Source organism: Phodopus roborovskii, unplaced genomic scaffold (assembly GCF_943737965.1).
Source record: "Phodopus roborovskii unplaced genomic scaffold, PHOROB, whole genome shotgun sequence".
Taxonomy (NCBI): Eukaryota; Metazoa; Chordata; class Mammalia; order Rodentia; family Cricetidae; genus Phodopus; species Phodopus roborovskii.
The window spans coordinates 38,892,223-39,036,401 of NW_026125281.1; the positions used below are offsets into that span (position 1 = coordinate 38,892,223).

A 144,179-nucleotide genomic window follows, 5' to 3' on the forward strand; every position below is an offset into this window, starting at 1 on the left:
CTGATGGAATCAGAATCAGACACACACAGCTAAGTGCTTTGGCCAAATTGGTCGTCAAGGATGACCCCACGATCCAGTTTTCACTTACTCTCAATTCTGGTATTACAGGCAAGTAAAACAATGCTTAATTTTGCATGAATGTTGGGGATTTGAACCTAGGTCCTCTTGCTTTTATGACAACTGCTTATATAGACTGTGTCACCTCACTTTTACAATATAGAACTACTTTTCCCTACATTGGTCCAAATGGGGGTAACAATGGCAAAACCCTATCATGCATCTTAATTTCATAAGCCACTACTCTGACTGGTGAACCACAGTGATATCTTAGTTCTTCTATGGACAATTTTAATACACACCCAGTGTACAGTATTAGCATCGAATGTCTGAATTTATTTCCTTTCTCGACAATGAAAAGCTTTAAGGCCCTCTGGGGAAAGATCAGAGCAAAATGAGCAATGAAAATTTCCATTACTCTATCAAGAACTCTTCTCAATACAAACAAACAAAGAAAGTAGCCTTCATTTTCTTCCAGTTAAAAAGTTCCAGTTATGGAACTGGCCAGTTGGCTCTGACTTAAGAGTCCTGGCTGATTTTCATATGACTCAGCTTCACAATGATCTGCAACTCCAGTTCAAGAGGATCTAATGCCCATACTTTATCTCTGCAGCCAAGCAGAGAAACAAACACAAGTCATGCATGCATGCACCCAGGAAAAGCACACAATGTAAAATAAAATAAAATATAAAGTTGTACAAGATTCGTTTTCTTCAATTCATCTCACGAGTGGGGATTTGGGGATTTTATATGAGGCTCTGACTCGTGTCTCCGTATATCAGTGTAGGCATGCATTCATTTCACTCACATCTATCCTACTCATGTGTCCATCTTCAGTAGAAAAGTCAATGCCAACTATTTAAACCCAACTTCTCAATTTCTCTCCTTATTGCTTGTGGTTCTCATTAGGATTGTCCAGTGATTTGCTACTTTCCTGCAACTTTTGTTGTTGTTTATTTATTGGACTTTTGTTAATTGCCTTTGTTTTTTGAGACAATTACTCAGTATTATAGACCCATGAGGCTTGGAATTCACTATTCAGTCAAGACTGACCTCTACCTTGGAGCAACCCTATTGTCTCTCTTTTCTGACTGTAGGGCTGACTTTGTTATTTGGGGGATTATAGATGATATAAAATTTATATACACTATATAATATCCACTTAAATATTCTGATTTTTATGCATTTTAGTAGCTTCTGTAGGGAGAACAACAATAACAAAAGTGTCTCTATAATTTTTAGTTTGCAAGGAAAGTAGTAAGAAGCTCATTCCTACACTTCTTCCAGTACGAGTGATATTCTTCTTATGGTTTTATACCTACAAATTTCACATTAAATAAGATGATGATGCTTTTCTTTGAACAGTGTGCTAATCTCTGAGGGAATTCAAAGCACACAGTTGCCTTTTCAGTAAGCCTCACAAGTGGATGCCTGGCACCTCCATTGCCTTGTGTGTCCCTGCTTCTCCTGTGCTGTCACTAATCCTTCTTAAGCCTGCAGGAATTTGATTGACAGCCTTTGTCTCCTAGATCAGACAGCAGCCAATCTCTTCAGCTTTTATGTGAAAATGTTTTCGTTTCACCTCCATTGTTTGGAGATCTGTCTGTTGAATGTAGAATTCTTGATTTGCTAAGTGTTTTCAGGGTCTCAGAGATTCCCTATTGTTCTTTGGGCTACAGCTCAGAAGAGATACCTTTTGTTTCCTACAGTGTGTTTTATTCTCACCATTTGGAAATGTTTCTCTTTGTGTTGGATTTTCAGTAGGTTGAATATAAATTACTTTGGGTTTTTTTTTTTTCTCTCATTCACTTATCTGCCAAATGTTTACAGACCTATTTGGATCTGTGGATAAATGGATGCTATTATTGCATTTTGGAAATTCTGATTTATTATATTGTTAGTAATTTTTCAATTAAGTTCTTCTTTTGCATAATAATTTTACAGACAATAGCCATTGTCTTGTTTACAATATTTACCAAAGTATTTCTTCTCTGTCTACAATATGATCCTCAGCTCAAAGGACCAAAGGTCTCAAGGAAAGACCAGATACACCAAATCTGATAGAAATAAAGTGAGGAGTCTCAAAATCATAGGCATAGGCAAAGACTTTGTCAGCAGAAGACCAAGAGAAAGAGGCCTTAAGAAAAATAAATAGAACCACATGAAAGTGAAAAGCTTCTATATGGCAGTTCCCACAATGAATGAAACAAACCAAGAGGTTACAGAATGGAATAAAACTTTTACTCTCTGTATATCTGATGGAGGGTTAATATCTAAAATACATAAAGAACTCAAAAAGCTGGTCATCAAGGAAAAGAATAACTAAGATGAAAAAAGAGGTACAGATCTAAACGGTTTTATGAAAAGAAATTCAAATGGCTGCAAAACACTTGAAATGTTCAACATCCTTAGTTATCGGGTTAATCCAAATGAAAAGTATTTTGATAATTCATCTTATACCAATAAGAATGGCCAAGATAAATAGGAAGAGGGATGAGGAATCTCTGTAGAAAGGAGAAATAGAATAAACAGATAGTAATGGATAGACTGGGAGGTGGTAGCCTGGGATGAGAGGATCAACATGGGAGGAGGGAAGAGGGTGATAAGATGGGAAAAGTGGGGGTGGGGAGGGCAACTAAAACAAAGGGAAACTTACCACATTGGAGGCTTCCCAAAATACATACATAAGTGAAGGTATCCTAAATGGTTTTGTCAGTTAATGCCGGAGTAGTAGTATCAATTACATATTTCTTTTCACCAAATGAAGCCTCCAGTTCCAACAATGGATTCCATCTAATCAGTTGTGGGCCAGAAGGGTCCTATAGGAAGCTGCAAACAACACAGACCATTAGCTTTTGTTGCTCTTCTCAAACTGATGGTAAGGTCCTATTGCTGATGTCAACGTCTACAAAACTCACTGAACATGGACAAGTTGAACTGGTTCCTACCTAGAGCATTTACCCCTACTGACTAGTGTTCATGGTACTAGATAATAATGTGCACATTGCCAGAAGAGAAAGATAAAAACAAAACCAGTTGCAAATGCTTTGATATAAAATGGTGGCCTGCCTGAGAAATACACTAGTGTAACAGTGATACAAAGCTGTTGGGAGTAACCAACCAATGTTGGTCAGATTTAAGGCCCACACTATGAGATGGATTCCTTACCCTATACTGCTTGTGTGGCCAAGAACCTGGAATGAACTAAGTCATGGACTTAGGGGAAAACGAAATGCTACTGTTTTGCAAATCAAATTTAGAAATAAAATCACTCCTAATACTTTCTGCTGTACCAATAGATAAGAATGTTGCTCAGTCACCATGAGAGAAGTTTCCTCCTGCAGTTGATGGGAACAAATACAGAGACCCACAGGCTGGCAACACATACAGAGTAAGAGACCTTGGGGTACACAGACCTAAATGGGAAATCTCCATCAAATTCCTTCCCTCAGTGCTCAGAGAACTTTCCAGGAAAGGAGACAAAAAAGTTGTAAGAGCCAGAGGAAAGGGAGACCACCAAGGAAACAAGGCCATCTAAACACACACTGCCAATGAAGATAGGAACTCACAGAGACTGTGTCAACATGCACAGTGGCGCTTTGGGCTGGCCAGGAGGGGTCTCAGTACTGAGAGGAGATATAGACACAAGCCTCTACCCCTAACCCAGAGGCTATTTCAAATTGAACCACTTGCAAAAGTAAAACCAGTTTTCTCCAATAGTCTCACTGAGGATATAAAAGACTCTCAGGGAAAGGCCCATGCCTAGCATTAGATGACCAACACAAAGTGAACTCAGTAGCATTTTTGGAAGTTATTTGTCTCATAATGCTTTGTCAGTACATTTTTTTTAACCTTACAGGTCTTAATTTATGTATCTATGAGATCTATCTCTGTCTATCTGTCTTTCTCTGTGTGTGAACATGTGCAATATGTGTCTATATGTTTTGTTTTGGTTTTTTGCTTTTTCATTGGCTATTTGTTACTGTGATTTTTTGATTTATTTCATCTTTTCTTATATTATTATTGTTTTAAATGTTTTTTTCTAATAAGAGAAATAAAGGGTGTGAATTTGGAGTAGGGAAGTGGGAAGGATCTGAAAATGTTGGGGGATTGGAAACTATGCTTAGAATATATTGTGTAAAAATATATTTTCAGTAGGAGAAAAACTAAGATAATAAGTAAAAATAAACATTTTATATCTTGTATTTTATTTTATAATCCTAGAGTACACATTTATTTATTCATATAATTAACAGTAAATTCTTATTTACTGTTTATTCTGGACATTATATAATATTTATCAATATGCACAAAATGATGAAAAGTACTACCTTGATCATGTCTGTAGTCTATATTTTAAAATGCCGCTCTGAATTTTCTTACTTTATATTTAAATTATAAGATTTCTTCATGATAATATTTTTGAGTGTGGAAGGTAGAGTTAGGATTTCTCTTTGTAGTTGTGGCTGTCCTGGAAGTGACCCAGTAGTCCATCTGACTCTGCCACCCAAGATCTGGGATTAAAGGCATGTGCCACCACTGCCCAGCCACTTTGTTTCTTAACATGATTAATAGTTACAATAATGTTCTGATAACAGAGAGAATACATCATTGAATGTTTTTAATATTTATGTATTATGTAATTTCAAAGCATATAGGCCCGCCTTGCCTATGTGTGATGATATACTTGCCCCAATGTCTCATGAGTTAGGGTTATGGGGGCAAGTCACCACACCCATATAAATTTCTAGGTTATTTTCTCTTTCTCTGAATGTTATTGATCTTATTCTAAGACTTACTAAAGCTATATCCTGTCGACCGGTGACCACAAAGATTTGGCTTGATTTGTGTAATGAGCACTGAACCTTGGACTCTGAACTATTCTCTCTGCTCCCAAGAAATGCTGCATTCTTTGGTTAGTTTTGAAGACAGGGTTTCTCTGCATATCCGTGGATGTCCTGGAACTGGGACTAACTCTGTAGACTTGACTGGCCTTGAAATCAGAGGTCCACCTACCTTTGCTTCCTGAGTTGTAAGATGAAAGGTGTTTGCCACCAAGGTCAAGTGATTTTTATTTTCACCACACTTTGAAGTTCTCATCTCTCTTTGGTTCAGCAATAATTAAATTTACTTTTAATCTTTGTATGCCACCTCTGAAAGCAAAGCTATGGGCAGTGAAGTTGCCTGGTAAAGTTCTTGTTATGCTGTCTCTGAATACAATAGCCAAATAAATATGATTGGCCTTCTTGTTTATATAAGTGACAGTGACTGAGCATTCAAGAGATACATTCAAAAGAAAACAGAGTCCAAACTAACAGTAGGAATTGGCAACAGAACATTAAAATACGTTTTGTTTCGTGTAATCTCTTCCAGTGGTTTTAGAGCCATTTACCATATACTTCCATCTCTGAAGAACTGTGTCAGCCATTATTACATTTGGGGTCACCCCGTAGACTTTCCTTACAAGACAGAAATAGGTTTGAGGGTATTCTTAGGTCCCTGTTAGTTCTACAACAGGAAGGAAGGGGAGAAGATATTGGTAATGATATTTATGATGTGCCATCCGAACTGATGCAACAAGAACAAAAGGACACCTCATTGCTGTTGGGAACCAGCAGTCTGCAGACCCTGCCCCCTGATGATGGGCAGGAGCTCATGGGTCATTGCTAAGTCAGGCTTTACCTGGCTGCTCATGCTTTACCTGGCTGTGCAGGGGACTCAGTTACACATGTGCAAGTTTCCCTTTTAAAGCAAGCCTGCCAAGTGCCCATCTCTCTCTTGTTCTCTCTTGCTCCTTCTTTCTCTCTCTTACTTGCTTTCTCTCTCTCTTTCTCTTTCTCTCTATGCCTCTATCAGCATTTGTGTAAGTTTTCAAATTGGCTCATATATCTAAGACACAGAATGTTGTTTTGTATTTTTTCTATTGTTTTTGATAATTCTATTTTTCATCTCTTCTCTCCGTTCTTATTTGACCTACTTACATGTCCTTTTATTTTTCTTCAAAGAACTAGCCTTTAGATGTAATAGTTCATTAAATTTTGGCTTCAAATTTCATTTATTTTATGTTACTTTTTGTTATGAGTAGGTTTTCTCTGCTGGTCTGTTCCCAGAGCCATGCCAGCCCCAATCAACACACAGAGATGCAGTATTAGATAAAACGCTATTGGCCTGTTACTAGCATTACTTATTGGCTAGCTGTGTCTTAAATATTAACCTGTTCCTGTTAATCTAAAAATTTCCATGTGGTCTCATCTTACCAGAGAGAGTGGCTGCCATTCTACTCTCTCTGTCCTCCATCTTGAATCTCCTCCTTACTACTTCCAGAATCTTCCTAGTCTCCTCGTCTCTCCTGTCTTGCTTTCCTATTGGTCAACAGTGCTTTATCCATTAACCAATATGAGAAACATATTTACAGAATGACATCTCCCATCAACTTGTTTTTTTATTCCTTTCTATTATCTGCTTTTGATATAGTTTATTTGAATTATTTCAGTTATTTTATTTGCTTGATTTTTTTTGTCTCTTTCTTCATTTTAAGGTGGGCTATTGAATTGAGATTGTTATTTCCTGATACATGCAGAATATGATAAGAATATTCTTCTGTCCACTGATTTCTCTACTTTGAGAAAGTCTAATAAATCACAATACTTTCATTTATTTGAACATATTTTTAAGTATTTAATTTTATTGTTTATAACTATGTGTTTGTGTGAGTGAAAATACTTGCAGATATCTAAAAATGGCATTAGATACTCTGGAGATGGAACTGTAAAGGATTTTCAGGCTCTGACATGTGTACTGGATGCTATACTCCAGTCTTTACAAGAACAATACATAATCTAAACCACTGAGTTATTCCTTGGTCGAGTTTAATTATTTTCTTGAGATTCAAGACTTGTATGTTACCTAGAAGTCTGTTTAGTACTAATCTTTATACTCAAATAATAGAGGTTTCGTTAAATATTTGAATTTTCAAAAACAATGTAGACGGATCCCAAAGAAATAACATTCAAAACTGACTTAATTATAGAGAGTACCTGCTACAAGTTAGGAGCACTGAAATCAAATGGATATCAAGGCAAGCTTTTCAAAAAGATCATCGTAAAGAAATATATTCCAAAAAACTCCTGCATTGTAGTCATTTTACTATCACACATTTGCTTTATGAAGTCTCAGATTCACAAAGACATTGACTGCATGGAAAAAAAATACTTTGTTAAGTTAAAAATAGCCACATGCTTTAAAAGGGAAGAAAATACACCAAAATGTTAAATTTTGGGAGTATTTTTTTAAAGGTAATTACTTTTTCTAAGTCTCTGCAAAAATCAGTGATGGAATTTAAAAACTATAATTGCATGTTTAGAGCAAAAAATAATTTGATTTAAAATAAAAATGTCTTTAAATGCTTGAATATATTTTATTTTGGGATAATTTATATGAGAGACAGAAATTACTCAGGAAATGCCCAAGAAAGACTCAAGTGTCCATCAATTTACAAAATAGGAGCATGGATTCTTCAAAATGAAGGGGAAATAAGGATATGCTACTTTTTTTTTTTTGTCTTATAATCTACTACAGGCGTGGCCTAAGAAAGGAATACAGATTTGTGTGACTTTGAGGATATGGAAAAGCTGGAATAGTCTGATAACGAGCAAATGCATCCTGAGAGTATGCAATAGAATATTTGGCCTTACAGTAATTATAGTTGAAGTAAATAGATGTTCCTGTAAGTATTGCTGCAATCAGCACTACAGTTTTACTAAAGACTAGAGAAGTAGTGTCATTATGTAGAGAATAAAATAAGATTAGAAGGAGATATGAAAATGAAGCTGGGAGAAGAGGAAGAAAGGAATAGCAGGATTCTGATACCTTTGGAGTCTTCAGCCTGGTTAAGTCACCCCTTGTAGCTTTTGACTAATGTTAATATTTATGAAGAGTTTATTGAGATTGAATAGAAAAACAAAAACAAAAACCAAAAAAAATACATTCTTGGTGCAGATTCCTCTATGTGACAATTCCTGCTGATTCTAAAAGAAAATTAAATTGAAAGTGAATATAAATTAAGCATTTCAGGCCATTTTTTATGCAGAAAAAATATTCTTTTTGTTTTTAAGATCAAATAAATAGTGAGAATTACTTTCAATGCATTGTATCCACAAAGATATAAGTAGAATGAATAAATGCAAAACAAGAGAAAAGGGATTAAACAGAAATGAAATCATGAATCATCTGCATGCAGTATAAAAAATACTCACATAGTCTTTCAGAGTCTTCTAATTAATTGAAGATGAAGACCTTCGATAACTTGTTTAGGAGAAGGTTATTAGTACATGTGATTCATAGGCTTGCTTAGCTGGAAGCAAGTTGATAGTAATAGTTCTTGCTAGCAATAAGCCACTTATACCTGGGATGAATAATCAGAGTCCACTATCATGGAGGAATGTTGTGAAATGAAGGATGTCTTGGTTATTTAGCATTTTCCCGTACACCCAGAATAGCACCATGTCCTTTTTCTTTGCTCAACATCATCCTAACCATAACCCACCAACTGCTTCAGTCAGTAAACTCTTCATGCCCATGCGTACTGTTATCATATCACCTTTCTGAATCAGACATCACTAGAGGAGGAAGAGAAATCAATACAAGGTTAAGGAAGTAGACTCAAAGCGGGACAGCCTGCCCTTTGTTCTTTCTGGTTCACTTAAACTCAACAACAGTCACATGGATTATTTTTCATTTTCTGTAGTATGGATCCCACTCCAACTCATAGTAGTCTAGGCTTGTCTTCCAGTTTAGGCAGAGAAAAATGTCCTGAAATTTCATGTGTTGCTAGAGAAACACGCCTACTCAAGTTACACAATGGCAAAAAGTAACAATGTGGCATTGTACAGAAGAGAGCGCTAAATGAAGCATTTCCTGTCACACTGACTGACATATATAGGCTGTGAACTGAGGAGGCTTTCCAGCCTGAATATGAGTGAGAAATGTGGATTATGTCACTGAAAGTGTGTTTGGGAAGAGTCCTTGTGATTCAGATTAGTTTTCTTAAATGGATGAAAGAGATACATCGTATAATGTAAGATCTGCCTATAAGAAAGTAGGACTTAGGGATCATCTGAGTAAATTAGCAATAGATTACAAAATGTTGTGATTTTTGATGTTAAGTTGCTCAATGCGTATAATAATGTTGAGGTTCACAGTCAAGCATATTTTTTAAAAAAGTAAAGTTTAAATTAAAAACTAACTGCTTAAAATAACTCAGGTGTCAGCATTTGGTCACATACTCCAGCTCTAGCTGGAGCAGAACGATTTCCAAATTCTATAATAATATCGCCCTCACAACTGTCAAGTTGGAACATCAGGCTTCACGTACAATATTTGGGTGAGAGGCTATTCTGTCCAAATTTTCTTTGCAAGCAAAAGGCAGGAAGAAAATGTGTTCTCTCTGTTTAAGTAAAAGGGACCTGTACAAAAGCTATGGAAAAACTCTGAATAAACTGAGAGAAAGACAGTCTTCATGGAGGTCTTACTCTTCTAGAAGTAGAATCTTGATTAGGTCATGGGTCATATAATTCTGAAATAAGATATTACAGGAGACACCAAGGGGGTGGGGGATGGGAGAAAGAGAACATGGAGGAAGCCTTCCAAAAGCAGGATTTCAGTGACAGGTCCACCATGAGTCTAGACCTGAAGCGAATGGTAGATAAAAATTACATCCTATGGTAATGGAATTTATAACTTCCAAACACTAGATGGGAGATGTTCTTCTATATTGGTTGGTTAATAAATGCTATTAGCCAGTTGGGAAGTAAAGGAGGGGCTACCAGACTAGGAGAATGCTGGGAAGAGGGACACAAAGAGGAGCCACCAGGGAGTTGTCATGTAGCCATGACAACTACCTGGGAAGGTAGGATGTCTGTGAATTCTTAGATTAATAGAAACTGGTTAATAGTTAAGAGAGAGATAGCCAATAAGATATAATTAATAAGAGCCTCTGTGTGTTACTTGGTACTAAACATTTGCTGGACCTGGCAGAACAGAAACTTCTGTCTACAGCAGACAGCATTAAGATATCGACTATGACTATATTTCCTTTTAACTTTCTAGGTTGCATAAGCATTCCTAGAAGACAATGACATATTGTGTAGAGGAGGTGGCATGTTGCCATAAGCATTTAGCTAGGAAACATGAATGACAGAAAAGTAAGTGATGGGATCAGATGAGGAGGATTTGGGGAGCCGGGACAGAAATCACTCTGTCTGATAAGGAGCCAGAGTGAGCCAGAGAAAAGATAATTAATGTATTGGGTACACATGTATGTTTTCTGATTATAATGTGTGCTGGATTCTTGGGTTTGTGACTATGTAACACCGTATGGTACAACAGGAAAATGCACTGTTATATACATATCTGGGCTCCCTAATGACAACCCTGCTAACAGGGCCCTAAGAAGACTACTTTGACATAACCCCAGGAGGACTCTGACCTGGAAAGAAAGGATTGTTACTAGGTAATCAGAAACAAAAACTCAGCTTTGCTCAAGAATTTCCAAGACAGTTTTCTGTTTACCAAGAAAGCCACTACTTCTTTTTATACAACCCAAGAGTCAGTTACCTTAGGCAAGGGTGTCTAGGCCCTGGTTACCCAGGGACCATCAGCTCAAATACCCATTTTCCTGCCACATAGAATCCACCTGCCTTCAGTTTGTTCCCCTGTCAACTTTTTTTCTTCTCACAGAGCGGTCTAATTTGGTGGTTCATTGTGCCTCACTTACATATACCAGATGTAAACACAATTTAGCTATATTGTAAAACCAAGATCATCTTTCCCGGCACTTGACTCAATGACTTTAATTGTGTACACCTTAGCTTCACATTCCACAACAATGCTTAAGGAAAATAAGCCATTTTCTTTAATAGTATTTAAAGCATGGTCAGATGAAGGTAGTTCACAGAAGAGAATATCAATGCTGGGCATTTAGTATCGAAACTATATCAATAAGCACAGTTTACAGAAATGACACATTGAAAGAACTTGTCCATGTAGTCCCCCTGTTTGAGATCTAGATTTAGGAAAAAGCCATAGCTTTAAAAGCTAATGAAAATGTTAATTTCAGAAAAGATAATATGGCAAATGTAAACAAAGAAAAAATGAAACTATGAATCTTTACAATTCTCCAGGATGAAGAAGATAATTTAAAGTAATATTTCATAGAAACACATACATGTATAGATGTGCCCTGCAGATATAAACATTTTCTAGGTTTTTGATCAATTAGTCTGAAATGTCCTACTTTCTGGAACATGCTTGTTAAATAATTATGTATGCTCACTTGCATGCTTAATTATCAAGACAGATCTTCTTAGAGGCCTGTCTTTTGCTCATCTTCCCCACAGAAAGCAAAGGCTTAAATTGCTTTTGTTCCAAGAAAATAGTTTCATTACAATTATTTCCACCTCAATGACAACTAACCAATGTCTTCCAGAGGAACTTAATAGGTATCTTATAATAGAAAGTTTTGGCACATTTTTCCTGAGATAGAGTAAATCCCTCTTGTAAAGTTTTATGCTTATAAAATTTAGAGAAGTCCTCTTTGAAACTAAAACTGTTGATTCAGTACTGTAGTAAGCAAAAATCATCACTTAAGCCAGAAAATGATTGGCAGCACAGACTGTTACACATAAATCTAATCAATTTCAAAATAGGAATAAAGTCAGAAATGCATTTTGCAAAATGAATAGCATTTTCATTATAATGTTCTTTTCAATGGCACTTCAGAGGAAGAGAAGCATCTGACACTCAAATAAGGGATGTTCCACTTCATAAACAACACACAAGTCCACAACCCACTGTATATCAATATTGCACGCAAAGGAATTAATGACATGCTCTATCCCAATATTAACTAAAGAAAACAGTATTACTTTTTGTGTGTAGCCGTCTCAGCCCATGGGTTTTCGATTTTCAGAAATATGGGGTGTAAGTATCAGTATGACTAAGTTGAATGTGATATAATGCATACTTTCACTTTAACTCTGCTCACAAGATGCAATAGTCATTATTTCTCACTGCAGACAACATCAGAAAAATAAACATGTCATATTTAGCTCAACAGAAGTTCCAGGAAAGTGACACCTTGACTGTGTATACTTCTGTGAAAAATCCCATGATCAGCTAATATTCTCTATTAAAGTGAACTCTTCACTTAGGACCTTTGTTCGCATTTACAGAGTACTGCATAGTGGTAAGATAGTTGTTTTAACTATTGTGTCTACATGGATGACACACCAGCACTTATGACAGTGGTTTGGAATGAGTGGCTTAGCAATTGTTGTTGCTCTAATTTCCCTCCGGTGTTCCAATGGACTTCGTGTTCCCTGTGCTATTTGGGCTCTTTTTGACTGGGAAAATTTCCTAGATTTTCTTTATTCTGATGATGTTGCTATCTATTTATTTCTTAGGATGAACTTCCTTTGGGGTTTGTCTGGTATATTTTTCATTACTGAAAAGCTAAGTATAAAGGAAGCCAAAGAAGTTAGCTACATCAATCATAGAATGAAATTACATCGTATCACTTCAATGAATATTCAAGGTGGTCTTACAGAGTTGATATTGTCTTGGACACAAGTTTGGGATTGCTAGGCTTCTGTGAGATGATGTCTATAGAAATACAAGTTTAATTTCTTAAAGGACAGATGCATGACTTAAATCATTTCTGCATTATGATTGCATTATCAACCATTGATTTATTTACTTGTTTATTTCTATCAAAATGTGAATATTGTTTTATGCTTTTTCATTCAACCCAAGGTTTCTCAGCCTGAGTATTATTATAATTCAACCCAAAATTCTTTGTTTCATCACTCAATTTGTTCCTGTTTTGGTTACTGTGATCCCTTTTATCTGACTCTTTTGACATATTAACCATCATTTCCTTACTTTCTGGTCTTATAATGAAGTAGAAGACATTATCATGCCTTGTGTCCTATGGGTTCTGACAGGGTTTTTATTTTGTTATCTTGTTTTTGTACAATTTTGATGTGCTGAGCATATATTCCTGTTATAACATTTTGGGGTAAATCAAAAGCTAAGGGAAGCAGTAATTGGATACATCTGAGCACTGTGGATTTAAATAGAGATTTTTATGAGCATTATATAATCAGACCATGAAATTAGCTATTACTCCAAGACAAGAAAATATATATAGTGGAAATCTTGCAATTAAGCACTCGTGGTTGAATTAGTTATTCTCTCTATAAAAGTAACTCACTAAATATTCTGGACGTCATTTCAGACACAGCTAGGACATCCATCTCTATATGTTCAGTAATTCTTTGTATTTTTTCCTTTGCCACTGAAAACTTTGCAAGCATATTTTTGCTGTGCCCTAAGAACCTGCTCTGGGAAATTAGAAACAGCCTAATCTTTAACTCACCTCTGCTACTAAATATCCTCAAAACTGTTTTTCAAGATTTTCAAAATACACAGAGCTCTTCTTGAGTTCTCCAGAAGGAGTAATAACATTGCCTCAACTTCTCTTAGGACCTTCCATTTGATAACTCTTTGTGGATCATATACTACGTATAATATATTTTGATAATATGGGAAAATATATTTCTGAAACTCATCTTAGATGATATTCTAGGAACAAGAATAAGAAGTGTTATTGCAATTCTAATCTCATAGTAAATGCACCATGTTGCCTTTCCCAGATAATATTTCAGAGGTTCTTCATATTCCTGAGAGGGATAGGACCCTGAGAGGGACCAACAAGGAAAGAATTTAATCATGACACATTGAAACATTAGCATTTATTTTGTAGGGATTCCTTTTACGGTTTCATAGATAAGGGCATAGAATGCCATATTATTTCTAAGAATCTATGATTCATATGCCTTCTATATGTGAATAAAAGAATTCAAATTTTCTGAGACAGAAAGTTCAATAGCAATAGAGTACGTAGTACACAGTGTCAAGTCACAGAGTAAATTGAATACTAGTAATCTAGCACTCCAATAATCAAACATATGACTTGAATTTACTCAGCCTCAGCCTTGGTTGCTCACCTGAAAAACAAAAATTATCTCAGTGTCAAGAATGAGTAGATAAGATGACACAGAGATAACTGTATCCAAACTCTAAGGTTCTTCTTACTTTAGCCAGGGCTCCTATATAGTACTTCTTTACTTTCTAAAACATTTTCACAATGATCATCAGGTTCCTTAATTAACAGTTCTTCAGGTGTAAAAATAATGTGCCAATTCTTCAGTGTAGAAAATTCAGTTTCCCTCAAGTACCCGCTACTTATTAGTATCTCAATAGTAGTAGCTTCTCTATAAGTCATTTGTGAAGGAATCTTCACTTCTCGCCTAGCCTGTGTGAGTTGATGGTTTCTAGAAACAGCCATTTGGTTTTCTGCTTACTCTCTGGACTTATAAACATGGAGTGAGTACTTCCCTGGTGATGACAAAAACAGCACACCTTGTTTCCTTTATTATTGAATCGTTTCCATTGGGGTATAGAATTTATTTCCTAAACTGTGCTCAACTTCATTGCTTCTGCCATTTCTCTTGTGTGTCCTCCAATGGTTTTATTCACTACCTTCATGTTATTGTTTAAATATATTTATCACACTTAAATGCATTTTCTCGTAGCTTGCATTTATCAATTACCTTACTCTTCATCTCCATAGAATACACACCTTTCTTCGAAGTGATTAATATATATATATATATATATATATATATATATATATATGCCTAACAGAGTGAGTAGTGGCCATTTCTCATGTTTTTGCCTGATTTACAGTACCTTTCCTTCCTATTGGGTTGCCTCACCCAGCCTTAATATGAGGAAAGGTACTTAGTCTTACAGCAAGTTGACATGCAGTATTTGGTTGGTATCCCTTGAAGGCCTGCCCTTTTTTGAAAAGAAATGGAGGGGTATGTATGGGAAAGGGGTAAGGAAGAAGGGACTAGGAGGAGAGAAGTGAGGGAAAACTGTGGTCAGGATGTAGTATGTGAGGGAATAAATTAATGAAATAAAGAAACATTGAGTCAAAAATTAGCTAAAATTAAATAAAATGAAAGGTATACAGGTTTAATTGCTTTATTTATAAAAATATTTTTCAGTATGATGTGTAACTTTTTCCAAGGTTAGTTAATATTTAATATGTAATTTTCAAACAAATTTCTCCAAAAGATACTCATGAGAGCAAGTAGAGCATCGCAGTGAAAATATTAGACTTTGTTTTAAAGTTTCTTCATATCCACTATGAAGGTAATGAACAGTGCATATTTTCAAATGTTTTAAAATTATGATGGCTATTTAGTGGTTTTGGTTTTAATGATTTTAAAAATTCCATCAGCTTTCCATATCTTTTTGAGCTTCACTATCACTGGTAGTTTTACCTGAGGCAAATCATTATGAACACTGGTTTCTCAAAAAAGAGAGAGAAGCATTTAAATCTCTAGGGGAGCATCATGAGATATGAATATTAACAGTTTCAGTATCTTGTAATGTTGATCATAAATGATGTTATTCATAGAAACATACCTGAGATTCTACTTCAGATTATAGTTTGGAGACTGATCTGATGTAGGTATGCTACTTGTTTTAATCACTGTTAGACACTGTGAAGAGACATGATGATCAAGGCAGCTTATAAAAGAAAGCATTTAGTTGGGACTTGTTTATAGTCTCAGAGGGTGAGTCCAGGATTGTCAAGTGTGAATCCTGGCACTAGGCAAGAAGGCAGTTATGATGGTTCTGGAGAAATAGCTTCTGTACTATCTGCCAGATAGAAGCAGAGAGCAGGAGTGAGCTGGGATTGGGCTTTTGAGAACTCAAAGCCCACCCCTGGTTAAGACTCCTCCAACAAAACCATACCTCCTAATCTTCCTCAGCCGTCCACAGACCTGGGAATCATACATTTAAATATATGAGCTTGTTTGAATGAGAAATTCAAAACACTACGTTCCACTCCCTGACCCCCCCCCCCCATAAACTTGAAGCTACACCATAATGCAAAATGAGTTTAGTACAACTTCTAAGATTCCATCATCTTTTACAACCTCAAGACTGATTAAAAGTTCAAAGTTTCTTCTGAAACTCATGGTGTTCTCTTTACTGTAATTCCCTGTACAATTAATCCAAAAAGCACATCACACACTTCCTAACATACAACAGCACTGAATACACACTCCAAAAGGGAGGACAGGGAGTATAGAGAGGAAATACTGAACCAAGGCAAGGCTGAAAATAAACAAGGAAAACTAAATTCTGCATCTCAATAGCTAATGCCAAAGTCCTTTTCACACCCCCCACTCCTTCCAGCTTCATTAGCTCACACTTAGGCTGCTTTCACATCCTGTCTGAAGCTCCTCAGCAGATAGCCCGTAAAGCTGCATTTCCAAGAAGTGTCTCCAGTACAATCCAGACTTCAGCTTCACAGCTTCAGCTATGTCCTCTCTAGGTCCCCGTGTAGGTACTCCTCTTCCACATACCTGGCCTCAGGAGACTTTCCTTAGCCTTGAAAGATTACATGCCGCCTTTTCTGCATGCTTCTTGGTAAAGCCAGAGCCACAGGGCCAAAGCTGCTAAATTCGGCTGCCTGCTTGGGTATAACCTGCCCCTCCCCCAAAGACTTAAACTGTATAAGCTTTGGCTTGATGACTATATAGGTTGAGGAAATCCCTCAAACTTGTCATTCCACAGATTGCAGGATTATTTGTTCCACTCAACAACAGGCCCTTTCTTTGACAGTGTCATCTCCTTGAAGTCCTGGCTCCAACATTGCATTTTCTAGTATTCTTTTTCTCCTGAAACTGCACAATTTCTTTTCTTTCTCTTTTCTTTTTCTTTCTTTCTTTCTTTCTTTCTTTCTTTCTTTCTTTCTTTCTTTCTACTGCCAGATGTCCCCAACCCACCCCCCCCACACACACACACATCAGATCAATCCATGTAACTGTCACCAATATTCAGAGGGCCTAGTTTTGTTCCATGCAGGTTCCTTAGCAGTCAGTCCAGAGTCAGTAAGCTCCCGCCAGTTCTGGTCAACCATCTCTACGGTTTTCCCAATCATGCTCATGACCTCCCTTATTCATGATTCCTCCTCCCTCTCTTCAACTGAACTCAAGTTCACCCCACTGCTTGGCCGTGGGTCACTGTGTGTGCTGTCATCAGTTACTGGATGTAGGTTCTATGACTGAGTTGGAAGAGGGACACAGGGTGAGAGCATTGGAAGAGCTGTCTTGATAGAGGGAGCTATTATGGGGTGAGGGAGAAACCTGGTGCTAAGGAAATCCCCAGGAATCCACAAGGATGACCCCAGGTAAGATTCCTCAGGGGGTGCCTGAATGGGCTTTCCCCTTTTATCAGAGTAGTGACTACCCTAATTGCTTACACTTCCAGAGGGCTAGCACATTATCATCATGGTAGAAAACATAGCAGCAGGTAGGCATACACAGTGCTGTAACAGTATCTGAGAGCTTACATCTTCTTTGTAAAATGGAAGAAGAGAGATTACTGGGCCTGGATTGAGCTACTAAATTTCAGAGCCCACCACTGTTCATATACTTCCTCCAACAAGTTATATCTCCTGATCCTTCTTAAATAGTCCACTAAATGAGAATCAAACATTCAAAAATATGAGCATATGTTGTCCATTCTTATGAAAGATATCACAATATTCATGGTATTTATAACATAAATCAGACTGTATCTATAGACTAAAATCAGGATAAGCCTTAAAAGTTTTCAATGTATTAATTTTTTTTGTTACTCTCTACAACTTAAGTAAAGCCTTAGTGGTAAAGACACACAAATTATGTCATTGAATATATAGGAACTGAGCTGGGACCCAACAAGAAGCTTTACCACTGTTGAGTGGCATTTGTGGGGGCTTGAAGGCACTTTGTATGCTGCTGGAAGAGAAAAACTCCCATCCATATTACCTAGCTATAATCTGTGAACTCTATAACAATGACCTGTTGACACACTGGTACAATAGTGGCACAAATATTATGGGAGAAACTAACTACTTCTTGATTGGATTTAAGGCAGACTCCCTGAGATCGAACATGACACTACTGAACTCACCAAGAACCTGCATCTAAAAATATCATGGGCCCTAAGGGAAAAATCACTGCTATTATTGAGCTAAATAAATATATCAATAAAATGACTCCTAAGGACATATTCCTGAGATATATGTAGATCTTATGGTTGCTTCAAAATTTTGATAAAACCTTTGGAATACAAATGTAATCACAAATTTCTTCAGTATGTTTGTTAGCTGCCAACTAGTTGCTTATGCATTGGAGTGAATTTTAAATTAATTATAAAAAGGAAGGCTAGCAGGCATTCTGCACGCACTCAGCACATCTCTATGTTAGGTTCTGAGCAAGGATGACAGAATAGGCAGAAATTTTTCCTTCTAAATAAAACATGTCAGCTATTTGATATGTTTGGCCACTGTCACAGTCACTTGTCATTCAAGAGTACAATGCTGGTGTCTCCAAAATAAACTACAAAGTGTTTAACAAAACTTCCATTGTTTTTAAACTTTTATGTATACAATAATACTGCTGTTACTGGAAAAAAGTCCGTGAAAAAATTATAAACTTCTCTATAAACTGAGAACTTACAGATGGTGCCATGTACTTGAAAGTTCATCAGATTGACAAAAGGACCAAATTCTGATTCCAGTTCCATGATTTAATAACTGAGGAATTCTTACGAAACATTTTATCTTCTCAAGCTTCTTCACTTTCTTCTTCTGCTAAACTGAGATAATTAAGCTTGGCCCATCTGTTACAACATGTGTTTATGAGGGAAATGGTGGGAATATAATAAAAGAAACATTTAAATGGCAATGTGAGAGTGCTTTGCTGGTAATTGTAGTCATCACACAGGTATCATTAATAGATGTGGATAGGAGGTAAGCACAGAACTGACAACAATCCACAAAAGATGTGGAATTAGGCAATGCCTTCACAAATAGTCTTTACCATTAAAACACATTAATAAAGAATACACTACAAAACAAATCATGTGAGAATTAACAATCATTTTACTTGAAGTTTTCACTGTATAAGAGGCCATATACAGAACAAATATGAGATTCTATAAAAACAATGTAGATTAGCAATGTGTTAATTGTTAAATTTAATTACATAATTACGATTTTACATTAGAGGGCTTATAATATTCAATTTTGCATTTTAAAGAAATTTTATTGTATTATTCACAAGAAAGGAATGGTAATATCTCAGAGAGTGGATCAAAATTGCTGTGCAATAAAAAATAATCTTTGCCACAATATGATATTTTCAGCTTAAAAACTTTCTAATAACAACTGGTTATTTTCATGATCACTTTTTCATAGAATACCTGAAATTCTAGAAAACCAAAAGAATTTGAAAACAAAGTGAAATGAGAAAAAAAAAGGGTGTGGTCGACTCTTACATACACATATCCCAAGTCATGTTGAAGGAGTGTCCTCATGAAACACTCTCAGACTGAGTCTAGAAAGTGTCATGATCATACAGGAAGGGGTAAAGATACAAAGTGAATCCTGTGGCTTAGTCTTTCACTCTGCCTTTTTGGAGATAGGCCCTAGTTTAAATATAGCTCTGGGTGTTGACAACGGGAAAGTCATTAGGCCTCTCAAACAAAAGCATACAATGTATGAAAGGCATCTGGATAATCATGGTGATTAAGATTATTAGTGCAAAGACTTCAATGGCATCTGTATATTTTAGTAGCAAGTAAATATAATTGTTTTTTCATTCTTCTCCACTACCATCTCTTTTAATTTACTTCTTCTCCCTTTTATTGGTTATCTTCCAGTTATGATGTTATCTAACTAGGTTTCCATATGCAACACAGTATGAGAAAGAAAAAAGAAGTTATTGTAAAAACCAATTTTAATTTTTATAAAGATCTCTTTGCTATTACTGTGCAAAACTGCATTGCATCAGGCAGGCAGTAATAGTGATAGAAATATGTGTTTATATGCTCTCCAAATTCTACACGGCACACTGTGATGTTTTATCATAGCAAAAGCCTCCAAAGAAGTAATGTAATGAAGGCTGAAGAGGCACTTAGCAAACACAGTGTGGTGTCAGCCAATGTGGGAAGATTCCTCCAAAAAGGAGAAGGAATTTTATATGCTAAGGATTTAAGAATTCATAGTCTGTGCTCCTAAGAAGGATATTTCAAATACTATGAATGAAAATATTTTATTTATAAAAAGCAAGCACTACGTCCAATTAACAGTTTCTGTCTCAGACGTCCAGAAATATAAGCATATGTTTGTGTGTATATATGACTGAAATATACTAAAAATATAGAAATTATAATTAAAATAGATTCACTTAACTCCATTGTAGGGAAAATAAAAATACTGGATAATAAATTACTCAGTAGTTGCATCATTTTAAAAGTTGTTTTGAAGAAAAGGACAAAGATTAGCTGAATTTGTTAGAGCAGATTAAATGATATAAAAGGATGTTTTTTGCAGTCAGGTCATCCCAAATAACAGCAAATACAAGCTCCTATGAAAGTACATTATTGGAGGCACTTACTCACCAGGAAGACAATACTAAAGGATAGGTTTCAGTAAAAAAATAGGAAGGGGATCTTTAAATTTTAGTCTAAGATTTTCCTTAGCTCAACAATTAATTCTACAATTAGTAATTTTCAATTATTATTTTTAATTTTAAATAAGGTTGTTTTACATGTCAATCCCAGTTTCCTCAGCCTCCCATCCTCCTCTACCACTCCTACTAAACCTCAGCCCACCCTCTTTCTGCTCCCCAGGGAGAGTGAGATCTTCCATGGAGAGTCTTCAAAGTCTGTCATATATTTGGAACAGGGCTTAGGCTCTCCCCCATGTGTCCAGGCTGAGGGTGTATCCTTCTATGTGGAATGGGCTCCCAAAGTCCATTTATATACTAGGGATAAATACTGATCCATTACTAGAGGCACCATAGACTGTCCAGTCCTCCTAACTAACTCCCACATTTAGAGCATCTGGGTTGGTCCTATGCTGGGGAGCATGAACTCCACTTTATTCAGCTCAGAAGATTCTGTGGGTTTCTGCAGCCTGGTCTTGACCCCTTTGTTCATCATTCCTCCCTCTCTATCAATGGGTTTCAGGAATGCAGCTAGTGTTTTGCTCTTGGTTTCTGCTTCTGCTTCCATCAGCTACTAGATGAAGGCTCTATCTTACTCTGTCAGAATGACTAAAATCAATACCACCAAGGACAGTTTATGCTGGACAGGCTGTGGAGAAATTTGCAGACTCCTCCACTGCTGGTGGGAGTGCAAACTCATACAGCCACCTTGGAAATCAGCATGGTGGTTCCTTTGGAAAATAGGAATTAATCTAACACAAGATCCAGTAATTCCACTCTTAGGCATATACTCAAAAGGTACACTATCATACCACAAGGACTTCTGTTCAACTATGTTAATAGCAGCATTATTTGTAATAGCCAGAACCTGGAAGCAACCTAGATACCCCTCGACTGAAGAGAATGGATGGAGAAATGTGGTAGGTACATTTACACAATGGAATATTGATCAGCAGAAAAACACAATGGAATCCTGAAATTCCCAGGGAAATGGATAGAACTAGAGGAAACCATCCTGAGTGAGGGGAACTGGTCACAAAAAGACAAACACAGTATGTGCTCACTCATATATGGAATTTTGACCTAGAACAAAGTATTACCAGTCTTCAATTCACAGCACCAGAAAAGCTAGGAAACAAAGAGGACCCTGAGAGAGACATACATGGTCCCCCTGAGAAGGGGAAAGGGACAAGATCTCCTGAGCTAATTAGGAACATGGAGAGAGGGGAGAGGGAATTAGAAGAAAGAGAAGGGGAGAAGAGGAGGGGAGGGGTGGGCATGAGGGAACAGGAAGGTTAAGTTAGGGAAGGAATAGAGGCAAACAAGAAAAGAGATGCCATAATAGAGGGAACCATTATAAATGTAAAAAGAAATCTGGCACTAGGGAAATGCCCAGAGATCTACCAGGATGAACCCAACTAACAATCTAAGCAATAGTGGATAGGCTACGTTAAATGCCCTTTGAAGATAATGAGATTGAGGACTAAAATTAATAATGTTGATAACAACTAAAAAGAAGTGCGTTACTACATTTGTTAATTAAAACAAAATGTGTAAAGATGAAATGAGAGAGGCAAGATAATGAGATTGAGGACTACAATTAATAATGTTGATAACAACTAAAAAGAAAGAAGTGCGTTACTACATTTGTTAATTGAAACAAAATGTGTAAAGATGAAATGAGAGAGGCAATGTTTTGTTTCAATAAGTGAGAGCTATATGCAAGAAGCTAGTCTATCCTGTTTAAAATATCAAAGAAGGGAGTAAGCTTGCAATGAAAATAGAACATTCAGCTCATAAAAAATCTCACGACTGTGTTTGTAAACTGAAGCCACAGGCTCAACCTGGTTTAGACGGAAACACTGACAAGCTGAAAAAGTATAGACAGATCAGTCCCTTACAGCTGGTAATGACCATTGTACCTTACAGCTGGTAATGACCTTTGTACCTTACAGCTAGTAATATGACTGTGGGGGCACAATTTCCATTGCAGTGTTTCTTGAAAAGCGGAGCTGGGGAAACAAGTCTAGAGGCCATATTTCTTGTTGGGCATACTTGTGGGCATATTCAACAGAGCAACAATTTTATAAGAAAGGATCGCAAACACATTTTTAGCCACACTTACCTCACAGCCATAAAACACATAATGTTCAAATGTTCCCAAAACACTTGTGGGGATGCTCAGCATGCATCATACATTTGGAGTTGAAAAAAAGAGGACAAACACTTTGAAGACACATTGAAATATGTGTTAGGTCTCACACTGCCTTCCTGTATAAGAATCTAGTGCATTCATATGTAAAGATTTACATGGTTTTAAGTGGTGTTTTAAGCTCACTCATGTGTATCACAATTTTATCACTGACACAGTTAGTTGTTGAATGAGGTTTCTATCCTTAGCCGTTTAGTACCAATTAAATACAGAGAGGCATATACTAATTATAAAATGTTTGTCAATGGCTTAGGCTTCTTATTGGCTAGCTTTCGCCTAACTATTAACCCATTTCTATTAGTCTGTGTATCTCCATATAGTCTTGGCTTACCAGTGATTCCCAAGCCTCTTGCTTTTTCACCAGCTACAAGGCATTTCGCTGGCAACTCACTCTCTGCATCCCTCTTCCCAGCATTCTACTAGTCTGGTAGTCCCACATACATTTCCTGCCTGGCTACATCCCATCTGCTCATTGGCCTAAACTTCTTTATTCATCAACCAATAAGAAAGTGTTCACAACACGGGAGGACATCCCCCATCAGAAGTATATGGCTGATCACAGAGAGCATTTAATATTACATTAGTCTACTTTTCTTCCCAAAGACAACGACAGATTCATATTCCTCTCTCCTCAGAAAGCTAAGAAAGAGTGCAAATAGAGCAAAGAATGGTTTCTTGATGACAGTTTCCACCAGCCAGAATTTTAGCATAGGGTAAACCTTTTCTCAGATAAACCTGGTCTTTGGTGGTGCTACATAATAAAATGGACATTAGATAACAATGAACCATGAAATTATTTCATGTCTGAAGTGAGATTTGGTTATCCCAACTTATTATTCCAGAAGATATTGATCATGAAGATTGTTTTTAAAGTTTTTTTCCATTCTTTTAATTTTATTAACTTTGACTCTTTGTGGTTTTCAAATCATGCATCCAGATCCAGCCCATCTCCCATCCACCCTCCCCCTGCCCTTGCAACTCCATCCCACAAAACAAAATTTAAAACTGCAACCAAATCCAAACTAGCAAACATAGCAAAACAAATCAGAACCAGAAAAAGAGGACAGAAAGAAGAGGAGGAAAAGTAAAGGCAGAAGAAGGAGCAGAGAAGGAAGTAGTGAAGGGGGAGATGAAAAAGGAAGAGGAAGAAGAAGAAGGAAGAAAGAGGAGGAGGAGGAAGAAAGAGGAGGAGGAGGGGTAGGAGAAGGAGGAGAAGAAGGACGAGAGAAGCATCAGCAGCAGCAGCTCTGTTTAAGCTGACCTCATGAGGTCATGACCAGGTAAGTCACACACAATCACCCTTTTATCTTCACTTGCAAGCATCATTGCTAGAGGGCATTCCTCTGGTTTGAAGGCTCTGTCACTTGTAATATCATAGAGAATGGACCCTCATTGGGTCTTTCCTAGACATCCTGCTCTTGTCCTGTGTCCTGAAGACCATGCTACCTTGGATCTGCAGGTTCTTCCTTCTTTCATTCTCCAACAGTTCATACATGAGATCAAGTTGGGGTAGACTAACTCACAGCCCTGGTCCTGGGCTTGGATATCATCAAGTGGACTCATCAATTCATGAATATTCACCCATTGTCACCCCTCCACATCCCACCCTCCCAGATAACTTTGGCCCCTGCAGTGAATGGTCTTCATACACCAACTTGGTCTAATCTAAGGTGACTGACCAGACCCCAGGCATCTTCACAGCCCTTTGTGGCACCAAGAGCCACAAATATCAGTTCAGACCCTGACAGCAGTAGGGTAATGGACCCAGACATGGCCCTCAGTAACAGGCCAGGCACAAATGGCACCATAGCCCCAAGTGATAGCACAAGGCCATTCATATCAGCTTGATCTTGGTGGAGGCATAGTCTTTGGACAGTCATATGGACACAGGTTGTGTCTTAGATCTCTGTCATTCTTGTGGCCTTTGGTGGCAACATTGACCATAGACATCGATATAGACCCAGACTGTGGTAGAACCACAGATCCAGACAGGATCAGACTTGGATGCAATCATGGCCCCAGTTACAGTCCAACAGGTTTGGCATGGCCCCACTCAGACCACCCACCATCAGCCTGGCCCTCAGTGATATTAGGAACAACAGATGCCAATGCAATAGGTCGATGCACCTGGACATGGCTGTCAGAAGCAGGCAATGTCCAAACGTCCCCATGCCACAGGTGGAAGAGCAAACCATTCTGATTGTTATGGCCTTCAGAGCAGCGTGGCCCTCAGACACCAACATGGCCCCATATAGTAGTTCAGACTAGAGGCCCCGGCATAAACCTCTGTGAAAATAGGAGTTATAGACTTCTTCTTAGGACATCTCGGCTGCTTTAGGAACCTGGACCAAGATTTGTCTCTTTGCTATAGTTCAGGCCAAGACATCACCTTGAGCTTGAGTGGCATGGCTTTTCATGTTGGCCTGTTTCTCAGCACCTTCCCCTTTTCTGGCCCACTTCTTCTTGGACAATGAACCTCCCCCGCTTTCATCTCCTCACCCTATACTTACCTACCAAAATAATGCCTAAATGAATGGTACCTGGAGTCCTCTCACCAGCCTCAGGCTAGAAACCCTGACTGCATTTTAATGAGTCCTACTGGCCCCAGCTGCATGGTATGGGGCAGAGCTATTGCTCTCCGTCATGAGGATTTTTTTTTCAAGTTGTTCGCTAACATAATGAGTGTCAGCTATAACTACAGTTAGGCAGAGGAAGAAGGTCTCTTCTCAGGTTTCATCTCTAAAAAAATTAAAAGCCACAGAACAAAGTCTGTGCTGACAAACCCCAAAACAGAGTGCATTGTGAGCAACTACAAAGTCGTAGATGGTATTAGGATAAAGACATATGATTATCGTTCTTCTTCCCTAAATAGTCCCTCCTGTTTTCCATTGTCGGAGAGAGGAAGTGAGAGGGAGACAAAAGAGGACACATTAATATGAGAGAAGCTCACATCATGCATGTGTGCTCGTGTCTAAATGAAAGCTGTTGGTTTATACTCTAATTTAAACAAGAGAGGCAGACCCAATGTAAATTGTTCAATAATGCTTCTAATTAGGTTTAACCAGACTTACCATGATATTATTTCAAATATTCAACTTAGCAGGCTGAAATTTGTATTTTTTTGGAAAAGAAATTATTTTGGAGCACGCAAAAAAATTGCACCCGACACCAGATATTTGTATCAACTGCTGTACAAGTAAGTATCCTTTAACAGTAAATCAAGGCTTTTAATAGGATTTATTAATCCATAAATGTTACACACTGATTTAAAAAGTTAAATTAAAAAGTTAGATCTGTCAACATCTGTTAGGAAGTTATAAAAGTTTCAACCTAATACAGAAATAATTAGGTTAAACATGACAAAGTAGCTTTTAGGGCAGGAATGTGTTCATTAGCGGTTTTCTTTAAGCAGACAAAACTATAGAAGTGAGTGGGACGCAATGGCTAGACATCCCATAACTACACCAACTAGCAAGAAGATGTGGTGTTTATAATGTGACCAAAAAGTTCTGCATCCACAAAGTTGTACATAGGCAAGAGGGAGTGTAGTGCTAGGACTTATTATAGTAGTGTCCCTTTCCATGTTATATTAATAATTCCATTTCCCATAATATTAATATGTAATGCTACCCTCCCTAAAGGCAGGGTAGTCCCAATTCCCTTTCAGGAACATGATCTGGAAACCTGCACAGTAGGAGAGTTTTTCACTAAGGAAGCTGATGTACAGTAGGAAATACAAAACATGCTTATATTATGCATGGCCAGTAACTCAGATAGGAGTTAGAAAAATCAACTAGAATGGTTTGCTGGCTTAGCCCTTAAAGAACTGTGCTTTGAGGTAGAAGTATGAGTATTTCAGGACAGCCTACACTATGTAACAAGGTCTTGCCCTAAAGATAAAACAAACAAAACAATAAACATTTAAAAAACATCTTTTTAAGAAGGAAGCTAACTAAGCATTATGTATGTCATTGTAAGGATATGAAGTTGTCTCTACTTTTTTTATTCTTATGTGTTTGCTGAAATGATAGAAGGAACTATGGAAGTATTGATTACACATGGTTATCGATGTCACACATGATTATCTATGTGATGTGTTTGTCTCAGAAATGAGTGGATAAAGACTGTTGATGCAGAACACCAGGTTCCTCAGGTGTCACAATTGAGCAGGAAAGTAGATATGAGCAGTTGGAATAATAAAATTTGTGTTGTATTCTGCTGAGGGTCATCACACAAGGTTCACACCCTAAATTCTTAACTACAGTTCTAAGCTTATGTCTCCAAGACTGCTCATATGTGCTACATATCTTAGCTGAAGGTGCACCATGTAACAAATATTTCTCATTTGAGAGTCAGGGTACTGGGAGAGACTCTGCAACCACAGGGCAGATTAAGGTGAAATCTCTCCAGATGTGCAGAGCAGAACGTTGCTCTTAGTCTCTGCTTGTATACTGTACAGTTGGCATCACTTAGTTTAGCTTCAGAATTAGTGTCTAATGTTGTTTATCAGGGGTTTTGTTTTGTGTGCATGTGTGTGTGTGTGTGTGTGTGTGTGTGTGTGTGTTAATATTATGGAAAAGCAAATAATGAAAATGAAGCAACAGGAAGTCTGGGGAGTCTATAGAGCCATCCATGTCTGCTGTATGATCAATGCACATAGATATTCCTTTTGGCATAAATGGCAGTTATTTAGTGAAACAAACCAAGAGTCTGGAATACAATACTTCTGGAATAAGGTGTCACTGTGGAGTTAAAACATATCCTGGAAAGATTTTTCAATCACTGTTTGCACAGATGTGTTTGCAGGGACTGTGCCTAGCTGGTTTGTGGTTTGTCTCTCTCTCTCTCCCCCCCCTCTCTGCCTCTCTCTCTCTCTCTCTCTCTCTCTCTCTCTCTCTCTCTCTGTGTGTGTGTGTGTGTGTATAGTAGTCTCTTCTTGTGTGAAGAATTTTGTCATAGCTCTTCCTAAAATGACGTTTAAGAAACAAGCCCAAAGTAATCATTTGCATGAAAAAAGGTCAAAACAAAAAACCAAATGCTCTACTTTATCCATTTTAATAAGTTCTATTTGGGAAAGCAACTATAGTCAAATATAAATATCCTACAAATCACATCAAATAAAGTACATTTTTAAAGTTGGTAACTGCTTTGGGTCCAGCTGATAAATGCTGAACTGTTTATCTGTCCTTCTAGGATCTCAGTATCCCTAGGAATCTCATAATCCATTGACTGTAATTGTGGATTGTTAAAAGAGAGAACAGTGGAAATGTCAAAATGGCTTTCCTAGCCTTTGTTAGAAGTCAAAAACATGTCTCTATTAGAGATTAAGGGTTGAGACCTTGCATATATTTATATATCCTTGTATTACAAGAAATTAGTTGAAACTTTAGTACCATTTTACATAGGTATCCAACCATAATTTTCAGAATAAAAGTGGAGACCAACAAATCCAGGATGATGTTATAGTTAACAACTTTAAAAACTATGAAGTTGTAGGCCTACCTGGAATGTGCAGAAAAGATTCCATTGCCAAGGTCTCTCAGTTGATTTGCAAAAACTGAAATATTCAGTTCTGATATTTGGAGTTCATTGGACAGAGGGTGGGTGGCAAGAAAGAAATTGGCCTGAAGTGAGATGGCATTTTTCTCTGGGATGTAGACATTCTCTGTATTAGTCCAAGTACATAGGAAAGATTGAGTGGGTAAAATAAATTCATCAATATATTTCCTAGTCAATAGGTGTATGTAATAATCTGATATTTCATTGTCATTATAAAATAAGAGAAAATATATTTTGCAGAATCCATACTCACACCAAGAAATTTGACTTGGGTCCAGTAGAGTCTTGTAGAACTTATTTTCTTTTCAAAATCCTGTAAAAAATGATCTGACACATATGTCTCCATTTATTGAAAAGCAAGTCTTCCTTGAATACATTCCTTTTTTCTGGTTTGTCATACTCTTTATTTTTTTTAATGAATTCAAGTTTTTAAAGGGTATACATAAATTATGATGGATGCTTATACAATATTATGCTGAAAATTTTATATTAATCAATTCATATGGTACTCTATGAATATTTTTTATTTTTTATTTCAATTAGAAACAAGCTTTTTTACATGTCAATCTGAGTTCCCCCCCTCCTCCCCTACCCCCAGACCCATATTCTATTCCCTTTCTGCTCCCTAAGGAAGGTAAAGCCTTCCATGGGGTATCTTCAAAGTCTGCCATATCATTTGGAGCAGGGCCTAGGTCCTCCCCCATGTGTCTATGCTAGAGAGTATCCATCTATGTGGAATGGATTCTCAAAGACCATTTGTATACTAGGAATAAATACTGATTCACTACTAGAGGCCCCATAGATTGCCCAGGTCTCCTGACACCCAAGTTCAGGGAGTCTGGGTTGGTCCTATGCTGGTTTCCCAGCTATTAGTCTGGGGTCCATGAGTTCCTTCTTGTTCAGGTCAGCTGCTTCTGTGGGTTTCTCCAGCCTGGTCTTGACTCCTTTGGTGATCACTCCTCCCTGTCTGTAACTGGGTTCCAGGAGTTGGCTCAATGTTTTAACTGTGAGTATTTTCTTCTGCTTCCATTAGTTACCGGATGCAGGCTCTAGAATGGCATATAAGTTAGTCTTCAATCTCATTATTTGGGAAAGCCATTTAATGTAACCTCTCCACTATTGCTCAAGATTGTAAGTTGGGTTGATCCTTGTAGATCTCTGGGCATTCCCGTAGTGGCAGATTTGTCTTTAAACCTATAATGGCTCCCTCTATTTTGGTATCTCTTTTCTTGCTCTCCTCTATTCTTCCCCTAACTCAATCTTCCTGCTCCCCCATGCCCTCCTCTCCCTCCTGTTCTCCCCTACTCTTTCTCCTGACTCCCTGTCCCCTTCCCCATTGCTGCAAATTTGCTCAGTAGATTTTGTCCCTTTCCCCTTCTGTGGGGGACCAAGCATGTCTCTCTTAGGGTCCTCCTTGTTTCCTAGCTTCTCTGGAGGTATGGATTGCAGGCTTGAGATCATTTGCTCTATGTCTAAAATCCATATATGACTGAGTACATACCATGTGTGTCTTTTTGTGACTGGGTTACCTCACTCAAATTAATTTGTTCTAGTTCCACCCAGTTGTCTGTAAATTTCAAGATTCAATTTTTGATGTTGTTTTCTGATGAGTAGTACTACATTGTGTAAATGTACCACATTTTCTCCATCCATTCTTCAGTTGAGGGGCATCTATGTGGCTTCTAGGTTCTGGTTCTTACAAACAATGCTGCTATGAACACAGCTGAAAAGATGACCTTGTTGCATGAATGTGCATCTTTTGGGTACATGCCTAAGAAGGCGATTGCCTGGTCCTGTGGAGTGATTCCCGTTTTCCTGAGGAAACTCCATACTCATTTTCAAAGTGTCTTTGTGAATTTGCACTGTCACCAGAAGTGCAGGAGTTCCCCTGTCTCCACATCCTCTCCAGCATAAACTGTCTTTGGTGTTTTTGATTTTAGTCATTCTGATAGAAGTAAGATGTTATCTCAGAGTTGTTTTGATTTTCATTTCCCTGATGAATAAGGATGTTAAGCACTTTCTTAAGTATCTTTCAGCCATTTTAGATGCCTCTATTGATAATTCCCTAGTTTTGTACCCCACTTTTCAATTGGAATATTTGGTGTTTTGGTGACTAGCTTCCTGATACATTCTTCTTTATGTCTGTTCCTTGGAATAAGTTGTGGCCAATAATTTTGACAGATCTCTATGTTGATAGGCAGTGTTAGCTGCATATTTTCATATCTGCCAATGATTGTTTTAATACATTAGTTCATGTGAAGACCTGTAATCAGTTTGTAAGCAGTGACTGGTACATCAGACAAAGCACTAATAGACAATGCAGTTTTAGTAAGATTTCTAATATCTGTTATATCTGTATTGCTATCTAAAAGAACAGAATGACAGTTCTGAGTAAGGAAGCAACCAACATAGCTCCAGCACCATTGATTGTAAAGGTATTTTACGTATCAAACTTATTTGCTTAAAAGTAAGAGAAGACTGGTATTCTTAATTCTGGCTCAGAGCAGAGTTATTCAGCAGGCAACCATAATTTTAGGCTGAACGTAAGTGAGATGTTCTGAATCGTAGGAGTAACTATATGTTTTCAGACATCACCAAGAACTCTGTGGTAGTCATTGGTGGAGAACTATAGTGTGAAAGTTGACAAATGCTGCTTTATAGTATTTGTTCTCATCCCATTCTCCTCTATCAGTGATGCATGTGGTTGGGCTGCCATCCTTGATTCCACAGGATTTCTACATTATTGGGAATATTGTCTGGAGGTCAAAGAGGTCACACCTTTAATCCCAGCCCTAGAGAGGTATAAAAGTTAGAAGCAGGGGATTGAAGAGTCAGTCTCAGAATTCTCCAGCTCCTCCAAGGAGAGGAAGGTGTCTGAAACTTGGTGAGAGTTTGTGGAGACAGGATCAGTGCTTTCTTGCTGACATAAAGGTAAGAGGTAGTGGCTTGGCTTTATCTGGGTCTGCTATGTATCTTGCTGCACTCAACGTTATTGGCAGCACATGGGAGTTAGAGGAATTCAGATCTTTGTGAGTTGTAGGGTAGCATAGCACGGTCTCAGAGCTAGTAACAGGAATGTAGGCTGTTACCACAGAGAAACACTGTCTCAAAAAAACACAATTGATTTTGTAATTTTCAACAGGATCTAACTCAGTTCAATCTCTGTCCTGAAAGTAGATGTAATCAACATGAACATGTAATGTTTCATTATTCTTCCACTAAGATTGGAAGGTTACTGAAGCCCTGGTTAGATTCCACTGGTCATGGCAATGATTACATAAAATGGAAAGCTGATTAAAGACTATAAAACTAATTATTTAACAATACAGAGACAGATGCTTAGAGTTTGAGATGACTTGGAGAATGGGTTTTTACTGTTAGCATAGACTCAGTTCAATCTGTTTCCTATGGGAGATCCAATCAAACTGGTCACATACAAGCTATACCACTATGCTCAGGTAGGAGGATTAGTGAGATTTCCATGTCAGCTCAGAATGAATAAAGAGTTTAGATAGGGCTGAGCTTCATGGATCCAATGAATATGGAAATCTTACATGTCATCATGAGAGTAAATCCCAGAATTGAAAATTGGGAAAGAAGTCTTCCTAATCCCACATGGTTTCCCCTCCTCCCCTTCTATTTCTATTTCTCCTAGTCCCCACCCCACTAACGGCTCCCCAATCCCCTTGTGCTCTGGAGAATTTTTTGGTTCCACCTTCATTGAGGGACCTTATATGAATCTCTTAGATCTTCCTTGTGTATCAGTTTCTCTGGTGTTGTCAATTATATGCTGGTGATCCTTTGCTCTATGTCTAAAATCCATATGTGAGCAAGTACATAGCATGTCCTTCTTTTTGTGACTGTGTTACTTCTTTCAGGATGGTTTCTTCAAGTTCCTTCCACTTGCCTGAGAATTTCAAGATTCAATTGTTTTTTCCCCCAAACACAGAGTAGTATTCCATTGTGTAGATGTGCCATCATATCTTCTTTATCCATTCTTCAGTTGAGGGGCATCTAGGTTGCATCTACGTTCTCGCTGTTACAAATAATGCAGCCATGAACACAGTGGAGCACATGTCTTTGTTACATGGATGTGGATATATATATATATATATATATATATATATATATATATATACATATATATATATATATATATATATATATATATATATTCAAATAGGGGTCCTATATTCAGAGTTCCTACATGTGACATATTGAGGACAGAAAGTCTCCATTGTCTCATTCCATGAGGTGTGGTAGTGAAAGAACCGTGTAGAAATAACAGGGAAATAGTGGGTATTAATGTTTCCAGGGGCTCCAGTTTGGAAAGGCCTGCAGTTTTCCACCAGTATAAGTTTCTGTGGTCTTTGTTTTTAATGTTATGCCTTATCAGTAAGTTGTCATAGGTCCTAGGGCATCCTCTGGTTGAAATTTATATCATACCTATTCTTGGGTTAATGCAATTAATTTGGAAGCTGGTGTAAGTCAAGGCTGGAACTTCAACAGACTGGGAACCAATGTTCTATATTATACAAACAAAAAGTGTGTGTAGTGTTTCTGGCATGTATAACCAGTGAGACTGTGAAGTCTATCACTTCACTGCATGGCATCATAGCACAAAAAAAGCTTCCTAATTTGTTAAGCAGATTTTGTTTATTATAATGATGGGGGTCTAGTGTATTATTGCTAATTAGTGAATTACATAGTTCTTTTTATATCATAATTGTCCTAAAATGTGACAGCAAATGCATCTGGAGTTGTGTATGAAAAAGACTGGTAGATCAGTTAGGTTACTCTGGTTTTTTTTTTTCAACATTTAGAATTATGGATTTGTCAGTGGTGTATTAATCCTTGTATAGTGGTGGCCCAGTGTAAGTTGGAGCCTTTGATGAACTATAACACAGTTTGAATGGACTTGCCTTCCCACATCAAGTGTGAATTGCGTGATTGTGTTGAAGTGTTGTCCAACATGCAAGAGCTAACATTAGTCAGTACATTAGTCCAGTTTGCATCCCAGAGATTCTATTATAGGGGTTGATGTCTGCTGCATCAAAACTCTGATGTGATATAGGATGTATGTGTATAAAATATGACTGACTTGCTATGACGTAATCTGAGTTCTTTAGAACACCACTCTCACATAGAGTGTTTAACTGTCTACAAGGGTTCTTCTCAGTTGGTGGAGTTTCAGGTTCATAAGATGTGAAAAGTAGTTTCAGCAGGTGAGTCAATATCAATGGAAATGTGTAATATGTTATCTTCAATGCTGTCTTTTTAAGCCAGTCAATAATAAGTGCAAATGAATCATTTTGTGCATTCTATATCAAGTGATTATTCTATATGTCCACCTTATTTTATTAGGGTAGTTGAAATTTTATTAGGGTAGTGAAATTTAACCACACACAATATAGTCACCTTGGGACTATTTAATTCTAAGTATAGTCAAAAAAGTGAACTTGGGCATTCGATCTATATGGTCGTGGTACTGTATTCCAAGAGAGAAAATGATGGTGCTCAATTAGTGTCTGGGTCAAATTTACAGTTCTGTAAAACCAAGCATTGTCCTGGTTTGTTGTGGTGGGTGTTGATGTTTTCTAAGTGAAGTAACCTGTCTCCTCACTCCAGTTCCAATCTGGATAATCATACACTTTCATTTGTAATCCTGGTAGCCAAATATAGGCTTTATCTGCCATATGTGGAGGAAAAAGACTTCTGAGAGGAGTTTTCTGTTTGCTGCTATGTTGCAATGAATATGGAGTCTTCCATGCCTTTTATCTCAAATTTTATTCTCCTTGTTGTTCATTTTAGGTGGAAAGGTGATTTCAGAACATATTGTTCTCCAGTGGAAATTGTAGATAGCGGATGCTGCTGTGATATTGACCAAAACACTGTTAAATGGCATTTCAATTGGTTTCTGTCCTTAAAATTGGTGGTGACTTTTAGCTTTCTTTTGGTGATTATTGATGATGTCTCTCAAAATTGGTGCAAAATAGGCATTAGCCTTCCTCTGTTCATCCCAATAGCTATAACGCTCACACCTCACCCAAAGAGGTGCCTATTGGACTGTAGCAACCAAAAGCATGGTCACAGCTTTTGATAACACATAGCTTACTGAATGTTCATCAACCACTGATGGAACCAAGACTAAATATAAAGTGGCAGCATACAGAACATGGGATGAAATGGCTGTTACTGAGGAAGGGACCAACACGTCAGCATAACATGCTGTAGTAATAGCAGCACTAAAAGACAAAGAGCTAATGGAGGCAAAAGAAAAATCTGTATCTTCTCTAATTCACAGTACCTGTGAAATGGTATAGCTATACACTCATCAAAATGGAAAACCACTAACTGGAAGATACATGGCAAAGATATTTGGTCAAATTCATGGATGGAAATAAAGTAAAATTATCAAAATTGATGTAGCTCTTGTAAACACCCACACAAGCAAGACGGACATGACAACTAAATATAATGAAATAGCAGAAACACCACCATGTTCAATTAAAATAAGAATATTAAAATTTGCTAAGAGGAAAATTCAGAATAAATCAGCAAGAATGAGAGGTCACAAAGTTTGCAAACTCAAAAGATTAACCCAACACACACACACACACACACACACACACACACACACACACAGACACACACACAAATGAGTAGAAATGGAGAACTAAATCCAGGAATAATCTATGAGAATAACTATGAAAAAAAAAAAAAAAAAAAAAAGACCCATACAGGAAAATTAAGAACCCGAGAGTGTTAGCACAATTAGTAAGGAGGAAACCCCAGGGTGACACAAAACATTGGTGCATATGGGCACACATGCTTTGTTCCTGTGGTTTGCTAATAGGAACCTTAAATTTTCCTGGCAGGTCTATAAACAGGCCATTAGGGACTGCCACATTTATCCTGCACTTAAAATTAGATTCAGACCTCAGGTACCAGCTATAGCATAGTATCCTAAACAATTTAATTTTAACCTACAAATAGATTTTATTGGACATTGCACAGGGGCCTATATTCCTGCACACTTGTAGGTGTAAGCCAGCGCTTGTATTAGCCACATAAATTCATAGACCAAAACAATTGGCAAAACAAAAATACACACATTCTGATGTTGGATAGCCAGATGTGGCAGCCCAATAATAACTGAGTCAGATCAAGGAAGAAACTTCACAATATTTAAGCCCATATGTGGTTCCTGCCTATAGACAATAATGGGACCAGCATATAACCCAACTGCAGTTGGCAATATAGAAATATGGGGTATACCGCTTAAAACCAATTTATTGCAACTCAGAGACACCCTCTTGAAAAAAGGTTATGGAAATTACATGCTGTCTGTAAAATATTAGACTAAGATAAAATAGAATTTCTCCCTCAGAAGAAGCTATTAAATCATCCTTGTAGCTAAAACAACCACCAGATATTTCTAGACCATGAAAAATAATTCCCCATAAATGTGTTTAAAGGGACAGGCAGCATAGACATGGGACTTAAAGGAGACAGAAGTCATGACACCCAGATCAGGGATTATAATCTGGACCATAGCTGAGAAGGGAAAACAAATATGAACCTTAGAACATTAGAAAATCTACAAGCATAATGTGCTTAGGACCTAATTCAATACATTCGATTTTCACTTTCATAATGATAGTAATGGTCTTTGGATGGATTATGATACTGGTGACTTACCCTATCATACTTTGGATGGAGTTCTACCAGAATACTCTGGCCGCAAACACTCCTTACTTGTTAGTGCTGTCGTTTTAGCATCTGACCCTGTCTTCCCTATGGTCTTATTTCCTTGACTTTTTGAAGAATGTGGGGTTGTGTCTGGGTTGTATTGTTGTGCAGCCTCTGCATAAATGGCCACATTTTAGGTGAGTTTTTCTATGGTGCTGCTTTGTTTAGATTCTGTATATTAGACTGGAGGAATATTATCTTATCTGTCTCCCGTCGGCTTGAAGAAGTTAACAGCTTCTGCAACCGTTTGCCAATTGCCCAGAGTTAACGCCAATGTCACTTTTAATTGTGGAGGGGCACCTTTAATTAGCGTTTTTCTCATGTCAAGGAGCAGGGGTGGTGCCTGTGGTATTGGGCTGTTTTGGAAAATTAAGTAAAGTATATCTGACTTTTTAGCCAGTTCAGTTGCTGCTTTCATATTTTTCTGTATTGTCCTATTACCACAAATTGAGCTACATGAAGTATGGGGAAAGCCTACCTCCATGTAGCCATTACCCGATCCAATAAAGGGTGGGTTTTCCTCTGACTGTATTTAAAATTCTTTCCAGACCTTCAAATATGTGGGACTTTTCAGATCCCCTTCATTTGACTGAGATGAGCATTAATGTATCAGCTGTCGTTTCCCATAAGCAGGCTTCAGAGGATGCATCTTTATCACACCTTTTATTTGCTGCAGCTCTGCCCTTGTGAATGGTCTGGAAGATACTACAGTGGTCATATGAGTGTGGCTGGTGAAATGGTTAGGAGTAGCCTTAAGCCTCCTGGCAGTTACTGATAGAGAGATCCTTGTGTTTGAGGTATCTGACTGGGTCATTATCAGTTGCCTCCAAGTCCTCTCCAAACGGATTTTCCCCATCATTCTGCCGAGCTGCTATGTAGCTGTTTACCTTCATGTTATCTGAGTGAATGTCTTTATTTTGCATTAGACTACAGGTACCTCTGAGGGGTCAGCATTATCTGACAGGGGCACAGCAACCACTGGAGTTAAAAATGGAACAATGGAATATAAATCTTTAGTTACTCCTTGAGTCTAGATAACTTTTGTTATACCAAGTGAAACATTTTGTCTCATCTACCCTTGAGATGGTTCTTGTCATTTACGTTCATTTTCTTAACACCTCTTAGTCTTTCCATTTTGACATTGTAAAATAATAGAGGAATTTGATTTCTCATTATTTTAAGTACCAATTTATTTTGGTGGTAGATAGGCCTGATTAACTAGCTTTTCAAATTTAAGATCTGCCCTTCTTACAATTCTCTTGGCTGCTCAGTCCCTAGTGCAACTCTGGGACAACTTTTACAGAGGTTTCTCCTCAGGAAGTATTGCACCATCATGAACTTAATAAATGATTATCCATGTGATGTGTTGGGAAACCATTTGCGTTTACTTCCTGCTCACTCAGAAAATAATATTTTTCCTTCTGGTCTTTGGTGGGATTGAAGCCTATATAGTCACAACTACTTTCCTCTCATAGCTTAGCTAACACACTTTAGGTACAAGACTTAGATTCCTCCGGATACTACAACTACTGAAATAATATTTATTTGCTAATTTCCTTATGGTATATAGTTTTGTACTAAGTTCAGAACCCTCTTAATTAGACAAAAAGGGTAATCATTGTGGGAATTCATTCAGCAAATAGCTTTTGTGTACCAGTCATTTTGGGCATCATCTGAGGTGCTACATGTGGACAATAAGTGGAGACAAGAAGCATAGTCACTCTCTTGTGTGGTAGTTGAAGATATGATCACAGCATCCAGCAACCCTAGGCATAAGACTGTGGAGGCTCTCTACCTTATTGTCATTTTTAAATGTTGTCCAAATAAAAATTTAATATTCCTCCATTTTAGGCTCTTATACAAAAGGTATGAGTAGTTGGTGTAAAAAGTAACATTTTATTATGCTGAGGATCATCATACAATGTTCATACCCTAAATTCCTAACTATGTCCTAAGTTCATCTCCTAGAGGTTGCTCACTTGTGCAACACATCTGAGCTGAAAGTCATGTCCAGGCTCTAACAGAAGTCCCTTATTTGAAGTCACGTTCTCTGTCCACAGGCCAGATCAAAGTGGCATCTTCCAGATGTGCAGAGCAAAGCATTTTTCTTGCTGTCTGCTTATACACTGTCTAGAGAGAATCATAGCATTGTAGACCTGTTACTGATTATCTTAACTGAATGATGTCACTGAGGTATTGTTATCATTTGCAGCCATTAGTGTAGTGTAGAACCTGTAAAAGCTGTTTTAATATGTCTGTAAGGCATGTTATTATGCTCATTACTATGCTCATTACATAGGTAGACATAGATGAAGTAGACTGCTCATATCATTCACCAGCTCGACACCACCACTATCAGTCACTAAACTAACAAAGCCTACAGTTAAGCAGATTGACACATCACCAAAGTGTACATATCAAAGCCACTAACCAGCACTGAACCTTTCAAAAGTATGTATCCCCTGGCACAGAAATAGCTCAGACATTTCTCCCCAAACTGCTTTGGACAGAAAATTATAGTGTAGTAATGAGTATTGATTTCCAACTTGACAGGATTTATAAGCACACAATATGCAATCCTCTCCCACACTTGTATGGGGTTATTTAGATTAATTTAGACTATAGTCCTGTAAGGCAATTTCTCGCTACCATGGGCACACATACACACATCTTCATATACACATAGAAACACACACATATACATAAAAATAAAATACATCATTTAAAAAGGAACATAGTTTTCTAGTAATACAACTTCACTCTTTCAATTAAGTTACGGTTGTTCATATATTTTATTTTCTAGCCACTTTGGTAAAATTGAGATCAGTAAGAAATTAGAGTTGTCTACTACTCCTACCTAATACGCTAGAAATCCCAAAGCTTTTATTGTTTTATGTATATATTTAGGAGTATCTGGGTTGTTTATTTGCTTCCTAGAGTCCATTAATTAATCCCTGGATATCCACTATTTAAAATAATGCAAAGGAGTCCTTACTGATGTGTGCATCTGTGTGTACATGGAGAAAGAGCAATGGATATCTAAATGGGTCTTGGGGAGACAATGTCATATGTTTTGTTTGCTGACAGTGGCATCAAGCCATGCTGGTAGACATTTCCAAGTACATTAGAATTAAAGTAATCCTAGTTATTTGAACATTGAGGTACCATATCCTAAATCTTGTATACTGACTTCCAGAGTCAATGGTTTAAAATGGAATTGTTGTCTCTGACAAGGGCAAACCTTATGATTAAAAAGTCATAGGTAGAGAAAATATTAAGTAAGTAATAAAACACATAGGTTCAGCATTAGAAATTACACTAATTGAAATATTTCAACTCAAGACATTCAGGAATGTGTATGGAAGATGAAAAGATTTTTTTCTGTGGAGGAAGGGAACACAAAAACAAGTTTCCTGCTAAGCATTTCCTTTAAAGTCATGGAATGCACTGTAAATGTCTGTAAAGCTATCTTTACAATATTCAAAATAAAAGTGAGCATTTGAAGAACTACACTAGGCTTAAGAAAAGAGAAGTAATATCATATCTTAAGAATATGACAGCATCTACAGCCTAGAATGTTATTTCAAGACAGAAAATGGAGATTCTTTGTCTGGAACCTTCCTTTAGAGCAGAAGAGATTTAATTTATTTAGATTTCATGGTAAATTGTGGAAAACTATTGAAACATTCTAAAGTCCATAGGGAAAAAATAAAAACCATTGAATACTAATCTGGAAATATTTCACTCCTTAAAATATTTTTTCTCTCCATTTTCCCTTCTGGGATTTGTTACTTTATTAAGAGGACATGGTTAAAGTCTAATGTGTTCAAGTTAATATTTTAGACTCCAGAGAAGCAGCTAGGAGGTGCATTTTTCCAAACAGCACCATTTAGTCAAAGGGGAAGAATGTAATGAATTACTTTTATGAATATAAAATACATTAATTCTCAGAGCAAAGAAAATAATTGACATTTGTGAATTACAAGGAAAATGTGTGAGAAAGGACCATAAAGACTGGTTAAAGTACTCAAATGAAGAAGAGGAATTTTATAACCAGTAAGACAAATTGACTTGGCCATTAAGGACAGTATCTTCTAATAGCAGAAGTAAGAAACCACGTAATGAAACATAATGCTTAATCATTAATTTTTAAAAAACTTTATTAAGTGATTTCTGCTAGACATTGATGATGAATGGCCAAAATCTGCAGAATAACTCTGATGGTGATGAAATTTAATGCAAATGAAAATGGTGAAGACAAAGCAGCATCCTCTTGCTTCTACAGGAGTACTTCCTACATCTTCAGCCACAAGGCGACACTAACCACGCATGAGCAATATACTGATTCCTGCACACTGATTTTCCCATATATATATATATATATATATATATATATATATAATTGATATATACATCAATTATGTGATAACATATGAATTATGAGTTAGACATAGTAAGAAATAATAAGATGGAGCAATGGTCACAGCAAGATATCACTGCCATCACTCTTGTTCTGTGGGGCAAGTGTTGACCACAGCAAGGAATTCTGTAGGACAGTTTGTGTTCCTTGAATAGTATACCTAATACTCAGAATGATCCCCAAGTGTCCAGTATACTGGACAAAGATCAATTAATAATTTTGTCAGAATAGAGTGAGGAGGCATCTGATTTCAGTAAGCTGAACAGAATTGGAAGAGTTCACAGCATAAAACTTACAGTGTATTTCTTGAATCGTCCATATTTTCAGGCTGCTATTGCCTATGCAAGTAAAATTATAGAAAACAGTGGAGATCTTTAACTAATATATATATATATATTAACTAATATATATATATATATATATATATATATATATATATATATATATATATTACTTTTCTCCTTTCTGGACATACTGGCAGACAGGAAGCAGATTCAGAAAGAAAGGGTTTCTATGGCTTTCACTGGGAAGATGGTTTCCATCATGGCAGAGAAGGCACTGTGGTAGGTGTGTGTGGAAGGCCTGTTGGTTGTATTCTGTGTACAAGCAAGAAGCTGAAACAGCCCAGGAAATCTGTGTGGGCTCATCACCTTGAGATCAACCCGCAGTGACCCACTTCCTCAGCAGACACTAACCTGAGTAAATGTTCCACGACCCCCCAGATATCTTCAGCAGCCTTTGAGGTTCATGTCGCACTCACATCACAGTTCTATATTAATTCTGATCCCTAGAAACAATATCAGAGATGATCACACAATCACATATCACACATTGAATGGACATGTACTTTACACAACTTCTTTTAAAAAGGCATAAAGAAAATATGCTGCTGCAAATACAATTTCACATAGATGTTTGACTGTTTTTTCTAAAGGGAGGGGAAAAATGCAAAAATAGTCTATCACATTTCTGGGGTTTTTTTTTTTTGCATTTTAGGAATTGTTTTATTTTGAATTTTTATTTAGAATTGTTTTATTTTTATTAGCGTATCTGTAATGGTTTATAAATAGCATACGAATTTCAGTAATATAAAGTTTTACAAAAATTGTTTTATTTTTATATCAATACTTTCCTGCATGTATGTCTGGTCACAGTATATGTGCATGGTTCCTGTGAAAATCAAAAGAAAGCATCAGATCCCCTAGAACTGAGGTGACTGGCAGGTGTGAGCTGCCATCCTCTTGCTGGGAATCAAATCAAACTCTGGAAACACAGGCAGTCCTCTTAACTGCTAGGACATCTCTCTAGCCCCCTCATCTGTTTCTTAAACATTTTGTTATTTAATCACAATTCTTTGTCCTTTATTTTGTGAGTTTACACAGAGACACACACACACACATATAAACATAGACAGACAGACACACAGAGACAGACACACAGGGAAACCCACATGTGTGTATGAATTTCATTAATTCGCTCTGTGTGTTCCACACATTGTCAAACCCATTCTATGAAGTTTTAATTTAATGTCACATAAGCTATGTTTCAATTGAAAAGTAAATTTCATTCTTCCCCCGAAATCACAAATTGCATGAGTGAATTTAATAAATCACAAGGATTTATTAAAACACTCAATATTTTTCATTACTTTTACAACCTCTTTCATTTGCATATATTTAACATGTAGAATTCAAGGCATCAGTTTCCAAGGTCTTCACTAAGAATGGATGTATCACTTAACACTTTATTCTTTTGTGTTTATTCATCTGATCCAACATCTTAGAATGACGTTATTTTTGCTTGGACATTGAAAGAAACAATATTGAATGTGAACATATATTTTCTTTTATAGAGAATAATAAGGTGATATATTGTTTATGATCTAGTAAAGCCACAGAAAATCAGAATGCAAAGCCAGATACACTAGTCAGCCATAGAGACCCAGCAGTGGAGCACACAATTTTAATCAGAGGACAGACACAGATGGATCTCTGTGTGTTCAGGGCACCCCGACTATATGATATTGAATGCATCACAAAGAGAAACAGACCTCATGCCTTTAAGCCAAGAACTAGAGAGATATATAAGGTAGAACCATTATTTCATAATCTCACAATTTGCCTCCCGCCACAATTAGGACAGGATTGCCCCAACCTTGAGAGAGGTAAGAGCTATCTGGTGGTTTGCCTGCTTTGTTTTACTGATTGTTAGCTTGAACCCCAATATCTGGCTCGGGATTTTCATTATTTGTGTTAATTAATAAATTCAGTCCTGGTATTTTGGTGGAGATGATTGCTATATGATCACACTCCTTTGTTTTAAAGGCTTACATTTTCCTTGGGAGATTTTACTTTTTTATACACACACACACACACACACACACACACACACACACACACACACACAGGACAAATTAGTTAAGATAGCAAAAGTTTATCACAGGAGATGTATACCCCAAGAAGGGAAATTGTGCGACAGGGCCTTGTAGATTTCAACTCAATTTAAGCCAATAATCATGATGGGGGCGGGGATATACATTGCTTATTTAAACTTCAGTATATGCAGGGTGGGAAGCTTTCAGGTAAGAATGGTGATACTTAGAACATGTTCTAAAAGGAAGCTGTAAGAACATCAGAAGGAAATTATCAGGGAAGGAGGGGGTTCGGATGAGACATATGTCATTTTGATGGGGATTAAACATTTGCTCTAAAGGAAGAGATACTACAGGGAAGAACAAAGGATGCACCAAATTGCTCAGATTCAAACTTAGTTTAGAGGTCAGCATGACCCAAGTGCGGTCTCATTATCTCCTCAGCCTAGAATCTTCAGATAATGCCACCTGCCTCTCTAAGCTTAATTTTATTTCTACACACTTCTTGGGTGTAGCTGTAATTCCAAGCCTGTGTGCTGTCAACTAAAAGCCCACAATGTTTGCATCACCTCCTCCATCTCATATATTCTCAGAAAAAAAACCTCCATTTCTTTGTCTTTTTATTTCCTCTTGAAAATTTTATGTATGAATACAATGTATTTTTATCATAGAGAAACCCAGCCTCTACTCTCAATGTTCCACTCAATCCTCCCAACATTTATTCCTTAGTTTCATACATACATATTCATGTATATATACATACATATAAGTATATTTGTACACATACATATTCATGTATAAATATGTATGTATATGTATGTGTACATATATATACATATATGCATATATACATTTATACATATATACGTGTCTATTTAAATAACCAGTATCTAATTAATACTGCCCATGTCCACGTGCATGTGATGATACAATTATTGTGATTTCTAATTTTTTACAACTGCTGAAATCTGCTCAAACCTTTATCCTCCCAACTTTTGTCTTCTGCAAGTCTTAAAATTTGCTTTTATGAACCAGTAGCACAGACACTGAGATCAACAATTAATAAATGGGACTTCCTCAAACTGAGAAGCTTCTGTAAGGCAGAGGACACAGTTGACAAGAACAAACAGCAGCCCACAGACTGGGAAAAGATCTTCAGCAACCCTATATCTGACAGAGGGTTGACCTACAAAATATACAAAGAACACAAGAAACTAGTTACAAAAACACCAAATAACCCTATTTAAAAATGGGGTACAGAACTGAAGAGAGAATTCTCAATAGAGGAAATAAAAAAGGCTGAAAGACACTTAAGAAAGTGCTCAACATCCTCAGCTATCAGGGGAATGCAAATCAAAACAACTCTGAGATACCATCTTACTCCTGTCAGTAGGGTTAAAATTAGAAACACCAATGACAATTTATGCTGGACAGGATGTGGGGAAAGGGGAAACTCCTCCACTGCTGGTGGGAGTGCAAACATGTACAGCCATTTTTGAGATCAGTATGTCGGTTCTTCACAAAAATGGAAATCAGTCTAATACAGGACCAGGCAAATCTGCTCTTAGACATATACCCAAATGATCCACATGCATGCAACAAGGACATCTGTTCAACTATGTTCATAGCAGCATTATTTCTAATAGCAAGAACCTGGAAGCCACCTAGATGCCCCTTAAAGAATGGATAAAGAAGATGTGGCATATTTATTTACACAATGGAATACTACTAAGTAGAAAAAAAAAAACAATGGAATGTTGAAATTCAAAGGCAAATGGATGGAATGTGAAGAAACCATCTTAAATGAAGTAACCCAGTCACAGAAAGAGGGACATGGTATGTACTAACTCATATATGGATTTTAGACATAGAGCAAAGGACCATCAGCCTATAATTCACACCACCAGAGAAACTAGGATACAAGGACGAAGCTAAGAGTTTTGTACAAGGTCCCTCACAGAAGGGGAAAGGAACATGATCTCCTAAGAATATTGGGAGGGGAGCAGTGAGCGGAGAGGGAGCTAGGAGAAAGAGAAAGGTAGGAGAGGAAAGCATGTCGGACTAGGAAGATTGACGCAGGACAGGAATAGAGGAGAGAGAGAAAAAAGAGAGAGATGTCATAAAATAAGGAGCCATTATAGGAGTTTAAAGAGAAAACTGACTCTAGAGAAATATACAAAGGCCTACAAGGATGACCCCAAGTAACAGCTTGAGCAATAGTGTGAAGGCTACCATAAATGCCCTTCCTTGATAATGAGACTGATGACTAACTTATCCAACATCATAGAGCCTTCTTCTAGTAGCTGATGGAAAAAGAAGCAGACACCCACAGCTAAACACTGAGCTGAACTGGAATCCTGATGCAGAGATGAAAAAGTAATAAGAAATTGGGCACAAGACCAGGCTGCAGAAATCCACAGAGACAGCTGGCCTGAACAAACAAGGAAGAGCTAATGGACCCCAAGATTGATAGCTGGGAAACCAGCATTGGACTGACTTAGACCCCTGAGCATGGGTCTCAGTTAGAAGGCCTGAGCATTCTAAGGGACCTCAGACAGTGGAACCAGGATGTATCCCTGGTGCACAAAAGGACTTTGGGAGCACATTCCCCATGGAGGGATACTCCCTTAACCTAGAGGCAGGAGGGAGGGCCTAGTCCCTACTCCAAATGACTTGAAGGAGTTTGTTGATCCCTCTTGGAAGTCATCACCCCTCCTGTGGAGTGTGTGGGGGGAGGGGAATGGGATGGGAGTGTGGTTGGGGGGGGGCATGGGAGGGAGGGAGAGAGGAATGGAAGGGAAGGAGGGAGAGGGAACTGTGATTGATAAGTAAAATAAGAAAAATAAATAATATAATACTGGCTTTTATTATGAAAACTTTTGGAGTATAGAATGTGTTTTTTAAAAGATTTCTAGACTTATCTATAATCATTCATCTACTTGTTTAAGATAAAGCAAAGGATTCAATGGTGTTACATTACAATTTTCCCCAGGCAGGTATAGCTATTGTATTTACCGCATGGAATCTACTTTGCCAATGATGATTTGGTAATACCACAATGAAAGAAACTAAATTGAACATGATTACTCCATCTCATAGTCCCTCTGTTAAGTATTACATTTCCAGGTTTAAGAGTCACTAGTTGCTTTTCAACTCCTATATGAAGCCATACTAGTTAAGTTAGTTATTTAGTTGTTTTTCTGTAAGAGAATTCAGTCGGTTAATACATTTGTGGGGACATATAAACATTTATTTATTTATTTATATTTACTTTCATGAATCTTTCTGGTTCCATTGTTGTCAGAGCACTAAAACTCTGAGACCAAAAGTATGGTCTTCTAACTCCTTTTCCATTCCTATATCCTCTCCTGGGCTTAGTGTAAATCATCAGTCTCTCTTGGTGGGTGGATATGATTTGTTTCCACACTGTTTCCCAGTTGCACTCTGATTTTATCCTCTATTTAAGTTATACTAGTGATAGGACTTTGTGTAAGAATACTGTAAGTTTGCCATTTTTAATACTGAAATTTGTATTATCTCCATAAAAGATAACTTTCCCACCAATCATTTTTATACAGTTGAGGAATGTAATGATTATGCATTTTTCCGCTTTCTTAATACACTAGAATGAAGCTTTGTTAGGCTGTCAGAATTCACTTTCTTTAAAGAAAAAAAAATTTAGTCATAAAAATAACATTTGTAAGTAAACATAAATGAAACATTTTTAGGAATACTATTTAGCTCTTTTTTATATTAACAAGGAATATGGACAAAGAACTTCAACAGTAGCAAGAATAGGTTGAATATTTCAAAAACATCAGAACTGAATCCAAAATTTGTGAAAATGTATTTAATATATTGTAAGTTTATGTATATATGTGTGGCTCTGTGAGTCTATACTTTACTTCAGGATGTGTCTGTAGTGACAAGAAGAGGGCATCTTGATTCCAGTGGTGGTGACAAACCCAATAAGGTTGCTAAGAGTGTAACGGATTCCTTCAGAATAATAACAAGTGCTCTTAGCTATCTCTTCTGGCAGCAAACAAGTGTGGATATGGGACACTGTAATGACTCTGTTCTTGGAGTGGATGATTTCAGCCCCATCAGCAAACCCGTACAAGAGAGGATGAACATCAGTGCCGACTCACACTGGCTGACTGATGGGATGAATTATGTCAAGCTCTTGCAATCTAATGTTCTCTGTGCACAGGGCTCTCCTTGTAAAAACTGAATTTTCTTCTACATCATTTCTCATAAACTTTCTTCATGAAAGAGAGAATGAATGAATAGATGGTTGGGACAGGGCATGGAGAAAGAGGACAGTCATGTGTTGTCATCCGAATTCAATATGTACACTTGACATGCATGTACCTCCCAAGTATACACCCATCCACACAAAATAAATAAAAGGTAAAAATATAAAGAGTCAATTTCAATATTTTGTCTTATATTCATGAAGCAAAAGCCATATAGTGTGTTTTTCTTTATGTCCCTAGAAATTTGTCTGAAAGCTCAGCAATGGAGTCATAAGTGTTATACATAGCTCAATTCACTGTGTTCTGGATGGTAATTTTCAATCGTGCCAAAATGCTGACTTTGTAGCCTATCTTTTTATGCTCTTACATTTCCCATTTTTTTATAATAATTTATGTTTTTTATTTTTATTTTACATATCGATCCCAGTTCCCTCTCTCTCCCTCTTTCCATCTCTCCCACCCTCACATGCAGCCCGACCACCCTCCCCTCCAATCCCCCCCACTACACATGTAGGGTGATGCCCTCCAGGAGGGGTCATCTAAATCTGTCAAGTCATTTGGAGTAGGGACTAGGACTTCTCTCCTGTCTGTAGGTTAAGGCAGTTATCCCTCCATGGGGAATGTGCCCCCTAAGTCCTTTTGTGCACCAGGGATACATCCTGGTTCCACTCTCAGAGGATCCTTAGACTGCCCAGGCCTTCTAACTGAGACCCATGTTCAGGGGGTCTGAGTCAGTCCCATGCTGGATTCCCAGCTATCAGTCTGGGGGCCTGTTAGCTCCTCCTTCAGCTGTCTCTGTGTTTCTGAAGCCTGGTCTTGTCCTCCTTCTCTGCATCTGGATTCTAGTTCGGATCGGTGTTTAGTTGTGGGTGTTTGCTTTTGTTTCCATCAGCTACTAGATGAGGCCTCCGTGATGGTGGTTAAGTTAGTCGATGTTCTTATTATCAAGGAAGTACATTTATAGTAGCCTTTCCAAGGTTGCTCAAATTGTTAGTTGGGGTCAGTCTTGTAGGTCTCTGGTCATTTCTTTAGGTTCAGTTTTCTCTTCCAACCTATAATGGCTGCCTCTTTTATAGAAAAGAGAAAGAGAAAGAGAGGGAGAGAAAGGGGGGAGAACATTTTCCATTTTTTATTTCTATTTATAAAACAGCTTCTCACCATATATAGTTCACGCTGACTTCAGACATATGGCAATCCTTCCAATTCAGAAGAATGACAAGCTTCATTTTTGAGTTCTTATTTTGATTTTTAACATTTTTTTCAAGTTTAAGTAGGCATTTTTTCATAAGTCTATCAAGTCATTTTATAACCTACCATTTAAATTTTATACTTTTAATTAACTGCTGATAACATAACTTTTATTGCTCTCTAGGAAAATTATTTTGAACATTCTCTACAGTCATTAGTCAAAATAATGCTCATTTTATATTAACGTTTTCAGTGTTCTTAGATATTTCCCACTGTTAATCACCACACATTCCATTGTAGCATTTCATTTGCATGTTTTATTATTTTTAGAAATCAAATGTATTAGTATACCTACTTAAGCACTGGAAATCATACACAGATATAATGATAAAATTGTGAGAAAGTATAGACTTTACTGTAAATTAATCATTGAAACATCCATGGCTATTCAAAATATACAAGACCTAATCTTCCATTTTTATTATGTACAGAGCAGTTTTACAATGAAACAGTTTTTATCTGAGCTATCCTGGAACTTAGAACAAAAAAAAAAAAAATGAATCAGTAATAAAAGGGAAGCAACCCTTAGATAAATGAAAATCTCTTTGAAGGCATTTTTCTGTTTCTTTAAAATTCAGTGTAATAGAACAAATCAGATAGAAAAAAAACAGATTGCTAATAAATCATTATGTGGCATTTTAAGGTAATTATCAGAAACACCCATGTTAATAGACATCAAAGATGAGATGAATCCGACAATGGGGAGAAAGGTTAAATGCCCTTTGAAGCACAAAATACATTTATCAGTACTATTGCAAATGTTTGCCCATTTATCTTCTGTCAAAACAATAATCTGTCAAATTCCAATGAGATCCTGAAAGCTGGGCGTGCAGTTCATCATTGTGCCATGTGCTGAGAATTCTCACAGCCTTTTAATCCTGAGCACCAAGACATTGAGAAAGTGCAGCAAATCAAACAAACAAAAACATCATTGCAAGCTGGTAATTAAGGATCAATTCCTTCTTAGTTACAGGAACTTAATTGTGTAAACTCAAGCTTAAAGGGACAAGTACGTTTTTTATTAGTGGGGGAAAATCTTCATCATCATAATTAGTCCACACAGACACACTCCACATTTTCTGCCACATGCTAATTGATGTAGAAAATACTCCACCTGTAGCACCTCACTCTATACACACTACAACAATGTATGACGTACACAAATTCAGTGCGAAAAGATAGAGACGTAAGCAGAAGGACTCAGCATAGTTGTTATGGGCCTGCAGACTATAAAGTAGTTTCATTACCACCTTAGACTCCACATTAATTACTCTTGTTGATGGAAGCAAATATCCCACAATAGCAATGTAAGGGAAGCAGAAATCATGGTTGAAGAGCACATTGTGCTTTGTGATTGAGCAGCACGGCACACATATGGTAGTGGGATCATGCTGCTGATCCCCCATGAAGAAGGAGCAGGCTATGAGCTGACCTCCAGCTAGCTCCCTCTTTGTCTCCTTTTGTGTGTGTGTGTGTGTGTTTGTGTGTGTGTGTGTGTGTGTGTGTGTGTGTGTGTGTGTGTGTTCAGGATTACAGCCCAGTGGGATGGTGCTGTTCCTCATTAAGGGTGCATGTCCTTTCCTCATTCAAATTTCTCTGTAGTCTCCCTCAAAGATGAGCAGAGATGTGTCTCCTGGATCCCAAATCCAGCGAGGTTGAAAGTGAAATGAGCCAGTACAGGGACCTTAGGTAACCTCCACTATGTGTTTCTGCATCACATTGTTCAGCCAGAATTGCTTAACATTCTCAAGCAGATCTGAGGTAAAAATGATCTTAACCAGACCTTATCAAGTTAAAGAGTATCTACTCATTACATTGATGGGCGATGTCATTCTGTAAATATGTTTCTTGTATTGGTTAATGAATAAAGCACTGTTGGCCAATAGAAAAGCAAGATAGGTGGGACTAGGAGACAAGGAGGAAAGAGGAAGCATTTGGGGGGAGATTCAAGATGGAGAGATTGGAGAGAGCAGAACTGCCGGGCCCCTCTCTCAGGTAAGATAAGACCTCATGGAAGTACTTAAATTAATAAAAATGGGTTAATAATTAAGACAGAACTAGCCAATAAAAAGCAAGTAACTGGCCACCAAAATTATATGAAATACAGATTCCTTGTGTGTTAATAGGGGCTGGCGCCATGGTGGGCCCAGGCCAGCAGGGAAAACCTATTTGTAACATTACATCAAAAGCCTTTAAATAAGTAATACTCACATTTAACCTCAATTTACATGAATATACTGATGGATTGTTTTGTGACAACATAAAATCCCACACTATGTTCTCCCAATTATTTTTTTTCTGGATGTTTGGTTGCATTAAGTAGTTTGGAAAAGGGATGCCTTGAGTCCTTTTTTAAGAAAGAATTAATTAATCCCCAAGGATAACTGTTGAATACCTTCAATATTTCAAAATAATTTAAAATATTTTCTTTTATTTATCTTATAGCTTTTGATTTAAATAAATACATGGATACCACTCTCAAAATTTCTGTGGAATTTAGTTTAAACTGTAGCATCAGTAGGAAAAGCAATGAGATTAATATTTTGATCACACTGGAGTTGATATGGTGTTAGCAATGGTAGATGATACTGGTGTCCAACATGCCTCATAGCCTTAATATTCATTCATACTTCTGGCACACACATCTTCACTGGGGCGAGCATGACTGTTCTAAGGTCTTTCTTCAGCCACAGAAACCCAATTCCCCCTCCTGTACTCCAGCTCAGAAATAGAGGAGCAAACGGGGCCACCTGAAAGTACTTTTCAATGAACTGAAGAGAGTTGGTAATCTGACTCAGTTTTCTCAATACAGAGATAAAGCATGCATGAAATGAATGCCTAGCGTAGCAACAGTAGAACCTGTCTCTTCTTTCTATTAACAGGTCAATATAGAACACCATTGCTCATTTCCCTCCAAATTGTGTGCCTTCATGCCTCTGCCATCCCACAAATTTATTCTCACAGATTATTCAGAAGTATGTAGGGATGTGTTTCCGAAAGATGCTAATTTTTTGACCTTTTGTTGGTATATAAAATCTCACCAACATTCTTCTAGATATAGAGATACATAGTACAGTCAATCGTATGCATAAAAAGCTGTGTGATTCAGTTAACTGACACAGAGATCCCCATATTAAACAACCCAACTAAAAGCCTAAATTCAAATTGCAGGATGATAACTTTCATGACAAATTGTCAGAAGGAAGTGTCTCATTTCTTTCTGTTAACTATGTAAATACTCAATATTCTTGAATAGAAGCCTGAAGTAATTTTTGCATTCTTGGTCTGTGTGAATGTGTGTGTGTGTAGGTATGTGTGTGTGCAATCACCTGTGTATGTTGTTGAGCAACTGGGTATGCACACACACCCACATGTGTGCAACACACTGGTATGTTGATGATGTGGTGAATCACTTAATAGTATGATACTTCATTCTTCACTCACTACTTTTGGACATAAGTACTTTTAAATTTGCTTTCTCAAATGACAAAAACAATCATTACACACATCTTTATGATGAGGTATGAATTAAAACCTTCCTCTTGGCTTCTTTGCAGTAACAGTAGACTACACAAGGGCTGACCCAAGAGGCCACATAGAACACATGCTTGGCATTGTATTATAATTTGTGCAAGTACCCTGTCTATTCCAATCACTTATGTTAAGTTTTGGCTACAAGTGCATAAATATTACACATCAATTGATCAGTTTCAAGAAATGTTATTATAACTCAATTAATGTATCAAGATTCACAGGTTTTAGGTAATCAAAGCATGTCTGGACTACAGTTAGCACATGGTGTCTCTTCTGTCTCATTATAGTGCTCCTGTGGCAAAACAAAACACTTACCCGGATTCCAATGAAATCTGCCTTTTAGGCAGAGAAACATAGACACAGTTTTCTTCTCTTTGTTTCAATGTACATTTTTGTCATATTTTAGTTCTAGAACAACTTTAGGTTTACCATAAATTACTCCAGACTTCAGAGTAAGACTGTTCTCCATCTTGCCGAACTATTTACAGTTTTCCTCATAGAATCTCTATGGGTTTGTGTTTGTCATCACTGAAAACCAGTATAGGCTAAGTATTGTAAAGTAAAATCTATAGATTACATTGCAGGTTGCTGTACAATTACAGGTGTATGGGTTTTGGTAAGAAGATATGATCCATTTATCCATTCCTTTTTTGTTTCTAATTTCTAATTTCATCTTTGTAAATTAAATCTTGAGAGGAATGTGTTTTATTCATGTACACCCCACACTACTCTCCCCACATTTCCAGGAATGAAAACTTGTGAGGAGAATTCTGAGTGCTTCTGAGAAAACTCCAAGAAAATAAGACAGGAGCCTTGTGAGCCTTAGTTTTTAAAAACATGATGTTGTTCTTGAAATGTGTTTTTGTGCTGCTCCCAGGTGTAACACATAAAAGTGAGTTTACTTCAGATTATTCATTACAACTGGCTGTTTTTATTTGTTGCTATGCCTCAGAGTATATATAGTATATAGATGCTCTGATAAAAACTGGCTATTGCATGAGACTTTAGTCTGCCTCATTTTTTTGGCGCTACCTTCCCTGTTCCCACTACCACTATTCCTAGGAAACAAGAGGTGTCATGAATACGGGAACTCATGTTGGCTCTAAGATAAGAAAGTGGGACGTCTCACAGAAGTGAAGTGAGAATAATGGGCCAGAAACCACAGAAGGCTTTGCCTTATGTAAAGTTTGTGCGTAATATTTTAAAGGAGGACAATAAGTACCAAAATCCCAGTTATTAGATTGGCTACAAGTTGTTCATTGTTATAATCCCTACTTTAAATAAGAAGGCATTTTAGTTGAAGAAGATTGGGATAGTCCAAAAGAATATGGAAATAGCATACAAACCTGTTTAATTTGGGGTAACCTGGGCATTAATTTGCATAGTTATCAAAATATTTAAGAAATATTTAATGAGTAGGAAATTAATCAAGTAGAAAGGATGACTAATTTCTTGTATGAATGCAAACTGGGTAATCAAATCTTACAATTGATAAAAGATGTAAAAACAAGATTTTTATTTTCCCAGCACAGGCAAAATTGAAGGTGAAAAAAGCATCACCACCAGCTATGCCATTTTAAATATGAACCCTTTATTGCCTGAAGATGACCCTGAAGGCATTGGGAATTTGATAAGCAATCTAACCTTGAATTCTCTCCACTTTTTAATGAGGACCTAGGAAAGTCTATGAAAATGTGAACTTTATAAAGTAGGCAAGCCAGAGCATGGCATGGAAAAAGAAATTCATTTACAAATCCAGACTAAATTAAGCATTTGATTATCATGGGCATCCTTTACATCCTTTAAACTGACTTATTTTCCCTATTGAATTGTCTGCTGCAGGGATTATAGCACAGAAGGATAAAACATTGAATGGATTTATTTATACAATAAGGGCCATAAAATAGTAACTGCTTGCCTTACCCTTCTTGTTCAATTAGCAATTCAGGGGAGGACCTGATGTCAACATTTATATGGAACACACCCTTGCTGTATTATAACACCCTTAACTAACAGTCTTTAAGAACAACACTGAACTCTATGTATTTTCAAATTTTATTCACAGATTACTATGGAAGGTTAGGGAATTATTATCCAGCCAGTAAGATATAGGGTTTTCTTTTATGGATTACAATTACAAAAATTGTCCATTCTCCCATTCCACAGGCAGATATTTATTTTACTGATGGTTCACCTGAGGGTATAGGACAGACTCATGATCCAGATATTCATCACTCTATTAATAATTTTTCTTTTCACAACCAGTCTGAATATCCTGATTTTAAAAACAAATGGGCATAATGTTGGGGCATGGTGCAAGGCTGGATCCATGTGAGCAGAACCCTGAGTGCTGTGAGAACACTCATAGAAAACAAGACAGTCTTGAGGCCCGTTTCTCCTAAACATGGAACTGTTCTTAGATTGTGGTTTTATGCTCCACCCAGGTGTAACACAAGAAAATAAGCAGATTATTCATTACAACTGGCTATTGCTATTTGCTTATATGCCCCCATGGAAAACATGTTTTTGCCACCTGTGGCTTTTCCTTGTGATTATACATTTTACACAACTGATTCTCCTTAACCCTCAGTATAAATGTCTGATGCCCTGAATAAAGTTGGCTGTTTGCATGAGACTTTGGTCTATCTCAATTTCAGCTCTGCTCTCCTCGGATCCACTGTGTCTCTAGCAGTAAACACCACCATCATGGCTCCTTCCAACTGTAGTCATAGTTTTGTTTTCTAATGCTTATTTGTTTTTTAATCTATATCTGAGTTCCAAATGAATGAACTACCCATGGAGGCCAGGAGAGGACCTCAGATTCACAGCACAGGATTTACAGAAATTATGCCCCCACACATGGATTCTGGGAACTAAACCCAGGTGCACTGAAAGAGTAGAAATCACATTTAAGCAACTGCTGAGCTCTCTCCAGAAGTGGAGATTTCAAGATTTTAGTGTTCAAGAATTATTGTTAGAGCAATCTAAAAGTAATAAGGGAAATCTATATCATCATTAAATTAGCAATAAATGCTTCTGAACGAATAATGACATGATGGAATTTTGTTGGAACAGTGCTGATAAACATTGGGGAAGGTGTTTCTCCTTTTTAAAACAGGCATGAAATTATAATTACAAAAATTCTGAAATAATTTAAATATCAGTCCAAAATAAGAAGTAAAAGTCCTTAGGGAAGTTACAGCTGAGTGAACATTAAAGAAATAAAAGAGGTCTAAATAGGCTTCAGTGGGAATATACGCAAAACCATGCTAGTCTCTTGCCAACTAGAAAATATATTTCTTCCAAGAATTTTCACATCTTAATGAGACAATATCACTATGAAAGTTTAATAAATGATTATAACTTTAAACATGTCCTAGACACATTTTCTCTTTCAAATTGCCAGATTGGAGGCAGGGCGTAAGCACTGTTTCACAATGATGTTGAAAATCCTATAGTAGGAGCATGACCATATGATGAGAAATTCCATCACCTTTTCTTACTGCTCTGAATATTACCATACAAGGATGCCATGGTCCATACAACCATGTGTGACAGATTAAATGGATTATGCAATAAATTTATTACCTCCTAAAGCACTACAAGATAAGAACTGTCATTTTTGCTTAACAGGGCAGAATAGTGAAGTCAGAAACAATTGCTTAATATGCCCCAGATCACATGCCATTCGTAAATGTGAATTGTTTTCTTTGTAGTGAAATCAACACAGCATACAATTTTTCTATTGTAAGCTTTTTAAATGCTTAATTCTGTGGCATTATCTATAAAAACAATGCTGAGTAATAATACATACCAGGTTTTTTTGTTTTGTTTTGTTTTTTATCATTTCAAACAAAATACTTGTACTCATTGAACACTAACGGAAAGTGTCCTCCAAATCATTTGTAGCCTCTATTCTACTGTGCTATGCACAGCAAGCATGTTCTGTCCTTTTGTTTCATTTGAACTGCAGCTTTTATGTTTAGACAGGTGGTAGTGTGTTTCAGAACGTGACTCTTTTGAGGTAGGAGAGAAATCTCAGTGATTAAGAACACTTGCTGTTCTTGCAGAGGAAAAAAGTTCAGTTCCCAGCACTAGCACTAGGTGCCCTGAGCACTTGTAATTTTCAAACTCTAGCATGATAAGGTAATTCCAAAAATGAAAAGGCACTTTTCTGACTTTTGCAGGAACATGCACTTATGTGATCATAATACATGCAGGCACACAGATGCATAAAATAAAACATATATAAAATAATTTAATTCCAACCTATGCCATAATATTCCATTATTATATGCATGTGTATAAATGCTACAGAATATTAATTTTAGTAAACGTATTTTTCTCTTCACCAAATTATGAAAATTTATGTGGTTCAAAGACCCATGGTTGTTTGTCCAATTTGTTATTGTCCCACTGAAGAGGGTGTATTGTATTTGATAGATGTGGAGACACCATGTCAACATCTGATAGGAAAAAGGAGAGAGGAAAAAGAATATTGCATGCAGAATATAAATACACAATCTGACATAAACTCATTTCATATCAGCACTATATGAAAAATACAGTAAAGTTTCCACTTACTATTAAGACTGCAGTATGGCCACAATTATTTTCTTGATAGAATGTATCAACATTTAATTTACTAATAATTCAGTGAAGATTAGCTAAAACATTGCCAAAAGGTGTTTAAAAATGGATTCCATCTTGTAGTGTGGTATGCCATTGATGAATAAAGCTGGCACAAAGTTGGAACCCAATAAAAGTATCTTGAGAGGTTGAGTATATGGATGAATGACTGTTGGATTCAAAGTCCTCTTTGCTCTAATTGCAGTGTGGAGGACGGCTCTAAAAATAGAGCAGGTATATTGAAATATTCCATAAGTAGCTTAGTCATTGGTAAGCTGCTTCTTGGTTCTGCTACTCGACTTACACTCTGCCCATTTCTATATTTCTACTGTGTTAAATTTGTTTTCTGAACCATTTGCGAATCTAATATAGATATATTCTTTTATTACAAGTACAGTAACATATGTGCCACAACGTATTTTTAAAGTCTAAATGTATACACAATGTTTATAAAGGATGTTATACAATTATCTAATCTATGTTACATGGTGAAGTTCCATCAATTTACAATATATTTGCAAATTGTAAATTTACTATTTGCAAAATAATGTCCACAAAAGCTACATGCTAACAGTCTGCACTCTGTTTTAGAATCCCGTATTGCAGCAAGACACTATCTCAATTCAGCATTCCTTAATCTGGCACATGTTCTTCAAAGTCTAACTTTGTATCCCATGACCTTTACATTCTAAAGAATCCAGGCTTGTTATTTTATCAAGTCTCTTACTAATCAGATTGTTCTCATTATTTTCTCTTGGACTCAGGATCGTGAGACAAACATTTGACCTCTAACAAGCACACTCTAGTCACCAGTTATTGATATACTCCAGTTCTTTGATCCCATTCTCATCTTCTCCATTCTCCCAGGATAGTGTAGACTCTAATTAAAAGCAACATGGCAAGATGTAACTACAGATAACTTTTATGAAGTGTATTCATGGATGAGATCCTTAAGATACATTGAAACTATTAAGTGGGAAACTTAGTACTATCAATTAAATTAGAGAAAGCCTTTATCTGCAACGGGCAGGAGAGATGTCGGAAGAGGAAAAAGGACTTCCCTTTCGAACCTGACCATGTTAGCTCAGTCTCTGAAACTCAAGGGAGAAGCAAAGAAACATCTCCTGAAAAATCACTTTCCACATTCTTCCAAAAATGAAATCAAAGTATTAAATAGAAAACCTTTTATGTCTGTTCAGTAAAACTACTGTTCATCAACCTATATTTTACTATACTCTGTATCAAATCTAAGTGCAAATAAAAATCTTGGAATCAAAATTTCTATCAAAATGAGTTCTAATGGATCCAAAATATGCACACTACCTTTGGAGGACATAGTCCAAGAACACTAACGGTGTAAAACTGTACTGTGCCTTAGGTACCTTTTACATCCCAATGAATTTGTGTACTAAAATCAATTGCTGTCAGCATCATGAGAAGAATATTTTGAAGGTGGCACATAGTAGGAGATTTTAGGAACCAGACTTGTGTATCTTGACAATCAGACTCCTATTACCCTACTTCAACAGTTATTATAATCCTCAGGCTCTAACCTTCATTGTGTAGAAGCTGCAGAACACAGTATTGAGTAGTATGCAACCTCTTCTTGTATTACAGATCTCAGACAGGTCTTAGATGTTGGGACTCTATGCCACATGCAATAAATGTAATAGACCTTGAGGCCGTAAAATCTGAGGTCATGGCTTTTAAACCTTTTCTGTTTTCCTATGTGCAGATCCTCAGAGTCCTATTCTCACATCCGCACCTTGGCATTCTTGCTCCAGCTGCCTCTGGAGTCTTCAGGTGCCCTGGCAGTGGTGACCTCACTGCGCTTGTGTTTTGTTGGTGCTGCCTACATCTACGGCCTCCTCCTTGCTACTATTGTACTGTACAGCTAATGCTGCACTGAACTTAGTGACATTCATGATGACATTCTTAATAATTACTGTTAAAATTTAATCAAAGGCAAGACTATGTATCTTAACCTTTTCCGTGTGATGCAAAGGTAGATGAGTCAAGGACCCATCTGATCTCTTAGAAAATGTACTCTCTAACTCCCTTTTATTTTGTAATTTGGTCAGAGAGTAGATGCTGTATTTCTGAATGTCTGCATAAAATCCCAATATCAATAAAGAGAATTAATATAAAATGACTAAGGCCAACATGAATCTCATGTCTTTGACTTCAAAATGTGCAAAACATAAGGTGGCTTATGATAAAATTAATACATGAGAAAAAAGACTCGGAACACTCAGCACAAAGAAAGATGTGCCAAAGTTTATTAGCTAATCAAAATTCTGCTTAAATACAGATGCAAAATTTTCTAAACTCATTGGACATGAAGAAGCAAAATTGTTTGTCTAACCAAACATACTATTGCATTTTCTCCAAAAAAAGGAAAATGTAGACACCGCACCGTCCTTTGAAAGCACTCGGTTGAGTTGGGAAAGACAATTCTGGACTGACCACTTTTCACAATCATGGCTTTTTTTTTTTTTTTTTTTTTTTTCTCATTTCTTCATCCCAGTCAAAATGTGATGCTTAGTCATCTAGTTCTGATAGAATGAAGAGGGAATGTGTGGACAGGTTCTCTCTCTCGGTAGATGGCTGCAGGGGGAATGTCTGCCTTTGCTGGCCAAGCACTGGAACTGTGGCTGCTGGAGGCATGCGTCTTCTCTCCCCATGGTACTTCCTTTGAGGAGGGAGGGATTCTGATGTGGATTCTGGCAGGGAAGCGAAGGAGAAGGTTGCCAGTCTGGTAATGTGCCTGCATGAACCTTGCTGCTTTTATTATCGCAGGAAACCACCTCCCTTCTGTAGGTCTCACAAGCTGGATGAGAATGCCCAGCCTGGTTTCCAAGCTCCAGTTCAGGATGAATAGCCCTTCTTCCAGGCCCCTGGCCCTCCTCCTCTCCTGGTTGACTCCTGTCTGCTGCCCTGAGAGCATCCTTGTTTTCCCCTGCAGCTGGTCTGAGCATCCATCTCCTGAGGTCGTCCTCAACTTTCCTGGGCCCTCCACAGGCACAGCCGCTTTTTTTTTTTTTTTTTTTTTTTCCTGTTCTTGGTTGTGGGATTGTACAGCTATTGGCTGTGGTTTTAGTAGAGCTGGGAGGCACAGGGCTGTGGCTTCCAGAGCAGTGGCTCTGTTTTGTCTTCTGTTTGAATGTGAATCTGGCCAATTTCACCAGCGGAGCATCTGGAGATTCAATACTTTCAAGTTCAGGCTCTGGCACCTGAGTTGATTTCTGTCTCTTTCTTTTGTGTGTTCCTGTTGTTTCCTCTGGTCCAGGCAAAGGAATGGATGGGGGAAAGGGGACTGTGGGTGGCAGTGATCGCACCTGGGTTGTACTCCTGTGCAAGCTCTGGGACCCTTCTTGGGGGGACTATGGAGCTCATGAGTCAGTCCAGAGTCTGGTTTATCATCCTGCTCAGCTCCTTCAGGTACGGCTGCGTACGCATTTCTAACCTTTGTACCCCGACACTGTGCCACCTAAACAGGGGTATCCCTGGCTCCCAGTGATGGACGATGTCCAGGCTCTAATAATCTGCTCCTGTGCCTGAGGTTTATTGTTAGGGATTTTCAAAGCCACATTTTTTTTTTTCTCAGTTGTTTTCAGCTCAGGAGACACAGTACTACTTTCTGGCTTAATCTCAGGAGTTGCCACAAGGTCAGTCATCTCTGCCTTGTTTGTGGTCAGTTGAGGGATTACTACATGTTGGTTCATTGAGCCCCGGGCCAGGTGTGGAGTTTGTCAGGACATTCTATGGGACTCCCAGCAGGGGAGGAGTTGTACCAGCTAAAACTCTGTTCCTGCTGTGTTGAAGTCCAGAGTCTTGGCTTGTCCCCTGAATAATTTTTCAAGGAACCTGGAGCTGCCTCTGTATCTGCTGACTGTGATTGGGGCCGGTGCACACTCTCTGTAACCCCTCTCGAATCTTCAGACAGAATGCATGATCCTGTCCCTATGAATACTCAGACTGAATGGCATAGTTTTTATGTCTTAAAAGATACATGTAGCTAGGAAAAGATAGCTATGTCATTCATGTTCATATGCTCGTGATGTTTTTTAGAATGTCTTATTATTGCTTATATCTATCATGTTTGCAATGTTAATGAAAAATCTGTAGAAGAGATTTCCTTCATATAATAATAAAACCAAACGGATTGTATCTATTTGCTTAAAAATAAACCTGCCTACCCTTATTCATTTAATTAATTACTATCAAAGGTAGCATAATATAATAAAACATTTCCTAGTGCAATAAAATGATGAGATTTATAATTTCACTTAACAAATACCCTGAAAAGTTGAATTAATATAATTAAAATTCATTTAGAGTAAATGTTCTATGGTGCATGACTCACTGGTGGCTTCAGCCTAATTTAATACAAAAGATTTGGAAACAACACTGAAGGTCTTCTGTTCTTGTGACTCAGAAGCACTGTTGGGAAACATAAATTACTATTTCCCCATCAGAAGTCATCACCTGTCTAACTTCCAGAAAAACAAGCCCATAACACTGTCTTCTGTATGTCTGTCTTCCTAGCTTCTTACCTTCTTTTCCACCATTTCCCAACTTCCTTTCTACCATATCCACAGTACTTCAAGTTGTCATCTAGGAAGGATCAAGTATAATTTTGACTAATTTTTTTTCCTGCCTTATTTAGGGGATTAAATCAAAAGGTCACACCATAGACAAAGATCTTGGCTAACTTGCATGCTCATTTATTACATATTTCAGTTTGGGGGAATTGAAAGACTCAGTATGAGACTAATGGTAGATTTGCTTCTATTTTCCTGGAACAGGATCCTTCTCTGTAGCATATAGCTACCAAGGAAGGAGAAGCTCACTTTAATCATGCTCAAATCATCCCTTTTCTCATTCCCCTTTGGAACAAAGTGAAGAGCCCCCATTGTTTATTTTTTACAGAGTACAAAGTCACCCCTCTCCCTAAAGAAAGATAATCTCAACACTCAATTTTTACAGGAGGTATTTAAGAACCTGAAAGTTGAAATAATCTTTTAATGGGCAAAGCTCAACCCAACGCCATTAGGTTAATATTTATTAGGGCTGAAGATTAATGTGACAAAAGTTTTTTTCAGCTATCTCACATAACAATAAAATCCAAACTGGCTGGTATCCACATCATACTGTTATTACCCTTTTCATTTACCATCATATTTTGTCATAGTATGCTCAACCACAAGTTAAAGTTATTTAGGTATTAAACAGTACACATTCATTCCAAGCCTGAAAAACTTAGGAAATATGAAAGCCATGCTGCTTTTCAAACAAGGGTCACAACAACACTCCATGTGTTTTTTTCGTAATTGTGGAAGATTTTCTTCTTCTATATGCTGACATAGAAAAGATATGAGTAGAAAATGTGAATAAATAAAGACTATTTAATTTATATGAGCTTTCATGTGTGCTTGTAAGGTAACAAGACAGGAAATGTAACATGCATGAATATATTTGCATATTGAGATTGCAAATGGAAAGCTGAGACAAGGTGTCAAAACACTTAGAAACAACAGCTTTGCTAGTTCAATTATATTTTTCTTTTAAAATTAAACATGTAGTTTCAAAATATAAACATTGAAATTTTGTAGCATCATATCTTATCTTTGACCACTGAACATGCAAATAGAAAGGAATATAACATGACACTCTGAGTGGGTTTCAATTTCCTTTATAAATCTCCGAAGCACTGGCATTACTTATCAGTTTGTCATTACCATTTCTTTTTTTTTTTTTTTTCCCTAATTGTGCCCCTGTCTCTACTTGCTGTCTAGCTCTCCATAAGATGAAAAGTCCATGGAAGTTCATGCCCTATATGTTTAATACACTAAACATTACTATTATGATCATGATTAATCTGATACAGACAGCTTGTGCTAGTCTATAACTATATTTCACAGTCTTGTCTTGAACTTAGCAACCCCTGCTTCAACATCCAGGCATTTGGGATAATGAGCCACTGTCTTTACTCAACTGATCATTATCATTTTTCATACGAACTTAGTGGGTTGGAAATATAATCCTGTACCTACTCAGACTTCCATGGAATGGAATTTAGAAAGGAACTCAAAACCTAAGTTAGCATTCATACTCTAGCTGAGTCGCATGGACAGAGTAATGAATGCAGCTCGGGAAATGGATCAGTTTGTACATGCATGTCAAGCATGCAGGCATACCTGGGTCCTCCCCAGTATCATGCAAATCATGTGTAGTAATGTATGCCTATAATCCCAATACACAGTACTGGGGAGGTAAAAGAAGAAGAATTGGTAGTTGAAGGTCACCCTCAGCTTTATAAAAAGTTGGAGGACAGCCTGGACTATCTGAAACTAAACCAAATCAATCAGGTATTATCTTTGGTACCTTTCTATTGCTGCAGAGAAACCATGACCAAAGAAACATAAAATAAAGTATTTACATGGGGGCTTGCTTATACTTCCAGTGGGTATGTACATGATCATCATAGATGGTAGGATGGAAATATGCAAGCCCCGCACTGGAGCGTTACTTAGCAGCTTATGTCTATGCACAAGATGGAGGCAGAGTGAGAGAGACTGCACCTGGCACGTGCTTTTGAAACTCTTCCTTCAACAAGCTTATGTGTTCCCATTCTTCCCACAAAAGTTCTACCAACTAGAAATCAAGCACTGAAACATATGAGCATTGATGGCCATTCTATTCAAATGAGAAGAAGGATTGAAGAACATTTACTTATATTTACGTTATTTAATCCATTCTCCTGTCAGGGGGCACTACTTCACAGGATGGAGTAAGCAATCTTTCCATGGATTTATAATGCATATGTGTATTGATTTATTCAGCTTTGAGAGTTCCTGACTTCGTGGGCATATTCACAACTTTCAAAAAGCAGTGTGTGTGTGTGTGTGTGTGTGTGTGTGTGTGTGTGTGTGTGTGTGTACATCTTTAATATCTGCATTTGGAAAATAATTCAATTCTGTACTAGATACAATTTAGTATTTGATTCCAAAGTTTACTTCCTTGATTATTATAAGTAGAAAATAAAATCAGTTTTATCATGTGCAAGCAAGCCTGAGAACCTATGCTTACACCGTCATCCAATAAAGGTGATTTGAGTTTAAGAGATAAAATTTTGGATTTCTTTTCAGAATTTACTCTGCATATGGAAAACCTCAGCCATATGGCCTATTTGTTATTGGTGAACATTCAAAGTTAGTGCAATACCTTAAGCTCTGTGAAAATATAACATCAAAAATGGATTTATGAAAGCCAACAGGATCCACCAACTAATGCTCTAGCAAATTTCTTTTCAAAACAAACAGTGACTCAGGAGTTTAAAGAACAACTTAACTGCTTATCTCCATCCTTGTGAGCTCAAGTGTAAGACATTCACAGGTGCTCTGTGGGTGTCTTGGAAAGAACATGAATTAGATGATATACACATTCAGATTCTTGCCTGCATCTCTAAAACTTAACACATGTACTTTACATGTAATGACCTTATAACAAAGAAATGTCCTGGGGTTAAAAGGCAGGTCTCATTAATATCCTTGGCTTCTCATTTTGGCCTCCTTTGAAGTTCTTCTTAGTTTAATTGAACCACCTGTCTTCAGCCTTCTGCCTTCTTCTTATGGGCTATAGCTTCAACTTTCATAAAATACTGCATTCTGCTACTGCTTTCATGCTGGATAAAACATGCTTAAAAATAACTTCTGACAGTGTTTCTTCCTTCAGGGTCCTTTTAAAGTAATTGTTAATATCCCTGTCCTTATTTCTGTATGAGGAAGGAGACTATCATACACAACATAGAGCAGTACTGACAAAATGTGTGTAATGTAAATAGTAAGGAAGATGATGGTCTGGAATCTCCTTAAATTTATTTTTTATTATTTGAGAACTGTATACGAGTTCATCATATTCACATTATTACATATTATGTAAACATAAATGCAACCTTACAGTGCATTTGATATTTATAACACACACACACACACACAGGAACAGACACAAACAAACAAACAATTAAGGCCAGTAACTGGGGTTTAGATAACCTATGAAGGGGCTCCTCCATGGATAATGCTATCTTCTCTCTCTCACAAAAATATACCTTATATTCAGACAAATTTACATAGCCATTTAACAGAAATAAAAGGGTATAATAGGAAAACCATAACTAAAAGATGAACAAAAGTGATGCATTTATTTCAAGGAAAAAATTGTCTCATTCTTATACATAGAAGTTATTCCTCACAAATATTTTAGTCATGGCTATGTGGAAGAAAAATCTGTGAACTACAAATGTGATACCAATGCTTTGACGGGATTACATACTATTAATTTTCTTCCTCATAAATTTTGTTTAATTGAATTTAAAACTGTAAGATTAGGTAAGAGAAAACATAGATTTGTAACAGAAATTAAAAGTAAAGCAGCAACCATGACATAATTTTCACACAAGAGGATTAGGCACAAATTCATATGAGTTCTCAAATTGAAAAGATACAGAAATTTCCAAGAAAAGTAACTGATAGTTGGTATATTCCCAATGTACCTCAAACATATTATGTATTTCATATTAAATAGTGTGATTGCCACAAGAAATTGAATCTCTTAACACTTACTCAACTTTTATAAAAAATAATGTTTAAGAATGATATGAATTTGTGTGTGTCAGTGTGGAGCTATGTACACCTAGTTCAGAGAAGGGCATCAGATCACCTGGAACTAGAATCTCAGGCAATTATGAGCTGCCTGACCTGGTGCTGGAAACCACACTGGCACCCTCTGCAGTAAATGCTCACTTCCCAGCACTGAACCATCTCTCTAGTCACAATCTTGATTATTGATGAATGAATGTTCATACTTGCTCAAGCAACAATCACCAAAATCTACATAGAAGCATATCTATATTATAAGAACTTTGAGTCTTTAAAGAAAGAAATGGTAGAAGAGACTAGAAAATGGAAAGATCTTCCATGTTCTTGGATAGGTAGGATCAACATAGTAAAAATGGCAATCTTGCCAATAAAAATCTACAGATTTAATGCAATCCCCATAAAAACCCCAGCACAACTCTTCACAGACTTTTAAAGATCAATTATCAACTTTACATGGAAAAACAAAAGACCCAGGATAGCAAAATCAACCCTGTACAATAAATGAACTTCAGGAGGCATAAAATTGAGAATCAAGATATTAACCCACACACATACAAACACCCAATTTTTGACAAAGAAACTGAAATTATACAATGGAAAAATGAAAGTGTCTTCAACATATGCTGCTGGCATAACTGGATGCTGACATGTACAAGACTGCAGATAGATCCTTATATATCAACATGCACAAAACTTAAATCCAAATGGATCAAGGACCTCAACATCAATCTTGCCACACTGAACCTCTTAGTAGAAACAGTGGGAACTACCCTTGAATGAATTGGTACAGGAGACCGCTTCCTGAACATGACACCAATAGAACAGACAATGAGATCAACAGTTAATAAATGGGACTTTCTGAAATTGAAAAGATTCTGTAAGGCAAAGGACACAGTCAACAAGACAAAACAACAGCCCACAGAATGGGAAAAGATATTCACCAACCCCACATATGACAGACTGCTGATTTTAAAACTCAAGAAGCTAGTTACCAAAACATCAAATAATCCAATTAATAAGTAGGGTATAGAACTAAATAGAGATTTCTCAATAGAGGAAACTAAAATGACTCAAAGATATTTAAGAAAGTGCATAACACCCTTAGCCATCAGGGAAATGCACATTGAAACAACTCTGAGATACCATCTTACTCCTATCAGAAAGGCTAAAATCAAAAATACCAAAGACAGCTTATGCTGCAAAGGATGTGGAGAAAGGGGTACACTCCTCCACTGTGGGTGGGAATGCAAAGGGGTACAGCAACTTAAGAAATCATTATGATGGTTCCTCAGGAAAATAGGAATTGGTATACCTCAAGATTCAGTAATTCCACTCTTAGGCATATACCCATGCAACGAGGACATATGTTCAACTGTGTTCACAGCAGCATTATTTGTAATAGGCAGAACCTGAAAGCAACCTGAATACCCCTCCCATGATGAATGGATGGAGAAATGTGTTACACAATGGAGTACTACTTAGAAAAAAAAAAAACTAAAATCTTGAAATTCATAGGAAAAAGGATGGAACTAGAGGAAACATTCCTGAGAGAGGTAACACAGTCACAAAAAATATAAATGTAGTATATACTCACTAATATATGGTTTTTAGACACAGAACAAAGGATTATCTGCCTACAATGCACACTGCCAGAAAAGCTAGGGGAAAAAAGGAACATTAAGAGAAAAACATACATTGCCCTCTGGAGAAGGGGAAAGGGACAAGATTTCCTGAGCAAATTGGGAGAGAGGGAGGAGTCAGGAGAAAGAGAAGGGTAGAAGAGAAAGGGAGAGGAGGACATGCAGAAGCAGGAAGATTGAGTCAGGACACAAATAGAGGAGAGCAAGAAAAGAGATACCATAATAGAGGGAGCCATTATAGATTTAAAGAGAAATCTGGCATTAGGGAAATGTCTAGACCTGACAAGGATGACTTCAACTAACAATCTAAGCAATAGTGGAAAGGCTTCCTTAAATGCCCTTCCCTGATAATGAGATTGATGAGTTTCTTATATGCCATCCTAGAGCTTTCAACTAGTAGCTGTGGAAGCATAAGCAAACATGCACAGTGAAACACTGAGCCAAACTCTTGGAATCCAGTTTCAGACAGGGAGGAGTGACGAACAAAGGGGCAGAGACCAGGCTGGAGAAACCTGTAGGAACTGCTGACCTGATCAAGGGGGAGCCCATGGACTCCAGTCTGACAGCTGGGAATCTTGCACAGGACTGACCCAGATTCCCTTAATGTGGTTAGTTGGGAGGACTGGGCAGTGTATGTGGCCTCTGGTAGTGGATCAGTATTTATCTGTGATACAGGAATGGACATTGGGAGCCCATTCCACATAGAGGAATTCCCTCAGCCTAGACACATGCGGGGAGGATCTGGGCCCTGCTCCAAATGATATGGCAGATTTTGAAGAATCCCCATGGAAGCCCTACCCTTCCTGTGGAGCAGAAAGGGCATGGGATGTTGGTTGGTGTGGGGGACAGGGAAGGACAGGAGTGTGTGAAACTGGGATTGATATGTAAAATAAGCTTGTTTCAAATTTAAATTAAAAATTATATAAAAAGGAATAAAATCAATATACAGCAAGCTGAAAGCCAACATCAAATTAAATTGAGACAACATCAAAGCATTTCCACTAAAATCAGGAATAAGATAAGGCTGCCAACTCACTCTATATTTAATCAATATAGTAGTTGAAGTTCTAGCTGGAGCAATAAGACATCAAAAGGAGAACAAAGGAATACAAATTGGAAAAGAAGAAGTCAAATACTAACTATTTGTTGATGATATGACAGTGTACATAAGTGACACCAAAAACTCTACCCAGGAAATCTTACATTTCATAAATACCTTTAGTAATATGGCAGGATATGAGATTAACTAAAAAAAAAAAAAAATCAGTAGCCCTCCTATATAGCAATGATAAAAGTACTGAGAAAGAAATCAGAGGAACATCACCCTTTAGAGTAGCCACAAATATACAATATCTTGTGATAACTCTAACCAAACAAATAAAAGACCTGTTCAACAAGAATTTTAAGTCCTTAAATTAAAAGGAAAGTTGAAGAGAATATCAGAAAATGGAAAGATCTCCCATAATCCTATATAGGTAAGATCAGTATAATGAAAATGTCAATCTTACAAAATACAATCTACAGATTCAATGCAATCCCCATCAAAATCCCAACACAATGCTTTCCAAATTTTGAAAGAATAATATTCAGCATCATATGGAAAAACGAACAAATAAACAAACAAAAACACAGAACAGCTAACATAAGCCTGCACAATTAAGGAACTTCTGAAGGCATCACCATCGTTGACTTCAAACTTTGCCATAGATCTACAGTAATTAATACAGCTTGGTTTTAGCATAAAAAGAGATAGGTGCAATTAAATCAAAGACCCTGACATTAATTCACACACCTATGAACAAATGATTTTTACAAATAAGCAAAAGTGTTACAATGGATTAAGGAAAACATCGTTAACAAATGGTGCTGGCTTAACTGTATGTCAACATGTAGAAGATTGCAAATAGATCCATATCTATCACCATGCATAAAACTCAAATCCAAGTGGGTCAGGCACTTCAACTCAAATGCTGCTACACTGAACTTGATTGAAGAGAAAGTGGAAAGTACACTTGAATGCATTGGCGCCATAGACTACTTCTTATATATAATATCAGTTGCACAGACACTAAAGGCAACAATCAATAAATGTCAATAAGACAAAATGATAGCCCACAGAATGGGAAAATATCTTCACCAACCACACACCTGATAGAGAACTGTATGGGACTAGCTAAGGGGACCTAGCAGTAGGACCTTAATATAAACCTGGAACATGAGCTAGCTTGTTGGAGCCCACCCCCCTATGGAGTGATGCATGGGAAAAAGGCATTACCCTACCCTAACCCATTGTGCCAGACTATGTTGATGCTCTTGAGAGCCCTTACTAATGAGAAGGAGTGTACTGGGATTGGGCTGGCCGCAAGACAAGAGGGGTGGATAGGCAGAGGTGTGGGAGGGAGTACTGTAATTAAAATGCAAAATAAAACTTTAAAAGGAAAATATTAATAATAAGAAATATAAGGGTACTAATTTTCTGTATTGGTGAGGTCATGTGACCTAACAATCTGGCAGAAAGATGTCTTTCCTTTCAAATAAACAGATGACAGAAATCAATATGAAGATGAAGGTTGCTTAGAACCAGAGCAGAGTTTCAATAGAATATGTTAGAAGAAGTGAACTGAGGTTTCCTCATTATGTATTCATATATAACCATTCACATATAGGTTAAGCTTCAGTTAACTTATACACAGCACAGAAATTTGCACCTCACTAGACCCAGCTGAAATAAAACAAGAATATTCTAACACAATTTTGACATCAGAAAATTATGACATGATGACTAAACAAAAATATCATAGTTACAAGTGCTGAACATTCTCATTGTTTTGAAAGATGAGCAAGCAAATGAGAATATAGAAACATTTTTTCTGGTGTTTTCTATATTAAAAAGAAATAAAGTTGTTGATCAGAGGTAGTTTCTCCACTGAAAACTACAAGCTCAAGTCAACATAATCTTAAACCAAGAGAAACTCAAAACAATCCTATTAAAATAAGGACTACAAGTTTCACCACTTTACCAGACCTATTCAATATAATACTTGAAGGAAACCAAGGTTATATAAACAGGAAGAAATAACGAGAAGTATCTATCTTTATTAGCAGATAATGACAGTATACATAGGTCAGCCTAAAGATTTCACCAGGAAACTCCTATAGCAGATAAACAAGTTTGGCAAAGTATCTGAATACAAAATTAACTCACAAAAAAATTGTAGCTTTCTATACACAAATGACAAAATGACTGATGAAGTATTCAGAAGAAAGGTATTTTCATAAGAACCTCAAATAATATAAAACATTTGGGGGTAGCTCTAACCAAGTAAGTGAAATTCTTGTATGATAAAATCTTTCAGTCACTTAAAAAGGAAACTGGGGTCATTTATCATTCTCACTATTAACAGATATGCCAGTCACAGCTTTCTGGACAACTTATGATGAAGATAGAGAATAAAAACAATGTAAGTCATGAAATAACAAAATGAAAACTCTCATGACTTAAATCTAAGAATCCATCTCTGTTTAAGAAACATTGAGCAAGATTTTAGTTCATTAATACCACAATGAAATACTGTAAATTTCAGTTTGGTCAGAATGAAAAAAAATTATTTACCACAGTTCTACAGCCTGGAAAGCCTAAGGATAAGGCACTGACAGGCTTGCTTGTCTAGTAAGGGACCCTTTTGTTCTCAAGACAGCTGTTATAATGCTTTGCCACACAGGGAGGAAAGGGGCCCTCAACTCATATGGCAGAGTAAAGCCAACTCATGGAACCATTTTATAAGGACACCTCATCAAGTATCCCCATGACTCAGTGTTCTCCTGAACATACCCCTTCTCCCCTCCTAAGCCTAAAACTGGGGTGGGTCTGGAATAAGCTGTTCAACTCTCTTCCAATTTTTCTCTGTCTCTCTCTGTCTCTCTCTGTCACTGTCTCTGTCTCTCTCTATTCTCTCTCTCTCTCTCTCTCTCTCTCTCTATATATATATATATATATATATATATATATATATATATATTTGTTTGTGTTTGGGCATGTGAGTTACAACATATATATATGTAGAAGTCACATGATAGTTTGCGGGAATTGATTCATTGATTCTCTTCTTCCACCATTTGTGTCCCAAGTATCAAATTGAGGTGATCTGGTTTGGCAACAGTTTTCTTCATCCACTGAGCTACCTTGCCATCCCTTAATACAGAAAACATTAAAACTGTAGGGCACAAGAGCCAGTCAAAGATGGTGCTGAGGGGTAGTCAAGAGGGTGCATCCTGAGTTGTTTACAAAACAAGATGATTGGTTGCTTAGAAAACATTACTAATACTTTATCAAAAGACTAAATTCGGCAGTCATCAAATGGGAATCTTTGAATGGAGATGGAATTCCAGCATAAAACTGGTCTGCAGCTCTTTTTAAAGGAGCATGCATCAAGTCCCACAAGATCACAGGATATAAAGTTTGCACATTGAGTTCAGGGGGCTTGAAAATGCCTTGGGATCATAAGACATTCATGTAAAACTTAGCCAAGATGAGTCCATCTCTAAGAGAGGGAAGCCAAGGTTATTAACAATCCTAAAAACAGCTCCAAAACTCTGAGGAAAGAATTCAAAGACACTTGTCTACTCTCCCTGCAAAATCATCTGGCCTGGAAATGATGAATTTCCTGAATGGCTCTCCTGGATCTTACTGCATGTTCTCTCCCCTGGTTTCTGACCTTTTTGTTTTCTAAAAAAAAAGTAATAACTTGTTGATATCTTAGTAATTTCCAGACGGCTTGGAGATGGTATCTGTTTGCAAGATATCAGTTCTTTCAGCTTAACTCTTGTGCACTTTTGATTACCATCCAAATCACTTCCACAACATTTACTAGAAAATACAGCCAAATATTTGTTCCTTAAAAGTCTCCTCTGAGGAGATTAGACAGGTACTTAAGTTCTGTGGAAGTGCTATTCTTTGATTGAGAGGACCTGAGAGGTACACATTTAATTTCTTTGGAAAGGTTTTTGTCTTCCTGGAATGTTCTCAAAGAAAAGCACTTTGACCTTTCTGAGGAGTTAATAAAAGGTTTTATAGCCACACTCTAGTCTTTACCATAGAGTGTATCACTCCTGCAATGCCCTGCATTTGATCTTTACTCACAAATCTTTTTCTTCTGTAATTTAAACATCTTCCATCTGAAGAGACTGGACATATTCCAAATATTACTGACCTTCTAGTATTTAACAATTCCCCAATCTTCTCTATTTATAGATTACCCATTTTCCCTTTCCATTTTGCTCTAAATCTAGAAGAGGATAGCAGGTGACAGGTCTGTATTAAAATTCTCCTTACCTGGGTTTCCCTGATAATTGAATATACTTTAAACTTTCTACACAGCCATTAATAGATTCTGAGAACTATTTTCTGCCATATAGCAATTATCTCCTGCTCTGCAATTTCCAGAAACATTTTATTCAAACTATACTTAATTTTTTTGAATTTCCAATGTTTTGTTGATGTTTTGTGGGGTTTTTTTGTTTTGTTATTTTTTGACCTGTTCTCAAAGATTGCCAATTGTAATTTCTTGCACTTTTGCTTCCATTATGGCATATCCTATTTCCAGTTCCAGAATATCAGTGTTATTCATAGTATATTGGTGAAATGTAATCAATACTAAAGTTAAAGTTAAAAAAAAAAACTATAAATTCATTCTTTTAAAGTCAAAATTCTCTGAACATCTTCATGTATTTTATGTGGCTTTACATATTAATGTAGATAACTAGATTCACAAATGTGTACAGGGGGTCTTCACTGAAGCTCATTAATGTGGATCTAAGTTTAATTAATGAAGTAAGTTACTTTATTTCCTTAGCTTGTGCCCTTGTAAATACTAGCCATGATATTGATTCTGTCACTGAGAATGATTAAAGACTTAATGAAATTCCCAAAAAATGGGGCATCCCAGACTTTTATAACTGAACAATGGAAATGGTAGTCAAATCACTCTATTCCATTCAGTAAATACAAACGTTTTAGGAGCCAGGGCAATGGCTAGGCAGTGCTGGCTGCCAAGCTTGATGAGTTGAGTTAGCCCTGAAGGACCTGCATAGTGGAAGGAGAGAACCAAATCGCATAAATTGTACTTTGACTTCCATATAAGCATAATAATACACATGGGCATGCAATAACATGTAGACAAAAAAATAACAAACAGTAAATATTTCATAATTTTCTGGTGTCTTCTAGGTTAGGATCACAAATAAAATTCCAAGAACTTGGAAAGTTTAAAATTATATATATATATATATACATACATACATACATACATACATACATATATATATCTGTAGCTGTAGCATATGTCATTTCCTCTGGGCTTCTGTATCATCTGATTACATGGCAGCAACTAACCTGCACTCCAGTGGCCTCCACCAATCTCCCTTTCTCTTCTCTGAGTCCTATTAAGGGTTTGTGTGCTTCTCTCTGTGTGGATAATAGTATATTCTATATTCTCCAATTCACTTATGTCATCCTATTAAGAACAATGAGACATTAGTACAAGTCCCTTTCTCTGCTATTAGTCCTGCTGGATACCTAACATTTCTTTTTAGATTTTGGCTCTGCTGAAATATCACAGCTAGGATTTTAAACACTGATGTAGTTTGGAATTCTATTTTTAATTTGTACCACTGTTGTATGAAGCGGGATACTTCAGTTATTTTCTTTATACATATCACTAGTAATTTTTTCTATTTTATTACACAAATGCACATGATGGCACCAGAGACTCTTTCTCTAACTAATGAAAAGTAAATCAAGACATTTTTTAAAAATATGTAAATGTTACAGTACTTGCCTTGGTGTATTTTCCCATTACACTGATAAAATTTCCAATCAAAACAGCTCAGGGAAGATAAAGTTTATTTTGGTTCATAGTTCAAGGGAAGTCCATCTCAGTGGGGACATAAAAGCCGAAGGAACTTGAGTCATTAGATAATGTTGCATTCATAACCATATTGTATAGAAATATTAATTATTGTTCTCAGCTCACTCTCATTTTATATATAATTCAGAATCCCAACCCAGGGAATGGGGCTAACAGCAGGAGAGTCTTCCCACATCAGTTTAACTCATCAATTTGATCAAACATGGACATGCTCAGAGGCTGACCTCCAAGGAGAGTCCATATAAATGACAAATGGTTAACCATTCTATGATTTGTATTAATGAACTGAAACCTATAATCCTCCAGATCAAAAGAAGGCACCATAATATTCCTCCACCAATACCACTAAAAGGGATTGACGTCCTGCCTTTTGCATCCTCTGTTTCAAGATCAAAATTGGTGAAAGATAATTTGAAAAGGCAAAATAGATGTGATATATTTGATTGTGTTCCCTTTGAAAATAGAATTCTTCATGTGTATATGACACACACAGAGAGAGAGAGAGACAGAGAGACAGAGAGACAGAGAGAGAGAGAGAGACAGAGAGACAGAGAGAGAGAGAGAGAGAATTGTTCAAGAAGTAGCTAGGAAGAGAGATCAATTATGCAGAAGCTGTGAGTATCAAGTTCGCCTTCATATTACTATTTTCTGGTGCAGTACCTGGTTCCTGACACCTGGCACCAGGATGGCAGAAGTATTTTGTTATTTGAATTAAAAAATAATTTCATGACTTGTCCAAAGAGAACTGCTAATTTGTAGTCTAAGTGCGATGCAAACTGATGACTGCATTCAACAGTTCATTCTCTTGCTTCCTCATTACCACCATTCCTCAGTTCATCCTCCTTTTCCCCTCCTAACTTTTTTCTCATCATTCTGCCCCCTCTATCATATCCACCTCCCTCCCCCACCACCTCCCCTTCTTATACATCTTTACATCTGTTTCTCAATATGTTTTGTCATGTAGGCATACAAACTGACCCATGCATCTAAGAAGAGGAAAGCATCTTGTTTAGAATTCCAAAATAGAGCAGATGGAGTTGAAGCTGTGCTTAGTAGTAGAGAACATGGGTACATGTGAAGGAACAAAACACAGGCATGAAGCCACATGAATCTCCCTAGATCCCATATGTCATCAAACAAAATTTGGCAATGCAGCACAAATGAATAATTTCCAGGAATATTCAGATTAGTGTCTTTAAAAGAAACAAATGATGAAATACAATAATTTATTTCAGTAAAGTGATATACAATAAGAGTTAAGTACAAATAACTAATTTAATAGAAATATTTCATTTATGATTTGGTTCCACTTTACTTTTATGATGAATTGTTTCCCTTGCCTTCTATGTTGATTTGTAGATGCTGAGAAATCAATTTTTAGAAAATCTCATATTTTCTCAGTGCTACTGACGCTGTCTTGAAATGTTAAAACAGTTGTGTTTAGTAGCTGGAGAAATAACGGTAAATAACCCCACATGTGATGTATGGAAGCTTCTGCTTTACACAATGTCTCCCTACAAGGCTGTTTCCTACACTGAAAACAAACATTTGATTAGGCTGGCCTAGTGTGAGGGGAAGTTAAAAGTAAGAAGTAGTAGAAATTAGTGCTTTCATTCACAGCTAGAGCAGATTCTTTCAACTGGCTGGATTAAGGTAGTCTTCGTTGCTCATAGAGACAGAGTCTTTTAAGACACTGAATGTTATCAATCCACCTATGAGTAAATGCATGAAATGAATAGCTCAACTTTATGCCACAGTGTGTCTAGATTTTCTTGTTTGTAATTAGCATATAATCAATGTATTACTAACATATGAATACGAAGTCAGGTGATAAACTATCCACAAAATAATCTGCAATAACTAAGTATGTGTAGTGTGCACCCCCACTTAATAGATAGTGGTCTCCAAGTCCCTAAAATACCATACTGTATAGGAATCTCCCCATTGTTTATTGGGCACATCAAGTATCACCCAATCTAAATCTAGTTATCTGATATAAAGTAGAGAATTTGAGACAGAGCTAGTGAGCTTCAGCCTCCTAAGAAGTGAAGTCATTAGCTTGACCTTTCAGGAGCAGCTGGTCAACTTGTAGATAGTACAATAATTCACAGGCATTTCATCAGGAAAAGGCCTTGGGGGAGTAACAGTATCCATGAACCCTGGAATAAATGATCACCTGCAATTGCACAATTTGGTATTCCATACTCCTCCACGTTTTACCTTCTTTTGCCTGACTTTAACATATTTTCTTTACAAATTGAAGTCACACATTTTTCAAATTTTGTGCATGATTTAAGAAAATTCTAGAACTTGAAGGGTCCATATGTTCTGTAACATTTACTTGTCAAGTTGGCAGCTAAAGTCTTGAAGTAAGGCTAACTCATTACAAATTAAACTTAATTTCTTTTTCTGGACTTGGTATATTGCTGTCATACCAATTTAAACTGATGATTCAAAATTTAAAATAATTTTCTAGAATATACCATTTTCTTTTATAGCTATGTATACTCATTACATTGTATAACATATTATATTTGTCTAATAATTTATACCATAAATACGTTTTTAGATGAACTATATATCAACATATGAGAAGTACAGTGCATATTATGGAACAAATCTTTTTGCTTCATTTCCTTTCCTTTATTCATTTCTATTTATTTTGAGACATAATATCGGGTATCCCAGGTTTGCCTGGAACTCAGTATGCAGCTAAAGATTATCTCGAACTCTCGATCATCATGCCTCTACCTTCCAAATTAAAGAAATACAACTTGCACCGTCATGCTTAGGTCATGAAATAGTAGGGACTGAGCCCTGGGTCTCGGGTATTCTAAGTAAGCATTCTATCAACAGATGCACATCTATAACCCTTTAGATTATCTTAAATTGATTCCATGCACAGCACAGGCACAGAGAAATCCTAATCATAAAATTAAGTTTTAGAAAAAAAAAGCAGAAGAAGTTTTAAATTTAAATCATTCCTTTCATTAAATAGCCATTATTAAGGGCAAGGCATGAAGACAAAAAATTCACAGAGAAAGAATCTTGTAAAACTACATAATACAGAAAGTAGGTTTTCAAGGTGGGGAAAAATGGGAAGTTTCAAAAAAAATTATTCAAGGGAGACAACAAAATGTTTCATGAAACTCTAAGAATGGATCTTAAAAGTAAATATTGATTTACACGGGCAGGTTAAAAGTATTCATTGGGTTTGTTTCTGTGAGAAGTGACAGGGAATCTCACTCATACTATCCTAATAATATGGCTCCCTAAATAAGACTTGAACGAGAACAGCATCGATTTACATACCAATGTGCAAGAAAAAAAAATACCACAGGTTTCCACTCCTAGACAAAAAATAGCATGAAACCAAGCAATGCTGAGAGCAGGAAAATTAGTCTTCCCCAGGAGTGAACCAGTTTCTAATGACTAGATAGGAGATGCAAAAGGAGAAGAGGCTTGTACCACAAACATTTACACCCCCTCCAAAAAAAATCAAAGTAGTGTTACAGAGTTTAAAATAAAATGCCTGAGAAGTTTGCCCAACAGATGCTTCAAAATCAAATAAGACAGCTTACATATGCCAAAACGCGGCACTTCACCTAACAAGTACAGGTGGATGCACAGAACTGAGCCTCCAGGATCCATGCTGGGAAGAACTGCTTTCCATTCCTAAACACCTGCACATTCAGAGTTGATCCATTCGCTCAGAATCTCAGGTGTCAGTGGTGCAGTCCCAATGATCAGACAGGATTGCAGCTGCGTTGCCTTCAGCTGGCTTTGCACAGCTTGTCTAAACCTACTCCACATGCTAAGGATTGTGTAACCACATGAAAGGTGGGATGCTCCAAGCTGAGTCAGGAAGTGAGGTAACCTGTGAGTCTGCTTAGAACAAGATCAGGAAGAAGGGATTCTCCTTGTTGGGTAACTCTAACTGCTCCATCTCTTGTTAAGCTCTAGACTCATAGGAAGTGTTTTAAAGAATCTAATGGCTTCTGCTGAACTTTTAGAAGACCTTGCTCAAGAGCTGAAATGAATGAAACAGACAACTCATTCTGTGTAGGGTGATGCAAAAGGGAATATTAACTGGCTATTTAGAAGGCAAAACAATCAACTGATGAGAGTTTTCTAATCTAGTCAATTCAAATGTAGTGACTGCTTGCAATCTGATGAAGAAGAAATCTATCTATTCCTCAAAATATATTTAAACAAACATCAGTGAGTGTTTAAAATTTGTCCAAAGTGTTTTATTCAAAACATATATATTCATATATAATTTAATTTTACTTTGGTCCATATACGAGTAGGTACAAATTTAAATTATTTCGTTATTTATTTTTGTGAGCCAACTAGAGCCTAGGAAGTAGAGAGTGGGGATGAACTTAATGAAAATTTCAAATCAAGTAGCTCTTTCTAAAGCTGCTTCCCCCATTCCACTACTTACAAAGTTCCTTCTCCAAGGTGTTCTCTAAAATCCTGTTGGGTTATACTCAGGTGCCCTCCATCTTAAGAAGTGCTGTCTGCTTGCTTCACACATATTGTTTTCTCCATCATCGCCTCTCCTGTCAATGTCTCATGAAATATCCTAAACCCACCTACCATGGTGACTGCTACAGCTGACATTCATTCTGAAGTAAAGCCACCATACTGGGACAAGCCAGCCATGCCTTACTCCCCTCTGAGGCTTTAGTGCCCATGGCTTGTCAATACATGTGGTGTTCTCTCAGATGTCCAATGTTTGACTCTGTTACATGCTTCAGAAATTTATCAGTAGTCTTTAAAAACAGTGGTGAATAAGTAGAAACCTTTAAACTGTATAAAGTAAGACATTATAAAAATTTCTCTATCACACATAACAAACTAAATGGATACTTATTGAGGTTTAATAAGGGCCGGGATAAACAGATAGGCTGAATAGATGTTTATTCGGGGAGAAATAACTTACAATATAGACAGATGAACACCAGCAAGTTCCACCGGATGCACTCCTCTCTGCATCCCACCAGCAAAAGAGCATTCCCCAACTCCTCCTCCGACCAAGTTCCAATGGTCACTTCTGTCCCTGGCTCCACCCCCCAATGGGCGTGGTCAGTACCACAGAAGGAGACAAAGTGAATATCCCACTGCAGTTCCCCTTTTAGTCTAAAGAAAAGATTTAGGCTTGATACAAAACTATATACAAAACTATGAATAACAAGTGTGCTCTAAGAAAAGGAAAATCGAGAACAAAAAGACCTACATATCTAGTCCTAGGGTGAAGGCATAATGGAGTTTACAATAGAGTTGTCCTAAGCTGGAAAACTTAAGTCTAGTACCTAATATATCTAACTAGGAAGAGAGAATAATAATTGTGATAGTTTAATCTTCAACCTCATCAAGACCTGAGAAGGAAAATAATGATACTAGGGTAGACAGGAAGTGTGGATGGGCAACTTCCAAAAGGTGCAGCGAGGACAGAAACAGTAAGCTACCTGGACAGTCACCCAAGGTCTCACAGCAATGTTTGTACAGCCAGTTTTGGCTAAGGCCAAGGGTACTTGACAGACCACAACAACAGTAGGGAGGTAGAAAAGCTGTCTTACTGTGACTTGGCAAGGTTCAGCTGAGTCATTCTGTTAATATGTTTCTCTTATTAGTTAATGAATAAAGCACTGTTGGCCAATAGGAAAGGAAGATAGGAGAGACTAGGAGACAAGGAGGAGAGAGGAAGGAGGAAGGAGTCAGCATGTAGAGACTGGAGAGAACAGAATGCTGGTCCTAGAGATAGGAGCATGTGGAAATACTTAGATTAATAAAAATGGGTTAATATTTAAGACAGAGCTAGCCAATAAGAAATTAGTACCTGGCCAACAGCTTTATATCAAATACAGAGTCTCTGTGTGTTAATTGGGGCTGGCACCACAGAGGGTCCAGGCCTGCAGGAAAACTTACTGGTAACATGGCGCCACAACATGGCTGATAAGAACTTCCACTTAAAATTTAACAAGAGCTTAAAAAAAAGTTTTAGAAACAAAAGAACAGAGACAAGGCTTCTTGTTAACAGCATTTTTTTTTAGGTTGGACTCTGTTTTGCAAGAGACAAGCAGAGACTTGCAGGGCTCCTTTAAGGGACATTTCCTGACTCAGCAAAGGGGGCAAAAAAACCCAGAAGGTTTTTTTAAGGATCTCTGCTAACAACTGAATGGTGTGTATGAGAACTGCCAATGGCAATGACCACATCTCCAAGTTTGCAGCATGCTGCTGGATGGCAGCACAGACCAAGGCATTGAGCACAGCTCTCAGTTCTGGTGGGAAAAGTACCTGCCACCATCTTGGATAGACCACAGCTGAAAAAACTATGGCTTTCATTTTAGCAATGTTGTTGAGCAGATAAAACACTCGTGGCCAAAGAAAAAACAAAAAGATAAAGATTTACAGTAAAGACAGATTGAAATTAAGAAAAAGCGCTAAAGGTTTACAGTGTGTTCTAAAATATATGTAGGCTTAGGAGAAAAAAGGAATAAAATGATTTTTAAAAGACAGAGAGGAGCTGCGTATGGTGGCACATGCCTTTAATTCCAGCAGTTGGGAGACAGAAGCAAGTAGATCTCTGTGATTTCAAAGTAAATCTGATATGCAGAGTGAATTCCAGGACAGAAAGTTACACAGAGAAACCCTGTCTCAAAAAATGAAAAAATAAAAAGTAAAAGAAACAGAGTGATAAAAATGCCATGTAAAGATGGAGAGAATCTGGATACTATATGGTATTATATTGTCTTTGTATCATTTGACTGCTGAGGAAATAACAACTTTTAAAATAAATGCTGCTGGGTCAATCCAATTTATATATTTTAAAAATGCTTTGACTTCAAAATTTATGCCTCAGGACAGGTTACAGGGGAAAAGGATTTCTATTTTTGTTTCCACAGAAAATGAAAAGCTGTGGATTCCTTCCAAACTAATGTGGTTTTATCAAGACAAACCCCCCTGAAACAGCGTCCTAGGTGATCCAACATTAAAAACAGTTCGGACATATCAGCCTTGCAGACTACAGGCAGGATTTCTGTATCTTCTTAGGTTCCCCATGACAGCTCCCCCTACCAGCAGGAAGCAGTTTGGGAAGAACGACACCCAAATTTCCAAATATTGTTTATAAATATTTGTTGTCATTTAAATGGGGTTGGTTATAAATGGTTAATGAAAACAACCAATCTTTTAAAAAGGGGATTATGCTATAGATATGAATAGTTTGTTTTGGAATGGATTCTCATTTATTGATAAAAATTTGAGGTCAACTTTGTGATATGTATATTTCTCCTCTTGTTTAGGTATTGTGTTTATATAGCTCATTTAAAATGTAATGTATAATTTAGTGCAGATTATAGATAGTTACCTATAATAGTCAAAACTTTAGTTAGGTGAGTTAGGTTTTCAAGATATACAGAGATGTATTTGAGATGAATAGGCATTCTTCAAACCTTTCAAAGACCTACAGAATATGACATTTAAAATGATTTAGGATTTTTCTTGACATTGAGGCACAATTGTTCCTGGCAACACCACCTGTGACAGAAAGGAAGATGGCCATCAAAGAAACACGTTATGGAGCTGGTTTTCAATATGGAAAGACTAGCCATTTGGACAAGATAATGTTCTTGTCAGGACTGTTGGACATTATGCTGTATAAACTGGACATGCAGGACCACAGAAAAGGGACTGCTGATGTAAGATGGACATTTCTACAGGGTTCCTGCTTTATGGAAGAGTCTGCCAGACAGTCTGCAGGACACGGGGAAAAGTGACTGACAAACTGCCAATACAAGAAGACAGTTTAAAGTTTCCTGCTTTGCTGAGGAGTCTGCCAGACACACTATGGCCTATGGGCTGAAGATAGAACATTACAGAAGAACTTCGGGTGACTGGCCAGGTAGTGTGTCATCTTTGTCAATTCTAGAATTTATATATTATCCTTCTGTAGTCTTTGATGGAGTTGAAGACAGATAATTATGGTTATAGTTTTCCTTAGTTAAGATTAAAGATATGTTACATATAAGACTTTAGACTCATTAAGATAGGATAGATAATAAAATATTTAAGTATTGCTAAATGATAAAGGACTAAACATTGTTAACTGTGATTCTCATTTGATAACTGTTGTGTGATATATTTTGCTATGTTAAAGTTAAACCCCTTCTTTTTATTTTACACAGAAAAGAGGAGATGATGGGAGATGTCATTCTGTAAATATGTTTTTCTTATTGGTTAATGAATAAAGCACTGTTGGCCAATAGGAAAGGAAGATAGGAGGGACTAGGAGAAAGGAGGAGAGAGAAAGGAGGAAGGAGTAGTCAGTATGTAGAGACTGGAGAGAGTAGAATGCCGGCCCCATTCTCCAATAAGATGAGAGCAAATGGAAATATTAGATTAATTGAAATGGGTTAATATTTAAGATAGAGCTATCCGATAAGAAATTAGTACCTGGCCAACAGCATTATATTTAATACAGAGTCTCTGCTTCATCCTTTCGATTTCTGATGATGTTCTAACTGTTCACAGTACTTTGGAAAATATTTTTAACTGATTTTTTTCAAGTGAGTTTATAAAGTAATTGCTAAAATTATATAATATTAATATACATAAATCATTAAGCCATATCCTGATTTGTCTTTCAACATCACAAGCTCTCTCTATCTCATCACTAATCTTCATGGTCCTTTCCCCAACCAAATTTTTGTTCTCTGATTTCATATCTAATCTATTATCCATTTTTCTTTATTTTCTCCCTCCCTATATAATGATTATACCTTTTCTGCACTCCACAAATATGCACTCACAAAAATATATTTGTAGACATATATTAGAAGAGCAAACATACATAAGACTTTCCTTTATGGAACTGGTAGTTTTTCGCATTATTTTGAACAAACCAAAGCTGTGGTCATCATTTAAGTTAGGTAATACATTTCCCTATTAATTCTTACTGATTCCTAGGTATGACTCATTGACATAAGTAGAGATGGAGCCTTTGAAATCTTTTCTGATGTTTTTAAATGATAGTAGTATATTTTATAGCTGTAGTCAGGATTATTGTATGAGAGAAGAATAAAAATATCGTATGCTGCGTATCTTCATTGTATAGTGAAACGTGAAGTATTTATGTCAGGATTGGTAGAATCTAGTTTGTCTTTTGTTATTTTGAAAGACATAAATTTAATATGCCACTGTAGTGTTTAAAGAAAGAAGTAATATGTTCTACAGTGAAATGTGTCACTGCTAGCTTTTAACAAATCAGTTATTCGTACAGAAAACAACTTTTTAAAAAGATATCCAGTAAATAACCATCCTTCATGGTTGTAATAATAAAAGAAAAATTCCTTGGAAGTATAACATTCAGATAAAAAGTAGCCAAATGAAGCTGAGGAATCACCTTGACAACTAATATGTATTTCAAATTTCAGTGGGAGATATGGGTTATGTTCCTTACATAGTTTAATAAAATCCTCTCCCAACATTTTATGGGTGGGGGTGTTTTAATGAGAAAACATCTCTCTGCAAAGGCAGCAGTGACAGATTCAGTGAGAGAGAACATGGGTATATTGGGGAAAGAAGCAGAACAACACAACCCAAACAGAGAATGCTGCTGTGCATCATTAGGAGGGTCAAAAGGGTGGTAACATTAAGCATGCTTGCTCTCACTACTGTGATTGCCCAAATGTGAGCTGAACAAGGATGACACAAATGGACATGTCAAAGTGCCTCAGGAAATGCTCCCAGAGCCTCCACTTTACATGGAGAACTACAGGAAATTGAGTCAAGTGTTGAGTGAAGTTGGGAATGGAAAAGGTACCTTCCCCAGGAATGGCTCACTACTTGGTTATCCAGTGCTAAGCTGTCAGACCTGTAAAACATTTGCAAGTAGCATGCAGACTGAGAAGGAACACATATGTACATACAAGTAGATATGCACATATAATAGCAGTTTATGAAAAAGAGGTCGAGAAGAGTGGGAAGGAATATAGGGGGTTTTGAAAAGAGAAGGAAGAAATATTCTAATTATAATCTCAAAAAAAGAAAACACATGCTTTATCACTGTAATTTGAGTTGAGGTACTAGAATTGTAATTCTATTTATGGCAGTAATCAGATTGATGGCATTCTGTTTCCTGGATTCCTGAGTTGTTTGCTTGTTTGTTTGTTTGTTTAATGATTGTGGTGGTTTGAATGTAATTTTGACCCTATAATCTCATGGGAGCAGCATTATTTAGGAAATGTGGCTTTGATGGTGTGGGTATTGCCTTGTTAGAGCAAGTATGTCACTATGGGAATGCACTTTGAGTTTTCTCATGCCCAGGGTTCCACCCAGTGTCTCAGTCAACTTCTTGTTGCCTGAGGTCAATATGTAGCCTGCACCCACCTGCCTGCACACCTCCAGGCTCCCTCACAAGATGATAGTGGACTGAGTATCTGAAACTGTAGATTAGCTAACCTAATTAATGTTTTTCTTTATAAGAATGGCCATGATTTTGGTGTCTCTTCACCACAAAGAAAACCCTAAGAGAGAAGTTGTTATCAGGGACCTGTATATTGCTGTGATAAGCAAAACCATGTTTTTCTTTGGAGTAATACAGATTTTGGTTCTTTGGGCTAGGAAAGCATTGCAATATTTTAAGCAAGGAAGACTGTTACCAAAGGTGATTTGATGAACTGTGGGCTTCAAGAGGTTTCAAAGGAGAAGAATGTTAGTATGAGGCCAAGTATGTACGTGTTCTTGTGATCTTTTGGTAAATAAAATGGTTGGATTTTGCCCTTATTAAAGAGTCTGCCTGAAGCTAAAGTGAAGAACTTTGGACTAATCCTGTTGGCAGAGGAAATCTCACAACAGCCTCATATAGACTTGTTCTATGGCTATTAGTGGTTACTATAATGAAGATTTATAATGGAAAGGAGAAAATCCATCAGGATAAATTGCAAAATGTAAATTTTGAGGAGAAAAAGAGCACTAGGAAGTTGGATGGAGCTAAGTTTTGTGTTCAAGAAGAGTATAGGGAGTGTTGACTCAGGGCTACATTCTACCCAGCTAAGTTTCCAGCTGGAGAAAGGAAATAAAGAATAGCTTAGAGCTGGGTTCACCATGGTACACCATTAATTCCAGCACTGGGAAGACAGAAGCTGGAGGATCTCTGAGTTTGAGATCAGCCTGGTCTAGAGATCTGGTTTCAGAACACCCAAGTTGAGGTAGTGAAGGACAGAAAGTTCGTGGATCTAATTGAATGTGAGGCTTATGTCCCAGCCCTAGTAAGCGGCAGCTTGGTCTGTGTGGTTCTGGCTTTAGAGTTAAGGATATAAGAAAGGGATTATGGAATTTGCCTTCATACCTAAAGGAAGCAACTGAGTCCCAGCTTGTTTCAGGGGTGTCTGAAGAGATTCCTAGTAGAGAGGGCATTTCATGAAGCTGTGAAATTTAAACCTGGATTACCTGGGAGATCCCTAGATGTTAGAGATGCCAGAGTCATGGGATTCCTGCTGAGGAGAACTGCTAATAGGAAGAAAAACCTATCTAAGAGAGAGAAGTATTTTGCTGCTCTTTTGCTTTCAGTGCATTGGTTTTACCTTAAGCAATTGTCCGAACCTGCAATTGCAATGTAGCAGCTTCCAGCAGGGATTTGCTGCAATGGATGCACCTGGGGGGGAGTTTTGTTCAAGGCACTGGCTCTAACACGACTATGAAAGGAAACATTATTTAAATCTCTATCCCTCTATGGAACTCAGGATTCAAAGGCTAGCTCAGAGAGGCATCTCCTTGCTTGCATCTCCCCTTCTATGCAGCCCTCACTAAAGAGCTCCAGCTCCGCTTAGTTCCTCCCCATCACTTCCTGTCAGCTAGTGGCTCATTCAACATCCTGACCCTAGGTTAATGTTATTTAATCAAACAAATGCAACACATCTTCACACAGTTAAAATGATTTTTCACAAGTTGTAGCCAACAAAACTAAATGGAGTTGGAGATTTGAAGTGGTTTTTGACAACAGACATAGGGATACAGGGTTTGGAGTTTGCCAAGCTGGGTTTTGGTCTGGCTTTGTTCCAGTATTTCCCCACTATGCTCCCTTCGCTAGTTTTATAATGGTCACGTGTATTCTGTACTGTTATATGTTGAAAGTATGTGATTTTTTTTTATTTGACTTTATAAGAGATTACAGTTAAGAGATTGCATGAATCTCATAAGAGACTTGGAACTCTGGACTTTTAAACATTGTTGAGACGGTGACAGACTACAGGGACTTTTAAAGTTGGACTATTTGCATTTTGTATTTTGATATTGTTACAAGCTTATGGGGCTAGGGAGTGGGATGTGGTAGTTTAAATGAAATCTGGTCCCCCATAATCTCATAAAGAGTGGCACTACTATGAGTTGAGGCTTTGTTGGAGCATGTACAGCCTTGTTGAAGGAAGTGTGTCACTGTGTGAATGGGCTTTGAGTTTCCCTATGCTCAAGATACCTCCCCAGTATTTCAGTCAACTTCCTATTGCCTGCAAGATACAGGAATCTCAGCTACTAACCAAGCACCACCTCTGCCTGTATGTCCCCATGCACCCCACTCTGGTGAGAATGGACTGAACATCTAAAATGTAAGAGATCAACCCTAATTAAATGTTTTCATTTGTAAAGGGTGCTGTGGTCATGTCTTTTCCCAGCAATACAACTCTATCTAAGGCAATCATTGAATATAATAGAACATGTATTTGTGTTACATGCCTCACAGCTATGTAAACTACATTCAGTACCCCGCCTGACAAACACGACTGAGCAAGCAAAGAATATTGAGTACATATGTATTTTCTACAAAGCACTAACATGCATACCTATCATAAACAATGGCAAATGCCAAACTTTCACTAATCAGCTATCAACTCAAATCAACAAATATGATTGCAAACACACACACACACAAACAAACACATGCACACACACACAGAGAGAGAGAGAGAGAGAGAGAGAGAGAGAGAGAGAGAGACAGAGACAGAGGGAGAGAGAGGGAAAGAGAGAGGGAGAGAGAGAGAGCATCTACTCTTTTACATTAGTAAATGACTTCCTGTAGAGAGTTGAGAAGTGCTGCGCCTTAAAGATGGCACTGGCTTCTGCCTTCCACCTTCCGGATGGTGAGCACTCTCTGTCATAAACAAGTCCTTATTTGGCTAAGCCTGTTCAGCTTGCTTGCTTCCATATAAGAACAGCCTATCTGCAGGGTTCATGTGGCTCACTGGGGTTGGTCAGTGCAAGGGGATTTAAGCCTCTGTGGGCATTTCCCCTGGGCCCAGGTTTGCCAGAAGAAGAAACATGTTCAAGGATCCTGATTAAACTGCTAGAAGAGGAGTCGCGTTTTTCCTTGCTGGTCAAGGTTGGGCACCACAACTTCCTATTTCCAAACAGCATTCTCCATGCTGTCTCCTTTTCATCTGTAGCAGGGTGTTCTTCAGTTATTTTCATCCATGGATAATGAAGGGACTAAAAAGGGGGAAATGCTAACATTCTGGAGAACTTAAGGAAAGGTTACAGCAATGCAAAAGTCTAGTTGTGGAATGATGGGCAAATGCAGTGATTATACTCTGTGATTTTATTTGAGCAAAATTTGATAGTGGTATTATTATTTAAATGAGCAAATAATTTCTATATTTGTGTATGGGGTAATTAAGCAATTGGCAATAAGAAATAGGAAAGCTGTATATTTAAAATCCAGGGAAAGAATTATGAAGAGAAATTGTAAGTGATAAAACTAAGAAAAACCTATTATTGTGTAATGTGTTTGCTGTTTACTTAGTTAGTATTTGTATATTTAGAGAGTAATGGTATAATTAAGAGAAACAGTCTTAAACTATGTAGTCATGATGTGAAACCTAACCAAGCAAAAGTGATTATACCCATGTTAGGAAAAAAATATGGTTAATGAAAACAATATTTTCCACCAGGATTCAGAGTGTTACTTTCTTGGGCTCTTCCATTACCATTCAGAATATTGTCTTCTGAAATTTCATTATGTTTTCTCAAAAACTACAAGGAGATGCCTTTTAATGTTCTCAGAATATTTGTTTACACTTTATTCTTTAGTGGCTCTCTAATTACTGTCGGGAGCTGTCCACACTCCTGATTTTCATTGCACATCATTCCAGTGCTGTGCATTACAAGGTATTATTAATGATCACACATAATCGTTACTCTTAAGGAAAAATATGTGATTTAGTTTTATTAATAACTAACAAATATTTGACAAAATTTTGGTCACCACCTTAGAGAACTTGCTGTGCTTCAATTGTTCATTCTAAGCACACTGACGTTGAAATACGTCTTTAAATACAGAGTCAAAGGTTCAGAAGGAAAGGAGAATAGCCTTAAGTCCCTGTTATGAAAATCAATACTTTGTAGCAATTGAAATAATGCATGACACATTATGGCACAGCAAGAAAAATGTGCTTCACTGATCAAGGCAAGGAATACCTTTAGCTCTCCTTCACTCTAGGTCTACAAATGAACTCTACTAACCTTAACAAAAGGAAGCACCATCTCATAGAAAAGAGGGAAGAATAGTTTCTAAATGGATCCTTTTTGTACTTATTTCAGGGTACCGCTGTATAAACCAAACTCAAGCCTTGTATATACAATGTAGAGTATTTGCATGTAGCTCCGTGTCATTTCTAGATTGTATATGTCTTACAAAGTGAATGTATATGTGATAATTGCTGAGACACTAACATGAAGAATGCTTGTTTGGAGGAGTAAGATGGCTCAATAGTGAAGAGAATTGATTGCTCTTGCAGAAGCCTGCAAGGCATTTCCCAGTACCCACATGCTGCCTTTACAGCAACTGTAACTGTAGTTCTGGTGAACTGACACCTTCCTCTAGTCACTAGGTGTTCCTGCATCCATGTGGCACATATACATGCATTCCAGCACACACACACACACACACACACACACACACACACACACAGAAAGTAGATAAACCAGTGCTAGTATTGGAAGGGCACAGGGATCAACTCACAACAACGGTTAGGAACACCAATGATCCTCTCTCACCAATTAGTAGAGCAGGTAGAGGATAAATGGTAAACTTGAAGAGTTCAACTTTGCCAATAACTACAAGAAACAATCCTTAGATAGGTCTCCATTCACCAAACAACAAAACTAATGACTTCATTTTCCCAATGTCATATAAAAGGTGAGACATAGACTGAATCACACACCACATCTCAACAAATTGAAAAAATAAAAATAGTGCCATTTCATTACAGTAAACTTACATTAGAATGCAATAACAAAACGACAACAAAAATCCTACAAGTTTATAAACTTTATGATTCTCAGTAGTATACTACTCATTGATGAAGTCCAAAATAAAATTTAAAATATGTGAGAAGGAATACACTATGGATAAAACTGTGCCTGTCATATGCAGGACCTTGGACAGGTACACATTTTAGCTTTTAGTAATTGTATTGATTAACAGGAGGAACTGAAGTAAATAATATTAGCTGTCACTTCAATAACGATATTAGAACAAAAACAAATAAAAAATGAGAAGGGAGAAGTTAGCAACAGAAGTCATTAAAAGAGTAAATTGATAGACACATCAATGATACAAAGAAGCCCCTCAGATGAAATTATAAATGAAATTAAAAAGTAAATATTAAGATTGAAATATATACATGCACACACACATTTATATATATATATATGTGTGTGTGTGTCTATATATATAGAGAAACAATATTAAAAGTGAAATAGAATTTAAACATAATTGTTTTAAACTCTATTAGACAGAGTTAAATTATGATTTAAAATTTTTACAACAAAGACATTTCAAACACAAGTGGCTAAAAGGAAACTTTCACCTAATAGCAAAACTAGAGTTGACAACAATATCACACAATCATTTAAGACAATAGATGAGATACATTTTTATCATTAAAACTTTATTATAAAGAATTTACAAAGAATTACAAAATTTGCTTTTTTATGCTAACATCACATTTTACTGTGAAAATATATGTTACCAGTACATACATAAGAGTACCTGCCAGGATCTCTCACAAATATGAGTAAAAAAATTCTTTTAAACAGAATTAAATATTGTTTGTTATGGAGCCCATTGATTAGACTTCTTGACTACAATGCACAATGCCCTGTGTTCATCTGCCAGCACCATATGATTTACGCATAGTGGTACAAACCTGCTGCTATACCACTACTTGGAATATGGAGAAAGGAAGATCTGAAGTTCAATGTCATCCTTTTATTTATTTATTTTTCCTTATACTAAGGAGATCTTATCCTTTTCCCCTTCTGTGAGGGACCTTATATGAATCTCTTATAATTCTCCTTATATCCTAGTTTCTCTGGCGGTGTGAATTATAGGCTGGTGATCCTTTGCTCTAGGTCTAAAATCCATACATGAGTGAGTACATACCATGTTCCTCTTTATGTGACTGGGTTAGCTCACTTAGGATGGTTTCTTCAAGTTCAATCCATTTACCTGAGAATTTCAAAATTCCATTTTTTTTTCTGCAGAGTAGTATTTCACTGTGTAGATGTGTCATATCTTCTTTATTACTTCTTCAGTTGAGGGGCATCTAGGTTGCTTCTAGATTTTTGCTATTACAAATAATGCCGCTATGAACACAGTTGATCCAAAGTCCGTGTTGCATGAATGTGGATCATTCAGGTATATGCCTAAGAGCAGAATTGCCAGACCCTATGGTAGACTGACTCCCATTTTCCTGAGAAACCTCCATACTCTATATAGCTATACAGTTTGCACTCCCCCAGCAGTGGAGGAGTGTTCCCCTTTCTCCACATCCTCTCCAGCATAAGCAGTCATTGATGTTTTTTATTTTAGCCATTCTGGCAGGAATAAGATCGTATCTTAGAGTTGTTTTGATTTGCATTTCCCTGATAGCTAAGGATGTTGAGCCCTTTCTTTAGAGTCTTTCAGCCTTTTTTATTTCCTCTATTGAGAATTCTCTCTTCATTTCTGTACCCTGTTTTTTTATTTGGGTTATTTGGTGTTTTGGTAACTTTTTTTTTTTTTTATAGAGTTCTTTGTTTATTTTGAAGATCATCCCTCTGTCAGATGTAGGGTTGGTGAAGATCGTTTTCCAGTCTGTGGGCTGCCATTTGGGCTTGTCAACTGTGTTGTTTGCCTTACAGAAGCTTCTCAGTTTGAGGAAGTACTTTTTATTAATTGTCAATATCAGTGTCTGTACTACTGATGTTATGTCAGGAAGCAGTATCCTTACCAATTTGTTCAAGGGTTGTTTTGGCTATCCTGCGTCTTTTGTTTTCTATATAAAGTTGATTATTATACTTTCAAGTCAGTGCAGAATTGTGCTGGGATGTTAATGGGGATTGCATAGAATCTGTAGATTGCTTTTGGCAAGATTGTCATTTTTACTCTGTTTTTCCAACCTATACAAGAATATTGGAGATCTTTCCATTTTCTGGTATCTCCTTTAGTTTCTTTCTTTAAAGACATGAAATTCTTGCTATATAGATTATTAATTATTAATGCTCACACTTTATGTAACAAAATAATAATTCTGGGAGAATTATTCAACTTACCTTTAAAAGAAGAAAACCTACAATGAAACAATAACAACATTTGTAAAGGACACACACCATCAATATCAAGTACGTAAATATACAATAATGAACATTGAAGAAAATTTAAATATTAACAGTGAAGGAAGTTTTGTATAGTAAGTTAAGTTAATATAGAGATAAATTTATCAAATAATATGAATAAATTGTGAAAAAGTATATATATATAAATTATAACTAGTGATTTATATCTAAAAGCTGTAAAAACATTCAGAAAGGTAAAATTCCAGCAAATGAACACAGATTTCTCCACAATTAGTTGCTATTTCATACTAGGTACACTGAAACTAAAAATGTGGTGACATCAAGTTTAGTAAAAATTTGGGTTAAAAAAAAAACATGCTTTAATAGACATTCTTATAGGGGCATCTTTACCTCAGTTCTGGATAATGCATGAAGAAGAGGAGGAAGGAAAATCTGGCAGCCAAAACGACTCTGCCCAGAATTATATCCTATTGTGTAACAGTCAATGAAAAGCAACTTGAGTACTTTCTCTTCCATTGTCTCTGTGCCTGTCTGTCTGTCTGTCTCTCCCGTGTGGGGGTGTGGGTGTACCTAAGTTGTTTTCACAGACAGTAGTCTGTTCCCTTTCATGCTGGCCTTACATTGCTAGGGTTAAACTGCTTGCCACCACATGGAATATGTTAAGGAAAGGTAGGCTCTGTGGGATTCACTGCCTCTGAAATGCATGCTGGTGATCAAGGTGGCCTGGAGTGACCTAGGATTCCTGGAATTTCAGACAAGCACTCCATTTGATAATAGATTCTTTGTGTTTGGTACAGAGTCCAGGCAGAGGCTCAAAGAGCTGATAAAAAACATCCAGCAAAAGAAAATCCACATTCATCACAGTGAGTAATACTCACTATAAATATGATAAAATAATTGTTAGCTTGAAAGCAATATGATTTTTCTGAACTTAAAGCCTTCATGTAATTATAAGCACTTTATTAGTAATTATGAAATTACATTATTGTGTAACAGGAATAATGATGAATCCTTGAGGCAGTTTTTAATCATAATCTTGTTTTCCAAAAATAAATAATTTAATTAGAGCCTTGTTACTAATTTAAGAATTTTTAATTAATGACTTATAGCCTAAAGTATTTTTTTTGCCCCAGTATAAAATATAATAGTTGACTAATTAGTAGAAATTTAATGATTCAACTGCCAATTTCCAAATTATTGGATTTAATATAGTTTTTTAATTAAGACTAGTATATCTTATATTAATTTTAGAAATTTTAATTTATATGTATCTATGTGTCATTAGGCTTAAGCTAAACCTTATAAAATGAATGAATCCCCTTTTATATAAACTTAATAATAAAAGGAACCATATTATAATTTCACCCTTTTGCTTTGATTAATTAAGGTTCTACATAGTTGTTTCCTATATTTAATATTTGTATGGTTCTATGCTTCATGAGCATTCTGTTTACATATAATAGTTTGGTGATATATCAGTATATGTGTGAGAATATGACGGACTGAACACCTCTGAGGAGAAAAACTCTTTGGTAGATTATCTTTCCTGTTTCCACTTTTCTTCTTCATTACATTAACGCCCCCCACCCCAAGCAGGTCAGTGTAGCTTCTTGCTGATGTTGCATATTTGTGAGATGATTGTATATTTACAGAAATCACAGTTCACTGAATGTGTTCAGGCTTGGGGAAAACAAGACTAGCCCCCATGTTTCACCTGTGTTTATGTGCAGGTTCTCAAGAGAAGAGAAACAGCAGAGTATCTAAACATCACTATGGACAAAAGGAATTAACTATGGGTATTACCTCTTGGTGTGACAGAGTCTAAGAGATCTGACGACTGATTTCTTCAAGCTGAACCTGGGAATCTTGTGGCCCTGAGAAAGGGCGAGAACTGTCACTACGAGATGGAAATATGGAATGAGCCACTGAGTCTGAATGCCTGAGAGCTATGAACTGTTGTGCCTAGGGCCAGGAGAAGATGGATGTCTCAGGTCACCTGAGAACAAATTTATCCTGGTTTATCTGGAGCCTCAATAGACGGATGATGCTGAACCATCTGATTTAACCAGTTCCCCATTTTGTATGCTTGCAAAAGATGCACTCACAGACAGGCAGTCGAGAAATGATGTAGCTAACTGATCACACCTTCGCGCAGCATTGTGAGCAGATGAAATGAATCTATACACTTCATCAGGTAGGAGAATCTCCTCTGAAATCTCTGAGGCAATGCTAAGATATGTGTTGTCAACCATAACGGGCTTGTATGCTAATTCTAAAGATAGTTACAAGAGAAGGAGGAGGTCTGTGGTTGCCATGGTTAGCTTAGACAAATCATGACATTCTTGTGAAAGATAAATGGGACTTTGGATAGACCAGAACAGTATGTTATCATTTTGTGCTACAATGGTTAGTTGGCAATCACAGAAATAATGATCAATTTCAGTAGGGCAAGCAGCTAATAGTTATTGAAGACTTGACTGTATAATAATCCTTGGATAGTTTGAAGGAGAAACTCAATCTCATCTTTAAAGAACAATGATCCTGCTAAACTTTGCAATTCTTTTTTTCCTTGAATGCTAACATCTTTAAAATATTTAATATCTTATGTAAGTGTTAATTCATTAAGACATTAAGAGAAGAGTGTTAAAGGAATTTATAGTAAATCTACAGACAATGCTTCATTTTAATTATTTACCATTTGTGGAAGAAGCATGCATTTGAATTATTTGGCACACTAGTGAAATATTTTTAAAAAGTAAGGATTAGCCTCATGTCTGACAGTTGATGGCCAACACAGAATGAATGCAATAGTGTTGTTGGAGGTTCTTTGTCTCATATTGGAAAGTGAGAGCATTATTTCCTACTTCACAGATCCTTTGCATGCATATTCTATGACATTCAGTCTGGGTTTTTATGTGATTCCTGTGTGTGTCTTTGCATCTATATGCTTTCCTTGTGTTTTTTTCCCTTCTTTTTCTTATTTGATTGTTTTGTCACATTCTAATTAGTTTGTTTTTTATTTATATTTATTGACTTTATTGTTATTTCATAGATGTTTGCTTGTCTTCTAACAAGAAACAGAAAAGCTATGGATCTAGATAGGGAGGGAGGTGAAGAGGAATTGGGAGGAATAGTGGGAGGGAAAACCATAATCAGAAGATATTGTATGCAAAAAAGAAAGGAAAAATATGCATAAGAGCAAATCATGTGTTACTGGATCAATATCTTGAAAACTCTGAATGTTCAGTATACATAATACATCAGAGTAGAAATTTTTCAAATGCCACAGTGACTTTAGACACAGTGAACACAGAGAGAAGTTTCTATGTGAGATGAATTTATTTCCAATCCTTACCTCTGGAAAGAGAATTCATATTCCTTCATACAGGTCCATTTATGGAAATGTATTCTCAGGTGCTGTCAACTTGACACAAGTTTGAGTCATCTGAGAGGAGGGAGCCTCAACTGAGAAAATGCTTCATAAGATCTGGCTGTGGCAATCCTATAGGCAATTTTCATAATCAGTGATTGGGGAGGCCCACCCACTGTGGATGGTGCCATCCCTGGGCTGGTGGTCCTATGTTCTATAAGAAAACAGACCGAGAAAGTCATTAGGAGCAAGTCAGTAAGCAGCATCTCTCCATGGCCTCTACATCGGCTCCTGCCTCCAGGTGCCTGTTTGACTTGAATACCTGCTATGGATGGTGACACAAGATATGTAAGCCAAATGACCCCTTTCTTCCACAAATTGGTTTTGGTCATGGTATTTCATCTCAACAATAGTATCCCTAAGACAATAGGTGTTTCAGCTTTTTTCCATCATACATAGTGTGTGACACTTTGTATTGTCTGCTAGATTCCTTTCTTTTACCTTCTTCAGAACAACATCCTTGCATCTACATATCCCAAATTCACTCATTCTTCCTGTATATTATAATCTGAAACATGTGCCAGTTCCAAATATGCCATGTTATTGCATATATGTTCTAATTTAAAGATACTCTAAAATATGCCTTGAATCATGGAAACTGTATGTGGAGCTGAATAATGTGGAGGATGAAGGAGAAACCACTTGGACAATACGGAGAAACAGAGATACACATGAAAAGATTAGTAGAGAATAAGTCACATGTGCCCTAGCATGGCATACTAATGATATGGCCTATTAATATCATATGCTGGGTATCCCTAAGTTTCCTTAAGTTGTTGAGGTCACAAAATTTAGTTTTGACACAGATCAGTGTCAGCCCTGTGGGCATAGGCAATGATCTCTAAGAGTGCTCCAATCAGAAAGCATATTGGTACATGGGAGGCCGGAATGACTATAACCACACAACTGTTCTGGAACTTAGAGCCAGGCTAATGAACCTGGCAGGCCATAAAATCAGGTTCTCTACCTGATGTTAACTGGGACAATGGCATTGCTAGGGGACTTTCTGCATCCTTCATCTATCATATTTATTAACTGACATCACTAGAGTGGTTGCAGCTGTTTAGGGCCATCGCAACTAGAGGAATGTCATACAGAGGATGATCTTACCTGTTAACTGTTAGCACAGTAATTTCTATTGAACTCAAATATTCCCTTCTGGAAGAAGAAAGGAGTCTCTGAACAGACAGAAAGCAAACACAGCTTAGACATTTCATAAAACTGAAATTTAGAGGATTCACATGTCAGCTCCACCACATACAAGATTACAAAAACCACTGCATGGGAGAGGAGACTCTCCAAGAAGCCAAGCTGTCTGCAAGAAACTTCCTGACCTTTCAGCTAGCTGTAAAACGAGCTTCAAGGAGGAATCCTTCCTCCATGGTCTCCGAGGTCAAAGTGGACATCTTGGTGATGTAGCAGCCTTTAGCCACTTACATGTCTGTAAGAAACTACTAACCCTTGCTCCTGTACATAATCCCAGTGAACTTACTGGTTAGCCAAATTAGACTTGTGAAGAGTAATTTCTATGGTCTGTGATTACTATATGTTTGCTCTTATCTCCTAGGAAATGTCAGAGAGAATAGCTGAGTTTTGTGCGAACTTTGGGGGTAGAACACCCATTCAAAGAAAAGATTTCCTGTTATAAAGGATGCAAATTTCACTCAGTCAAATCTACCTGAGACTAGATCATTTCTCTAAAGGTGAATAATTAAGAGAATATCCCGAAGGCTGCAAGTGAAATGATTCTCAGAAGGCCAGCATGGTATAAGAAAAACAAGCCTATCAAACTAGGAAACTAACATGAAAGACTATCTTTGAGAAGTGAAGGAGAGATCAAATGTCTGGTGTACATTCATGCTCAATGAAAGATGCTAAGTAATGCTCTACACACATACTGAATCTTTCAGTTTAATTATCATATGGATATAATTTGATACCTTCTTATGTTTCTGTTCCAAGGATAATTAAACTAATAATTTCAGTATGTCTATTGAAAGTATAGCATGTAGACAACTCCTATCTTTGTTGCAAAGAATGAAAATTATTATTCAAAAACTATGCAACTTCAATATATTAATTGATAAAAAATTTAGAAATATGGAAAATAGAATTTCGTGTTTCATTCTGTGAGTGGAAATTGAATGCAAATTTAGATTATTACTATAATTTCTTGTTCTTGTGATTTTATGCTTGTAGCTAAGTTGCTTTCTCTTTTTGATAGCTTGCTATAATCAAGAGGTGATTTCCAACTTTAAGACAATCCCAGATCAAAATCTAAAATAGATAAAAAGATAATAACCAAAAAATCAAAACATACTGCTGGAACAAATCACCATAACATAATTTAGACAGGGAGAAAAGAAAAATAAAAATCCAAGAAGTATGCTACATGATGACAGTATTAACAACTTCCCAGGAGTAATTGTCATCTTTAACATAAGTGGATTAAATGTTCCATTTAAAAGATAATCATATCCCAGTCCAGTATTCTCAGCTACTTATCTGAGCATATTCTCAGCTACTTAGAAAGGAAGGAAAGAGGATCCAAAATTCAAGATTGGACTGAATTACATGTGTATACTAGTCTTACCTAAGTAACTCAGTCAGACTTGCTCTTTAAATATGAAGTGCACCTATTATATGTACTCGAGTGACTACAAAAGTTGATAGTCTACTGTGCCAATCTGAAATCAAACCAGTAAGTCTATTAAAACTTACTGTTTAATCCTGCTGTGAATAGTGACTGATGTCAGACATGGTTGGACTGGAATAAACAGTTCACACTGAGGATTCTATTTCTCAGTAGAAAACATGCTTAATTTCACTAATTGCCTTTAGAGCTGCTTCTATCAACCATATACTTTGTACATGCAAATAATCTTATTATCAGCTGCAGTTAAGGTAATTAAAATGTATGTCTACAAGCACAGACCAAATGAAAAATATGCATTCTGATCACTGTTCCACATATACATAAAAATTCTAAGAGACCAGTTCAACTTTTCATTTTTAAAAACTTCAAATACATATATATATATTCAAAAATATATATATAAATAAATACTATGTATTTATTTATATAATATATAAATTCAATTCAGATAAATGGATGACCACTTCAAAAGAAATTTCAATTGCAAAAACAAGGTTATAGTATAATGTTTAAGAATTATTCATAACTTTCTATTTAAACACAGCTTGACACAGTGTGAACCTGTATATAGTGTCCCCTTTAAATATAAATTGTTCTATTTGCTGAAAATTTATAAATCCATTTAATTTGATTTTTCAAGCCCCAGAATAAACCTTTGATATAGCTTTTCTTATATGTTATTACCTCAGAATTTAAGAAACAATTTCTAAATGAAGTATGAGTAGATAATTCTTACTTTCATTTTCTATGCAGTATTATATAGATTGTTCTATTTACATCAACAATAATGTAAACTATTAAATTTCATTATTTTTAAGCTTAATAATTAGTCATAAAGAACATATAATTGATATTACTATAGGCAACCATGCCGTAAAATTTTACCTAGAATTATTTATGATTTTACTAATGAAGACATGATTAAGCTTAAGCACATAGCATTTCAAAGAATTAAGTAATTGGGATAAATTTTGAAATTGAAAATCTGTTTTTCATTTTTATGTGAAATGTTCAAGCTCTCCAGATTCCTTCCATTAGAAACTGGAAAGAGAGTTGCTATAACTTTGTACAACATTGCACTAAGTATTCTCTTTGTGAAATGAATAGGTTTTGTTTTAAGAATAAAATATTTTCATCCAGAGATGATGGTGTTATTTGAAATCTGATGTAGGAGGATCACAAGTGAGACACCAGTTTGGGCTAGATCAGGAAACCCTATCTCAAAATCTAACCAAAGAACAAAACAAAAAAAGAGTAGGATAGGTCATTCTTTAAGTACTTGAATAAAGCAGTATGTGTGAAAATATAGGCTTCCACTATCTACACATTTATTTTATATAGGAATTAAGAACTAGCTGAAATTTCTAAGAGCTATTCTAAGGCTAACTACTACGGGAGAGAACAATACGATTGGTTTGAAAAACAGTCCCACGGGAAAAAAATCAAAACCCACCACATTCCCTGAACATTAATCCTATGCAACCCAGGTTAGCACTGACCAAATGAAGAAAATTAAATTTGGTTCAACTTTGTTGTCATATTTTGTTTGTGTTCTGACAAATATAGCTTACCTGAACATCAGAGGGTGGAGGTAGCCACTAATTATACATAGAGGTCTATCTGAAGGTCTGCACAGAAAGGAAACAGGAAGTGAAATGACTATACAGAGAGAGGAAGTGATAAGGCAGTGTGTAGACAGGAGTTCAGCCCTTTTCAGTCTGAACAGTAGGAGACTTAACATGTGACTGTGTCTGGCAGGTACTTTATTTCTCTGATCTTTATTTATGTGACTCTGAGCTTTTATTATTAAGAGTAATTAGAATTGCACTTCATCTGGTGCCCACAAGACTAATTAATATCATGCTTCAGAACATTTTTGCCAATCTCTTTCATATTCTGTTTTCAATGCAACAATACATCAAGCATTTGGTGATTCCTCTTAAATAGCTATCATTGCTTTGGCAACATTTTCAAAGCTGCCTTTTCTACCTTGTTCTGTAAGGAGTATGGTTTTCCTGCCCTCCACCCAGTCTTGTCGACACACTATGGCCTATGGGCTGAAGATGGAAGATTACAGAAGAACCTCGGTTTACTAACAGGCAGTGAGTTGTCTCTGTTATTTCTAGAGTTTATATACTATCCTGTGGTCTTTGAAGGAGTTGAAGACAGATAGTTATGGTTATAGTTTTCCATAGTTAAGCTTAAAGATAAGGTACATATAGGACTTTAGACTCACAAATATAAGATAGATAATAGAATAGTTTCTTTTAATCTTTCTAAATGTTAATGGACTAAATATTGTTAATTGTGATTCTTATTTGATAACTGTTGTGTTATATATTTTGCTATGTTAAGGTTAAAACCCTTCTTTTTATTTAGACAGAAAAAGAGGAGATGATGGGAGATGCCATTATGTATATATATTTCTCATACTGGTTAATGAATAAAGCACTGTTGGCCAATAGGAAAGGAAGGTAGGAGGGACTAGGAGACGAGGAGGAAAGAGGAAGGAGAGAGGAGTCAAGATGGAGAATCTGGAGAGAATAGAACCAGCAGCCGCCTCTCGCTGGTAAGACCATGTGGAAATACATAGAAATGGGTTAATAATTAAGACAGAACTAGCCAATAAGAAACAAGTACCTGGCCAACAGAATTATATCAAATACAGAGTCTCGGTGTATTATTTGTGGCTGGTGCCATGGCAGGTCAAGACCAGGCTGCGGGCAGGAAAACCATACTCCTTACATTGTTCAAAATCCACTTTCCATCTTTCCCTCACTTAGCCTTGATGGGGAATATTCTTCTGTGGATATGTATCTCTTATTGGTTAATGAATGAAACCCTGATTGGCTGATTGGCTAGACATGAAATGACATAGCTGGGCAGAATCAGAATATAAGCAGGGACAAATATGAAATCACTCTCTTCTTTGCAGGAAATGCTGAGCACTCATCATGCAACAGGCAAAGGAGTTACAGATCCAGCATACTCTGGTAAGACAAAACCACATGGAAATGCTTATGTTAATAGAAATGGTTTAATAATTAAGACAAAGGAAGCCAATAAGAAAAACTAGTCATCAGCCAACAGCTTTATAACTAATATGGTGTCCATGTGTTCATTTGGGGCTCAAGGGCTGTGGAACCTGCCCTTACATAGCCTCTTTTTGACATATCCATAGCTGCCTGTCTTTGACAGAGTCTCTTATGCTCTCATTGCCTTGGCATCCTCCCAAGTGTATCTATCTCTACCTTGGTAATACTGCCATTTCTTTGCAGTATTACCAATTCTTTTCCCTGTATTCATAAATTGAGTGTTCTCCAAACTGTCATATACATCTCAGACTATTTCCCACAGCATCTTTCTAAAGAACTGACATATTCCTCACACCAGCTGTATTTTATTATCATCAAACCAATATCTCAGAAATTGTATCAAAGATATTCAATGTTATTCAGTGTAGTTTCCTCACAGGGTTCAAGGTTTAAAACTGCACTAAGTGTATAACTGTTCAAAATACAGTTGCTGCTTTAACTATACCCATGGAATTCAACATGTAGGGTTTTTCATATGCTTTACCCATCACAGGACCGGAAGGTCAGGAGCTCTACCCTCAGTAGAGGAAAGACAGCAGCTCTACCCTCACTGGAGGGGAGGGGCATCATGTTGCTTGGCTAGATGATTTAAGAAGAATCATGTTTTGATAGACTGAGTCCATTTCTTTCTCTTGTTTGCTATGCTATAATTTCTATGGTCAAGAATGGAAAGAATCACAGAATATCAAGCTTTCCTTTCCACTTTCTCATAGTCTCTCGTTCCCCAGATCTCCTGAGTCCTCATTATAAAGGTCTTTGCCACCCATTGTAATGGTACGTTTTTAGTTTATTGTGTATTTATAAGTAATTTAGCACCACAACTGATCTTTCTCTCTCAGAACTATAAACACACCGATTCTCACCTCCTGGTTATACTTGCAGTGACTCCAATTGTCTAGGCCTCCATACACCATCCTCCAACCCATTCTGACTCTGTTAACCACTAATGTATCTTAAATACTTTTACTTTCTTCACTGTAATCTCCTGTTCAGCACTTCCCAGGGCCTTCAGCATCCTACCATATTCAGTAACGTTACACATCCTGAATGTGTGAATTTGAAACATCCACTATGCTTCTTGCAGGCGGGGAAGATTTTCAGGCATTGATATAAATATAGTATGGACAAAGACATAAATGTGGATAACAACACAGCACAATGTGACATGTATATATGTGTCACATTGCGATGTCACTTCTATTAATTCTCCTGCCTGTGGAAGACTTCACTTTCTGTGTCCCCAGAGGACCTTGTATATGTCTCTGAAAGCACATTTTTAACTATACGTCACAGTCATGTGAGCAAGACAGGGCAGTGATGGAAAGCTTGACCTGGTAGTGAGAACAAGGGAAAGCAGGTCAGCATACTGACAGAACTACCATCCAGACCCAAAAACAAGGCTTTGAAGTAACCCAGGCCAACATCCACCTCATCTGTGAACTGTTAGAGCATGTGAAGGGCAATACCTGCAGATCCAAAGCTGCAAGATCCGCCACACAAAGAAACAAAAGGATATCCAAGAAGAGTCCCAGTGAGGGCCCAGTACCAAGGGTGTAGCAGAAGCCTGACTCCTGGAACCAGACCAATGAACACTTTAGTAAAGATCTGTGATCTTTGGACTAAATCTTATACTGTGTGACACTATACTCTCCACGCTGAGATATATTTTAATTTTGCTTTGTTTTTTTTTTTTGTTTGTTTGTTTGATTTTGGTTTTTGTTGTTGTTTTTGTTTCAAATTTTGTTTTAATTGGGGAGAAGGTTGCAAGGGCAGAGGATGGATAAGAATAGACAAGGAGATAAATAAGATCTGGATGCATGATATGAAATCCACAAAGAATCAATAAAAGTTTTTTTAAAAGGAAAACAAAGTAGGTACTTAATAACAAAACATTAAAAAAAAAAAAAAAGAGGCAGAACTAGAGACTATAGAGATTGTTTGGCTATTAAGAGCATTTATTGTTCCTGGAAAGAATCTAGCTTTAGTTTTTTACCACTCACATTGTCACTCACAATCATCTTTAACTTTGGTTCCAAAGAATATGATACTGCCTCCTGACCTCTGTGGCCACAAACAAGCACGCACGCATGCACGCACACACAGGCTAAAGCAAAATATTTTTTCCTTTAAATAAAATAAATAAATCTAAAATATTTTTAAAACAGGTATTACACAATGTCATATACATTATTATTATATTAATATGCCTAGCAATAGGAAATTTAAAATTGAATTTGCAATATTATTGCAATGTCCCAGACAGCACACTGAAGAGACAGGCATTTCTCTGCATATCGGCACCTCTACATCCCAATTTTGTATGTTGCTAATTTTAGAAAATATTTTATATAAAACAATTTCCACAGCTAGATACTATTTTAATTAAAACTCAAATTTCTCTGTGAGATGTCCCTTTAAACTATGTAAGTGCATATATATATGTTACATACTGTATTATATATATAGTATATATTTTTTTTCATAGAACAGTTAAATGCTAGTTTGGGAAATTTCATTTTCCTTGGCCTAGTATTACATTACATTTATGATAGAAGGAAAAGAAGGCTATTACTAAATGAAATAAGTAACACACATAGGAGCAGTTAAATATCCAGCTTGATGTCATATGTGTGAGTTATACTCAAGATGTACCATGGTTTGCCGGGTGCAGACTGGAGACTTATATGGCGGGGAGCAGATAAGGGGCTCAAGAATTCTCACACAAACTAGGAAAAGTAAACACAGTGCACACTGTGAAAATTTACTTGATATTATATAGTAAAGTAGAATCTTGCTATAAAGTTTCACATACCCTGCACTCCCTGTACACACAGGTATACTTTGAAACTGTGAAATATATTAAGTTGATTAAGTTGATGTGGTTGATTAATTGTTAATTAAATAAAGGTATATACATATGAAGCACACTACACTGTGTACCACAAATATACCCAATAAAATGCAAACTGTTGCCTCTGTCTTCTCTACCCTGGGAGCAGCTCTCCTGCCTTGGCCCCTCATTCCTGAAAATGTATGCCAGCTCCAAGTTCATTTCTACCTTCTCCTTGATCAGGAGCTCCTCTCAGTTGCTGAGTTGTCCTGTCTGCAATGGAGTTGAACCGACCATAAATGTGGACAGATGAGAGCTTCAGCAGCCTGGTAGCTCTCCAAGTTCATCGGGGCTGGGGCTGTTGAGAACCTGGTCTTGGAGTGTCTTGAGATGACAATGAGGTCCCTATATTCAATAAATCAAGAACTGAGTTCATTATTAATAGCCAATAGAGGAACTATAATCCATTGTTACAGAGTTCCTGCTTCATGAAAGAGTCTGCCAGACATTCTGCAGGACACAGAGAACAGTGACTGACAAACTGCCAATACAGGTGGACAGTTTAAAATTTCCTGATTTGCTGTAGTGTCTGCCAGACACATTATGGCCTATGGGCTGAAGATGGAACATTACAGGTAAACTTGGGGTGACTGACCAGGCAGTGAGTTGTCTCTGTCATTTCTAGAGTCTATATTCTATCTTTCTGTGGTCTGTGAAAGAGTTAAAGACAGATAGTTATGGTTATAGTTAATTAGGATTAAAGATAAGTTACATATAGAACTTTAGACTTACAAAGATAAAATAGATGATGGAATATTTTCTTAAATCTTACTAAATGTTAATGAACTAAATATTTTTAACTGTGATTCTTATTTGATAATTGTTATGTGATATATTTTGCTATGTTAAGCTTAAAACCCCTTCTTTTTATTTAGACAGAAAAGAGGAGATGATAGGAGATGTCGTACTGGTTAATGAATAAAGCACTGTTGGCCAATAGGAAAGCAAGATAGGCGGGACTAGGAGACAAGGAGGAAAGAGGAAGTAGTAAGGAGGAGTCAACATGGACAGACTGGGGAGAGCAGATGCTGGCCATACTCCCGGGTAAGATGAGACCACATGGAAATACTTAGATTAATAGAAATGGGTTAATAATTAAGACAGAGCTAGCTGGTAAGAAATTAGTAACTGGCCAACAGAATTATATCAAATACAAAGTCTCTGTGTGTTATTTGTGGCTGGCGCCGTGGCTGGCCCTTACTCCTAACAATCCATGTCTTCTCTTATCAGACCATATTAAACTTTCTTCCACATTAAACATGGTCCCCATACTTTTGTTCATGTCTGGTACACTGTTTGTAATCAAGGCTTAGTGAAGTTGGAAACATGCAGGTTTCCTCAATTCCAGAACAATGACAAACTCAATAGTTGGGCTAACAGATTTTAATCAACAGGTGATAAAAATTAGAACTTATGCTAGTCAATCTCTTAAGAAGTTGAATGGATAGAGTTTTAATTTACTTCACATGAGAGGCAACATAATGAAAAAGGAAGCAATGGAGAAAAGTTTACCCTCTGTGCTGGTCTGGAGATATGAGAGGGAACTGTAGCCTGCTCACCAGGGAGGGCTGTCATGGACTGTGTAGATTCCACTTTGCCAAGGAGAGCAGGCATAAGACTCACAGAAGGCATGCCAGACCCAGATAAAAATGGTGCTTCCTGGAGTAGAAATTGACTACACAGCCTCCATCCTTTTTATTGATTCTCTTTTTTAATTAGGAAATTGGGTTTAGATTTTTATCATTTTGCCTCTTATACAAAGCTCTGGTTGAATGTCTTGTGACCTATGCTTCCAAGCTCTGACCAAGCAAAAAGTACTCACTAATGAAAGAAGAATCTCTCCTTAACTGCCCTGACCCCCCACCTTAAAGCATCTAAAGTGGCCACACTTGGAGGTGTCTGTCTCACTCTGGTATTAAATTAGCCGAGATTTTAGACTATTGGCACCAGCTTCTTTGCAGCAAATGCTGTGGGGTTTTTTTGTTTGTTTGTTTGGTTGGTTGGTTTTTGGTTTGTTTTTTTTTTTTAATGTTTTCTCTCATCTGAGATTGTTTTTCAATGTGATTCTGGTTTGACCTCTTCTCTGCTTCTCTGGGTTCACCCTCTACTTCCTCATTAGCAAGCATCATTTAATGACAGCACCCCAGGTAATAGGCTTCCTCCTTGCTCAGCCTTTGGCTTTCCTTGGGACTATCCAATATAGCCTCCTCCTCTTTGCCATGAGGAGACTGCTAGCCCTTTGCGAACCTATGTGATAATTAATAATCAATTAGGAGTTGATAACAAAATTGCACTCTCTTGTACTTTGGCACCACGAGTAATTTATTTTCATTGCACCAGTGAACCCTGTCACCAGCTGCATGAAATCCCTTTCTGCCTGTGATTCTCTCTTCCCTGGAAAGTTGGCATAAAGGGGAAATAATGAGACGTGAATAAAAGAGGTGTCATAGAGCTGTAAGATATTGCTTATTTTTTGTTGCCATATGAAGTAGGCTCGAGATCCTTACTAGGAAGTTGCTACTTAAGCACAAAATATTTGCGTTTGTGACTGTGCTCACTTGTGTATAAATTATATCTGGAGATTTCATAGACACAAAGCAAGTTTTTACCAGTCAGCAAGCCAAGCCAATAGAAAGGCTCCAGCATGAACAAAACATTTTCCAGCGGAGGTCTAACACCTGGCTGATAGTTTCATTAGGATAATAAGGGAGAAGGAGACAAAGAGAGACCCTATCCCAAAATTAATTACAACTAGACATCAAACTTCTGCTAATTTTTGTAATGGCACAGACCAGTGGATCCCTCATAAGTGCCACTTGGGCAGACTTAAAAGAAGTGACAGAGATAGCCACCTCACCAGCTTTTCCGCCATTGAGTCCTCTTACGCCTTTGGGAATGCTTGGCACTTGTGCAGCTGAGATCTGCTTCCCGCCTCTGACACAGCTTCTCATTCTGTGATCTCACTGTTTTATGTTAGTGGTACGAAGACTGTTTGTTTGGAGACCACATCAAAACACTCAAATCTGCTTGGGTTTGTGTCCAGGCTAGAGCACCGGGATCAGCTTAGATGTGTTTGTCTGCAATAACAGCTCGCCCGTGGTGGCTCTCAAAAGACTCCTGTGGGATTTCTTAGCAGCTGACAGAGCTTCGAGAGCAGCTACAGAGGTCTGGCATTTCGCCTGTCACCAGTGCGCTTTGTTAATGCTGCAGGTAATATCATGTATATAGTTCTTGTAGCATCGTTTCATAATTTGGGGTTCCACTTAGTAGCCTAAAAAGAATCCAATCAAGTCAGAACAACCCCAGGACAAAAACGCAAATGGCATTGCTAATTAGAACACGAGCGCCATCTAGTGGCCATGACTACTGCTACAGGCTTACTTCAAATAACAAGTTCCACGCCAGCCAGGGGCTACTCAGTAAGAAACCACTTGTCTAAATAAGAAATAAGAAGATAAATAATAGATAGATAAAGGAAGGAAGGGCGTGTCAGGAAGCAAATAGAAATAAAAAAGCGTTTTATAGCAAATTTTCTTGGAAATACCCTTTAATTCTTTTTTTTAAAAAATTGTCATAAATTGTATAAAGAGAATCCCTGTCATGGAGCAGGAAGAGCAAGATCCGGGATGCAGATGAAACAGCCAAGGGCTACTGAGTAAAAGAGGTGCGACGCTGAATAGAAATCTCAGAACAGATTATTTGCATGTAAGCAAAAAAGTCAAACGATAAATCAGGTGATCCCGGGCTTGCTAGGCATTCCATGGATGAGGGGAAAGACCATTTTCCCACACCTCCATGACAACCCTTCAGGACCAGGCACAAAACTTGACCGAAACAGGAAACATTTGGAGACACTTACTCCAGGTGGAGAAAGTTCGTTTGTAAACTATTTGGAAGCTATTTTCCTGTGGGCATGTGGTTCCTAAAGATTTTCTTACAATATTGATAAAGCTTTGTAAGTGAAGATATACTGAAAGAATTCTATACCAAGCACAATATAGCCACCTTTAAACATAAACTTGGGGGTCACGGTGTGGTGGAAGACATTTGCAATCGTAGCATTTAAGAGGCTGTGGCGGGAGGAGCTAAGCCAGCCTGAGCTACATAGCAATGTCACATCCAACCAGGGGTACAGAGTGAAACCATGCTTCCACCAAAAGTCTAGCACCAATACAAGACAGATAGGCAGCTTGAGGTTGAAAAGTGACCCAAGAATAGAGAAATACCTAAGGGAGTTACTGGGTTAAAAGCAAAGGCGAACTGCAAGTTCTTAATCTGGCAACAGTTATTCCTAATTGCCACCATTTTAGATGCATCGATTCATTCTATCTTGCTTCTCTGATCCTATCCTCTCCTCCACATTTTCCCTCTCCTGTCTTCTCTTCCTTCCTCAGCCCCATCTTCTCCTCTCTACTCTCCTCCTCCTGTCTTAGAGGTGGAACAGGTTTTATTAGGTCATGATATCAGAGTCTGAGCATGAGGAAGAAATTTACATCTAGTGTATCCAGAGCACCAGTCTGAGTGCTGGGCCATCACACCTCTTATTAGTTGCAGTTGTGCAAGGGTATCTGAACGTTCACAGTGCAACCAACATGCTTCGCTGTTATTGCTACAGCTGTTGCTAATTAATGTGACAGTCTCAAAGTCGTGTTAGGATTTGTCTATTCTGTTTTCCAAAATCAGCTCTGATAGGGATAGGAGGGCAGATGATTTTATAAACCTAAACAGAAATGAAAAGCCCTAAAGTGTGCTTATTTCAAATAAAAGTTGAATTGATATTTTTGTATTTAATTCACCCCTACTGATAATGCTGCTATAAACTGGCAGCACAACTTTTTCCTTTCCTTAACTGTATTTTTCTTTAAGTACATCTCCTGTCTCACATTGACTAACAATGTTACTTGGAAAGTTAGAAAAAACCACATAGACAATGCAAATGGAAAACACAGCCACAACAGGCAAAGTTGGTGGGCCAGTGGTCTTACATAGTTAAACAAATAGGAATCTGCTCACTGCCAATTTGTAGTGCTACTTGGTAGTAGAGAATAATGATGATGATTGTTTCACTGGAACACAGAACCTAACATGAGCAAGTGCAATGCAAGGAAAAAGAACGGGAAGAGTGGATTAAAGAAAATAGTCTATAGCACCAACAAGACACGCGCTTACACACAGCAGCATGGCCACTTCCACACTGCATCTGCTGCTCACCCTCTAGAGACTAGGAGACAGAAAGGAAGAAGAAGACATTTATACAAAGGCGGCTAGACAAGATCAGAAAAGCAACGTGACAGCTAGATGGATGCACTATAAGGCTGGCTTTGAAAAGCTTGTCTAGTGAAATACTCAAGCCCCTTCACAATCATTTTAATTCATTCAGTGCTTGGTATTTTGTCATCATAGAGAAGGAGCTGCCCCAACCAAAATGTCATTGATCCTATCAAATAGACAGACTTGATATATTATCTCTGAAGCATTGGCGTTTTATAAAAAGTGTGCAAGGTTTCGTATGTTTTAAACAGATACCTTAAGTAATAACTATAATATTTATTTTTTAAAAAAACGTGGCTTCCACATGACAGTAATACAAAAATCATGGTGATAGTATTTGTGAGCACACTTGAAAAGTGCTCAGAAAGTATGAATTACTTTGTCTTTCTTCATGCATGCTGACATTTTCTTATTTTAAGCACCACTATTCTCTTTTGCTTATACTCCAGCACTGTGGCTATGACAAAATATAAAAATGTACAATAGTATACATAAATTTCATTTTCCAACGAGCTGACATTCTAAGCTTTACTACAGAAAGATGAAGTCAGACCGACTAATATGTATGTAATATATATGTATAAGTAAGTATATGCATAGTCATATCTAATATATATTTATAAACACTGTAAGTCAGAAAAGAAACAGAATAACCAGTCTATACATACTCTTGGTCTGGAGAAATGTAGCTGAGTAACTTTGTCAGTTCCTGAGTAATTACTGGATTCTGCCAGTCACAGTATGAACTGACATAATGACACCTTACTATCCCCAATTCATCACACTCCCCTATATTTTTCATTCTCAAATAGTCAGACAACCTCAAAAGGGAAAAATACTATCACATATTACATTGCTACATTTTTAAAAACTTGATAATTTGTCTCACTATTTTTTGTTGTTTAAAGGGTGAAGGATTTAATCTGTCTCTATCATTCTTTTTGTTTGTTTGATTGATCTGAGAATTACCTGGCTCTGTAGTACAGGTTGGACCCAAATTCATGACTGTTGTTCTTCAGGCTCCTTGAACGTTGGGAATAGAGGTGTGCACCACCCAGCCTGGCTCACTTCTGTCCTTTGAGAGGTAGATTTTCTTACTCACACCTCGAGTCACATAGTGGTCAAACATCCTTCTCTCTTGGTTTCTGCTAATGTCAATGATAAACAAGTCATGCTTTGTGAGTCAAGACTGATTAAACGTCCGGCACCCCCTTCCTTCCTGGCTTCAACAATTCTTCTCATCTTTTCTTGTACTTCTTGACCTCATGCCTTGATTTATAGAGCTACACTCAATATTTACTGTAGTGAATACATTTCTAGAAGTCAATTTTCATTCTTCTCGATCAAGGTTAGTTGTAAGAAAATATATGAAATAAAGGATTTAATGACTAAGACAGATAACAAATCATCCATAGCTGTACTCCAGGAAGCGAGGGAGGGGCAAACAGGTTCAATCTCCAACATGTGAAAGCTGCATGTGTTCAATTATAATAAAAATTGAAAAGCACTGCCTCGTTATGCAATTTGTACATTTTTAAAAACAGCTTTAAAGCTCATAGACTCGGACTCTGTCTTGCAATAGAGTTAAAGAGCTTGTAAAAACTGTTGATTTCCAACCTCTAAACAGCCTGCTCTAGGCATGAGGCCAGCGTAGCAGAGAAACCACCCAGAAAGCATGATTCTCTCCAGCAATCACTTAGCTAACACACAAGGAAAATAGCCTAATTATTGGAAAGCGGGAACAAGAAAATGAAAAGTATGGAAAGGTAGAGAAGTATTAAATGCAAACACACAAAATTGTCTTTGCTGTGAGAAACAAGGCAGCCTAGATCCTGAGGGTAGCCGTTCAAAGCAGCCTTGGTGTTTGCACAGCATATGAGAAGAGCCAAGGACCAGGAAAACGACTAATTTTAATTACCAGAAAAGCTGTAAGAACGAGAGCAGAGAGCTCCAGCGGTATCTGGCTTCCAGCGACTGGCTCTGAGAGGACCTTGCCAATTACAGACTTTTGTAGCCCACTGGGGGCCAAAGTCGTGTGCAGAGGATTCATTGCCCGAACACAGGCTTGGGCTGGACCCACACACATGGGAACAGCGTGTACCTCTTATCCAGATGAAGCCCATGGCTCATGCAGAGTTCCCAGTGTAGTCAGGCTGGCAGAGAAGAGAGTGCCAGCGCTTTCCAGACTTGTCACGTTCAGGTGCAAGCCACATGGAGTTGGAGGCAAAATGCATGTAACACAATTTATTTCATAAATACTGGATTACCACCAGACACATGAAACTGAATCACTCAGAGACAGGGATAGTCCAGAAATCGGCAGATAAATGACACTAACGCTGCCACCTTAGATTTACTACCTGGGCTACTTTTCCAATTGAGGGCATGGTGATAGAAAATTTCAGACAAAAATAAAAAAAAAAAAAAAAAAAAAAAAAAAAAAAAAACGAGAAGCGAAACCTACTATTTCTTTGGCTCTTTCAGAACTGACTTACTGACTTCTAAACCACCACCACTCCACCATTATCAAGGACAAATAATTCAGCCCCAAGTGCAGCGCCCTTAGGTGGTACTCACATGTATACGCAAAAGAGAATTGCCTCCCAGTTAGATCCCAACCACACTCTCCCTCCGGAGTGCCAGTTCCCCTCTGGAGCCAGCATAAATAAGTCCGCGCCTGGGTCTGAGCCTCCTCTGTCTGAGCTATCAGCACAGCCTGGCAGTCAGCAGGGACAGCAGCAGGCCAAGGGAGGAAGGGACCCAGAGTCTGTTAGCCCTAGTACATCCTTCAGCCAGCACGTTCGCTGTCACTGGTGAATGTGAAGCACCCAGAGGTGTCCAGGTTGGGGCAAACAGTCTTCCCTACTTTGGAGAGAAGGTAGGGACGAGGGGGTATCGGTTGGCCAGTGATGCAAGTGGAATACTATGTAAAAAAGAAAGAAATCCAAATCCCTGCTTGAGGCACACAGCCTTTTACAGGCAGGGACATGTTAAATGAGCCTTTGCAGCGCGAGGCAGCCAGGCGCCTGGCGACGGTGACAGCGCGGAGCGGGAGGGGCGCGGGCCGCTCCTGGAGGGACCCAGCCAGTCAGGGCGCGCGGCGCGGGGCGCGTGGACGCATTGGAGCATCCGCGCGAGCCCTGAGCAGCAGCGGGAGGAGGCGCCCACCTGCACCTGCCTGTATCTCCCAACTCCTCCGCCCAGTGCAACTGCCAGCAGCCAAGTGCCATTAAAGCTCGCGGGCAGGAGGATGCCTCACCTAGGTTTCCTCTGCTGGGAGAGGCAGGGCAAGCCTGAGGAGAATCCCGAGTGAAGGACTCAGAACTCTGCGATTTCTCTTCTGCCACAGGCTGAGAAGCACCCAAGGAACTGCTCCATCTGAGCTGCGCCCACAGCAGGATGATGGGAGACCGGGATTGAAAGTCCCCAACATGGACAGAGGCAGCTGGGATCTCTTTGGTAAGTGGCTGGCATTCCTTCGCTGGTGACTGCTTTCTGTGATGGTGCACTGAGGCTCCCAGCCACTTAAGGGTTTTGACACAGTCTCTTCTGCAAAGCCATCCTTCCTTGCCGTGTTGCCAGAGGTAAAAACTGCCCAGTGGTGCTTGTTTATGGATGGGAAAACAGTATTTTTCTCTGCTGGGATTTTATATTGAAAAGTTGAGGCAAGTATAGACCTTATTTGTGTATCTAATAAGGCCACTCGAAAGAAAGAGGGGGAAAATAATAGAAACAAGAAAATTTGGGATGGTAAATGCCACGATAGATAAGAATAATGTTTTCTAAAGCAATACAATGTTTAAGGAAGGGGCGGGGGAAAGGATGGGGTTCTCAGGTTATGGCTGAGCATCTCATGAACTGAACAATCTAAGAATAGAGACCAAATCTGGCGGTGCCATAACTTGTTAAAATTCAGTAAAGATGTAAGCAGAGTTCTGCAAAGTTTAGGGAACTGAAAGAAGCTGTGCCTTGAATTATGCTGAATTATTTTTCCCTATGTGCTGTGCATAGATGTATTTGATGAATATGTGTTCCCAAATTCTTGTTTTTATAGGACAGCCGGGAGAGAATATTAGTTTCAGTGTCTATGACTGAATATTCAGTGCACTGAGGATTGCTATGACAACCTAAAAATTTTTAGGTTGATTAATTTTCTTTTGTTCCAAAAAGAAAAAGAATCCACTAATATTTGAGAATAGTTTTATGTAAACTTAGCATGAGTTAAAAAAAAAACAGTGTGCTTATCTTAAGGCAGGTTTGGAAGAGAACTTTGATAGTGGTTGTGTGTAAAGCTTTATCCACCTGTTCGTAAGCTTTTTTTTTTTTTTTTTTTTTTTTTTTTTTTTTTTTGAGATAAGTCACTTAGAGAACTCATCTGTCTACTCTGTTTCTGAGTCTTAGCCATGACAAAGAAAAATGAAAACAGTAGCAAACCTTCAAATAGAAGTATCATAAAAATGAAAAAAATGCTTTGAGCTAACAAAATGTTGGAAATATAACTGGTTGCTGTTGGACTACAACACACCTACTGAATTACCTCTAAATGCCACAGCAGGGTACAAGGACTGCATCCTGATTAATACCAAGGCTAAATCTAGGCTAAGAGATGAAGAGGTGCTTACAAAGTGTCAGAGACCAGTGATGAACAGCTCTCCCATAATTCTTCCCATAATTTCTCATCTAGCGTTGAAAGTATTTTAAGATCTTTACAGGCACAAGCTCCAAGTCTTAAGCTTGATAGGCATGTTTATGCTGATCAGGTGATAAACACACAAAATGGCTACATAAGAATAGTTTTTAAAAATGATTAAATAGTGGATATATAGTGTAAAAAGTCTGTTGAATCTAATTAATTGTAGAAAGAAACATTTCAGTCAAAATGTAAAACAATCTATGTAATATAGAGAAAAGGCTTTGAACTATCTCAGCTGGAGTGCCACATGGTAGTGAGAGAGGCTGCTTCACCAATGGGATGTTTAAAGGAAAGGTTAATGTTCGGCGGTCAGGGTTGCTGTACCCCTAATGTTACCTAAAACTTCTGAACTCTAACAAAGGGAAAAACAGTTCTAGATACTCTCTGGTCCCATGTGAAACCAAATAGAAAGATAGAATACTTGCAAGCTAAAAAAAAATAATGAAAATTATTACGATGATAAACTAAATGCTACACTTTAGCTGTGAGTCGGGAGTTCCAGTGTCATTAGAAATCTTTTGTGGAAGTATCTGGAAAGAGTTGTGGAAATTTTCAATGGATGTCTGATATACCTGAATAGCTCTCAAGATTTGTAAAATAACTTTGGCCATTAGGGGGCCTGAAACCTAGTAGTTACTGTATCGTAAGAGAGACAAACTTTAATTTTAAAATTAGAACATGAGTATTCATTAAAGATTATAAATCAGTTGTGCATGAAAGTATATTTAAGCTCACAATTTATTTCAATAAAAGGTGTAGCTCACTCAGGGATATCCATATCTTTAAGTGTTTTTTTATTTGACATTTGTGCAACCTGTACTACCTTGAAGGTAGCAGAGAAAAGTGAGATTTACTGGCCAAGCTGACTTAGCAATCAGGACCAGAGGGTGTCAGTGAAGGGCAGAGAGCTTGTCAGATGCAGGCATTAAGGGGTGCTTCACTAACTTTCTTTACTTATAGATAAAACAGAAAATATATTTTTATAAAGATTAAAATAAAAGCACAACAGTTTGTCTATGTATGATACTGCAAAGATGACTTTGAAACATAGATGTCAGAAATACTGAACTTATTTTATAAGAGACATAAAGCCATGTCATCAAAATTATGTTCTAAAATTTTAACAAAGCTGAGCTTTGAATGATTACAATTTACTTCATCCAAACCATCACACATACTTGAGTGCCTATGATTTTTAATTACCTCTGTGACATATATTTCAATGCTGCCACTAGAAGACTGAAAGTTGATTTGTCTGCATTTATGTGCTTAGACATCAAAAGCTTATGCAGCAAGCCAGTTTGTGTTCTGAGATCAGTTTTCTAGACCAGAGTTAAGGCTATGTGAAGGTGTTCCCTGGACTTTTTTCCTCACTATAGTGCAGAAGAGAAGCTTTTTGGAAGCTCAGATCTGCCACATTCCTGCAGGTCTGTTTCCTGAGTCCTTGTGATCCATAACTCCACAATAGAGTTCAATTCACTTTTAAAAAGTAATGAAAGTTTATAAAACTTCTTAACACTTAAATCTGGTTTGTGAAATTTTCTAATCTCCTTGCTCTTTAAGAACATTGAATATTTCTATGTATGTGATTAGTAGGTTATGATAAATAAGGATGTAATATTTTTCAATTATTCTGAAACTTATTCTATTAAAAGTCAGTAAAATAAATTATACTGTTTCAATGTAATGGCTATTAGGATAATTTTAAATGATTTTATATTGATAGACTCACCCTTTAAAAACCCATGGCTAATAATTAAATTATCCAATAAGATTTTTTTTCTTGAGATACACTCATTGAGCTTGCTTCTACAAAACTATTTATAAAACTTACATTGTTTTACACACTGATTTCCTTTTTCATAACTTCTGTCTCCATCGAGATGAAAACTGTGAAGTTTATCTGGTCTATAGGTAGCTGGGTTTGGGGTCTTGATGATGAAGGTGATTCAATTATCTGTGCCATAAAAGGTTTCTTACACATTAGATATAGAATTAGATATAAAAATCTTATTACATATACAAACAGGATAAGGGAATAGGAATCCATTGGTCTTATTATCCTTGTAGATGTCAATTCCTTAGAAGGAGGTATTATCATCCCCTCCCATTCCATAGCAACTGCAGCATAAAAGGTCGCAGAAGAGAAAAATTGCTAATTCTCACTGGTGGTCAAGGTGGATCAAAACACTATTACTGTGGCATTCATATTAATAGAAATACTCAGTGAGAGTTGAGACAGCAGATTCATTTTATTGACAGGATCTAGATACACCTCCTCATCTCCCATAATGTCTCTAATCACTACCCATTTTGTTCATGTTGTCACAGATGTTGACAGGGACTAAGTGATAAATGAGAAATTTCATGAGAAATTTACTTTCCAATTCATCACATTTCATCTATAGCTTTGCAGATATTGAGCTGCACGTTAGCAAGTATTCTTTAATTTAAAGGAGTTTCTTCTTTAAATTAAACCAAATATAAGCATAAGAGTAGGAGTGTGTAGGAGATATACTTGAACTCACTTGGGAGTTCCCAAGCAGTTTTATACAAGAAGTCCTTTTCCATGATGTAGTATTTGCTGAGATAATATTGTACCTTACACTTTGACATTGAAGAATTATGCACAAACTACCTGGTGATTAAAATTAATATTAATAAGGATACATAGTAGGTGATGTTAGGAATTTTAAAACTAATTCATATATTGATGGACTATCATTTTTGTTTAGGTAACATTTCATCTTCATTAATTCTTACATGGTTCATTGGGCCACTGAAATGATGTAGGTGCTCTGAGCTATCTCTGAAAATTTATAAAGCATTCTATATTTAAATCGGACAGCTTTCCTTTGGAATTATTTAATAATTTTGAAATATACATCTTTAAATTCTTTACCAAATTAGGCTTACTATATCTCCTATGATGCTACAAAATAGGAACGAATTTGTGAGTTTTATTTTATCTTAATGATTTCAATAAGAAGTATTTCAGGGGATCTGGAGCCTTCATCTTTACATCCTAAGACAATATGTTTTAAACTGTTCTTAGGCTCACATCAATGGTGCTGCCCTAATGGCAAAGTATGGATGGTGGCTGTATTATAATAGTTGATGCTAAATAGACTATTTCCTTACACACTGACAAATTTTTTGAGTTGCTGATGAAAAGCGAACTGGGAGAGAACTGCAAAGCATGACAAGACAGAATAATATCACTAAGTCTTGGAAAGTTCCACACATAGCTCCTTCATCACCGTGTCCATCATAAGGATTAATTAACAGTGATACAAAACCATGAAGTATTTATTTTACAAGACACAAGGATGTATTTAGGATCCAGGTCTGTGTCTTATTTTAAATTCCAAAGCATGTCGTAGCATCAAGTTAGATTAACATTTGGTGAAGGAACTCCCTTGTATTCACAGCCTTTACGATTTGAAAGTTTAGCACATAGTGTGTTTAAATTTTACAGAGGAGAAAATGCTGGGGACCACTGAGTAGAAGGGAACAGAAGGCCTTACAAGCTGTGTGAAAGCTTTTGACGATGAACTTAGGAAGCATTCTATAGTGATCTCACATAAAAGGATTATCTAAGAAAATTGAGAAGGATCTAAAATAATAAATGTTCCACATGTAACTTAATGACTCAAAAATTATTGGGTAATGAGAGTAAGAAAATTTCAGTGCATTTTCAATTTTTAGTTAAAATTAAAACCGTGAATTCTTTAACAGAATAGCATTATTGGAGTATTTGATTGCAAGGAGGAAAACACCTCTGAAAATATTCTTTTTGTGTGAGTTTTAAAATTCAACTGCCAAGTTGCTCATGAACTTTGGATTTTACTGTTGAAATAATAAAAAGTTGAAAGAAATGAATTTGTAATATATTTAGCTTAGTCATTATCTAAAGCAAAGTTCTTCTATGGTCAGCTGAATAAAAGAAATTATTTTAGTATGACTAGACATGCTATAGAACAAAGTAGATGGCAGCTTTAATAATTGTTAGGCTTTCTCATATAGTGTTATTTTAATGATGACTTCTACAGAATCTTTAATATTCAAATTATGATAAATATGCATATGTAGGTGTGAATAAGAATAAATTTAAATGTTAAGGATTTCTTTTCTTTAAATATTAAATATCTAGAGGTTCACAACCTAAGTGTATTATACACAAGATAAAGGGGTGTTGTTGAAATGATTTATCTGCCCTAAGCCTGAGTTTTTTTTTTTTTTTTTTTTTTTTTTTTTTTTTTTTTTTGCCTCTAAGCAGGTATTTAAAATTTCTCAGTAGTTTCTGTAGAAAGTTAAAAACATCTTCCAGATTCAATGACTGAACAATCCCCGGGATCTCTGAATTAATTTATTTGAAGACGTATTCTCTAAAATGTGTTTTCATTCTTCCAGTCATCCTAGCAAATGGGTGGCTACTTGAGATTTAAGTTGAAGTTTGGTAATGAGAAAGTTCGTAATAAAGATTTTGCTAAAATGTGTGGCTGCTTTCTTCTTCCCCTCACGTTTTAAGGGGTGTTGACACTATGCAATGCACTGAACTACAGTCATGCAAAGCTCTAAAGTAGCTTCTGAAGTAATTATGTTCATGGGCTGCTGTGTTAGGCTGCCATTCAAAGTCAAAAGGAAAGGCTGACAGGTGGGTAAAGAGCTAAATTGGAGTGAGTCCACATGGAAATGGTGCCTCATTGCCCTGCTATTGTTCTTCGGGAATCCTCCCAGGTTCTTCGATTCATGTGGTTCCTGGCTCTGGGATTGCTCTGGGATTGCATCTTAGACCTCCAGAGCCTAAGATGGTTTATTGTTAACCAGTGTAAATGATGGAATGGCATAGAAGACTTGGAATTTAAATTGTAAAGTTTTGTCTAGATTATAGTGCATGAGCTGTGTAATTTAAGACAAGTCACTGAAATATTATTATCATTATTGTCACATGGTGATAATAGTAGCCATTTAGTTCTGATAATAAATAAAAATTAATTTTAAATGATAAAATAAGAATTTTAGGATTACTAACATAGTAAGTATATCCATAGCAAATCACTTTAGTACATCTATAGTGAAATTTTATAATTATTTTAATTTCCACTCTATCACAAAGTGTTAAGCTCTGATATTATAAAGTGGTCTGTTGCTCTTGGGTTGTATGATCACTATGGAAGGGAAGGCCAAAATCTTTAAAGCATGTGTGTGATTTAATTGCTGACTCTGTAATCATTTATTCAGATAATTTATCTGGACATTAATTTCTTGCAAACTCAGGACTATGTGTAGCACTAATTGCCTTTGGAGATTGAAAAGATGGGATTTTATTTAGGTCTGAAACAGAAAAGGGAAAATATTAAGAACAAAAAACAGCTTAATAACAAAATGAAAAATGTATACTAGTAGGATTAAAGCATATCTTAGTTGGCAGAACGATTTCCTAGCACACAGGCTGTGTGTTCTATTCTCAATACCATATACCCAGGGTATGGTAGCGTTTTCCTGTGATCCCATAACTTGAGGGTTGAAGGCAGTCATATGTGGGATTCAGGTTAATTCTCGGCTATATAAAATCTTCTGTGGCATCCTGGGATTCCTTATAGGCTATCTCAGAATGAAAAAGAAACAGACAAGGTAGGGAGAGGGGGGGAAGGACGAGGGATGCTGTTGTGGGAGAGGTTGAGGAAGGTAAGGAAGGAATAGAAACTACACTAGCTGAGGTGACTCTGAAACTATATTCTACAATGTGGATCTTGTAGAAACAGAAATGGCCTTTGTGAGGTGGTTTGAACGGTTTCCTCAGACAAAAAGAAGTATTAATACCTGAACATCTTGCAATTATTGGCAAAGATTTGCATACGAATGGGAAAACACACACAAGGGTCACAGTGGGGTAAGTATTATTAATACACGGGGCTCCTTTCAGTGAAGGAATTGGGAGCTTTAAAGAGGCAACAGGTTAGCAGGGCTTTGTTCTAAAGTAAGTGGATAACATCTTTCTCAATAAGATGTGACATCCTATAAACTGTGACTGACCCTTTTATAAACTGGGTAGTGTGCTTCTCTTGCTTCTCTTGTTTCCCACATTTTATGAATCCCTCAGAAAATGACATTCAATGAATTTGAAGAATTCACATGTTGTTGCACTGCCATTGGTGTCTTTCTGGATTTGGAGGTCTTGAGGAGGAAGAGAATTGAAAGACAGAACTGAGTGTAACAGTAGCATGAACTCACCCTGAGACTTAGAAGAAGAACCCACAGCTGTACAGTTGCTGTGCTCACAGAGAGCCTCTGGTTTTGTTAGGGTCCTGTTTGAAATTGCTGCAACTGCTTCCCACTGAGCTTCTCCTAGGGATCTCAAAAACTTCCTTTGTTTTCTGGAAGAAGGATTGTCCTAACCTGCTTTTTACAGTAGGAAGGAAAAAAGACTAAAGAATGCTCTTCAGAAATGATCTAACTCAACATCAAACATAGGACAATATATTATGAAGGCTGTGGAGATTAGAAATGACTTCTTTTTTTTTTAATCTTAAGGCAAAGATACATACAAGGTCTAGGCTTGGGCTTAGGATTTAATTCTATGAAAATATGTATGGATATTAGCATTCTAGTTTTCCTAAGATGAAGCCCTTTACCAGGTCCCTGGGTGTAATAACTTCATGTCTTTGTTTTTCATTGTACTATTTTATTTGCACATGTTGAGTGGGATCATCTCCTTTTGGATGTTGTTTGCTTGGATTGTTTAGTTTTCACTGTGAAAAAAATGAAGTCTTTATGTTCTTTTATAGTATTAGTTACATCACAGATTCTAATTTTGAAAGTAAAAGGCAGATGGTTTTGAATCTTGTGTAATAGCAAAATGATACAGATTGCATTCATGTATACAATTATTTCCCTCTTTCATTTTATCATAGGTTTTCCTTCCTTTAAAGTAGTCTTACAAAAGTACCTTTTTTACTATTTTTAAGGATAAAGTATAATGAAAACATTTCTCCATTTCCTCTTTTCCCTCCAAGTGCTCCCAAATATCACTCCAAACTCTCCTTCAAATTCATGGCCTCTCTTTTCATTAGTCATTTTTGCATGTCTTTATGAATGAGTATATACAATGGAATACAAGACAGGTTTCCTAAAAATTGAAGCTGACCTTTTATATGATGAAGCAGTTACTACATTTTAGAACAAAAAGAGAATCTTAATTTGAGTCCAAACACATTTTATAGAAATGTTTTTCTACAAGTGATAATAAAATATATTGCTATGCTGATTTTGTTTGGTGTTGGCTTTGTCTTGGTGACTTTGGCAATAAGGATTTTAAAGCAAGTATATTTTATTATTTATTTGGTAACTCTCATGACACTTTAAGTGGCATATCATATCTATACAACCAATCAGGCTCTTCATCAAATACTACTAACTAATCTAGTATACCGTAAAAAACAGAACGGAGTGGTAAGAACAAATAAGAAGAGTCTCTTTAAAGCAACTGTGAGAAATTTCTATAGGGCATGTGAACACTGGAACAAAGATGAAAGTAAAGAAAGCAAGAATTAAAACAGGAAATAAAGTTAGAGAAGGTAATTGTATTTCTTTCAGTGAGGATTAATATTGTGAGCTATTGCAAATTCCATCTTATTTGATATTTCAGCCAAAACAAAGTTGCAGTTTTAAACTGACTCATCTTATGAGATAAAAATTTAAAGATATATGTATGTCATTCATTTTTTCTTTGCCAAACATTCATAAACTATATATTAACACAAATATACCATTTCTAATAGTATTTAGGTAGAGGAAGGGTGTGGCCTGTGTTCTATGGTCCTTTCCATTATGTCTACTTCAGGGACTCTACTTGACTGCCTATTTCTATATAACAAGACACAACAGACACTTTTAAAAATTAAGAAAAATCTTGGTATATTTCTAAAATTAACTATATCTTGAAATGGTAATATCTTGCTGCTAACTAATGATTGAACCAGGCAAATTTCTTTTTAATCTGAAGGACTAACTTTATTAGCTACAGTTTTATCATTCTATCTCAAACATTCCAGGAAAATTCAGTTTTGTACATGGAGAAATGAAAATCCCTATGAATCCATGCCTCTTTTTATTTTAATGCAGGTATCATTTTAAGGATGGTTTACTGAAAGGCAACATTTCATAGATTTGCTTTCCAGAAATAAAAATGAACCATATACAACATTTCTTATAATGTTTCACTTTTGATGGTTGAATGTTGTAGAAGATTGGTTTCAGTAGAATCCCTGGTTATTTCTTATTAGTCATGAGTGATCTTCCACATTGCATCTGTTGGAAGTTTGACTATAACATGACAATGGGTCTTTCATGGATGAAGGTTCTTGAAGGAATAAACAGTATTTTCTCCATCTCCTTTTACCTTAATTTTACAAAATTGGCAGAGTGGTGTAAAAGTTAATGAAATGTAGCGTGATATATGTATTTGTTGAAGTATCTGTCAACTGTTGCTTCAATATCTAGTTGCTTCAATATCTAGTTAATTGTGACTAATCATGAGAGAATTCTGATAATGCAGACAGCTTTACATGACAGTGGTGTCATCTGGGGGGATGTCAATCAAAAAAGGGACCACTGAGAACATATGATAATCTTGTTTCAGTGTCTTAATTGCCCTCCATTTTATTTTCAGTTCTGGCTACGTGAACTGACATTTCCTAAAATAGTGTATTGGGGCTTTACTTTTTTCTTGCCTTCTCAAAACCTTTCATTGCTTATTAAGTACATGTGGGTCATCTTAGTGCATGCCCCATAACCAGTGCTTCATGATTTTGATTCATTTCTCCAGATGTAAATGCTGTTAATTATGTCTTTATAAGTCTGTTTTCCTTTATATGTCATTTTGTTGAGAAAAAAAGTTAATTCAGTTAATTTGACTGCTTTGTAATTTGTGTAACTTGTACTTATTGTGTTATATAAGTTCTATACACATTATTTGGCATGAAGATGGAAGTAAAGGTTGTTATGATGATAAAATAAACCAAATACAGAAAGGAAAATATTTTGCCACCTACATTATATGTGAGATGCTTTCTAAGAAGTCAAACCTCATGGGAACAAAGTCGAATGAACAAGTGCCAGTTAACTGGTAGAATAAATATCTGGGAGGATGGAAGGGGTCTGCTGAGATGGCTCAGCTGGCAAAACACACGCTGTGTTCTCCACAGGACCCACGTTCAGTCTTTGAGCCCAATAAAGCTGAAAGGAAATGCTGATAATGGTGCTGCTACCCTCTGCCTTTCACTTAAGCTTACACACATAACACACACAAAATCATAATAAATAAATTATTCTTATAAAGAGAGCATGAGGAAAGAGAAATAAGAAGACAGAACAGTTACAATCATGAGAGACCAACAAGTCAGATAGATTTCATGAGGACCCTAGAGGGAGCATAATGTTATAGACTGAAAATCTGTCATGTGAGCAGATGAAGAAAATTACATTAGGAAGTTTATTTGCATATATATATATATATATATATATATAATGTTTTGTAGCATATATATATATGTGTATATATATAAAATAAATAAAATTAAACCATTTTGCCATCAGTATCAAGAAGAAAGAATATAACAAAAGCCAAGTGTCACCCTTAATATATTTCCTACTTCTACCTTTCTGACATTGACCAACTCATCTCACTTTTATACAAGCATTCTTCTAAATATGACACTTTTACTGTATTTAGGTACCTGCATAACAGCTGAACTGCATGTGTGTACATATAGACTATTCCGTGGTAAGTACATAATGCCTTACCAGCCATTCTTGAAATTATTGATCAATTCATTTCACATATGAAATCAGATGTACATGAAGTGTAAAACCAAACATACATTTGTAGGTATGTTTAATTAGGCCTGGGAGTGTAACTCCTAGGCCGGTGAGAAAGTGCATTTAGAAGTTTGATTTCACTGCTAAATTTCCCTCAGATTTAATCGATAAGATCTCCTTTGTCAGTGTATTGCATATGAATATTCCCAATGCACACAACAAAGTATTATCAGCTTCCTCCCTGTGTCCAGAGAATACAAAAAAAGTGCCTCATATTGTACTAGTTTATGTTAATAATATGAACAACTTTTTATATGTTTGAGCCTAATGTTTGTGTCCATTATACAGTTTAATTCTGTGAGAGTTAAATCTTGATAATAGAAACAAGCAGAGGAACAGAAGCAAGAAGTCAATTAAAATGGTTTGAATCCTCACTGAATTTACTAAGAAACAAAATGCATATCTGTGATAAACCATATATATATATATATATATATATACATATATATATATATATATATATATATATGCTCAGCTGGACTGTGGTGGCACACACCATTAATCCCAGCACTCGGGAGACAGAGGCAGGGCAATCTCTGTGAGTTTGAAGCCAGTGTGGTCTACAAAGCTACACAGACAAAACATGTCTTGTAAAAAACAAAATAAATAAATAAATAGAATGTTCTTCCTCTCTTTCATCAGTGTAGGTACAGATGGCAAAACCTTCCCTCGTGTTCAATCAATCCTTCCAATGGCATCCCAGGAGGTGCAGTATTTCCTTCACTGGAAAATTTTTCTCCAGTCGGCCTTTTCCTCTGCTTTCATCATCTTATTCTGATAGAATAGACTTCTGTTTGTTGTTTTCTGTTTTCTCAAACTTTAGCGACTCCTTCTGCTTAGGATAGTGTTTCCCATCTGTGGTGTGTTGTTTAAGGATCACACATGAATCTTTTAGGAACCCTTGTCTTAGTTATGCTTACCATGGCAGCAATGAACACCATGATCAAAACCAAGTTGGTGAAGAAAGGGTATATTTTAGTTTTCAGGTAACTGAAGGAAGTCAGGACAGGAACTCAAATAGGGCAGGAACCAGCAAGCAAGAGCCTTGAAGGGGTATAGCTAAGTCTCTTGCTCATCTTGGCTTGGCCATTCTGCTTTCTTATCAAACCCAAGATCACCAATCAACAGATGGTGGCACCCACAATAGCCTGCACCCTCCCCCATCAATCACTAATTAAGAAAATGCCCTACAGGTTTATCTACATCCTGCTCTAATGGAGATGCTGTCTCAGTTGAGGTTCCCTACTCTCTGATAACTCCAACTTGTATCCACTTGACATAAAAACTCTCCAGACCAGCTTAAGCTGTAGGGGGACCATAAATATTTCATATTTTAGATCAAACTACATGAGCACCACACTTTTCTTTGCATTTTTCAACTTTCCATGTTTGCCGACAATTCATGTTCTCCCCAACATGATACTCCCAATATCTCAATGAATTTAAAAAGTTCCTTTTCTACCATGTATTTTGGTCAGTTTTACAAACTACTTTGCATAACATTTGCACTCAAATCTTCACTCCACATATGGTACATAATATAATTCCCAAACTACATCAACATTAAGAACCACTAAATGAGAAACATTAATATAATCCAGGGTGAATTCTCAGAAAGTATTCTTTTATGTGTTTGTATGCTGGGCTTGACTTTGACCTAAAAATATCAATTCAATAGGTAAATACTGTGATTTATCTTTTCCTACCTGCGAAAATATATCAATATGTATTCTTAAAAACTGTGCTAACACATTTTTAAATACTTGGAACTGTCTAAATTATAATAAAAAAATTGATGTTCTATATTTTTGAATGCTACAAAACATCATATTTAATCTATCCACTAACAAAATCACTAGAAACACAGGAGAAAACTAAGTAGATATGCCCTCTCTCCTCACAAATTAATTTTAGAAAACTGTATTTGAAGAGAGTTTGGTTTAAAGATTTTAAAATCAAGTATTATTGCAATGTTCTTAAATGTGTTTTACTGCCTCTGTTCTGACAAAATATGATCCAGCAACTCAATGTCTAAAGTTCTTGGAACGATAATAGTCATAAATAATAAAGAGAATAAGATAGATAGATAGATAGATAGATAGATAGATAGATAGATAGATAGATAGTCCCTCATTTGAGTTCATTGATTGTCTTTATAACTGGGAGCCTGCTCTTAAGCCCTTTCTTAGTCTTTTTTGTTTCTTTCTCTGCCTTAAGGAACTATTCTCTCAGCCAGTCTCCCTGAACAAAAGCTCCCTGTTACCAACAGAGAGCATCATCAAGCTGGAGAATGTAAGCACTCTGACACTCTTGCTTTTCTATCACTTTAGAAACTTAGATGGCCAGGCATTCATCACGTTATTTTTTGCCTCAATAAAAACAATAACAGCTAAAATACTACATTCTGTTTTTCATAGCATTTTTTTTTGCCTCAGTAAAAACGCTAACAGCAAAAGTGAAATAAAAGACCATGACTTTCCTTTGAGAACAAGGGAGAATAAAACGTTGTAAGTTATCAGAAACAAAGTCATAAGCCATGATTACACACTTCCAGTGTCACACCATTAGAATTGTCTTCTCCCTGTTGTTTTACAAGTAGTGGGGCATGCAAAAGCCCTAAAGAAGTTCATCATTGTTTTTTCTTCTCTGGTCTTTGTGTTGAGAAGTAGTAGAACTAATGTGGTATGTAGTGCTCATGTATAGTGAATGCTTTTCTGTTCCCCAAAATGTCTATGAGGAAGTGTCAGAGAAATGTGTAGGGATCAGGGAAAGATCTCAGTTGATGACTGATTGCTCTAGAACATGGGAACATATAACAACAAGAACATGTAAGCCAGAGTATTATAGGTACAATATAAATGCGGGGGAGATGAAGAGAAGATTGTCCCTGAAGCTCACTGCCCAATCAGATTACACAAATTGGCAAGCTTCCTAACAGTGAGACACTGTCTCTCACAAAAAAACAATGTGTACTGATATCGAGGAAGACACACACATTAACCTCTGATTGACCCCTGGGTTCCACTGCCCACATTGTACATACCTACAATCCTTGTATGTGCACACATACACACAGACATGATTACAAGTGCCATGGTAGGAAAGAATTTTCAGTCTCACAAAGTATCAAATGATGGGAGATACTCCTTACAATCAAAGAAACAGTTTTTAAAACTAATTTCATTTAGATTTTCTCCATTGCTTTAGGTGAAAGGTTATTGAGAGGTGGCTTATTGGGTGGCAGGCAGTTACACTGTGTATAGTTTTAGTCTCATAAGGCTGTGACAATCAGGTAAGAACTATCACATAAGCAGTTTCTCAATAGAACAGAGATGGGATGAGAATTGGCAAACCTCACACTCTTTTATCAAGTTGCCACTTACAAACAAGTTGTTGGAGAAAATGGCAAAGGTGTTACAGTAGAAAACAGATTCTGACAATAAAACAACCTAAATGACAGAACTAAAGGCATGTTTCTACTGTACTCACACCTGCAATGAAATACCAGGAAAATTCATTAAGATGTAGAGTGTTAGCCACCGGGAAAAGCTACTATAGCAAAGGTTCATCAGAAATAACTATATAAAATTCACACTACAAATATATATATCAAGTTAATCAGATTCAAAGTGAAATGAACTATGTCAAAATTATTTCAGAGAAACAGTGTACATTATAATAAGTTAAACATGTATGTGGCCCTTTCTTTGGGAAAGAAACAATACTGTAATTTTATTATATAGTTAACAAATCATATTCTAAAACAGTGTCTATTAATTGCTTACCAACTTGCTCAGTGGATGAGGTAAACAGAATAATTTTCTTATCTCCCTAGCAAAGTTTTCAAACTAAAACTTTTACTGTGCTCATAACATCTTTTGCTACTTATTCAACACAACATATTAATCTTATATAGGATAGATATATACTCCAAGGAAAACATTAAAAAGTAAAAGTCATATCTCATACCTAATGCAGTAAATCACTATAACGTATCTGTTCTCACACCCTAAATGTTGTACGACAGAACTAGAATTTGCCACTTTAACATCATCTCAAGCATGATAGACTATATCCCTCTTTTATCTCAGAAATAATTTCATGAAGTGGGGGGGGGGCGAATTGACAGTTACTTAGTGAACAATATATCCATAATGTCCATAAAACATAACCATAAAATCCATAGAACTTTGTATAATGCACACCAGTATTCATCTAATATATTTATTCCTCTATTGAAAGAGGAATAATGTGAACACAGAGAGAAATTTCAAAATTCAAACATTGTAGTTGCTATCAATTTTTAAGTGATTAACCAAAATAAGAATGTAAATACATATTGAACTATTTCAGTATATGAAAAACCAAAAGGTATGCTGCCAAAACAAACAGCTAATATTTATTATTGGAAGGAGCTTGCATAACACTGTCTTCTGCTCATGCATCTTATATTAGTAAAATAAGTTTGTCATACACTTATTAAAATTAAGAAATGTAAACCATGATATTGATCTTATAAATTGAACGGGCAGAAAAAGTGAACACCATACATATGATTGAATAGAGATCCTTGTAAAACAGGGCATTCAATTATAATAACAAATGTAGAGAGCATTTGGGCATAATAGAGATAAATAAGTTTGCAGTATTTACGTAGCTACAAAGACCAGAAATAAAAAGCCACACTGCTTTACAACAATCAATAGTGGAAACAGCACTCAGTGTATCTAGGCTTTGAGTCATAAAAACTGTTAGCCTTCAAGTATCTGAGAATTTACCCTAACAATCAAACCTTAGGTTTAAAACAAATAATGATAGCAGCTGTGGATGTATGGAGACTTGCTAACCAGCACTTAACATGTGTATACAGGTAATAATTTTGCATATGAAAAATTGCAACTGATGCAAATATTTCCTTGCAAATATTCACATTTTTAAAAAGCTGTGCAAATTATTTGACCTTCTGGAACTGGAAAACTTAAGGTATATTTTCACATTGTGGAAAATTTTGCTGAATGTGTTTAACATATTTTCAAACTGTACAATGAAGGTAATTTTTATGAGAAACAGCAGAGTAGTTCATATTAATTTAAAATAAAGCCAAATAAGATGATTCATGGACATATATAACTCTAAATCTAATAAAATTTCTGGTGGGTGGTTACTTTCATCAGTTTGGAATATCTTCCTTTTTGTTGGCATTTTGTCCAGAAGGCTTCATGTTAGTGCACAAACTTGTATTATTACGATAACAAATCAAGCTATGGTATCAAGTTACAGACAAATTTGAAGACCATCCCAAACATTCATTACTGGAATGGCATTGAAAGTTATTCTAAACAGGCTTTGTACCACTAGATAACACAAGGCAGAGCAAGGTACCTAAGGGAGGAGATGAATTGTGCAGTTATCACATGACATGGTATCAAACTTTCCAAACAAAATAATAGTCTCATTTACTAACACAAAAAATGACTCACACATGTTTCCCTATTTTATCTCTCCTTTTAGTACTCTCTACACTATAATAAACTATATTTTATATAAATTTTATTTAAATGAGAAACAATCTTATTTTGCATATCAATCTCAGTTCCCTCTCCCATCCTCCCATGCCTTCTACCAACCCCTATCCACTCTCCAGGGAGAGTAAAGCCTTCCATGAGGGATCGTCAAAGTCTGTCATTAGGGGCATGACATTGGCCCTCCCCTGTGTATCTAGGCTAAGAGTTTATCCCTCCATGGGAAATGGGCTCCCAAAGTCCTTTCCTGCACTAAGGTGTCTTAGCTGACACCCACATTCAGGGAGACAGGTTTGGTCTTATGTTGGTTCCCACCTGTCAGACTGTGGTCCATGAACTCCCACATGTTAAGGTCAGCTGTTTCTGTGGTTTTCTCCAGCCTGGTTTTGACCTCTTTGTTCATCACTCCCCCCTCTCTGCAAGTGGATTCCAGGAGTTCAGCTCAGTGTTTTGCTGTGGATCTCTGCTTCTGCTTCCATCAGCTACTAAAGCAAGGCTCTAGGATGGCATGTAAGGTAGTCATCAATCTCATTATAGTGGGAGGGCATTTAAGGTAGCCTCTCCACTATTGCTTAGATTCTTAGTTGGGGGCATCCTTGTAGGTCTCTGGACATTTCCCTAGTTCCAGATTTCTCTTTAACACTGTAATTCCTCGCTCCTCTATTAAGGTAGCTCTTCTTTCGCTTTCCTCTATTCATCCCTCTACTCCATCATCCTGATCCCTTGTGTTCTTCTCCCCATCTCCTTTTCTCCTCTTCTCTTTCTCCTCCCTCCCTCCCTCCCCCATGCTCCCAAATTGTTAAGGAGCTCTTGCCACTTCCCCCTTCTCTGGGGGACCATGTATGTCTCTCTTACGGGCTTCCTTGTTTCCTAGCTTCTGTGGAGGTATGGACTTTAGGCTGTAGGTTGTTAATCCTTTTCATTATGTCTAATATCCATATATGAGTGAGTACATACCATGTTTGTCTTTCTGTGACTAAGTTATCTCACTCAGGATAGTTTCTTCTAATTTCATCCATTTGGCTGTGAGTTTCAAGATTTTTTTTCCCCCACTGAGTAGTACTCCATTGTGTAAATGTTTAGCTGGCTGGTTAGCTCAGTTGGCTATAGCGTGGTGCTGATGAAAAACTTTTTAATGATGGGGCTGAAAGAGGTGGCTCTGCAGTTAAGAATGTCTACCCCTCCTACACAAGAATGCCTGTAAACCAAGCTCTAGTCCTGATGTCCACTTTTAGACTCCGCAAGAAAATATGTTGAGACCCATATATCTACTTACAGAAATACCTTTATAAACAAAATACATCTTTAGAGAACATTTAAAAGTCTTACTGAGGACTTTCAATGGAAAAACAATTCACACAAATATCATTAGCAGGATTACTAAATAAGAAATGGATGCAAATTTACCTTTTAGGTTGTGTACTCTGCGTGTATCATTGTCTTCTTTCTACTCTGTAATGCCCATATGAAGCCCAGGTTTTCAGCCCTCTGGTAGCACCTGCCCTGCATCTTCAGTTTATAGATGTAGTTTGCACAAGAGTCCCCTATAATGCTCTATATGTGTAAGGTAACGCATTGAAGCACACAACAACAAATGAAATGGGGATTTAGCTTCATCCTGAGCTCACCAGAGATGCTCTGTGTTCTAAAACCTAGGATGTACATTGCTAGTAACAGAATGACTATGTTCAAGTCAGTATGAATGCCCTGGCACTGACTGCCTGCTGGATGAGTAAGACTGACAGAAAAAGACTGTTTATTAGGCTCTCTATGTAGTTTTCCAAAGTTTCTGATGACTCAGATCACTTCCATTGTCTGTGCTTTGCATTCTACAAAGAAAGAATTAAATCTTGATTGTACTATTTCTAATTTGATTTCCAAATGTCCAATGATTGCATGAATCTAGTGGGCAGTGAGTGTTTCTATAATGAATTTGTTTCTTCGATAACTGCTTTTTTGTTTTCTACAAAACAGCCATTAATTTAAATCTTGTAAATTGGAAATATTGATGCATGGCTGTGGAGACAGTAGATACATCTTCAGTGAATGTGATTGCCTTTGTAATTCTCTACCACTGAGAATTACTTCCAAACATCTCCCTGGTGAAATGTGCTGACGGACAACTTTGTCAGAAAGAAAAATGTAGGAAATGCAAACATGAGAAGCATAAACATTTTAAATTACATGATTTGAAAAACCAAAGTAGCATTTATATTTAAAGAAATAAAAAGGATAAGTGGAAGATATATTTATAATGAGTTTACTAATTGAAGTGTGAGCTTTTAAAATTTAATTTGGAAGATTTCATACTTTTGTGATTATAATATAAACTCTGGTATTATTCAAATGAAATAATTCTTCAATATCAGGTAACATTTCAAAGAAAAGTAAAATAATTTCAGTTAAATAAAAATTTATATTTAATAACATTTACACTTTTTGTTTTTTGTGATCATGTGTGTTTGTATATATATATATATATATATATATATATATATATATATATATATGTTCATGTTTGTGTTTATGAGAAAGCACATATGTGAAGGTTAAAGAAAACATGTATGAAGAAAGCTTCCTTTCTACTGGCAGCAAATGTTATTACTGATTAAATCATCTCACTGGCCTAGGATGTTGATTCTTAATTGAAAGAAGTCTTTATAGTGTATACGTACAAATTAAATATATCCCATGAAAAACTGTTCACTGGTCATGTAGCTAATGCTTCAAGTGCATTTCATATTTACAAATGATAAATTTCTGCCTTCTCAGTATTTAGAAATTTCCATTTAACTTTCTTGAAATAATAAAACTAGGAATGGGTATATTCTTTTATCTACATGACTTCCAGTCTGTGCAGAGAACATGTTTGCTTCTCTAAATATTTAGTTCTTACAGCCAATGATTATCATGTATGTAAATATTAATATCATGTAGGTGCATATACAGTTGTTCATATGCATCTGTATAATTCCTTCAAATATGTACATGTGTATTCACATGTATACTAACATCACACACATGTAGATATAAATAAATAACATTTTTAAGGGTTAAACCAAAGAATATGATTGATTAAAATAGTCAAAGTAATTATAAGAATGAAATTGAAGCCACTAAAACATAGCAGGTTAGCAGCACACTGTTTCAGCTCTTATTAGAAGATGTTTCAGAAGATGTTCTTTTCCTTTGCTTCTCTCCATTTTTACTCATTACATCCAGGATCTCATTAAAATAATGTTATTTGAGGAAAGGCATTTCTGACTGTGCAATTTTGTTCAGTACCTCAATGGCATCAGTAACATTGGTCTCTAAAGCAAAGAAACAAATATCTAAATCATCGATAATACAAGGATTTTTCTCCCTTTTGATATTTGCATCGTTTTCACTATCTGTAACTAGTGAAGCCACTGGTGTTAGATACGAAAATATGGCATTCATACACAACATTCAGCACATCACTCATAAACCTTCCTGTGGTGATTTCATTTAGGATACCAAAAATCACTAAGGGGAGTTCTATTACAAGAAACAAGCCTGGCTTATTTTTGCAAATTTATTTTATTTTCACAGTCAACAGCAGGCATTGATTGCCCACTGTGTTGAGAACCTTGTACTGGGTATTGTGGGGAAATCATTGCACAGGAAATAAAATATTTTCTCAGAGAATTGTGCATGTATCATTTAATGAGAGGAAATGGAAAACTTTATAGCAATGATCAGGCATCAGTAAACCCACTCATTTAGTTTTTATTCGTTATCTTTATTCACTTAGGTTTACTATGTGCTAACCTTTTGTTTATTAAATCATTTAAGTTTTCATAATAATGCTAAGGTGCTTAAGCTTTCAATACTGGCATGCTGCAGTAAGGAATCTTAAGAATAGAAAGGGATGCTTTACTGTCAAGAGCGGTAGGTGAGCGGAATGGGGCCAGCTAGAGGCTGATTGTTCTTAAAGCACACAATAGATTTTAACTGGCATCAAAAGAAGAATCATTCAGGAGAGAAAAATGTAATAAACAAAGGTTCTGAGCTTGGACAGAGTGATGGCACTAAACGTGGCAGGTTAGCACAGGTGATTTGTGAGAGGCCATCAACCCTGGGACATATGTATTATTTTATTATCTTTACACTATTTTTTATTAATTTATTTTCCCAGTTCCCCCTCCCTCCTCTCCTCCAACTCCCTCTTCTAGCTCCCATCTGCTCCTCAGGGAATGCAAGGCCTCTCCTAGGAAGTCCACTAAGTCTGTCCCATCATCTAGTTGAGGCAGGACCAAGGCCCCTCTCTATTCCTCACACCCCTGTGTCTAGGCTGAGCAAGGTATCTCTCCATATAGAATGGGCTCCACTAAGTCAGTTTGTGCATTAGAGTTAGAACTTTGGCCCACTGCCAATGGCCTCATATATTGTCTTAGTCACAACTGCCATTGTCACCCATATTAAGAGAGTCTAGAGCCATCTTATGTGGGTTTCCCCTTTATCAGACCTGAGTCAGTGATCCCTTATTATCTAGGGTCAGCTGATTCTGTGGGTTTCCCCATCATAGTCTTGACTCCTTTGTTCATATTACCCCTCCTCCCTCATTTCAATTGTACTCAAGGAACTTGGCCCATTGGTTGGTTATGGATTTTGATGTCTGCTTCCATCTGTTTCTGAAAGAGGATTCTAGCTTGTAGGTTGTGTATATTTTGCTTTATGTTTGATATCCACTTATGAGTGAGTACATACTGTATTTGTCTTTTGTGTTTTGGGTTACCTCACTCACTCAGGGATTTTTTTGTTGTTTGTTTGGATGTCATTCCTTCATACCACTGAGTAGTACTCCATTGTGTAAATATATCACATTTTCTTTATCTCTTCACTTGATGAACATCTAGGTTATTTCTAAGATATGGCTATCACAAGTACCGTTGCTATGAACGTAGTTGAACAAATGGACTTGTGGTATGAATGTGCCTCCTTTGGGTATATGCCCAACAGTGGTATTGCAAAGTCTTGAGGTATGTTTTATTGCTAATTTTTCTGAGAAATCGCCATACTGATTTCCACAGAGACTGTACAAATTTGTACTAATACCAGCAATGGAGAAGTGTTCCCCTTTCTCCACATCATTTCCATCATATGATTTCATTGATCATTTCATTTCATTCTAATCAGTGAAAGATAGAATCTCAAAGTGGTTTTGATTTGCAATTCCATGATGAGCATTTCCTTACAAGTCTTTCTGCCATTTGAGATTGTTCTGTTGAGAATTCTCTGTTTAGATCCCCATTTTACATCTCATGTTTTGGTAGTTTTATGCCTAGTTAAACTGAGTTCTTTGTATGTTGTGGGGTTGGTGAAGAACTTTCCCCATCCTGGACTCCATTCATTAATTTTGCTGCCAGTGTCTATGCTACTAGGTTTCTTTTTAGGAAGTGGTCTCCTGTGCCAATGAGTTCAAATGTATTTCCCACTTACTCTTCTATGAGGTCCAGTGTGGGTGGATTTATACTGAGGTCATGATTCTTTTGGACTTGAGTTTTATGCATAGTGATAGATATGGTTCTGTTTGCATGTTTTCTGTCGGTTGACAGTTAGTTATACCAGCACCATTTGTTGAATTTGTTTTCTTTTTTCCATTTTATATTTTTAACTTCTTTGTCAAAAAGTATGTGTTCATAGATATGTGGGCTGATATTGGGGCCTTTGATTCGATTCCATTGCTTCACCTGTCTGGTTTTGTGCCAATACCAACCTGTCTTCAGTACTATAGCTCTATAGTAGAGATTGAAGTCAGGGATGGCGTTGTTCCCAAATGATCCTTTATTGTACAGGGTTGTTTTGGCTATCCTGTGTTTTTTGTTTTTCCATACGAAGTTGAATATTGTTCTTTCAAGGTATGTGAAGAATTGTGCCAGGATTTTGATGGGTATTACATTGAATCTGTGGATTACTTTTGGTAGGATTATCATTTTTTACTATGTTGATCCTACCTATCTAAGAGCATTGGCAATCTTTCTATTTTCTTATATCTTCTTTATTTCCCCATGAAGGGATATCCTTTAACCTAGAGACAGGAGGGAGGGCCTAGTCCCGACTCCAAATGACTTTACAGATTTTTTGACCCCTTCTGGAAGGCATCACCCTCCCTGTGAAGCTGGGAAGGGGGGAGAGATGGGATTGGAGGGTGGTCAGGGGGCATGGGAGGGAGGGATAGAGGGAGGGAGGGAGAGAGAACTGGAATAAAAGCAATAAAATAAAAAGAAAAGAAAAATGTTTACAAACCTAAAATTTTAAGGGACAGATGGTTTTATTGAGCAGATGGAAACCATTTTAAAATTTAGATCAGCTTATACATTGTGTGTTTCAATGATGCTCTTTGTAGAATGGTGTTTGGAAAATAAATATGAAAAACCATGCAAAAAATAATAATAATTTCTTTCTTTGAAGACTTGAAGTTCTTGTCACAAGTCTTTCACTTGTTTGGTTAGAGCTACCCCAAGATATTTTATGTTATTTGTAGCTATTATAAAGGGTGATATTTCTCTGATTTTCTTCTCAGCCCATTTGTCATATGCATATTGGATGGCTACCTTTTTTTTTTTGTTTGTTTAGTTTGTTTTTATTTTTTTGTTGTTGTTGTTGTTGTTAATCTTGCATCCTACTACATTATTGAAGGTATTTATCAGTTGTAGGAATTCTCTGGTAGAATTTTTGGAGTCACTTAGGTAAACTATTACATCATCAGCAAATAGAGTTTGACATTCTTTTCTAGTTTGTTTTCCTTTTATCTTTTGTTGTCTTATTGCTATATCTAGTACTTCAAGTACTGTGTAGAATAGATATGAATAGATATGGAGAGAGTGGACAGCCTTGACTTGTTCTTGATTTCAGTGGGATTGCTTGAGTTTTTTCTATTTAGTTTGTTATTGGCTGTTGGGTTACTGTATACTACCTTTATTATGCTTCGGTATGTTCTGTGTTGTTTCTCTTTGGTTTCGGGGAACTTTATCATAAAGGGTTGTTGAATTTTGTTGAAGGCTTTTTCAGCATCTAGTGAGATGATCATGTATTTTTTTTCAGTTTATTTATATGATGAAATTCATTGACAGATTTTCATATGTTGAACCATCCCTGCATCTCCGCATGAATCTTACTTGGTCATGGTGGATAATTTTTCTAATGTGTTTTTGGATTTGGTTTGCTAGTATCTTATTGGATATTTTTGCATCTGTGTTCATGAGGGAAGATGGTCTTTAATTCTCTTTGTTAGTTGTGTCTTTGTGTGGTTTGGGTAAAAGGATAACTGTAGTGTCATAAAAATAGTTTGACAATGTTCCTTCTATTTTTATTGTGTGAAATAATTTGGAGAGTATTGGTATTAGTTCTTCTTTTAACATCATGCAGAATTCTGCACTGATTCCATCTGAGTCTGGGCTGTTATTGATAACAGTTTCTATTTCCAGATGAGTTATATGTGTATTTAAGTTGTTTATCTGTTCTTGATTTAATTTTGGTATGTGATACTTATCTAGACAATTTTCCATCCCCTTAATGTTTCTCAAATTTGTGGAATACAGGTTTTTGAAGTATGACCTGATGATTCTCTGACTTTCCTCAGTGTCTGTTGTTAAGTTTCCCTTTTCATTTCTGATTTTCTTAATTCTCTCTATCTTTTGGTTATTTTGGATAAAGGTTTGCCTATTTTGTTGAGTTTCTCAAAGAACCATCTCTCGTTTTCATTGATGCTTTTCAATGTTTTCTTTGTTTCTATTTTATTGATTTCCATCCTCAATTTGACTATTTCTTTCTGTTTCCTCCTTCTGGGTCAATTTTCTTTCCTGTGATGAATATCAAATGCTCTTCTTTGTCCTTTTCACTTGATTTTAGTTTGAAGTCCATTTTGTTAGATATTACGGAAGCTACACCAGCTTGTTTTTTACACCCATTTGATTAGGAATATTTTTCACAACCTTTTCCTCTGAGGTAATGTTTCTCTGTGAGTTTGAAGTGTGCTTCCTATATGCAGTAAAAGGATGGATTCTGTTTTTGTATCCAACCTGTTAGCTTGTGTCTTTTTAGAGGTGAATTGAGACCATTTATACTAATGGATGTTAATGACCAGTGATTGCTAGTTCCTGTTATTTTTGCTTTTGTTGTTGGTGATGGAATTGCATGTTCAATTCCCTTCCTTGGGGTTTGCTGCTGTAAGCTTGTGTTCTTATGGACATAAGTGATTTCCTTGGGTTGGCATTTTCCTTCTAGTACTTTCTGTAGGGCTTGATTAGTGGATAGGTATTATTTAAATTTGATTTTATCATAGAATATCTTGTTTTCTCCATCTATGGTTATTGAAATCGTTGCTGAGTAAAGTAGTCTGAGCTGGTATCTATGGTCCTGTAGTGTCTACATAATCTCTGATTAGGACTTTCTGACTTTCACTGTTTCCTTTGAGAAGTCAGGCATATTTCTGATAGGTCTGCCTTTATATGTTACCAGGCCTTTCTCCTTTGCAGCTCTTAATATTCTTTCTTTATTCTGTATGTTTATTTCTGATTGACATGTGGTTGAGGGAACCTTTCTGAGGGGTCCAGGCTATTTTGTGTTCTGTAAGCCTCTTGCATTTTCATAGGCATGTCCTTCTTTAGGTTGGGAAAGTTTTCTTCTATGATTTTGTTGAACATATTTTCTGTGCCTTTGAGTTGGAGTTCTTCTATCCCTATTGTTCTTAGGTTCAATCTTTTCATGGTATCCTAGATTCCCTGAACATTTTGTGTAAAGGATTTATTGGATTTAAAATTTTCTTTGACCGATGAATCTATTTATTTCCCCTTTCCTATCTACTGTGCCTGAATTTCTCTCTTCTATCTCTTGTATTCTGTTGTTTATGCTTGCATTTGTGGTTACAGATTGTTTATTCAGATTTTCTATTTCCAGAATTCCCTTTGTTTTTGTTTTCTTTGTTGCTTCTTTTTCAGATTTCCTTTCTTAAATTGATTTCACTTGTTTGATTGATTTTCCTTGGGTTTCTTTAAGGGATTTGTGAATATCTTCTAATTTTTTGTTTGTCTTTTCCTCCAGTTCTTTAAGGAAATTTTTCATTTCCTCTTTAAGGGCCTCAATAATCCTCATAAAGTTATCTTTAGGTCATTTTCTTCTACTTGATCTGTGTTGAGATATTCAGGTCTTGCTACTAATGGTGGTATAGTGTTCTTTATATTGTTAGGTGTGTTCTTGCCTCATTGTCCATGCATCTCTTCCTCTAATAGGTATAGGTGGAGCTTATAATCCAGGCTATCTCTCTTTCTCCTATTGGTGTAATTGGAGGCTGTGGTCCCAATGACTGTTCCTTCATGTGCAAGTAGATCAGAGCTTCTGGAGACTGCTCCTCCTGGTAGAAGTGGGCCCAATGCTCAGGTGGTTGAGGTGCAGGTAGGACTACAGCTCCAGTGGACTCCTCCAGTTGGAGGCATAGGTGGGCTGATGCAGTAACCAGAGGTTGATGTAGTAGCAGGACATCTCCGACTGAGCAATGACAGTGTATGCAGGCTGGGACAGAGGTGTTTTTTCCCATAGGAATTTTCACAATAGTTTCTAGAATCTATTGCTGGAAACTGTTGCTGTCTTTTTACCCAAAAATCAATCCTTGCTTGTGGGCCTGAGGCTGGAGCCTCTCTCTAACACTGCCCCCAGGCTCCTGGCACCTTTGATGCTGATTGGGGCATGAATCTCCAGCTTTTCTTGGTCACAGCTTCTTCACTGGGATCCAGGCCTCTCACTGACCCTATTCAGCACCATAGTCTCTTATTCTTTGCACAATGACTAGTTTTGGACGTCTGTGGTAATCACCATCTATGGCAGAGAGCTGTTTTTCTGATCAAGATTGATAGATGCACTAATCTATGATGTATAACAATACATTTTTAGGTGGTCATTTAATAGTATGTTTAAATAATGATCATTTCTTCCATAGATCATATTGACTAGCCGTTCATAGCTTTTTTGGCCCAGGTAACAGTACCAGACATTACCTCACTCTAGTGGAGAAGCCCATAAATCCAACCAGAAAGTGATTGGTTAATTCTATGATATCCATGCCACTATTGCACCAGATGGCATAGTTCCAGGCAAGTCATCATTGTGGCCCATTTTTCACAACTAGGTATGACTTTTGATTTTCTTTTCCTGCCCAGATGTGTGTAGGAACATCTGGTATTACAAAAATTAGCAAGCAGGGATTAAGCCTCCATGCCAGTAGCACTTTATTTCTTCATTTCATATGATTGACATATCAATAGGGTCTTACCATCAAGTGATAGATCATGGCCAACAGCAATGTCAACATCTTAGAATGTTTGGATAATGAAAGACTACAGAAAGGTAATAACTAACCAACTTACTTGTAAATTTATCTTCTTGAGCTAAATACTTGTGGAAAGGTAGTCTAGTTAAAATATCAAACTAGTATTTACTGGGCACCATGGCCACCTGGAAGATTTATTTAAGAAATTGTTTCCAGAATTAAAATCAGCTGAACAGAGTCCAATAATTTTGCCTTTGGGACTATTTTCGTTTATAATTTGTTAAGCACTGAGAGGACCATTGACATAAATGGGCTTACTCATTGTTCCCACTAAGCTCTGTGACTAATGACGTTTTCCTAGAAACTAAACAATGGTGAAAGATGAAATAGTCATCACAAAACTCCTCATGACTTTCAGGTTGAAACATTTGAGCTGTTTATTCTTTAAGAGATAACAATAAATAGCATCTCCCCTGTTCTCCAAAACTAATTTTAAGCTATGACAATTTCATGTTAAGTCAAATGGAAATGAGATTTCCACAATCTTAGTTACTAACCCAGCATCAGTTTAACAGAGTAAATTTATTCTGATTTTCTTAATTCTTTCAGCATTTTAAAACATGTCAGTCAATATGGGTGAGTACTTACCCACAGAGAGAATGTGCTCAGTATTCCTGGCTTCTGTGATAAACTCAGTGCATTTGTTACCAATGTCTCCTGCCCACTGGAAGTCCTGTTTTTTTCCCTTCCTCACAGTAACTTTTCTTATCAGTTCTATGGTTCTCATTTAAACGTTTGTCATCCTTCAGCTTTTACCAACCAGAAGCATCATACTACTAAAGTTGTACTATGCCTATGTCTTTCTACCCTCTTTCTTTCTTTCTTTCTTTCTTTTTCCAGCCTTAGTAAATATAAACTTAAGGCAGCCATTCTCTAGTTAAAAACAGAGTGAGTTCTGCCCTCAAGGCTTTCTTTCAACTTACTACTGGGCCTGAATGGGTTTTGCTCCTGGGCTTTATCTAGTCCTTTAGCCTGATCATCCAGGCATCATGGAATCTTGCCTTTGGGTCATTTGCTTTGGTTTCAAGGCTTGCCTGTTTTTTTTTTTTCCCTCAGGTTTTTCCTTTTCTCTTTCTGTATTAGGCTTTGAAGCTCCAATAGCTTAAAACACTTTCTCATTGCAATGTTTTTCTGGTCATGCTTTGGTGACATAGATATGGCCGACTGTTTTATTGATCCCATGTTCCCTGTTAAGAAATTCAGTAAGCCCTCTTAGAGTTATTCATTTTTATGTTGTAGTTTATTTTGAACCTTATGTATATTCATTGACTGGGATAGTCAATTAATTTGGTGTCAACTTCATGAGATTTGGAATACCTAGAAGATAAGAGATGTCCTTGGGTTTATCTCTATGGTTTTTCAATAATGGTAGATTTGATGAGGAAAATCCTCAATCCTCTCGTGATGTGATTGGCATCATCACTTGTGCTAGGATCCTAAACAGAATATACTCTTCATGTGTTTTACAAGAACTATCTGCTAGGAAAGGGTATGTATACAAAGTTACAGCCAATTCCTTCTAGTGTACTGTCTATAAATATGATACCTAAGGAAGAACAGTGATGTAAATTTTGTTTGCAAGGAATTATTAGAATCATGGCAAATAACCATAAGCTCACTATGAATGGAAACACCTTACTAATAAATATAGGTGAGAGCACATTCATTTTTTAATCAACTTTTTTAGTAGGAAAGAAATTGCGGCTTGGATCTACCCCATATTTTCTCTTTGTTGTCAACTCTGCTAGAGTAGATTTCAAAAGTGTGGGTACTACCTTCAGGCCAAATTTCAACTTGTTAGTAAATAGACAGTTTTGAGAAGCACAGTTTAATCTGGCCAGAGATACCTTAGATTATGTCATCTCATGGGGCATATGATCACCCTGACTTTGAAACCCTTGAAATATTCCAAAAACATGCATGCTTTTAAATGTCTTCAGTGAGCTCAATCTGATCATAGGGAACACACACACACAGACACGTATGTGCAAGTATGTGTGCCCATGCACATATGCAAAACATACACCACACACACACAAACACAACATTTGTTTTAAAGTATTTTATTTTCAGGAGTTTCTGATAGTTTATTTTAGTCCAGTATTAATATAAAGTGTTTTTATAGTCCACAAAAATGATCAATTATTTTTGTATTAAAAATGTTATCATTTGATTATTTCAAAATGAGAAACACACCATGTCATTTGAGCCTTATTAGGTGGAAGACAAACTCACATGGTTTTATATGCAAAGGCCACAGAAACTCATGCAGAAGTGGAACAGCTTCGTCAAGTCTGTTTCCCTGAATTTATTTCTGAAGTAAAACTTCTAATTAAGAACCACCTTCTTATTCAGTAATATTTAAGCATCTTTTCCTTCTAAATGCATTCTTAAAGCTGAGAGATTATCAGAAAAGGGATATGCCAGGTGTGGTGGCACATGCCCACAATCCTAGCGCAGGGGGGGGGGCTGTGGCAGGAGGTTCATTAGCTCAGGAATAGCCAGAGGCACTTACAAAGATTCTGTCCAAACAAAATGGAACAAAACAGAGGGGAAGCATACACAACCTAAGAACTGTCTTCTGGTAGCGACCTCAGCTGAGGAAGACATACCTGAAAATGTGCTCATGTATAAGTCAGAGATGCTGAAGCAGAGATAGTTTCCTGTATTAGAGAAAGAGGATGAGAAAGACTAAGATTTTCTGTACCCTCTCCAAAGGAGGTGACGGAATAAATACAGACACTGAGGACGTGAACTGTGCAGATGTGACAAGACATTCTATATAGAGGAAACTGGCGACCCAAGGGGGTATTCTCCCCTAAGAATGTCAAGAAGGAAAGTTTCTTTGAATGCGTGTCAGCCTTTATGTTTAGGATGGTTAAAAATAGGAACTCAGAAAGAAACTTTGGTGGTTAATGCAAATCATTGAGATCTAATCTGAGATAAGGTTGTGGATTGCACTTAAACATCACACACACACACACACACACACACACACATACATTATGACTTTCATTTGGAGGTCTGAGGACAGCTTTTGGTTATAAGTTCTCTCTGTCCACCATGTACATTGGTCTATAGGATTGGCAGCAGGTTCCTCCCTCTGCTCTGCCCAAAAATTACATTCTAATCCACATTAATATCTCCACTATGGTTCATCTATGAAGCCTGGAACAATCAGAAAGGATAGTGGCGTGCGTAATAATGACAATGGATCTGGATGCCTGAGCAAGCGCTGGGCACCTCAGTTTCCTTATAGCAGCTGACAGGGGAGACTGTGTATTGGGAAATGGTTTCTGCATGATTTTGTCATGGTTGTATTTGAGGTAGTGGTCATGGGTGGATCTACATTTCCTCACTCAGCAAATGGAGAAGTCATTATCTCTTCATGGAGTTGATACCAAAAGAAATGAAAATAGATTTGGAAATAAAGCTCAGTTTTTAGTAAATGAGATTTGATTAGGGATTACACAGCCAAGGAAATATGCCAAGTTAGTACTGCAATATTTAAGTTGAAAATTAGGAGAGACTTCATGTTTGCTTGTTGTTGTTGTGGTGGTGGTGGTGGTGGTGGTGGTGGTGTGTGTGTGTGTGTGTGTGTGTGTGTGTGTGTGTATTACACACAGGAATAATGAAGTTATATTTTATAGCTTCAGATTTTCCTTGAACATTGGCTACACAAAGTACTTTTTTTTTTTTCTTTTTCTTTTTCCTCATGGTAAGAAGTCACCGTTTTTTGTTTCTTGAATCTGGAGGCCTGCCGACACACAGTATGTTATCCTCTGGGATTTACTCTTTGCTTCAGAACACATAAGCCATCCATTGCAGAGCCTTGCATTTCCAGCATCTCTCCCCACTCTGGCCCTTCCCCTCTGTGCCTGCTCTTCCCATTTGGCTCACTTCCTTTATCTGCCCCAGAGTCTTTCTCCATTGTCATTAATCAAATATTGGCACATTTCCAGTCATCTAATCAGGTAGGGAAGGATGAAATATGAATGGGCAAGGTGCCACGGAGCCAGGAGAGATGATGAGTCCGAGACTGTTTAGAAATCACTAAGCAAATTCAGCAGAGATTGGGGGAAAAAGACCCCTGAGGTTGGCCAGCATAAATTTCATTTTAAGAATGGAAAGAAGTATTCATGTCTTTATACTAAGTTACATTAACAAAATTGCAGCAAATTACTGAAGAGGAAGCTTATAATAAACATAAATATATGTATCCAGCATTATATGACTTTTAAAAGACAAAATAAAATATTACCTCTTAGTTTTCCATTATCCTACCAATTAACTATCTCAGTCTAGTGATTAGATTTTTTTAAAAAATAATTCATTAAATAGCTTGGCTTGTGAATCTCATGAAATTCAGATGAGGAAGTAAAAACTTAGATGAGCAAGTGACACCATAAATTAAGTCCAATCAGTCTGGTTCTTTCCAAGTTCCTGACCATGCAAGTTACTGATAAATTATTTTCCCGGGTCTATCCCCAGATTCTCTCATCAAAGGACTGTGGATTTCGATAAAATGTCATTGTCTTTATTAGATAGATACTGCATAGCTATTTCTGTTATCATATAACACAATGTCCACTTTCTGAAGACAAGTTCCAAATACATATAAGATTGTTGGCCCACATGTCATCACCTATAGTCTGCTACATACATGATGGTATGAGCAGCACATGGAAACATGCACGCAACAGAAGTGTTAGGATGAATGCAGTTACTCAAGCGCAGGATCACTTGAATAAAGCTCGGAGTAGAAGCAAGTTCACTGGATGTAACTCTTAGAGGGGCCACTCTTTCCTCCCCAACTCCTTTTCTCTGCCTCCCTTGGGCTCACTGGTACCGTCTGTCTAACCTGCTTCCT

At 36.9% G+C, this 144,179-nt stretch overlaps 1 pseudogene; it reads right to left on the bottom strand.

The window, feature by feature from the left end:
• Positions 1 to 59,155: 59,155 nt before the first annotated feature.
• LOC127233154 (DNA helicase MCM9-like) lies at positions 59,156 to 110,914 on the bottom strand (annotated as a pseudogene).
• Positions 110,915 to 144,179: the final 33,265 nt, after the last annotated feature.